Consider the following 144,179-nt stretch of genomic DNA (forward strand, 5'->3'; position numbering starts at 1 on the left):
AAATAATTCAAGTCAGGACATCGTACAGTGTCCTAGCAAGGATAAAAGACCACATGCAAGTGGTATACAGATCCTATTTATAAAGCAATAAAACAGACATGAGACAAAAATTGATCCAACCCGACAGCCGTTTCGGTATCTGTGATCCTTCTTCAAGGGGTATTACAGACGATCATTGTGTCAGAGAAATACATGTCTATTAGAAAAGAGATATATACATATATTACATAGAAAAAATTCAACTTAAACAATATTTACAACTCAAGTGACCGAAATTGTTAAAAATGGGGAAGGGGAGACAAGAAAAGGACAGCCATACAACTATGTCATTTATCAAAACAGATATAAGCTACTTACAGTCAATAAGATCTGTAGATAGAGTCCTGTCTCAGTGTGAGAGTACGCCAAAAACAAGGGGAAAATGCTGTGTATGGAGACCAATGTCTCTGTGTTCACGGGGAGGATATACAATCGTAGCCTACCAAAAAGGTCCACGCCTAGGGAAGGAAGGGGGGAAGGGAAAGAGAAACAGTGTATATATCATTATTTGTTGCATTCAAAGAGCTGAATGCAAACGCACATTTTGTAGCAAGGAGAAGTAACCCCATAGAGCTGGTAATCCAAAAATGGAGAGTAACTTACCAGATATGGAAATCCATATAGGAGAAGGTATGCATGTGCCAGAGAACAAAAGTTCAGCCGCAAGGAGACAAACTACCCAGATTATCCTATGATTCAGGAAGAGTGGATTGCTGGGTGATCGCAAGCAGAGACCACTGGAAAAAGGAATTTAGGAGTATATATAAATAATATGCATGGTTTGTCTGGTGAAATGTGCATAAAGGCACAGCACCAAAAACAAACAATGAGCCAAAAATCAACAACGAGTGGTCCTACCTGCATGTGAGAAGTCTCCATAAATCCAGCAGACGCCATGACAGTCAGAGACAATAGTGTCTGCAATGGGCTTAAACAGAGTCCATTGGTGGCTAGGGCGCATGCGCGCGCGCACGTGCTGCGTGGTGACGCAATTGCGTCATGAAAAAAAATAAAATAAATAAATTATTAAAAAAAAAATATTAAAAATAATAAAGAAGCAAGGGAGGAAATATCACTTAAATAAGTGACGTTGCCAGTGCAAATCCAACCTTACACAAGTATATAACCCAAATTAGGATGACAATGCCATCAATACGTGTTTATGACATTTATCACTGTTTATATTTTTAGACAGTTGTTCAATCTGTTGCTCTTGAGAACCCCCAGACGAATACCCTTTAGTCGAAATGCGTAGGGATACCAAAGATTTTTGGGGGATCTAGAGCGTTTCCTTATATGAAGAATGTCCTATCATCCTGTGCAAATTTTGCATTTACTGTTACATGTATTTTATTTGTGTCTTAAGATTGTATTTAATAAAATGATATTTTTATATATATATTTGTCATAGTGGTGCCTTTCCAAAAGTCCCTTCCATAAACCTCCTTTCTACTTCCTCCTTTCTATTGTATAACAGTTTCCTGTCCCAAAGGACAGATACCAGGAAGTCATAAAGGGGTTTTCTATAGAAGAAACTGGGGACTAAGGTAAGGCCTGTCCTAGAATATAGAAAAAGCTTTTTATTTTCTTCAACAGAAGTACATTAATGTTATATTGCACATAGGAAATCTGCAATTTAGAAAAGAAGGTGAACTTTTAAGGCTGACAAAGCTCTGGATCCATGTTAAACCATAAAGCACCTTTTCTAACAGCCAAATATTTCTATTTATCAAAACGGAATCAGTCATTGCTCGCATGTTTCTGTGACCTCGATATGTGCTTTTGTTCGGTGTTTCTATAATGGTATCACCTACCAGTGTCAGGACACAACACAATGAAGTCTTGGCAGCTAAAATGGCCGCAAAAGGAGAAGTAGATGAGAGAAGAGAGGAAGTGGATTTCCTACTTTCACAGACAAGATAACACAATAAATTCCATTTGGGGGAAATGTGCACTAATCATTGCTGATGGATGTCCAATGAGGTATTTTGTTGCCGTGCACACTACAGTTTTTACATTACAGGTTCATCAGATGACTTTCAGTTCAGTGAGGTAAAGTAAAGTAAACTTGTGTTCCCTGCAAACATTACATCACATCACATACAGGGATTTAAGAAAGAGAGAACCTATCCATCGTATGATTGGATATTTAAAGTAAAACTGTCATGACAGTATTTTTGGGGCTGCTTTTACTTATCTCCTTCTATAATTGCTGGTTGAAATGCTAACCCACCAGCCTACAGAGACACTGTCCCCTGGCCCATTAATGGCTGCCCTGCAGATCATAGCTGGCACCAAAATCACCAGTGTTGGTTGGTGTCAGACTCCAATGGGAGTAATGATGTCACTTCTTCAGCCACATGAAGAAAGTGTTTGTTGCAATAGACAAACCTTCCCTACATTGCACTGCCTAAATAGCTCTTTTCAAAATGTATTTCCATTTTTTTTGGAACTTCACATAGGATAGCACCATTAGTAGAGGTCCATTCATTATATGTTCACTTTGTGCATAATGCTACAAGTGGAAAGAAAAAGACCGCCGCTCCAGGTGAGTGCAATGAGCAATCATTGTCCTCCTCAGAAACCGTGGGTGCTAGCAAGGCACAAGGCAAAAATCAAATGTGTGAAACGCGTCAGCTATATATATCCCACTGCTTGCTGTGTTTTGTAGTGTTTTTACCATTTTGCACTAATAAAGGCTACCTTCTAAGTTTATTTTCAATGTGAGGCTGTCAATATACCTTTTCTCCTGATTTGTGCATAATGCTGCAGCTTACATAAGGAAACATAATGAATCTGGAAGTGTATGTGGGAGGATTTTCCATCAGAATAAACTGCATTGTATGTCACAGTTAGTAAGAGAACACTGTCTAAGGCAGGCTTTGCCTCTTACTACAGGTGCAACTTTTTATGGTACACCTTTTCTTCCCAAAAGAACTAAAGTGAGGACACACGTTATTACTTTACCCCATGCCATTTGTGTTATTGGGTCCCTATTAACATCCATACCAGGCCCTCATCCTAGGATCAGGGTTTGGTATAGATGAAGGGAATCCCTCTTTGTTTACATACAGAGCTGTTATCAAATTAAAGACCACCCCATAGCAGATTTACTGAATAGAATAGTGAAAACCTAATATTCAGTATCTCAGAAAATTTGAATATTACATAAGACCAATAAAAATAAGGATTTTTAATACAAAAATGTTGGCTTACTGAAAAGTATGTCCATGTACAGTATAATATGCACTCAATACTTGACTGGAGTGACTTTTCATTAATTACTGTAAATAATGTGGCGTGGCATGGAGGCAGTCAGCCTGTGGCACTGCTGAGGTGTTATGGAAGCCCATAAGCATGGCCTTCAGCTCGTCTGCATTGTTGGGTCTGGTGTCTCTCATCTTCCCCTTGACAATAGCCCACAAATTCTCTATGGGGTTTAGGTCAGGTGAGTTTTCTGGCCAACCAAGCACAGTAATACCATGATCATTAAACAAGGTATTGGTTCTTTTGGCAGTGTGGGCAGCATCTCGGCATCTCCGTAAGGCTGGTCAGCAGAGGGAAGCATGATGTGCTCTAGAATTTCCTGATAGAGGGCTTCACTGTCTTTGGACTTGATAAAACACAGTGGACCTACACCAGCAGATGACATGGCTCCACAAATCATCACTGACTGTGGAAACTTCAAACTGGACCTCATGCAACTTGGATTCTGTGCCTCTCCACTCTTCCTCCAGACTCTGGGACCTTGATTTCCAAATGAAATGCAACATTTCCCACAGTGCATGATGATTTAGAGAGCCATGTCATATGTTGGTCCACTGTGTTTTATCAAGTCCAAAGTCAGCGCAGACCTCTACCAGGAAATCCTTGAGCACTTCATGCTTCCCTCTGTTGACCCACTTTATGGAGATGCTGATTTCATTTTACAGCAGGACTTGGCACCTGCCCACACTGCCAAAAGTACCAATACCCATTTTAATGATCATGGAATCACTGTGCTTGATTATCCAGCGAGAATCTTTGGGGTATTGTCAAGAAGAAGATGAGAGACACCAGGCTCAACGATGCAGACAAGCTGAAGGCCGCAATCAAAGCAACCTGGGCTTCCATAACACCTCAGTAGTGCCACATGCTAATTGCTTCCTGATTTTTCCATGTAGGAGAGAAATGTCAGAATTGGTCTGGGTGCTCCAGAACACCTGATGGTGCTCCCTGCATGTTGGGCCTCTGTATGTGGCCACGCTGTGTAAAAGTCTCACACATGTGGTATCGCCATACTCGGGAGGAATAGCAGAATGTGTTTTGGGGTGTAATTTGTGGTATGCATATGCTGTGTGTGAGAAATAATCTGCTAATATGAAACTTTTGTGGAAAAAAAAATAAAAATAAAAAAAAACCTTGATTTTGCAAAGAATTGTGGGAAAAAATGACAACTTCAAAAAACTCACAATGCCTCTTTCTAAATACCTTGGAATGTCTTCTTTCAAAAAAAGGGTCATCTGGGGGGTATTTGTACTTTTCTGGCATGTTAGGGTCTCAAGAAACGAGAGAGGCTGTCCGTACTTCAGGTGTGATCAAATTGATCAATTTTCAGTAATTGGTACCATAGCTTGTAGAACTTATAACTTTCACCCAGACTAAATAATATCCAAATTTTTTTTTGTTTTGTTACCAAAGATATGTAGCAGTATACATTTTAGGCCAAATTTATGAAGAAAAATTACTTTTTTGCAAAATGTTATAATCGAAATGAAGAAAAATTCATTTTTTTTACAAAATTTTCGTTTTTTTTCATTTATAGCGAAAAAAATAAAAACCGCAGAGGTGATCAAATACCACCAAGAGAAAGCTCTATTTGTGGGAAAAAAATGACAAAAATGTCATTTGGTTACAGTGTTGTATGACTGAGTTATTGTCATTCAAAATGTGAGAGCACCGAAAGCTGAAAATTGGTCTGGTTATTAAGGGTGTTTAAGTGCCCAGTGGTTAAAGTAAAATACTAAAACATTAGCAGCGCCACAGTTTTTTTTTTTTTTGCGCTATTAACAAAACAATTTTGAATAAAAAACAATATCTAAAAAATCTAATTTCTTCATAAATTTAGGCCAAAATTTATTCTGATACTGTCATGAAGATCCTGCCAGAAACAGGCGACTTAGATTTTGCGGTTCCCGATCGCGGCTGCGATCACGCATGCGTGTGCATGCACGGGTGCACACGTCTATTGGAGCCAGGCAGGGTATTTAAGCCGGCCCCTCACACACCATCCCTGCTGTCTGCTCTACAGCGTTGAGTACCTGAAACCTGATCTGAGACTTACCTGTGAAAGACCCCGGCTTACCTGTGACTATTCCAGCCATCCGCCTGCACCTGATCCTTGGCCTGTTCTGACTACCCTTCTGCCTGCACCTCTGTACCTCGCTGTCCGCAACGGCTTGTCTGACCTTCTGTGCTGATCCAGTCAGCTCCAGTCTGCTGAAAGATTCCAGTTGTCCTAGTTCCAGTCCAGCTGAACGATTCCAGTTTGTCCTAGTTCCAGTTCAGCTGAACGATTCCAGTTTGTCCTAGTTCCAGTCCAGTTGCTGAGCTGATCCGGTCTGCTGAGCTGATCCTGTCTGGTGTGGGTTTCCAGTCTGCTAAGCTGATCCAGTCTATTGGACCTATCCTGTCTGCTAAGCTGATCCAGTCTATTGGACCTATGCTGTCTGCTAAGCTGATCCAGTCTATTGGACCTATCCTCTCTGCTGAGCTGATCCGGTCTGCTGAGCTGATCCTGTCTGGTGCGGGTTTCCAGTCTGCTAAGCTGATCCAGTCTATTGGACCTATCCTGTCTGCTAAGCTCATCCAGTCTATTGGACCTATCCTCTCTGCTGAGCTAATCCAGTTCCGGTATTCCAGTTCCTGCAAGGAAGCTTCTACTAGACTGACCCACTGCCTCTTCCTGTTGATCCTGCCAGGCACCCGTGCCCCTCCTTACTCCTGTGCCTTCTGTTATCCTATCAGGGGGCCACGAGTGGGAGCTGTAAGGGAGGCCGACCTCTGCAATTCGGGCTCATCACCATCAGGTACGTGACAGATACATATTTTTTGTAAAAAATCCTAATAAGCGTATATTGATTGGTTTGTGCAAAAGTTATAGCGTCTATAAAATCAGAAATGTGAAATATTAAAACAATGAAACAAAGTATTAAATCTCTCCCCCTACATCTCATAATCATCTCATATCATAGGTGTGCGCAGCCTATTGCATTAGGGTGTGCACCCCAAAGCTCAAACATATAGTACATGCATGTGTGTAAAAAAAAAAAAAATATATATATATATATATATATATATATATATATATAGCAATGGACAGTGTCTGTAGGGCAGAGGTTGGATGGTGTCAGTATGGCAGTACAATTTAATTTTTTATTATATTTTAACAATAATTTTATTTAATTTTTTACAATTTTTTTTTTTTTTTCTGAGCCCCTTTGGGGGGCTTTGGTGAAATATCAGGAGTCTAAACTCACTTTAGAGAAAACGAAAGAGACTGAGGGCAAAGATTCCCCAGTCCCTTTCTCTGCAGCAAAGCAGCAGGGGCAATCTAAGCAGCACAGAGTAATTAGGGTGTGCCCAGGCACACCCTCTGCGCACGCCTATGTCTCATATATTCAAAGTCGGGCGCTCCCGTCTAATCTCTTTACCGCTCCAGCGATGATCCCAGGTAGGAAAGGCAAGGAGAAGCCGACAAAGGGGTATTCTGCGTAGCAACGCTGGAGCGGTGAAGAGGTTAGACGGGAGCGCCCGACTATGAATATATGAGAGGATTATATGAGATGTTATATGCCCCATATTCACTTATTCAATGTGAGTGTTTTATCGTGAAATCTTTTCATTAATAAAATAATGTTGTACGGTATCACACTATGTGGCTTTTTTTATCTACCATTCGTGATAAGCATAATACAGATGGACTGACCCAGTAACCTGTGATTGTCGGCTTGACTGATTAAACTTTTTGAATCAGATTAAATCTGGTAAGTGGATTTCCAAAAAGGCTTGAACACAGGTGGTGTGGTGAAAGAAATTAAATCATTTGGGCACATCAGTGTTTTATCTGAGGATTTACCACATTTATCCCTTCTCCAGATTGGATTTTTACTAAGCTGACCATTACTGTTTTAAACAGACTAAGCACTTTATGTGGTTTATGGTTATCTGATTTTATAGCGCTGCTAATGTTTTAGTATTTTACTTTACATATTTTTGATACAATTTTACTCATTAGCTGTTTCCCTTGTTTACTAACAATTTCTGTGAGCGCCGAGGGAGAGATTTAATACTTTGTTTCATTGTTTTAATATTTCCCATTTCTGATTTTATAGACGCTATAACTTTTGCACAAACCAATCAATATACGCACATGTATGTATGTAAATGTTGGCCTAAATTTATGAATAAATTTGATTTTTTTAGATATTGTTTTTTATTCAAAATTGTTTTGTTTATAGCGCAAAAAAAAATGCAGTGGTGATCAAATACCACCAAAAGAAAGCTCTATTTGTGGGAACAAAAATTTAATATATTTTTTTTTGGGTACAGTGTTGTATGATCACGCAATTGTCAGTTAAAATAACTGAGTGCTGTATTGCAAAAAATGGCCTGGTCAAGAAAGGGGGGTAAATCTAGTAGTTTAAACACATTTTTCTTTGTAAATGTCAGTTTTGCTGTAGTAGATTGTAAACATTCTCCAGGCATGTTATTTATTGAAGTTTTGCATTTTTAACCCCTTCCGCCCTGGAAGGATTTACCCACTTCCTGACCAGGCCATTTTTTTGCGATACGGCACTGTGTCGCCTTAACTGACAGTTGTGCGGCCATGCGACGCTGTACCCAAACAACAGTGCACAACAGTGAAGGAGAAAACATATTTATTTACAAACTTTTATAACAGAAACAAAGAACAACATTTTTTAATTTTTTTTTTTTGGTATTTTTCATTTTATTATCAAAAAAATAAAAAACTCAGTGGTGATTAAATACTACCAAAACAAAGCTCTATCTGTCTCAAAAAATTATAAAAAAAATTGTTTGGGTACAGCATTGTCATTCAAAGTGTGACAGCGCTGAAAGCTGAAAATTGGCCTGGGCAGGAAGGGGGTGAAAGTGTCCGGTATTGAAGTGGTTGAGACACATCTGCATTAGGGACTCCTCTTCAGCAAAGCTATAACCACTTTTCTACAAAACAATACAGTGGAAACAAATGACCCCTGCCATAGTTCCCAACTGTCCCTGATTTTGAGGGACTGTCCCTGATTTGGAGCAATGTCCCTCTGTCCCTCATTTTAGTCTGATCCATATAGTTGTATATAAAATGCACTTTTTATCTTTCAAAAAGTGTTTCCCAGTTCTAAACCTTTCATCCAATTTCTAAATTGCTGCATTTGTATATTTAAAAGGCCAATATAAAGGAATAGTAGTGGTAAAAAAAAAAAGTCCTTGTGGATTTCATTAAAAATGTTTTGGTTAAATCTCCTTTAAGGGGGTGTGGCAGGGGGCATGTCCTATATCTACATAAGTTTGTTAGTTGGTGTCCCTCCTTCCCATCTAAAAATGTTGGGAGGTATGCACTGCCCCACCTATAACTAACTGACTTTTGCAGCAAGGAACACATGGAAGGACGACGTATGTCAAACAAAACCAAAACAAAAAAACAGTTCAACTTACCAACCAACTAAATTGTCCTGTCTAACAGTATACGTTAAAAATAGGGGTTTAGTTAAGCTGCAGAGCCACTTCACGACACTCGAGTATTACCTGCAGTCCTTACTCTAAATTTTGAGAGCCTCTATAGTAGAAGCACATGCATTATAATGGATAGGCAGAAGGCAGGTGAGCCTGGAGGGAGCCCACCTCTTCCTAAAGCGGTTGTATACCGCTGGACTTTTTTTCCCCTGCAAGGTAAAGTCATAATGTATAGTATACAGGTCTAAGATCCACATAGGATATTGCAGGTTTCACATAAACATACTTTCACATTATGTGAAACTTACCTTTAAAACAAAGCTGTTCCAGCGCCGCAAAGTCAGCGCTACAGCCGCTTTAATCTTTACCCGTCTTGCTTCTGGGTTCATGGGCTCCAGGTCTGTGACTGGCCAGAGCCGCGATACAATCACTCCCTTGCATGTGCGCAGGAGCCGCCGTTCACAGCACAGGGCTTGGAAGGAACAGCATGGGTGGCTGTTCCTTCAGAGCGCATGTGCCAGTAATGCCACTGGCTGCATGCAATATAAATATCTCCTAAACGGTGTATGTTTAGGAGATCTTTACATTACCTTTAGGTAAGCCTTATTATAGGCTTACCTATAGGTAAAAGGCAGTAAAGGAAGTTTACTTCCTCTTTAAAGGCACAGGGACACACTTGACACTCAGCATATAGCGCACTGCCAGCAAGTGTGTCTAGTGTGCTCCCTCACCAGTGTTTCAACAGTACAAAAAAATGGCCACTGCCCCCACCTAAAACTGGCCTTTGCAGTAAGGAGCACATGGAAGAACGACACATGTCAAACAAAACCAAAGAAAATTTCTAGCTCCGCTTACCAACCAACCTGCAACCAACCGATCACTAGGAAACTGGTTGTTTTGTCCTGGAAAAAAACATCAGTGTCCACATTGGTGCCCTGGAAATCACTGGTAAAGAAATCTGTTCCACTGTATAAGGCCACCTACTCTAACAGAGGTGCATTTCATAAACTTCAAAAAGTGTGGGGCCGTTGGCTCTCTTCCTCCTCTACTGTCTCTGACTGAGCATCAGTATTTAAGGTGCTTCCTAGCGTGGATCTGGTCTAACTCCCCTGTTTGCCTCTGGGCTCATGTACTGTCTGTTGTTGGGTTCTTAGTTGGGCCTACAAATGTTTACCTGATGTAATAAATATATATATATATATATATATATATATCATTAAGTACATGGGCCGCTGCCAATCTTTGTGCTACAATCGGTATATTCCGGATCCCCACATGGAGGTTAAATGTGCTTTTGCCATTTTGTTGGATTAATTGTTATCATATTGGATGTCATTAAATTCTCTTACTGTACCTAGTTGGTGTCTCTTTTGCCCTCTTTTACGCGTACTCTCACGGGTGACCATGGCACACCTCAGGTCGCCAGGGTTGGGGAGTGGTCACGTATCCAGTGTCCAGACTCTGACCACAAATATATATATATATATATATATATATATATATATATATATATATATATATATATATAAATACACACACGCAGCCTTGGATTTCACAACCAGTGATAGGATCTGCATATTGGATGGCTTTACTGGCTTATAACCATTCCTTACAGCAGCACAACCCTGACAGAGGAAACGTGACAGAAATAGTTGTATGTGCAAATGACTTGTGTGGCCTCACATAAACTGTGTATGGGTAAGGTAACTTTCCAGTGTGCCACACTTATAGGCCTGTGAAGCATAGTAGAGACGGTTTAGACAAGTGATGATTTGCAGTCAGTACATGCCGTTCAAGTGTAACTCTGCAGGGTGTATTAGTGCCTGAGGTGGTGTGTGTTCATGCAGTGACCTGCCTGACACATTATTAAAAGTGTGTGTTATGAAGGTTGGGGGGTATTGCATGTTTTATTTTTCTCGTAACTAATGTTGTTAATCAACATTCTCATCTCCAGATGTCTGGGCTCTGAATCTTCATGACAGATGTGCTGTGAGTTCAGTGACCAGACTATTTTAGGTTCCTGCAGACAGAGTGTGGTTTAACCGCAGGCAGAGGGCAATATAATAAGGGAGATTAGACTGGACAGGCTAGACCTGTACTTTATAATTTGGGGACATGTGTTAACCTTATTTAGCCTTATATATTCACTCTTCTATTAACACACAGTATTAGCTAAGAGATGCCTGAAATCATTGACATCACCACTGAAATTAAACTTTTATTTTACATCTAAAAATGTCTACGCTAGCAGAAACCTAAGCTTGTCCTCCAGTTGGTTTTAGACGTGATCTTAAAGGTCAACCTTTTTACCTCAGAGAACCCCTTGAAATAATTTTCAGGTCTAGGAGAACATGTGCTTAAAACAATTCATCAGGGATCTGTGTTAAAAATCACCCTAACAGTGGTGGTCAGTAGGAAGAATGCCCCTGTACAATGGGGGGCAGATTGTCACCCTTACAGACAGCTAACAAGACCATTAGTGGTATGCTGAGAGATCTGCAAAGTGGTGTTGGTCTCAGTCTTTTCAGGTTCTATTAAAAATTAGGTCAATAAGCCACAGCTTAAAGAACCCCTCTGGAGAAACCTTATGGTTCCACAAAGCCTTGGTTGAGAATAGCTACTATAGGGGGTAAAAATCGGAAAAACGACATTGAAACCCCCACTACAGATGTCTACAGTGCCCTGACTATGATTAAATAAAAAGTAGAGGAATTGCAGATGTACCTGACCTCTGCTGCGTGCAGCCTAACCACTGCATCAATACCAAAAAACACAGAAAAAAAAGGAAGTAAAGTAAAAAAAATTGAAAAACCAATGAAAATAAATATTTTTTTCCCAAGATTATATAAGAGGGGTTGTAGTGCAAAGAACTTGGACAAAGTGGGACTCAGACCTTTGAAATTGGCATTGGTTTTAGTACAATATAGTGTTTTTTTTTTTTTTTTATACCTGTTGCCATTTGGAGCTTCAATATCCAGCTACTGTACAAAATTTGTGGCTATTGTCTCTCAAATATTGCAGGTACGGTATGTATTTATTTTATTCCTGCTATTATAAATAGCTGGCAACACCAAAACTCAGGGTGCAAGTACTAACTACTGTTTTAGCCACTAAATAATACTCTATATTCCTTTACACATTTAATAAAGTTTTTTGTCATCTAATCATTTTTTTTTGTCTTTAATAAAGGGTGCCTACAGATGCCAGCCCACCCACCCTATGTGAATGAGTATGGGGTACATGTATCCCCATTCACCTGGGGAAAAAAAGTGTCAATAAAAAAAACACACTACAAAGGTTTTTAAAGTAATTTATTAGGCAGCTCCAGGGGACTCTTCCGACTTCGGTGGTGACGTCACCCACATCACCTGTTGACCAGGCCCCATGCCAATATAGGTCATTGCACACCGCGCAAATAGCAATACAGTGGGAGTGAGCGCCGCGTCAACATCGGAAGAAGAGAAGAGGGGAGAAGACCAGGCAACCACTAGCAAAAGAGCAGAAGATAGTGGAGGAACCCGGCAGAAGACACCGGACAGCAGGAGAAGAACTGGAGAGCGCAGAGAAAAGGCCAGAGAGAGCGGAGAAGTTGGAAGAGACCCCCGGAGCTGCCTTATAAATTATTTTAAAAACCTGTGTAGTGTGTTTTATTTTTTACAATTCTTTTTCAGGTGAATGGGTAGGGGTATGATGTATCCCATACTCATTCACATTATTAAAGGGGGCTCTCAGATTCCAATAAGCCCCCCGCCCACAGACCCCGACAACCAATGGCCAGGGTTGTCAGGAAGAGGCCCTTGTCCTCGTCAACAAGGTGCTTTGGGGTGGGGGGCGCAGGGCCTCCTTGTCCCAAAGCACCCACCCCCCCCCCATGTTGAGGGCATGCGGCCTAGTACAGGTTCAGGAGGGGGCGCTCGCTTGTCCCCACCCCCTTTCCTGACCGACTGGGCTGCATGCACGGATAAGGGTCTGGTATGAATTTTGGGGGGACCCTCACGCCATTTTTTCGGTGTAGGGGGTTCTTCTTAAAATCCCTACCAGACCAAGGGCCTGGTATGCTCTTGAAGGGGGAAGCCATGCCGTTTTTTTTATTTAAATTTGGTGTGGAGTTCCCCCTCAAGATTCATACCAAACACAGTGCCTGGCATTGTCGGGGATCAAGTCGGATCCCTGTTCATTGAAGTCGGACGCGTTTCTGACTTCAAGTCACAGGGCAAAGTCGGATCCATGTGTGAACGCAGCCTTAAGAAACACCAATCACAAATAATTACATACACCTGCCACTCCTTTACACCTAGAGTGACTACTGATTATGCTTAAATACTCCCCACACGCATGAGTTTCTTATCCCCATGACTAAGTTCCGGGGGGTGGAGTGAAACCTATTGAGGGCGTGCCTTGCCAAAGTCCATGCTGAGGTTGCCACTCCACTCATCTCTGTAGGGCATTCTGGGGGCCACTCTTCTTCCCTTGTGCAAGTACTAACTAGTTTCCTTGCCTCCCTCAATCCCTTGTACTTTACTATTGATCATTGGGATCAATCATTGCAAAGATGGTTGAGTAGTAATATGTATTAAGCATGAGGGGTTACAATCAAAGAAAATGCTAATTGGAACCTGCACCCTTCATTTTTGGGGTTTGGGGACGCTATATGGGGATCAGTTGCCTGAAAGGGGTTACAAAATGTGAGAAATTACTGCAACAGGTACACTATAAGGTACATATGTTAAGATACAGTTCTTTTGGTATCAGTTGGCAATTTTTGCTCTCTGCATTAAGGACCCCATACATCATCTGGGCAATTGGTTTAATTTTGATGAGTGAGTAGGGCCAAATTACTTAGTTGGGAAAAATAAGAGAATGGTTTATTATTAGTGGCTTTGCAGTACCTTGCCACCCCCACACACTGTACAAGCAACATGTTTATTGACAGTGCAGGTAATGCATAGCAGGGAAAGTCCCGTCACTACATATAAAAGCAAAACTAATAAAATCTACACTTGTATTATTATTATTATTATACCGGATTTATATAGCGCCAACAGTTTGCGCAGCGCTTTACATCAGGGAAGACAGTACAGTTACAATACAAATAAATACCGGAGGGATTAGAGGGCCCTGCTCGTTAGAGCTTACAATCTAGAAGGGAGGGTCAAGTGGAACAACGGGTAGTTAGCTGTGGGGGATGATCAGATGGGCTCAAATTAAAATACAGTTGTTAGGTGTGGGAAGGGTAGGCTTCTCTGAAGAGGAGGGTTTTCAGGGATCCTCTAAAAGCTAATAGAGAAGGAGATAGACGGATAGATTGGGGTAAGGAGTTCCATAGGCTTGGAGAGGCTCTGGAAAAGTCCTGGAGACGAGCATGGGAGCAGGTGATGAGAGAGCTAGAGAGTACAATTAGGTTGGTATTTAGAAACTAGGGGGCAGATCCACAGATAGAGTACGCCGGCGTATCTACTGATACGCCGGCGTACTTTCAAATTACCCGCATCGTATTTTTGGTTTGAATCCTCAAACCAAGATACAACAGCATCTGGGTTAGATCCGACAGGTATACGTCCTCGTACGCCTTTCAGATCTAAGATGCAATACTTCGGCGTCCGCTGGGTGGCGTTCACGTCGTTTTCCGCGTCGGGTATGCAAATTAGCTATTTCCGACGATCCACGAACATACGCGCGGCCGTCGCATTCTCTTACGTCGTCTCTAGTTAACTTTTTGCGGCGTATAGTTAAAGCTGCTTTTTTGCGGCGTATAGTTAGATTTGCCATGTTAGGTATGGCCGCGTTCCCGCGTCGAAATATGAATCTTTTCTTTTTTTTGCGTAAGTCGACCGTGAATCAGGATGGACGTAAGTCACGTCTAAGTTTAAAAAATTACGTCCTTGCGACGTCATTTCGCGCAATGCACGGCGGGAAATTTAGAAACGGAGCATGCGCAGTTCATTCGGCAGGGGGGCGCGCTTCATTTAAATGAATCACGCCCCCTAATCGCCGGTTTGAATTCCGCCGCCAGAGATACACTACGCCGCCGTAACTTACGGCGCGAATTCGTTGTGGATTTGAAACAAAGCCAAGTAAGTTACGGCGGCGTAGCATATCTTAAATACGCTGCGCCGGTGCAGATCTATGTGGATCTGCCCCTAGGTCATTGATATAGCTGGGGGCAGAGTTGTGGATGGCTTTGTAGGTAATTGTTAATAGTTTGAATTTAATTCGAAGAGAAATAGCCAGTACTGATGTTTTAGTTTGATCTTTCTAACAAATATTCTCAACTAATAATAATTATTTCTTCTTATGTATTAACCAAAAAGAAAACCTACATTTTTAATGTTATTCTTGAAATATGAAAATGGGTTAGCATCACAAAGGGAAATTCCTGTAACATTGCATAAGATGCCTTTTCTCCTGCCAATCCATTGCCAAAATAAGTTCCAAAAGAAAATGTGGCTTTCATAAGAATTACTTATAAGCTGATATCCCAGATATCAGCTTATACTTCCAGCATGCAATAGATGATACCTTCCTGCCTCCATTTTCATTCTTAATTCTGAGGAAGCTACATAGCATAGTCAGGTTCCTGTTATTCTACGTTTTGGGCTGACAGTCAGTGACCGGGGCATTTCCTGAATGTCTGTCCTATGTGCCAACAATGACCTAATACCAGCTAATTCCGCTAAAGGCGATCACTGGGCCCATATGGAAGATTTGTCTGGTATCCATGACGGGAATGTAGATGAACTTAACAGGACTAAAAATGATATGTAAAGTGTAAATGATCCGAAAATGTTATTTTAGAAATGAGTGTTAAGAAGCAGGATTGATTCTCCCTTGGGTCTATACTGGGTCTATATTGCTGTCTGTAACCCCAGCAACCAGCAACCAACCCTAGACGCCAGGTGTCTGCTGTTATATGGACAGCCTGCTTCCCCTTTGTGAAATGCCCTCTCCATTTATTTCTATGGTGCTTCCACTGAACGGTGGTGACACCAGCGTTACTCGTCCACAATGTTTGCTTATATTCTTATGGTGGTAATGTATGCTTATGTCTATGGAAGAGGTAGGGGAGGCACACTGCAAGCACTGCCCAGTCTCTATAAAAACAGTGACAAGTTGAACAAAAATCTGTGTATGCTGTTAAAGCTGGCCATAGCTGATGCGATTTTCTTTCCTGCAATCACAGGTTTCAGGAACAAAAATTACTTGATCCTCACATCAACACAGTCAGTGTTGTATTCTCCTGGCAGGGTGGGGGGGAGGCGCAGGGAGCCGTACCTGCCACACAAACGCAGTGATTATAGTTGCAGGCAATAATCGCATGTACAAATTTGACATGCTGGTTGTACCCAAGTCAAATTAAGGATCGACTTGGGTACAATCAGCCTGTTCATAGATGGTTCGAATCTTGGCCGATCCCTGCTGAACTGGCCAAGATTAGAACCATCCCATAGATGATGGGAGAAAATAGTTTGATTCCCCTATCAACACAGTCAGTGTTGATGGAGGAATCCCTCCCGTGGAGTTGTTGAAGCGTTACTAAAGGGAATTTTTTTTTTTTTTTTTAAAATAACAAACATGTTATACTTACCTCCGCTGTGCAGTTCGTTTTGCACAGAGTGTACCCAATCCACGTCTTCTCGGCGGCTGTCTCTGGTCCTCCCTGCAATTAGTCACCACAGTCAAGCGAGAGCTCGCATGGTAGTCACTAATTGCGGGCGCGCTCCCGTGATACAGCGAGCGGCCATAGCCGCTCGCTGTATCACTCGGCCCTCGGCGTGCCGCGTCACTGGATGTGATTGACAGCAGCACTAGCCAATCAGCGGCCAGGCTGAGCAGCGAAGAGGATCGCGGGACCGGGGCTTGGGACACAGATCACTTCACCCGTGTAACAATAGCAAATTAATAGTCTCTATTTTACATGTGGCATGGCTTGGACATGCAAGTGTGAGGTTGCATCTCCGGTGAGCTCATATTTCCACCCAGTTTTGACGATTTTAACAAAGGGACTTTACCACCACTACAGCATGCCCTTTGGCGAGCCTCCTTACAACCAGCCCAAGCTGTCACATCCCGCTTGGGAGCCCTGGACTCTTAAGCCTGGTACACACGATCGGAGGACTTTTGTCCGAAGGGCGTTGGCCAGGAATTTGTCTTGCATACAAACGGCACACAATTGTTGGCCAACAAACATGAAACAACGTGTTTTTTCAGCTCTTTAGCGCCACCCTTTGGGCACCTTCTGCTAATGTCTTGTTTGGTGAGCATTGATTCAGAGCATGCTGTTTGTACTTTGGAGTTTTGTCTGATGGACTTGTGTGCACACAACACACAATTGTTGGCGGAAAATTTTACAGCATGCTATCCAACATTTGTCCGTGGAAAATCCGACAACAATTTTCTGATGGAGCATACAAATGATCGGATTTTCCACCAACAACCTGTAATTAAACAATTTTCTTCGGAAAATCCGATTGTGTGTATGAGGCTTATCTTTGCCAGCAGTCCCGGGCTGCACAAGGGAGGTGCCAAGGTGGCGCCGGAACGCCACCCAGTGTCCACGGCCTCTTCTTCCTGGACACCCACAGCCCTCTCCACCGCATCGCTGGGATCAGGTACAGTGCCACATGGACAGAAAATCGACATTCCATACAGCAATGGGGGTACAAATACAGCACAGCTAATGCATTTCACACCTTCCCTGGTGCTTAGTCATAGTTTATCTGCATGGAGTTTGCTACCGCTGATGTGAATATACATTATGTAAATTGGTGGGACTGTGCAGTACATAAATCAATTGTTGGGGTTTACATATCGTTTGACTGTAAGTGAGCCATGTCAACTTGGGGCAATCTTTGTTTATGAAGGAAAAAATTATTGGAAATTGGCAAGTACTTGTATTTGTGAAAACATTGGGGCAGATCCACGTAGATCGGCGCTTCTCTCCGCCGGGTGTAGCGTATCTAAGATACACTACGCCGCCGTAATTAATTTTTTTCGAATCCTCAAAGAATTTGCGCCCTAAGTTACGGCGACGTAGTGTATCTTTGGCGGCATAAGGGCGCGGAATTCAAATGGCTGTGTTGGGGGCGTGTTTTATGTAAATACATTGTGACCCGACGTAAACAACGTTTTTTTTTAACGGCGCATACGCCGTCCGTGGGGGTATCCCAGTGCGCATGCTCGAAATTAAACCAGAACAAGCCAATGCTTCCGACGGTGACGTCATTCTATGCAAATCCCTATTCGCGAACGACTTACGCAAACGACGTAAAAAATTTCGACGCGGGAACGACGGCCATACTTAACATTGAGTACACCACCATATAGCAGCTTTAACTATACGCCGGAAAAAGCCGAATGAAAACGACGTAAAAAAATGCGCCGGACGGACGTACGTTCGTGGATCGCCGTAACTAGCTAATTTGCATACTCGACGTGGAATTCGAGGGAATTGCCACCTAGGGGCCGGCGGAAAAAATGCACCTAAGATCCGCTGGCGTACTAAGACGTACGCTTGTCGGATCGATCCCAGATGCCATCGTATCTTTGTTTTGTAGATACAAAACAAAGATACGACGCAGGAACTTTAAAATTACACGGCATATCAATAGATACAACGGCGTAATTCTTTTGTGGATCTGCCCCATTGTATATAGTACTGTACAGGGAGAACTTGAAATTCTGATGCAAAATTTCAGCGCTGAAATGTTTAAGAAGAGCTGCACGTGAACTCCACCCCAATAACATTTTTTATGGTTGCCCATATGCCTGCTAACACTGAAAGGTCACTTTTGCAAAATGGGTTTTGTCTTTCTGCATTTACAGTGACGTTGTAACTTGTACTTGCTGCCAAAACATTGCTAACACTGTAATAAATCTAGAAGGTTATCCCAGCAAAAAGCACTGAGAATGTTGTGGGATTCCAGCCTCTCCAGCTTGTTAAGGACAGCTCTTGCTAAGAAATACTGCTTGGTTTGTTACCTAATAAAATGTATGTCAACAACCCACCCGTTTGGGATTTCAAAGTGCCAAGTTAAAGGTTTTGGTATAAATTTCATGCCTGAGCCTATTTCTGACATTTGGTGTTAAAATCCGTATTTTTTTGCTAGAAAATTACTTGGATCCCCCAAAACATTGTTTTTTTTGGAGACCAACATTTTTTTAATAGTAAAGATATCAGAATCATTACATATATGTTTAGTATTATATACACTGTGTTGTTGAATAGAATGAATAAGTCTGGGCTTAATGGAAGAAATGAGGTGATAATATTATTATAATTATGATGAATAATAAAAGTAATATCCTAGGATTGGCGTTTTATACTGTAGGTCTGTAATTTTTAGGAATAACTCACTTAAATCTGACCAAACAAGAGACTAGTAGGCATCCCGGGTATGATTTTTTTTAAAAAACAAAATTATAAATTATAATATAATAAATAATTATAACAAATAATAATATAATTATAATAAAAATTATTCAATAATGTAATCAACTCAAAATCACTGAAATTTGCTCAGTTGCAGAATTGTTGCTGTCATTACTTTTTATGACGTATTTCCCCACAAATCGCTATCGTACAATTCTGCAAGTGATTATAATTTATTATCACTGTTTTCTAGCTGCTCTAAAACCATTTTTTACATAAAGGGACACTTTTGGACAATCTACAGTTTTAAGGCAGAAAGAACAGTTTTTATTATATAAAAGAACATGTAGGGCACTGGGCAGACCACTAGGGACAAGGGGTGTGTGTATTTTTTTACATACAGTACTGTAATCTATAAGATTACAGTATACTGTATGTATTGTGTTTGTTTACTTTTTTGAATTTGGCGCCGTTCTCCGCCCCTCGTGCGTCGTAACGTCGCAGGGAACGGAGGTCGGCGGCACACGGGGACACTGTGAATCGAGCGAGGACCCGCTCGCTCACACAGCGGGGATGCATCGCAGGATCCAGGGACAAGGTGAGTAACTTGTCTGTGGATGCTGCGAAGGTAAGCCTCACCGCTGCACACTCTGCACAGCTACCCCGAGCGTGACTCGGGGATACCGATCGCAGCATGAAAAAAAAAAACCCGAGTCACGCTCAGGGATACCGCCAGGCAGGTTAAGGGGGATTATAATCAGAATAGTATTTAAAACATATATATATAAATTAAAATGATGTATCTAAAACACAGTATTCCTCCCAATTTCTTCATTAAGCCCTGTTGGAGACAGAGGCCCAGATTCACGTAGATCGGCGCATCTTTGTGCCGGCGTAGCGCATCTCATATGCGCTACGATGACGTAACTCTGAGAGGCAAGAGCAGTATTCACAAAGCACTCGCTCCCTACGTTGCGCCAGCATAACGTAAATTGGCCAGCGTAAGCCCGCCTAATTCAAAGTAGGAAGGTAGTGGGCGTGATACATTTAAATTAACCGTGACCCCATGTAAATGAAGGGCTGAACGAACGAACGCATGCACGCGCATGCTCAGAATCACGTCTAATTTACTCCCTAAGATACGACGCTCAATGCCTACGACGTGAACGTAACCTACGCCCAGCCCCATTCACGTACGACTTACGTAAACAACGTAAAATCCGACGGCTGTTCCGTCGTTCATACCATTGCATGGGATGCGCCTCCTATAGGTGGAATACCTTTACGCCGGACGTACGCCTTAAGTAAACGGCGTATACTACTGCGATGGGCGCAAGTACGTTTGTGAATCGGCGTATCTCGGTCATTTGCAAATTCGACGCGTAAACCAATGGAAGCGCCCCTTGCGGCCAGCGTAAATATGCGCCCAAGATACGACGGCGTAGGAAACTTACGTTGGTCGTATGAAGCCAAAATTCAGAGTATCTGAAGTATATGATGGCGCATCCCTGCACTTACGCGGTGTATCAGTAGATACGTCGGCGAAGATGCTTTAAGAATCCGGGCCAGAGTGTTTAAAGCAAAAATTCAAAAATCCGATAACAAGAAAGGAAAATCGAAAAATTTGAACGAAAATTAAAAAATCCCCAAACATTATATATATATTTTTTAGCAGAAAATCTAGAGAATAAAATGGCAATTGTTGCAATATTTTATGTCACACAGTATTTGTGCAGCGGCCTTTTAAACACAACTTTTTGGGGGGAAAAACACGTTCATAAATAAAAAAAAAATACGAAAACCGTAAAATTAGCCCATTTTTTTTGTATAATGTGAAAGATGATGTTACGCCGAGTAAATAGATACCAAACATGTCACGCTTTAAAATTGCGCACACTCGTGGAATGGCAACAAACTACGGTACCTAAAAAGCACCATAGGCGACGCTTTAAAAAAAAATAACGGTTACCAGGTTGGAGTTACAGAGGAGTTTATAGAAAACCAAAAGTAAATGTACCCCCCCGGTAATGTGGGACTTTATGGCCGAACTATTGTACACAATGTATCGTAAAAGCATAGAATTTATTAGTAAACTTTCACTTTTGGTTTTCTATAAACTTTAACTTTGGGATGTTGGCAAAGTCAAACTGAGAATCTTTTTTTCTCTATAATGGTTCTTCCTCTATAACCGGAGTTACAGAGGAGGTCTGGTGCTAGAATTATTGCTCTCGCTCTGACGTGTGTGATTTGAACACCGTTTACATATGCGGGTGCGATTTCCGTATGCGTTTTCTTTGCTCACTTGATCACTTTTATTGCTGTCACAAGGAATGTAAACATCCCTTGTGACAGTAATAGGTGGTGACAGGTACTCTTTATGGAGGGATCGGGGGTCTAAAAGACCCCAAATCCCTCCTTTGCACTTCAAAGTATTCAAATCACCAAAAATGGCAATTCTGAATACTGTATTTTTTTTTTTAAAGCTGCGCTGTAAACCGGAAGTGACGTGACATGACGTGTTTACAGAGAGACGTGACGTGATGTGTTTACAGAGAGAAGACTGGAATAAAGCCGTTTCTGGCTTTTTGTCAGTCTGTCTCTAGCCGCCTTAAGTGGCGGATCGAGGATTGGGTCTCCCCGTGGGACGGGAGGCCGTTTAAGAGCAGCGGAAGGGGGATGTCCCCTCCCGCTCCTCCAGGATAACAACCGTGTGGCTTTTACCCGCATCGGTTGTTATCCTGGAAAGCCTGCTCTAAAAAAACGTATCGGGGTGATGCCTGCAGCTGCGGACATCATCCCGGTATAACCCCCTAAAGCCAAGGCCACATATATGCGTTCGCTCGGCAGGAAGAAGATAATATTCTGCAAGGGCATATAGTGGTTGTCATATCAGCAACTCACACATCCATTTTACTAGCACTATAATATTCGTGAAGGACCACTGGACCTTGCACTGGTTAGTAACTAGCAAAATGATGCCTGCTTGGGCACAGAAGGGATCAAGACAATAAATGCAATCTGCTGTCTGGTAAGTCCGAAGAGGGGCAAATAATAGTGGCAAAGTATAAACTAAGCAGTGTGTAGTGTGGAATATAAAAGGGTACAGTGTGTAGAAACGATTGTACACCACTGCATAGAGTATAGCAGTGTGCAGCATACTGAACAGAATGGGTGCTGTGTAGAGCATAGAGATCAGTATTCAGAGTAATAAAATGCATGCAAAAACACAAAGCTACAAATGAAAATAACTTCTTACACATACACATAAACATACAGGGGCAGATCCACAAAGATCTGCACCAGCGCAGCGTATCTGGGATACGCTACGCCGCCGTAACTTACTTGGCTTTGGTTTGAATCCTCAACAAATTTACGCAGTAAGTTACGGCGGCATAGTGTATCTCTCGCGGTGTAATGGCGCGGAATTCAAATGCGGCGGGTAGGGGGCGTGTTTCATTTAAATGAAGCGCGTCCCCGCGCCGAACGAACTGCGCATGCGCCGTTCCTAAAATTTCTCGCCGTGCATTGCGCTAAATAACGTCGCAAGGACGTCATTGGTTTTGACGTGAACGTAAATGGCGTCCAGCCCCATTCACGGACGACTTACGCAAACAAAGTAAACATTTTTAAATTAGACGCGGGAACGACAGCCATACTTAACATTGAGTACGCCACCATATAGCAGCTTTAACTATACGCCGGAAAAAGCCGAACGGAAGCAACGTAAAAGAATGCGACGACCGCTCGTACGTTCGTGGATCGTCGGAAATAGCTAATTTGCATACTCGACGCGGAAAACAACGGAAATGCCACCCAGCGGCCGCCGGAAAATTGCATCTTAGATCCGACGGCGTACTAAGGCGTACGCCTGTCGGATTTAACACAGATGGCGTTGTATATTGTTTGGTGGATACCAAAACAAAGATACGACGTGCAAAATTTGAAATTACGTGGCGTATCAACAGATACGCCGCCGTAATTTCTTTAAGAATCTGCCCCACACTATATTACCAAAAGTATTTGGACGCCTGCCTTTACACGCACATGAACTTTAATGACAACACCAGTCCATCAAATCTAGCCTGTGTGTGTGCTTTTATGTCAGTATTACATTGCATATCCTTGTATGTTGTGGTCGTTCAGATGCCTATCTAATAGTTTTTTTTTAATCGTCAATGCTCCCTGCTGAAACCACTGCTTGTGGAAAAGAATTCCACATCATAGTTAGTCAGGTTGAAAAAAGACACAAGACACATCCTTACCGCTCTTACAGTAAAAAACCCTCTAAGCACTTTAAGGTTAAACCACTTCTCTTCTAATTTTAGTGAATGGCTGTGTGTCTTTTTAATTCCCTTTCTCTGAAAAGTTTTATCCCTATTGTGGGGTCACCAGTATGGTATTTGTACATTGAAATCATATCCCCTCTCAAGCGTCTCTTTTTCAGAGAAAATAAGTTCAGTACTCGTAATCTTTCCTCATAACTAAGGTCCTCCAGTCACTTTATAGGCTTTGTTGCCCTTCTCAGGACTCTCCATTTCCACCACATCCTCCCTGAGAACTGGTGCCCAGAACTGGACGGCATACTCCAGGTGTGGCCGGACCAGAGTCTTGCAGAGTGGGAGAATTATCATTTTATCTCTGGAGTCAATCTCCTTTTTAATGCATGCCAATATTCTGTTGGCTTTGCTTGCAGCAGCCTGGCATTGCATGCCATTGCTGAGCCTGTTATCTACTAGGACCGCCAGGTCCTTTTCAATCCTAGATTCCCCCAGAGGTTCTCCCCCTAATGAGTAGATTGCATTCATATTTTTGCCACCCAAATGCAATATTTTACATTTTTCTACATTAACCTCATTTGCTATGTAGTTGCTCACCCCATTAATTTGTTCAGATCTTCTTGCATGTTTTCCACATTCTAGGGAGAAATTATTGCCCTGCTTAGCTTTGTATCATCCGCAAATACTGAGATTGAGCTGTTTATCCCATCCTCCAGGTCGTTTATGAATAAATTAAATAGGATTGGTCCCAGGACAGATTCCTTGGGGACCCCACTTTCTACACTGGACCTTTCCAAGTACTCCCTATTTATCACCCCCCTCTGAACTAGCCCCTGCAGCCAGTTTTCAATCAATGTACTCACTCTTTGGTCCATGCTGACAGACCTTAGTTTGTACAGTAAACGTTTATGGGGAACTGTATCAAATGTCTTTGCAAAATCCAGATACACCACGTCCACAGGCCTTCCTTTATCTAGATGGCAGCTCACCTCCTCATAGAAGGTTAATAGATTGGTTTGGCAAGAATGATCCTTCATGAATCCATGCTGATTACTGCTAATGATACAGTTTTTATTACTGAAATCTTATATATAGTCCCTTATCATCCCCTCCAAGAGCTTGCATACTATTGGTGTTAGGCTAACTGGTCTGTAATTCTCAGGGATGTATCTTGGCCCTTTAAATATTGGTGCTACATTGGCTTTTCTCCAATCTGCTGGTACCATTCCATTCAGTAGACTGTTGGTAAAAATTAGGAACAATGTCTGACAATTACTTGACTGAGTTCCTTAAGGACCCTCGGGTGCAAGCCTTCTGATCCTTATTAATCTTATTGATGTTACGTTTTTCAAGTCTATTTCTAGTTCTATCCTCTGTTAGCCATGAGGGAGCTTCCTGTGATGTGTCATAAGGATAAACATTGCAGTGTTGGTTACTGAATCCCCCCCCTGTTTCCCTTGTGAAGACTGAAGAGGGAAATAAATTCAATACCTTTGTCATCTCTCCATCCTTACTAACCAGATTCCCTTCATCATTCTTTATGGGGCCAATATGATCTGACCTCCCTTTCTTACTATTCATATACTTAACCACTTCAATACCAGGCACTTACACCCCTTCCTGCCCAAGCCATTTTCAGCTTTCAGCGCTGTCGCTGTTTAAATGACAATTGTGCGGTCATGCTACACTCTACCCAAACAACATTTTTATAATTTTGTCCCCATAAATAGAGCTTTCTTTTGGTGGTATTTGATCACCTCTGCGGTTTTTATTTTTTGCTAAACAAATAAAAAAACACAGAAAATTAAAAAAACAAATAGTTTTGCATTTGTTTCTGTTATAAAATGTTGTAAATAAGTAAGTTTTCTCATTCACTGATGGGCACTGATAAGGCAGTACCGATGAGGTGGCACCAATGAGTGGGCACTGACGGGCACTGACAGGCACCGACGATGGGCACTGATATGTGGCACTGATGGGCACTGGTAGGTGGCACTGATATGCAGCACTGATGGGCACTGAAAGGCTGCAAAGATGGGTACTTATTGGTGGCACTGATAGGCGGCACTGCTGGGCACTGATAGGCGGCACTGCTGGGCACTGATATGTGGCACTGATAGGCATCCCTGGTGGCACTAGCAGTGGTAGGCATTGTGGGTGGGCACTGATTGGCAGCTGCCTGGTCATTGATTGGCAGCTGATCTGGCCTCAGGATCAGGTACCTGAATACAGTCCTTAGAGTTACTCTTCTGCTGGCTAAGTTGGGGCCCTTGAAGATGTTGGCATGCATAAATAGGATACCTTTATGGTATGCACCCAGTGGGATGAGCTGGAAGATACTGGGAATCTTTAAGACACAAAAACAGAAAGGAGGGACCAGTTTGGGCCTAGTCCAGCAGAACAGCAGAGTGTTAGGGCAAGTGTGTACTGAATATGAAGGACACATTTCTTGAAAGAAAAACAGTATAAACAACGTCAAAATCCAGAATAACTGTGGGTCTAAAACCCGCTCAGCACTCTCTCTTAGAGTCTCCTCAGCAACTGGCCGAGACATCGGAGGGGCCCCTCTTCAATGATCTTCAGCTGCCTGGCAGGAAGAAGGGTACAGGCTGTAGCTGTGGGATGCCTCATTCGTTTCTGCAGCAGGTAGTCTGGATCACTATGCGTTGCGCTACAGGCAGAATTCCACAGCAGCGAGTTGATAGTTCAAGTTATCACTGGAGCAACTGACAGTGCAGAACTCCATGCTCAGTCCACCAGTCTGTGAAGGGAACCAGTGGCTCTCAGCAAAGTATCGGTCTGCTATTACCAGTAGTGAACAGCACTGCCCACTGCTCAGGAGCTCTCCTCTCTGGTTGGGAGCAATCTGCAACCACCCTGCTCTTTCCTCTCTCAGTCTTTCTATTTACCCCCCCCCCCTACTGGTTTGCTCCTCTTGCACCTAGGTACTGTTGGGTCTAGTAATTTTTTCATCCTGCAATAATAATGGCTCAGTTTGCTGTCCAAACTACATTTCCCAGCATTCTAAGTTCAAACACAATAATAAACATTTCCACTTTTGCCATCTTGTGGAAGAAAAAGAAACCTGCACAATTCAGTAACTAGTAACTAGTTCTGGTAATACATATATATATATATATATATATATATATATATACTGTATTTATTGGCGTGCAACGCTCACTTTTTCACCCTGCAAAATGGTTGCAAATAGTGTATGCGTGTTATACACCGATACTGCAATTTGGGCTGCCTCGGAGAGAATGAGGAGGGGGCGGGACGAGCGCCGTCAAATTACATACAGCGAGAATCTCCTGTTTACTCAGCGGCCTCTGTAATAAGAAGTCTTGTCTCCTGGGCCGGTATTGAACCAGTGTTCTGTCTATCATAGAAGATAGTCTAGGAGACGGAACTTTGTATTAAAGAGGCCACAGAGTAAACAGGAGATTCTAGCTGTATGTAATCTGACAGCGCTAATCCCCCAATGATGGGCAATTATGAGGCTACAGATGGGCATTGATTAAGATGCATTGATGGGCAATTGTGAGGCTACAGATGGGCATTTCCTGAAACTTCCCTCTTAAAATGAAGGTGCGTGTAATACACCTGTGTGTGTTATATTCCGATAAATACAGTATATATATTGTGGCAGAGTGTTGCCCTGCCAGGGTCTAGAAGGAGCTTGTCACCCAGAATTCTCAACCGGACGGGTAGAGGGGGCTCCAGGGAGCTTATCAATTTTCAAGTGTTTTGGATGTCATATGAGCATATTCTTTTCCCTTTTTTATGCATAACAACCAGATTCTTTTCCCTGGAGTGTGTGTGTAACCTTGCTGAGATTAAAAACTTAGCACACCTGGGGGCGTGGCCAGGCAGCGGATGTAGCCGGACGCACCTTTTGCTTCTCTCCGCCGAATCTCCTGCAATCCATCCTGATACTCACCCGACAGACCCGCTCTTCACGCCAGCTCGCTGCAGGAAGGTCCCCTGATCGCTCCGGTGCCTCTTGCTCCCCGATCCGAACACGATGGCGGCGGCTAGGAGACAAAATTCGGCCCGGTCCCCGGACAGCGTGGGGATCCAAGATGGCGCTCAGGCCCAACGCACGGCCAAGGAAAAATACAGGGACGGGGCGGAGAAGTTATTCTCCAGAGTGCTGGCCGCCGATCCCAATGCTCGCCCGGGAGGCCAGAATGAGATGCAGGGCTCAGTGTCGGACGCGGATGATACGGTCCCCCTGGAGGATGGTGGAGGCCCGGACTTTCCATGGAGTGCAGTGAGTACCCCTAACAGCAATACCACTAGGCCGCAGGCCCTCACCAGCCCAGCCACTAGTCCTGCTACTGACGGTGAGCCCTCATTAAGGGATATATTTGCAGCTATTACTACATGCAATACCTCCCTAACTGCCCTGACTGCTGATATTAAGGGGGTGAAGGCAGAAATGTCATTTATGAGGCAAGATGCACAGAAACTAAGGGAGAGGACATCTGCTGTGGAGGGGAGGGTGAGCTCCATAGAGGATGACATGGCCCCCATGCAAAGGGATCTTTCCTACAATAATCATCTCCTTACACAACATTCCTCTCGTTTAGAGGAATTGGAGAACAGAATGAGAAGAAATAACGTGAGGCTGGTGGGGCTACCTGAAAGAGCTGAAGGGAAGAATCCTGTAGAATTTATTGAAAACTGGCTGGTGACTGCCTTTGGCAAAGAAGCTTTCACTCCATTATTCTCGGTGGAAAGAGCTCACAGGGTGCCCTCCCGTCCCCCTCAGCCAGGAGCACCTCCGAGACCCTTTTTATTTAAACTTCTGCATTACAAAGACAGGGATGCCATACTGCGCAATGCCAGGATTAAACCCGAGGCCATGAAAGTTGATAATGCTAAAATCTCCTGCTTCCCTGATTTTTCTGCTGAGCTGCAAAAGCAACGTGCAAAGTTTCTGGATGTTAAACGTCGCCTCAGAGTACTAGATGTGAAATATGCTATGCTGTACCCCTCTAAGCTTAGGGTGGAAGCATTGGGATCTGTACACTTCTTTGATCTTCCGTCATCAGCTGCACAGTGGCTGGACAGAGAGGAACATTCAATCCGAGAAGGTCGCAACCGTCACCGTGCTCAACAAGATGGGTAATACCTAGATAGACTTATCCTGCCATTTACCTACTATTCCCCTTTATCAAGGCGGAGAAGTTGCTGAGATTTCGCTCATACTAGATTCACTGGGCTATTTGTTCTTGCTGTTGAGAAGTTTAGACACTTGGTGCACTTCCACTGTTGCCCCCATGCGGGCCTGGTACAGGCCCCGCACTGCCTGTAGGCACACAAAGTTGGCCATGTTGGCCTGTTATTTTTTGAATATATCTTTTTTTCTTTCTTGCTTAATATCCCTTTTTTCATCTGCCAATGTGACTGTGGGTTCGTCGTCCTCTACATACCACCTGCTTTGGGGGTTTATTACCCCATCAGTGACTACCTATGTTGTGCATTTTGTGATACTCCTCGGCCTAACCTCATCAACTACGTTGGACCATCTGGCCCTGCTATGTGTGCCTCTGCACTTGACTGAGGGCATACTAATGATCCCTCCCCCAAGGGGAACTGGCTGTCCTGTTTTTTGCTGCTGTGTGTTTGCTATTGACTCCTATGTTTTACTTATTCCTAAGGTGCAATGTCTAAGATAACCAGATTTGTGTCCTGGAATGTGCGGGGATTGAACAATCCTGTTAAACGCTTGGCTGTGCTCCGCACAATCAAGCGTATAACCGCTGATATTGTCTGCCTGCAGGAGACTCATCTCCCCCCGACCTCCACACCCCAATTTGCGATAAGGCAATTTAGCCACCAGTATCATTCTACTTTCTCAGTGTACTCGAGGGGGGTGAGCATCCTAATCAAACAGGGCACGCAATTTACGGCTCTGGAGACACTAATTGACCCAGAGGGGCGCTATGTCATTATTCTATGCTGTGTATGCGGTACTAAATGCTTACTTGCAGGTATTTATATTCCCCCTCCCTTTTCTACCAGCGTACTGAAAGTATTGTCAGATTTTGTTGCCCGTTTTCCAGGTGTCCCTGTGTTGGTGGTAGGGGATTTTAATAACTGTCTGGACCATGCTAGGGATAGGTTGTCTGCCCAAGGGGTGGTTGGAATACAAAGGGGAAGTGGGCCTACCCCGTTCGCTCGATTATTACTGGAAATGGGCCTAACAGATGTCTGGAGGGTCCGCAATCCGGATGCCAGAGTCTATTCATGTCAATCTGCCTCGGTAGGGGGCCTCTCTAGAATAGACCTAGGGCTGGGAAATGCATTACTCCTGTCATTGTTGGAAACCTCTCAATACCACCCTAGGCAAATTTCTGATCATGCTCCTCTCTCGATTGACATCAGGTGTGGGGCTCGCAGGGGCAATACCCTCTGGAAGCTTAACCCCTTTTGGCTATCGCTTTTTCCGGACCCTGATCCTATCCCAGAGCTCCTCAAAAATTTTTTTCAATCAAAAACCTAGATACTGCGACATTAGATATAGTCTGGGACACAGCCAAAGCCTTCCTCAGAGGGCAATTTATTAGAGTAATTTCCAAGATAAAAACCTCCACTAAGGAATGGGAAATGTCGGTCCTAGAGGAAGTACGATCCTCGGAGGCCAGATATATTGCTGACCCCACAGACGATACGAAACGCTCGTGGCTAGCATCCCAAACCTTACTTAAAGATCTAACTATGCAACTAGCTGAAAATAAGCGCTTTTTCTTACAACAAAGTCATTTTGAGGAGGGAGAGAATACGGGGCATATGTTGGCGCTACTGGCCAAGTCACAACAGCCGTCCTCGCATATCGCATCTATAACAAATTCCGAGGGGAATCCCTGCCACTCTACTAAAGAAGTTACTAGAGTATTTAGTCTTTTTTTTCAGGATGTTTATTCCTCCAAGGTTAACCCCACTCGAGATGACATACATTCGTTTCTGGACAAGTATCCTGTGCCATCCTTGTCTGCTTCGGATGTGGCCCTTCTTAATGCTCCTCTGACTGAGGATGAATTACTTGAGGCGCTGGCCCACTCGAAAAAATAGTCGGGCTCCCGGGCTGATGGGTTACCCTCTGAGGTATACAAAAGGTACTCGACTCAACTCCTCCCCATTCTTCTTAAAATGTATAATCATGCATTCGAAACAGGGTCTCTACCCCCTTCTATGAATGAGGCGCTTATTGTGGTTCTGTTGAAGCCCGGAAAGGACCCATCGTCTCCGGACTCTTACAGACCGATCTCACTTCTAACCTATGATGTTAAGCTGCTGGCCAGGATTTTGGCTAGCAGGTTGGCTAGCTGTATACAAAAAGTGATACATAGAGATCAGTCTGGGTTCATTCCTACGAGATCCACATCTCAGAATTTGCGCAGACTTTTCCTGAACTTACAACTCCCCCCGGACAATGTAGGTAACAGGGCAATCCTATCGTTGGACGCCGCTAAGGCGTTCGACAGCGTGGAGAGGCCATACCTTTGGGAAGTCCTAACTCGATTTGGGGTGGGTCCCTCAATTTTGAAATGGGTGCAGTTATTGTATAGCTCCCCGTCGGCGAGAATGCGTATTAATGGTGAGGTCTCGGAACCCTTCTGTCTGGCTAGGGGCACTCGGCAGGGGTGCCCTTTGTCGCCCCTGTTGTTTGCCCTGGCTCTTGAGCCACTGGCCATTCACATTAGAAACAGGCAGGATATAGTGGGGTTTCAGAGAGGTCCCAGAAAAGATGTGGTTTCCCTTTATGCGGATGATACATTGATATATCTGGGGGATACGGCAAGCTCCCTGCAAAACGTAATGGGCCTGATTGCTGACTTTGGTCGGCTCTCGGGGTTCAGTATTAACTGGAATAAATCAGTTATTATGCCACTAGACCCTCTGCCAAGCCCTCTGCCGGACTGTGCGAAGGACATTGCAATAGTAGATGAATTCCGTTACTTGGGCATACAGGTCACGCCTAGTCCATCCCAGTACCTTGACAAGAACTTATCTCCACTAATGCAGAAACTACGGCTGAAATGTTCAGCCTGGAGAAAGTTACCTCTATCCGTGACCGGTAGAGTTAACCTAATTAAGATGGTATGGGCACCTCAACTTTTATATATTTTTCACAACTCCCCGATCTGGATCACTCATAAATGGTTTACCCGCATAGACTCTCAATTTAGAGAGTTGATATGGAGGGGGGGGGGTCGGCCCGTATTAGTTTGCATTCTCTGCAATTACCAAAAGATCAGGGAGGTATGGCAGTTCCGCATTCTCGGTTTTACTTCATAGCGTCGCAGCTCCAGCAACTTGCTAACTGGGGAATAGCAGATGAATCTGACCCGATAAGATCACTGATAGTACCAGTGGACTCAACCCTTCCGGCGCTGGTGTATCTAGAGGCAGGCCTTACTCAATTCCCTACTGCACTGCCCACAATTAGTCTATTAACCAAGTATGGGACTATGTAAGGTCCATTTTTTAAGATCAAGACAATGTGCCAGTTCACCCCAATATGGAGGAATAGACATTATTGTGAACTTCTTAAGTTGAAGGGATTTGGTTCGTGGGAGGGGTTGGGCATACATTATATCGCCCAGCTGTTCTCTGGAACTACACTTAAATCCTTTGCGACTCTAAAAGGGGAATATGGTTTATGTAACTCCCAATTTTACCAATACCTGCAACTGAGACACGCTGTACAATGCGAAAGCAGACTTACTCGACCAGCTGTAGTGGTACACCCTCTGATGAGGGATGTGCTCATTGCGGATGACCGGGCGGGCATGATATCTAGAGTCTATGCAAGACTAATCCAATCTACACATGATGCAAGTAAGCTCTCCTGCAGACGAGGATGGGAACGAGATTTGGGGCCTGTAGACGGTGAAACATGGGAACTGTGTCTGACGTCCGCCCCACTAGTATCTGTATCGGCGTCACAGAGGCTCTCTCACTTATATTTGCTACATAGGGTATACAGAACCCCGGCTAGGCTACATAAATGGGGTTTTAGAGAGACACCTTTGTGTCCAAAATGCAATGCGCATACTGGGGATCTCTTGCACATGTTCTGGAAATGCCCGAAACTCTTTAGGTACTGGAAATATGTCCTTGATACCATAGCCCAGGTATTTCAGATACCAGTAATTACTGACCCAGTGGTCTGCCTCCTTGGCGCGTTGGAGTTACCTGATCTGTCACCAAACGGTCACACGGCGGTGCTACGGTTGCTCTACCTAGCTCGCAAGGAGATTGCGAAGATGTGGATTACGCCTAGGGTACCAACGGGCACATTATGGGTGAAACAGGCCAATAACTTACTGATTCGTGAAAAACTAACATACCAACACAGGGGTGCTTCAAAAAAGTTTTATTCACTATGGCAGCCCTGGTTAGATGTCCCAGGATTGGGACCTCTTCAGCTAGTGAGGGACAGATTACTACAGGGATGATCACTCAAAACAAACGACGATAAATCAATACTGAATAGTGTAATTGTATTAACAGTGGGGTATGAGGAGTGAGAATACCACACTACCCTTTGCTACACTAGGTGGAGGATGGAAACATGTTGAGGACCACAGTCCTAGAGATAAAGATCCTCTCCTTCTTTTTTCTCTTTTCTTTTTCTTTCTTTCTTTCCCCCCCTTTTTCTTTTTTCTTCTCTTTCTATCCCTATTTGGTTTTATCTTTCTACATCCGGAGTTAAAGAGTTACTATTGAAATACACAGTCAGACTGAACTAAAGTGGTAATGCCTTGTGTGATGAAGTAAGTTATACTATCATACCCATCCTTCTATAAGTCTGGAGTGTAGATATTGATTCGTTCATTTAATATTTGTCTTGGCATTACTTAAAGATTTGGATGTTTGCCACTGTGGGAGTACATTTGTATACTCCCTTTACCATTCTGATGCACTTTCTATTGATCTGCCTGTGTATATATATATGTTTGTATTGATACAATAAACTTATTTTTGATTTAAAAAAAAAAAACTTAGCACACCTAGTGGGTCATTGAAAGATCCATTCATCTGGATCGGTCTGCACATTGAATAGGAGGATTTGTGAATATAGCCTTGATCAATATATTCATTTTGTATACTCCATACACTGACGGTAAGGGTCAATTGTATCGGGTGTTGGTGACGGCTTTCCACTTTTCTCATCTCACTGAATTTCTTCATTTGTGGATCATGTTATGAACTTTCTGGCATCTTCACATTACTGAATTTTTCTACATGAATTTTTTCTTTTACAAACTGGTGACAGAAGTAAAATCTGTCCCTCTTTGTTGTTATCTTACATGTAGTATACTAGATAACTAAGTTTGCTCTGTGCATAGTGGTAATCTGTTTATTGCAATAGAATTTACCGTATATGCAGTTCTTTAAATTTTAGTAAACCCTGTCCCTAGTCTGGGATTCTTTAGCTAGTTTTAGCTCAGGGCTCAAAAAACAGCATAGGCTAGAGTCAGGTTAGGCATCCGATAGCCACCTGGTAGATAGCGGTCCAATTACATGACAGATTAGAAAATACTAGTGACTAAGATTAAAAGATGCTAGGGACTAACATGAAGCGTAGATACAGTAGACTGACTCTGAGTTTCAGTGCCATAACACGGTTTTTGCTAGTGAGAATCTGCGTTCAAAGGATGGTTGGACAACGGCTAGAGGGTTTCCCCATCATTACAGATCTTGTCTTCAAGTCTATGACACCAAAATGGGCATCTCATCATGATCATCCTCATAGGAACTTTGCTGCAACATTCATCTGGAGATATCTTTATTAATAACTATATATACCCAGGTACTGTATATGTGCACAATTCCACCAGGATTCTTGTTGTGCCCTTTGCCGAAAATATCTGTTTGTACATTGGATGCATATCCTACTATGAATCTTTTCCTGTATAAAGCTGTAGTAGTTCTTCTGCTCCCAATTACTTTGATTAGATTATTAGTTAATTTCTCAGGAAGGGAATCCCCTCTGTTCCCACGGAGCCTGTCTTGGGTGAAGGCACTGCCAACTTTATTATCAAACCTATTCTTCCACTTAAAGGTTCTGCTTCTCTTATTTACCTATAGGTTTAGCGCAATATCCTGTTTCAGGAAAGCCATATCTCATAACCTTCCCCAACATCATAATATGTGTCAAGCAGAATAATTTTACCTTTTTTCCTATAATGCCACTGAGGAATCTGCTCAACCCCTACTCTCATAGCATATATTCACTTACATGTCTTGTAAGTATTATTTGGAAAAAACAAAAGGAAGTGACTGTACATCATGCCACTGAATAATAGAGATAATCACAATATACCAATTACCTGAGATAAGTACATTTCAAACAGCTCCATTGCGGGCTTTTTGTAGAAACCACATTTGGGACATGTTAATAATTTTTTTTTCAGAAAAACAAAAATATGGTACAAAGAACCATTTTGGGTTGAAGAAGATGTGGATCTTTTAGATATCTAAGTTGCACCCAATGTAGATTGATGAGGAAGGTTGAAACCTTCATTCATCCAGGTAATGGACAGGAATTTAAAATTAGAGGGCATTACATGTGACAATCTACATATGTATTACATGTAGGCAAAACTACATAGAAAATGAAAGAGCGCCTAGCTCAACATGTTCAATTGGGAATAAACAGCCAGTAGCTGTAGACTCCCAGTAGCAAGGCACTTTAGTGAAATTGATCAAAAGGAAATTGATTTGCAGTTCATGATATTAGAAGAGGTTTTAAAAGATGGATAGGTTGGTCACAGGATTTTGTCTTTAAAAAAAGCAGGAAATCTGGTGGATTAGCAGGCTGGGAACACTACAACCCAATGGTCTGAATGAGGCTTATGATCTCTATTTGTTTGTAACTTTGTTACATTGTAACTATGTAAACAAGGAAAGAATCAAGCGCCAAATATAGTAATGGAGAAATAAGGGATTAAAAAGGATCGCCAAAAAAAATAGAAAAAAAAGAGGGGACAAGCAGCTCATAACTATAATCCCACAACCTAATGATATACCCCACTCCCCAAAAAAATGATCCACCACTAGTCTATGTGCACTATCGTACACCCAAAAATGATGTACAATTGTATGCAATATATATAAAAAATGTGTCAATATGTATCAAAAAAAGTGCTGCATATTGTTAAACAAAGTACAAAACAGTGCGTATTATCACTATAGAAAAAAGTGTTAAGTGCAAATTAAATGCCTTCTTATTTATTAATCAAGTTCATGAGGTGATCCAGAAAAAATCATGTGGTCTAAAAAATGTAAGTTCATATAAAATCCCACAACACAAAGTCCAAAAGAGGTGATCAGAGATCCAAGCACTGTAAATCCTAATTTTGTAGAAAAAAAAAACGGTGTGCTCCTTCACCACTCGCCCCAAACTGACTCCCTGGAAGGAATGGCTGGTCAAATTCTAAACCAGCAGAAGTGTTCCATGAATGACGAAAATAGTAGGGTGGGGCTTAGGACGCTGACATAATCGCGCTTGCCTGAATTGTGCGCACAGCTTTCGCTTTGCAGCTGGAGGCGATAGGCACACATAGAAACAAGGCTTTTGTTCCCTAGTGTCAGGATGACAATTGAAAAATGTGAGTGTTCTTAATGTTTTAAATAAACCAGTGCTTTTAATTGGTTTTACGCTATGGAGATTCTTCCAGTGGCGGAACTTTCATAGTCGCAGCAGTCGCCGTTGCGACTGGGCCCTGTAGTCCGGGGGGCCCACCCGCCGCCCGTGTGAGGGGCCCGCCCACCGCCTGCCAGTGTGAGGAGCTGTTCCGCCGCGGGGATCGGGTGCGGACAAGGCAGTAGATGCAGGGGCAGCATCGCAGCAACCCCCCCAAGACCCGGCATCTCCCCGTGCACCTCTGGCTGGCCGTTTGGAGTGCAGTGGGGAGATGTGGAAGGCGGCGATCGGCAGCTCTATGGTGCCTGTGTGGGCAGCAGGATCTCCCTGGGGCTTGTAGTGTATACAGAGGAGAGGGGGAGGGGCCTCTGACCCAGGCAGGTATCGGTTTCACTTTCACTCTGCTTGCACACTGTTGTTGATGTCCGGGTCAGAGGCCCCTCCCCCTCTGCTGTATTCATGATTCGGAGATAGAACTACAAGCCCCAGTGAGATCCCCCTGCCGATCGCCACCTTCATCTGCCAGGTACAGGGGAACCTCTGCAAGGGGGAGTCAGCTGTTTGGGGACCCTGATGTAAGAGGGGGGGCCTCTGGGGACACTAATGTAAGAGGGGGGGCTTCTGGGGACACTAATGTAAGAGGGGGGGCTTCTGGGGACACTAATGTAAGAGGGGGGGCTTCTGGGGACACTAATGTAAGAGGGGGGGCTTCTGGGGACACTAATGTAAGAGGGGGGGCTTCTGGGGACACTAATGTAAGAGGGGGGGCTTCTGGGGACACTAATGTAAGAGGGGGGGCTTCTGGGGACACTAATGTGAGAGGGGAGGCTCTCTGGGGAGTCCCCCTATGTGATGGTGTGTGTGTGTGTGGGGGGGGGGGGTGGCATTGAAGGACCTGGCCTTGGGGCAGCAAAGGGAATAAATCTGGGCCTGGGCAGAGGCAGCGCTGAGACTGGGGGCTGACACCAATGAGAGAAGGCGGGGGAGGAGCTTTCCTCTCTGTGTGGAGTACCTATACCGTCTACCCATGAGACAAGAAGGCATCCTGGCGGGAGATTAGAAGGCACAGTGATGGTGACCGTAACTGATCAAACGGAATTCCCAGGGATTCGATTGACAGTAAGTGACATTTTTCAGAGCTGAGCAATCGATGCCAACCTCTACCACCTGTGCCTCTTACTGATCCCACCCCCCCACCACTGATCTCATCCCTATCCCCCCCCATTACTTCTACAACAGAGGTGATGGGGGATAGGGCTGAGATCAGTGGTGGGAGGATGGGATCAGAAAGAGGCACAGGTGGTGGTGGGAGAGGATGGCACTGCCACCCCTCTCAAGTACCACCACAGTCACCCCCCTCAATGCCACCACTGCCACCTCCCCCTCAAGTAACACAGCTGCCACCCCCCTCAACTATCGCCGTTGCCACCCCCTCAAAAAAAAGTATCAAAATCATGCTCCTTTGTGATTTCTTGCACCCGGGCCCAGAAGTTTCTAGTTACGCCTCTGGATTCTTCCTTCCTCTTTTTAAAACCTCATGTAATACTGTGTCTGGCTTGAAAGAGTGATTGAGGAGAGGGTACATCAGGAGCAGCAGTGCGGAGAGTCTTCCTGTCTGATGTTTAACATAGAGCGCTTACATTTTTTGAATCATGTATGATTTTTTTCTGGATCACCTAATAAACTTGATTAATAAATAAGAAGGCATTTAATTTTTACTTTTTTCCATAGTGATAACACGCACTATTTTGCACTTTGTTTAGCATTTTTGCACTTTATTGCTTTACAGAGATTTTACATTGTAACTATGTAGTTAATTATTGTTACATTTTAACTTATTTTTTTTTTACTTTTTAGATAAGCAGGGGAGATGTCATCTATCCCACTACATTGGGCTGATGCAGTGTTGGGACCTTGTCAGTCTAGGGTAGGCAACCTTAAAGTGGTGGAGATCTACGTGAAAAGCATGGGAGAAGTAAAAGTTCACCGGACACAGTGTCGCCCCCTCACACCTGAATTAAACCTTTTATTGCTGTTCTAACCTGTCGCAATTGCGTGCATTGCGCTGCAATCATGGGTTAAATCAGGTTGTGAGAAGGCAACATATCGCCTCCTCACCACCTGTTAAACACATTTGGATAATTTTTCAAGGGAGCAGCAGTGCCTGCTGCATTTGTGAATGTGTCTTTCGTTACATTCAGCAGTGGCACCCTTAAATCTCATTCACACGTAAAGTTGGGGGGTGGTAAAGCCCTGCAGTTGAATTGCGCTTTTAGTGCCCCCAATCCCTACCCCCCTTAGCTGCTAAGGCAGCAGCCAAAGGTATAAACATGCCGCAGCAGGAATTAAGCCCCCTGTTGCATTTGGTGGGTGCTATCGCCTGCCAATCACGACCAATTGAAGTAAATAGGGGGCCACAGGGGTTAAAGCAGGTGGTGAGAAAGCAACACAATGCTGCCTGCTTTAATTCTTTGTTTGATGTACTGCACAAGGTTGCAGAGCTCTTGCAGAGTTGCCTCATTCACTTGAATGGATCATGCTTGGTAGGTGCTACACCCACCAACCATGACAGGGCATGTAACTCCTGCTGCATCTGCGACACTGCAGCTAAAGGGGGTGCAGTTGGGGCGGGGGTGATAAAAACACATCTTAACTATGGAGTTTTACCACCCCCGCAAACTGCAAATGTAAATTAACCCTTATTGTTGTGAGCCCCCTACAAAGCTGCTTTCACACTAATGTGCTACAGTTTAACTGTGGATGTGGCACAGTGCATCTGCAACTTTCCTAGGTTAGCTGTGTTTTGCCATAGATTTCTATTATATCCTGCAGGTGTGGTGCGCTTTCAGAAAGTTCACCAAAACCACAGTTTATAATAGAAATCTATGGTTAAGCGCAGCAAACCCATACACTGCATTGCATCTGTGGTGTGGGTAAACCACAGCGCATCAGTGTGAAAACAACCCTATACTATTATGCCCAGTGTATTGCTTCCTACTGACCTGAAGATCTCCTCTTTCCTGCTGCTGGCACCACTCTGGGGACTGCTAACTGGCATAAGAGGTGGAGTGCAGTTGGTATCACTCCACAGGGGACAGGAGCCAGCACTACAGAAGAGGCATTGGCTTTTGTGGCACTTGCTCCCTACTACAGCTCCAACTTTACAAGTAGTCCCTCTGCATTGCACTCTGTTTGAAGCTCTTGAATGGCAGGTTAGCAAACCCAGACCGTAATCTACCAGTCACCTGTCCACAATCTACTGGTTGCTGACCCCCAGTGTGTGATATAAACCTTATGGACAGCCTTCCCTGAAGTGTTAAAGCTGCAAAGAGTGAGCCAATTCAATCTTGAACTCTACAGATTAAGACTGGGATGCCATTAAAGTTCATATGCATGCAAAGGCAGGCGTCCCAATTCTTTTGACAATATAGTGTGTGACAATATAGTGTGAATATATTTGAATATTACTTTTTAGTCAAAATCATAATAAAGATAATATGTACAAAACCTCTAAAACCACTATTTTATTTCCTTTAATAGTATTTCTCCAGCTAACTTGCTGACTCATTGGGGCTCATGGTGGTTGTACTGTAGACAATTAGACTGAACTGTGATGTAGTAAGGTATCTACCAAAGTTTAATTGTTACTCCATTAATAAACATCTACTGTAATCAAAATAATGATGTGATGGTGTATAATGATGTAAGAAAATCAAAGCCTTAGTAACAAAATAAACAAAAATACCTTTGTAAAATGATTTTACATATATCAAAACTATCTTCTAATTAGTGTAACTAAACGTGTTTGTGCACATGGTTGTACATAGAGGATGAAATTAAATAATTTATTCACTTGGATGCCATGCGGCTTAGCAGATGGTAAAGGACTCAGGCCTCGTACACACGGCCGAGAAACTCGACAGAATCCATCAAGAAACTTGGTGGGAGAGCTTTTTTGCCAAGGAAACCGGTCGTGTGTACATTTTTCACAGAGGAAACTGTTGAGGAACTCGACGAGAAAAAAAGAGAACAAGTTCTCTTTTTCCTCGATGGGAGTCTCAATTTCCTCGTCGGGCTGGTTTTCGACAAGAAACGCGAGCGTGTGTATGCTAAGAAACCCGCGCATGCTCAGAATAAAGTATGAGACGGGAGCGCACCTTCGGTAAAAGTAGCGTCTGTAATGGAGATAACACATTTTTCAAGCTGTAACAGACTGAAAAGTGCAAATCGTCTCTTACCAAACTTTTACTTAACACGCAGTAACGTGAGATTAGCAAAAGCAGCCCCAAGGGTTGTGCCAGTGGAATCGAACTTCCCCTGCCATTGTATGTGTTGTACGTCACCGCGTTTGAGAATGAGGAGATTTTGTCTTGACCGTATGTACGCAAAGAAAGCTTGTCGAGTTCCTTGACAAGCCTAACAAGGAACTCATCGGGAAAAAACGATGTGTCTTTTCCGACGAGTTCCTCGGTCGTGTGTACGAGGCCTCATGCAGTTGTCCACAGCTTTGTAGTAAAAACCGTATATTAAATTACACTGTATGTTAGACCTCTGCTTGATGAAGTCAATAATGGTTCAGTATTCCCAATGAACAAATACATTATCCCTAGCAGAAGTGGGGTAACTGCACCCTTTTCTTAGCGGAATCAGCATAACGATACTGACTTTCTGAAGGATGAAAATACTACAGGGAAATTCATCTAAAATATGTTTTTATTTATGTATACAAACTCCAATAAATTAGCCTCCTGTTTTTTATTCTTTTGGACCTGCTGGGCTAAATCTGTCATTAGGTCAGTAGGTATTAGAAATCAGGGGTACTGGAGTTAAACAGAGTACCTGTACACCAAGGTTAGAATTATTTCCACATGTACAAATTCCAAATGTTTTTGAAAAGGAAAGTTCAGTAAGAAAAATCCCATCCTTTCACAGGAAATATACTCATCATACGAATATGTACTGTAATTCCATAAAGTCATGAGATGCCACAGTGTCCCATCCAAGGGTTATAATCCCTTCTCTTTAGCTACTATATAAATAAGCAGTGATATGTGTTCTTTGTCCAGCAGATCAACAGAGTTCAGTAATGTTGGTAACAAAATTTGATATAGGCATTGTTTTGGTGGTCTTCTTGTTTCAGGACTAAGTATTCCAATAGCTTAAGTTCTTTGCTACTTTTGGACAGTTGTGGATCCTACCCAGTAATACATATATTTTCAGTGCTAAGAAAGAATAAATTAATTGCTAACAAACAAAATTAGATATTTTTAAGTTTCTTCACTTGCACACATTGACCCACTGTGTGATGCGGCACTCCTCACACATAACATAGCAGCACCAGTGAAAGCGGCAGTTGCAACGTTCTCGACGGGTCTGCATGAGGATATTATGGCCTCGCCCACAGCAAAGGCTGGCACAGCTGTCCATCTGGTGGCTTGTCTTGTTGCATACCCGCCCTTGAGTGCCTGGAGAGTCTACAAGAGCATCCCTTTCACAGAAGTCTGGAGATTTCTCAAAGTAGACAAGCTCACGAGCCAATCTCTTCTTATTGAGACGTGGATGGAAGGCTCCACTGTTCTTATTACGGGAGTTCACAAACACAGCACGCTGTAGCTTTTCCCGTAGAAGCGTGCTAACTGCTCGAAAATCAGGAGTCACATGCCAACAAGTCTTGAACTGGCAGCTTCCAGATGTCCCATGGCATTTGCACCTGCGCTTCATGTTTTCAGTCACCGCCTGGGCAGACAGAAAGAAATAGTCAACATTATGTAAGAGCTTATTTAAAACATATCATTAAAATAGCCATTTTAAATACATACAATTTTTAAATAAGAATGATAAAAATGTTAATGTACTTGATGATTTATTTCTGAGAATATTGAATACTGAACACAACATACAACTATTATAACACACAGTTCAAATACATTTCAATAAACATGAGACTCAAGCCTCATACACACGGCCCGTTTTCCCAGCAAGAAAACTGCTGGCAGAGCTTTTTGCCAAGAAAACCGGTCGTGTGTGTATGTTTTCTCTTCGAGAAAACTGCCGTGAATCTCGACGAGAAAAATAGAGAATCTGCTCTCTATTTTCTCGTCCGGATTCTCGTCGGCATGTTTTCAGACGAGAAAACTGTGTGTGTGTATGCGGCTACAAGCTTACCTGTCCTCCAGTAAGCCCGCGCATGCTCGATGAGACTTCAAGGGTAGTGTAGGGTGAAGCAAGATGGCGGCTGACGGAATCAAATGTGACGAGTGCATGCTTGTCATGTCAATAACGTCACTGTGTTCTTGCCATTCAAAAGAACGGCGGTTCTTTTGAACGTGCCGTGTGTACACTCGGCTTTACAAGAAAAGCTTGCCAGGAATCTCGTCGGGAAAACCAACGTTTTTTTCCAGACGAGATTCCCGGCCGTGTGTACGAGGCTTTAGAAGAATGGCCAAACTTTACAGGACTGGTCTTGAAGTAGACCCCTGCTTAAAAGTATAGACTGCTATCTTATAAGAATATATTGAAAGGGTAATGAAGTCTCAAAGATATACTTATACATTTCTCTTACAAATTAGCAGTGCACTTCCTGACATGTTATTGTACCTAGGTACCTCTGTTCATTAGCCTACAGTAGGCTATATGTTTGCAGTCGGAGATCACATCCCACTGTGCCTCTGAGGACTGCTAGTCTCATGAAATTTGGATTTAAATTTGGTAGTGTCACTACGATGCGGCATATTGCGAGAGGAGAGGGAAGTCTTGCTAAGTTTATTCTTGACTCTGCTGTGCTGGAAGCTATTTTGATTTGGGCGAGAATTGTACTGGGTCAGAATGCCAATTTTGTACTGAAAGGGGTGAATTTATGCTTGGAGAGGATTCAGTCTTGAACATTGACTTTGTGTGAGGCAGGAGGTTCTGGAGTGAGATTTTTGCTTGTGCTCTGTGTGCTACATTCTCTTGACCAATGCACTATGTGCGTTACACATCCCCCAACCCCAATACTATGGGGTTTATTTACTAAAGGTAAATCTTCCCCTCAGATCTACAGCGACTGCACTTTCAAGTGCACTAGTAGTGCACAGTGGATTTACCTTTAGTAAATTAACCCCTATGTGTGTTACAGAAACCCCAGAATAATGCACTTTATGCAATACACACACCACTGACCCCTACACTGTGCGTTACATTCACCTTACCACTGGACTTTTGTGTTACATTCTTTTGACCCCTATTCGCCTGTACGTTTAATTCTTTTGACTCTTTCCTCTTGCACTTTGTGTTTTACACAAACCCCTGCACTCCTTGCATTATATTCTTCTGACCCCAGCACTGTGTAAGATAAATACACCTGACCCTGGCATTCTGTGCATTACACACACACCCCAGACCCTGGAATTCTGTGGATTACACACATACCAGACTCTGGTATTCTGTAGATTACACGCCTTAGAACCCTGCACTCTGTACTTTACACACATAGTTGGCCCCTGCACTCTGTGCTTTACACACAGCCCTGACCCCTGGACTCTGTGTGTTCCATTCTCTTGACCCCTGCACCATTTGCACTGCACTCACCCAACACCCCTACACTCTGTGGCTTACACACCCCTGACACTTTGTATGTCACATTCTCCTGCCCCCTGCACTCTGTGTGTTGCAGATGCTTTTGACCCCCACACTCTGCATTACACACACTTCTAACCCCTGACTTTGTGTATTACACACACCCCTGGCCACTGCGCTCCAAGCTATCTATTCTCCTGACCTCTGCACTATGTGCGCAACATACCCCTGACTTCTACACACTGTGCATTACATACTCCTGACCGCTGCAAGCATATGTAATAGAATAGTTTCATAAAAAAATGATTGTGCTGAGGTTCATAAGTATATGTGTGAATTTTGTTTGTGACATAGTAATTAAGACCTGTTTTGTGGGCATAAGGACTATGGCATATGTTTTAGTGCATATAGCATGCAGCAGCATTCCTTTCCTCAGGGTGCCCTGGGTCCTCACAATCCTAGCAACACCCCTAGAAACAGAATCTTAGCTGGATGGGTGCAGCCAAGAAAATCTATTCCATTGTATGTCTATCTATGCATATCTAACTTTGAGTGGGGATTAAAACTTCACACAGCTCTTGATGAGGTTAAAGAGATAGTTGCTATCATACAGTGAACAGCCTCTTTTTGGTGCATTTGAAGCCCAAATCCAGCTCAAACTTTTATTTAATAGTTTTGGGATAGGCCTGGGAAAAATACATGTTTGTGTTGTTTTTTTGCTGTCTGTGCCCTCTATGTCTGTTGATATTTAATATTTCCTTATGTCCCTCTGACTGTAGGGCAAGGAATGAGGCAGACAATTGTCACCAGGAGAGGAAGACACAGATAGTAAAAAAAAATTACAGACCTATCCTTTCATTGGTTCACTGAAAAAAAAAAGCTTTGCTGCAGTCTGCGTCCCCACTGATTATATTTTCTATAATTTCCTAAACTCAGAGATTGGAACCTCTATCAGGTACTTTCAGAAATATGTGTCCCTGTTGGTGATTCTGAAAACAAGACAGGAAGTAAAGAGAAACTGCTTGTATGTAAGGAAAAATTCCACCTTTAACGGATTAGGATACTGACAGGTAGGCAGTACATGGCAGTGGATTTGGTAATAATCCATTGTATATTGTTACTGGCAGTAAGCCACGGTGTATTCTAACTGGCAGTAAGCCACGGTGTATTCTAACTGGCAATGAGCCACTGCGCATTGTGTTGCCATGAATGAGCCCCTGTGTTCTGTGAATGGCAATGAGCCATCGTTTACTGTTACTGATAGTGAGCCACTGTGACCGCTGAAGAACCACTGTGCATTGTGACTGCTGATAAACCACTGTGCATTGTGACTGCGTAATAATCACTATGCAATGTGACTGCAGATATACCACTGTGTATTGGGAATGATGATAAACCACTGTGCATTGTGACTGCTGATAAACCACTGTGCATTGTGACTGCGTAGTAATCACTATGCAATGTGACTGCAGATATACCACTGTGTCTTGGGAATGATGATAAACCACTGTGCATTGTGACTGCGTAGTAATCACTATGCAATGTGACTGCAGATATACCACTGTGTATTGGGACTGATGATAAACCACTCTGCATGCAAAGGGACTACAGATCAATCCTGGAGACTTCTGAAAATTGTATTTCCGGGGAATGGCAGCGGAATAGAGGAAGTGGTGAACCAGGCTAATTACAGTGCACCGCATGGGAGTGGCTAAATTGCACATAAAAGTGCACATTAAAATGTGAATGAAAAAGTACAAATTCAACATAAATGATGTACCTTTTAAGGTACATCACATAACAAATATCTAAATTTGTGATCACAACATATAGGGCTGGGCCTTAAGAGAACAGATTCCCATTGGGTTATGCCATAAACTAAATATTGAGCGTAAGTGAGTGAGTGAGTGAGAAACTTGTAAAGCGCAACACATGCAAACTGAATCGCCTCTGGGCGCTGTATCCATTTCATGGGTAAGGAAACCCCTTGACCTCAGAAGAGATGGGTTTTAATCCTTCTCCTGAAGGCCAAGTGGTCCGACTCCAGTCGGATGGTGGTTGGTAGTGCATTCCACAGGCGAGGTCCCTGGACTGCAAATCTTCGATCTCCTTTGGACTTGTATCTGGCTTTGGGTATCTGGAGTAGGTTTTGATTGGTGGATCGCAGAATGCGATTGGGGTTATGGGCTTTTATTTTTTTGCATAGATATTGGGGGGCGTTTCCTTGAATACACTTATGTATTAGGCAGAGTGCCTTGAAAGTGATTCTGTCTTTTACTGGCAACCAATGAAGGGATCTCAGTGAAGGTGAGATTGATTCCCATGTTTTTTTCCCAGTCACAAGTCGAACGGCCGTATTTTGAACGACTTGCAGACGAGTGATTTGGTATTTGGGGAGTCCTAGATAGAGTGCATTTGCGTAGTCGAGTCTGGAATTGATGATTGTTCCCACCACGACTGCTATGTCCTCTTTCGGGATAAAGGGCGTGAGCCTGCGTAGTAGGCGCAGCATATGGTGGGATCCGCTGACTACTGACCCTATTTGTGCATCCATTGTCATGTAGGTATCGAAAATGACTCAGAGACTTTTGACTTTGGTGCTAGGGGTGATAGTTTTACCCAGAATGGCTGGGGGGGGGGTCCATGTTGATGCGGAGTGGTTTTTCCGGTTAGCGTGAAACAGGAGAAGTTCTGTTTTCGAACCGTTGAGTTTAAGATAACTGTTTGTCATCCAGTTATCTATTAGAGTAAGGCATTTCTCTAGTCCAAGAGAGTGATCCTTTTTGTCGCAGATGCGGAAATACAGTTGCGTGTCGTCTGCGTAGGAGTGGTAGAGTAACTTCTGGTTACTGATGATTTCAAAGAGGTGGGCGGAGATAGATATTAAACAATACGGGCGACAAGGGAGATCCCTGAGGGACTCCGCATGATATCGTACGTTTTTCAGAAGAGAAAGGTCCCAGTTTCACTGTTTGTGATCGGTTTTCCAAGAAGGAGGAGAACCAGGGTAAAACACCTTCAGCGACTCCGGCTACTTCAGCTAGCCTAGCCAGTAGTAGTCCGTGGTCTACAGTGTCAAAAGCCGCGCTTAGGTCCAGCAGTATTAGGAGACAAGATTCTCCTTCGTCTGCGGCCTCTAGAGCGTCATCCCATATTTTGAGCAGCGCCGTTTCTGTTCCGTGACCCGGACGGAAGCCTGATTGAAACGGGTCGAGTAATTTATGGGTGTCCAAATGCAGTTGCAGCTGTTGTACAACTGCTTTCTCCATTACCTTGGTGTAGCCACGGGCTGCGACACTTCCCGGACCATAGATGCATAGACCGGGCTGTCAATGCCCTCACAATGCAGCCACTAGTGTAGTGTGTGGAGTGGCTTCATGGGGAGAGAGGAGAAAAAAGTGGGCACAGGTACTGTGACAGGGCTGTAATTGCAGCCACAACTGCCCATGATACATAGGACACTGTTATTGCCTGCAGGGCAGTATGGGAAAGGAAAGAGCCAACCCAGAAATCTGTAAAAGGTTTCTGGGAGCTGCTTGAAAGTGTGGGGGATTTTTTTTGTTTTCAATTGTTCTCTTTTGTTTTCTCTTTTTTGAACTTTTCTTCACTCGTTTTTTGAGATGTCTCTCTCAAAGTTAAATTCTCTTGAGTTAAATCCTTTGTAACAGTCATTTAGTTACACTCTGTGGCCCAGATTCAAGTAGAATGGAGCAATATTTGCGTGGGCAAAGAGCAAAGATTTTTCTCTGCGCCCACGCAAATATTTCCATTTGCCCAGCGATTCACGGAGCAGTAGCTCCGTAAATTGCGCGGGCGCTATGCTAATTAGCCCTGCGTAAGGGCGCCTAATGTAAATGATCCCGCCGGGGGCGGGAATCATTTAAATTAGGCGCGCTCCCGCGCCGAGCTAACAGCGCATGCTCCGTCTGGAAACTTTCCCGACATGCATTGCGGCAAATGACGTCGCAAGGACGTCATTTGCTTCTAAGTGAACGTGAATGGCGTCCAGCGCCATTCACGGTTCACTTACGTAAACGACGTGAAATTTAAATTTCACGGGCGGGAGGCGCAGCTATACTTTAGCATTGGCTGCGCCTGCTATTAGCAGGAGCAGCCTTATGCTAAAGGCGCCGTACGGAAACTCCGTACCTTGCGTACGCAGGGCCCGCGCAACTTTTGTGAATCGGTGGTAGTATGCAATTTGCATACTACACGCCGATCACAAAGGCCGCGCCCCCTAGCGGCCAACGCAAGAATGCAGCCTGGGATGTGAAGGCATAAGGAGGCTTATGTTTGTCACATCCTAGGCTGCATTCGGTGTAACGAGGTTCCTGAATCAGGAGCACTCGTTACACCGGAGCAAGTAAGCACTTGCGCCGCGCAACTATGGTTGCGCGTGCGCAAGTGCTTCTTGAATCTGGGCCTGTATGTGTAATGTTTGTGGTTACTTTTGACCATCTTATATTCATATGACTAATTCTTCCTTTCTATTTGATATATCAATAAAAACTATTTAACAAAAGAAAAAAGAAAAAACACATATGTAAATTATTGGCTATTAAGCAACATGCCAAAAGCAACCCATTCACTGAATAAAAATATTCTGAGAGTTAAAAGTGTGGGGGATGTACAGTTGTCCCCAGGATACAGCCCCTAAGGGGAGAACTGTATGGGACTACAAATTCCAGGAGGACAGTGCAGCAGGGAGGAGGAAAAGAAGGAAAAGCCAGAGTTCAGGGCAGTCCTGGGGTGTAGCATTAGGAGGTAGTTTTTAGTGCTACTGAGTCAGACACTGCTTGTCCCTAGTATTTGCAGCTGTGTGGGAGTGAGAATGTTCTACCAAATTTGCTTGAAGGCCATTGCCATCAGAGAGATCCAGTGAGCTGGAGGAGAGGGGTGTCTACTGGTTTCATGAGAAATTGGCGCTATAACATCCAGGGTTGCTGCCAAAGCCCCTGGTTCTGGAGACTGGACAATAAGAGGGGGCTAACTTGGGACTTATTTTGGTGCCTTCATGTAGGAATATTTAGTATCACACTGGCCAGTGGGATGAGTTTTGGAGAGATTCCAGGCCAGTATCACCATTAGTTAGGTGTCGGACCCCCTTAGATTTAGGATTCAGGTACCTGGAGGAGAGTGGATTCAGCATTACTCGTTGCATAGTACATATTGGCTTTATTCTGTTACTGTTTATTGCTGTTATTGGGGTGTATAGCCTAATTAAATCCTCCTTCTTCTGCCTTGGTGTATTAGAGGGCGTGACATTGTGGGAAGCATCACTGTCCTCCGGAATCAGGGAAGCCATACATCGATGGCTCTTTCGAGGTAAGCGCCACATCAGTCGTAAATTTTAAACAGGCTTACCTATAATAGGTGTATATTTAGAGCTTAATATATTTTTTAACTTACTCTGTCGGAAATGGACTAGTGCTCTCCACCTAACTAATTTGATAAAGTGAAATAGATATAATAGCCCCACGAGTCCTATCTGTATAAGCTTTTTGTTTTACATTTTTATTCAGAGCACAAATTTTAAAGCAAATCGCTGTTCTTTATAAATGAGCGGAGCTTTAATGGCAGAACTATTTCACTGCTTTTTACAAGAGACCCTATGGGGAGATTTACTAAAAGTGGTGCACACAGAATCTGGTGCAGTTGTGCATAGTAACAATCAGCTTTCAGGTTTCCGCCTAGGTTCATACTGCTGCGCATTAGAAAATCAACTGAACTCGCACGGTTTCAAACCGGCAATGCAGTCCAACTTTGGGGGCGGTTTGACAGACATCTGTGCAGGTTCCTGATGCCACCAAAAGTAGTACAGGAACTACTTTTGGCAATCAGTGCAGCGCCACAAAGTCAAATTGCATGCCAAATCTGCCCAATGTGAAGCTTAATTGAGCAAGCTGAAGTTAGAAGCTGATTGGTTACTATGCATAGCTACACCAACTAAGTCCAATCATGATTGGCTTTCTCATTGTGTTTAGAGGCACCAGGTGGTAGTCGTTCTGTCAATCCTTTTTTTACATTGATACATTACACAAGTTTACCCAACAGAATCACAAAGCTCCCAACTGTCCCTGATTTTGAGGGACTGTCACGGATTTGGACCAAAGTCCCTCTGTCCCTCTTTCCTCCTCATTTGTCCCTCATTTTGGTCTGATCTATATAGTTGTATATAAAATGCGCTCGTAATCTATGAAAAAGTGTTTCCCAGTGCTAAACCTTTCATCCAATTTCTAAACTGTTGCATTTGTAAATTTAAAAAGCCAGAATAAAGGAATAGTAGTGCTAAAAAAAAAAGCACTTGTGGTTTGTAAAGTCTTGTTTTAAAAAAATGAAAATAACAAACATGTTATACTTACCTCCTCTTCTCGGGTCCCTCTTAGCTGCTCTTGGCTCCTCCCTCCTGCCCTCCTGCCCCCACAGCAAGCAGCTTGCTATGGGGACACCCGAGCCGAGTCACAGCTCTGTGTGTCCATTCAGACACGGAGCCCCGCATGGGCACTGATTAGTGGCACTGATGGGCACTGCTGGGGATTTCCTGTAATCAGGGCATCTATTAAAATAATAGATTGCTCCAAACTTAAAGGGACTCTGTTGCCAGACTATTTACAGCAAAAATAATCTGTATGCATGTTTTTTACTTGTAAAAACCTACTATGTGTAGACATCTAAAAACCATGATACCATAGGCGTGCGCAAGGGGTGTGCCAGGTGTGCCTGGGCACACCCTAATCCTGGGGTTGGCAACCTGTCATTGGTGGGCAGGTGACAGGTAACCCACAATCCTTCCTTGCTGACCCTCAGAACCTGGACAGGAGAGGTGGCGGGGGGTGGAATTTCCTGTATTTTCCTCCTGCAGCAGCTGAAAGTAGGCTTCTCTTCCTCTCCATTTTGTCAACATTCAGCTGCCATAGGAGGAAAATATAGGTGATTGGTACTAATATATGCCACCCCTCCTTTCCCTGTTACTCTTCCTTCTGTTGCCCGGGTCCCCCATGTGCTCCCTTACTCCCCCTTCATTGTTTAAGGATGGAGAGCGGGGAAGAGGCCGATAAATATGTCAAATGCATATGTGTTGGTGCTTTGGGGTGCACACCCTAATGCAATAGGCTGTGCACACCTATGCATGAGACTACTGCTGGGAATCACAATCTTGGATGTGATGTCAGCAGGCTCAGCAGACACTCAAGTGACATTCTATAGCCATGGTAGGCAACCTTGACATTCCAGCTGTTGTCGATATACAAGTCCAATGAGGTTTTGAAAGAAACTGGCAGCCACAGACATGACTCCTTGAGGCAGATGTGTGATGGGGTTCATAGTTTCGATCACCACAGCTGGAGAGCTGATGTTGCCAGCCCCTGCTTTTTAATATTCTCCTTCACTTCTTCCGTGGCAGGTGCAAGTTTATGTGTGGAGTGGAGAAGATGCTGGGCCAGCACAGACTGTAATTAGACACTCAAAGAAGAATAGAGGGCTATGATCAGCAAAGAGGGAGTGAGCTGTATTCAGTGGCATACCAAAGGGGTGCTGTCTGCATCGGTTACTACCATTTAGGGGGTGTTGCTGCAACTACCACAAAACACATACACCACTGGGCCTAGACAGATTGATACACTGAATGTTGCACACTGGGTGGATTGATATACAGAAAAAGTCATTCTGACTGACAGTGACTTGTTCTATTCTGTACAGGTAGATGGGTGGATATGTGGCTTGATGCTGCTGTTAAAGTTCTGTCCCTGACATTATACTGCAGGAAACCCAGGAAATGGAAGGAAGCAGCATGGGACATGTGCAATGGCGGCCCATTTATATAGGGCGCAGGGACGCCACCCCCTAATGCATGTGTCCGGCCCATTATCTACATGCAGGGGGCCGGATGCATTGATTGCAATGTTTTTTTTTTTTTTATTAGAGCCTGAGGCTGTAATTGGCTTAAAAAAAGAGTGGGGTCAGGGCGCAGAGCAGCAGGATTGTTTGCCGCCCCCCCCAAAAATATAATACTATCAGCTGCCACTGCTACTCAGGTAAGTGTACATAAATGCACTCTGCTCCCACTGACCACCAATAAACGGGGGGAGCAAAAAACACTGACTACCGAGGCGCACACTGACCAACACAGACGGGGCACAGACACACCACAATAAAAGGGACACACACTGACCACCATAAAGAGGCCACATGCTGACCACCATAAAGGATTGACCATAATAAAGAGGGCACATGCTGGCCACCATAAAGGGGGAAACACTGACCAACATATAGGGGGCACATTGACCACCATATACTGGGAACCCACAGACCACCATGAGAGGGTGCACTGACCACAAGGTGCCACACCAACATAGACCGGACTGTTGCACTGTATATGCTACAAAGCCCTGACTGCGTCACTGTATATTACTAGAATTTAGACCCCTGTCTTCATCAAAGCATACCACTATTATTACCGCATTGTGCAGCAATTATTATTATTATTATTATTATTATTATTATTTTTAGCACTGTTATTATGAGCATGTTTTGCTGCAGTGTAATAATACTCTCCTATTTATTTTTTGCCCATTATTAATATTTGCTAATAATTTCATGATTAATGAACATCATTTTGATGTATAGAGAGGTGTGGGTGTATGTACAGTATCTAACAAAAGTGAGTACACCCCTCACAATTTTATAAATATTTTATTATATCTTTTCATGTGACAACATTGAAGAAATTACACTTTGCTACAATGTAAATTAGTGAGCGTACAGCTTGTATATCAGTGTACATTTTCTGTCCCCTCAAAAGAACTCAACACACAGCCATTAATGTCTAAACCGGCAACAAAAGTGAGTACACCCCTAAGTGAAAATTTTCAAGTTGGGCCCAATTAGCCATTTTGCCTCCCCAGTGTCATGTGATTCGTTAGTGTTACAAGGTCTCAGGTGTGAATGGGGAGCAGGTGTGTTAAATTTGGTGTTATCGCTTTCACTCTCTAAGGGCCCTTTCACACGGGGCGCCTCCGTGTGTCCGTAAAGCTCAGCGGGGATCCTCCGTGAAATCCCTGCTGAGCCGTCGGCTGACAGGGCGGTCCCCGCACACTGTGCAGGGACCGCCCTCTGTCTTTCCTCCGCTCTCCCCTATGGGGGGATCGGACGAACACGGACCGTATATGCGTGTTCACCCGATCCGCCAGACGGAAGAAAAATAGGATTTTCTTTCGTCCGAAAAATCGGAGCTTTGCGGAGGCGGGTGATTACATGTGTCAGCGGATGGTCATCCGCTGACACCCGCAATCACATAGGGACCAATGTATGTCCCGTTTTCATCCGCAACGGATGGATGAAAATGTGGACATACGGTCCGCACATGTGAAAGGGGCCTAATACTGGTCACTGAAAGTTCAACATGGCACTTCATGGCAAAGAACTCTCTGAGGATCTAAAAAAAGAATTGTTGCTCTACATAAAGATGTCCTGTATAACAAGATAAACTTATTTGGTTCAGATGGTGTCAAGCCTGTGTGGTGGTAACTAGGTGAGGAGTACAAAGACATGTGTGTCTTGCCTACAGTCAAGCATGGTGGTGGGAGTGTCATGGTCTGGGGCTGCATGAGTGCTGCCGGCACTGGGGAGCTACAGTTCAGTGAGGAAACCACAAATGCCAAATGTGGGTATACTCACATATGCTGCCTTCGGTTTAGACATTATTGGCTGTGTGTTGAGTTATTTTGAGGGGACAGCAAATTTACACTGTTATACAAGCTGTACACTCACTACTTTACATTGTAGCAAAGTGTAATTTTTTCAATGTTGTCACATGAAAATATATAATAAAATATTTACAAAAATGTGATGGGTGTACTCTGTACACTGTTTTGTGAGATACTGTATGCATGTGTGGGGGTGGGAGGTGTTAAAACATAATACGACCCTGGATGTCAGGTAGGCTACATATGCCACTGGTGCTGAGGAATTGACTCTTCCTGGTGTAGTAACATGTTCTTGCAAGCTCAAAGGCACATTGCAAGTCAAATAAAAATCATATAAGTAAGGACTGAAAATAGTTGATTTTCCTGTGTACTTACCGGAAATAGTTTTAAACTGATGACAGGGTCTCTTTAAAGTAGTTAAAGGATAAATTCACCTTTAGGGAAAAGAATCATAAATGAACATATTTCTGGAGAAAAAAATATGCATTTATTATTTTTTTCCTCGGAAGCCCGTAAAGCATTGCACCTGCGATCAGTGAACCGCAGGTGCAATGTCAGGCTCCTCCAGACACGTTCTCCAGGTTTCTTGCCTGAACCTCTATGTGAGCTTTCTGCTAAAAAGCTGGAGAAAGTATCAGTGGAATATGAGAGTGTTCGTCAGTGCCCTCACAGTCCATGAAGAACTACAAGTGTGTATGTCACGGTGGAAGATGGGACTTGTAGTGCATTCATTCAGAGATCTCTGTGAATGAATCAGGTGGCTATGTAGCAGAGCCCTGCACAAGCGCGTCGATATTGAATGCGGCTGTCAAGCGGGAGTGAGGGGGTTGAGGGGTGGAGGTGGTAAAATGTTACATGTTACATCCTAAATAGAGGAGTAAGGCCTCGTACACACGGTAGGTTAACCAGAGGACAACGGTCTGATGGACCGTTTTCATTGTGGTCAAAACCGATCGTGTGTGGGCCCCATAGGTTATTTAACCATCGGTTAAAAAAAAGCCAACTTGCTTTAAATTTAACCGATGGATTCCTAACCGATGGGAAAAAAACGATCGTCAGTAGGCACGTCTATCGGTTAAAAATCCACGCATGCTCAGAATCAAGTCGACACATGCTTGGAAGCATTGAACTTCGTTTTTTTCAGCACGTCGTTGTGTTTTACGTCACCGCGTTCTGACACGATCAGTTTTTTAACTGATGGTGTGTAGGCGCGACGGACCATCAGTCAGCTTCATCGGTTAACCGACGACAACGGTCCATCAGACCGTTCTCATCGGATGGACTGATCGTGTGTACGAGGCTTAACAGGTTCCAAACGTGAATCTAGCGTTATTTCATCAGCTACAATTTTATAGCCATAATAGCAAGAGAAAAGATTTGATATGCTAGATAAACCTTTTTGCAAAATATCTACAATTTTTTTGGTCAAAAAGTTACTTGCAGCAACGTTATAAAGATACATAAAGTTGTTATGCAAGTTAAAATATCAATTTCACTTTGTTCTAACAAAGCCCAACTTACTATATATTTCAATATGCTTCTTCTGGCATACGGTAAACTCTTGGAAAATTGTATTTTGTAATATCTGCCTGGAGTTTAGCTTTAAATGCTCATTTGATTCATACTTTTGATCATTCAGTACCTGCCTCCCCACACGATTGTTATGTATCCTCATTCTTGCTTGAATGTCCCTTGGTGACTCCCTGGAGTCCAGAAAATCTTTGGAGAATTTTTCTCCAAATTCCAGTTCATGTTTGCAGCCACCCCATTCCCATGTGTCCTGAGGACTGGGCTCTGGGGTCTCCCGGAGCAGTGGAGTCAAGTCTCTTGGGAGGCCCTTCACTTTAGATAAAGCTTGGAGCTGCAACTGGTTGAGCTTCAGACGAATTTTCTCTTCAGTTCCCCGGCGTTTCCACTCACATCCACATCCTTGCAACTTGCCTAGACTACAAGCTGTAGCAACTGAATGCATGACACCGGCAGCCAGCAATGAAAAGGCAAAGGCGCTCTCACGAAAACCTGTTGGAGATAAAAACCGAGATTTCAAATCAAATTCAATAAAAAAAAATAAAAAAATCTTGGTAAATTGGCTTCCTTATTATTTAATTTTGTAAGATTAGCTAAAGAATAAATAGTTGGATTTGTCTATACTAGGACATTGGCTGTGGGATTGTCCACCTTCAGACATAACATACGGTACTTCAGATAAAGCAAGAGTTTTTAATTCACAATTTTATTCAGCATAATATTAACACACATAGGGCCAGATTCAGGTATATCTGCTTCGGCGTAACGTATTACATTTACGTTACACCGCCGCAAGTTTTCCGCGCAAGTGCTTGATTCACAAAGCACTTGCCTGTAAACTTGCGGCGGCGTAGCGTAAAGCCGTCCGGCGCAAGCCCACCTAATTCAAATGGGGCGTGTATCATTTAAATTAGGCGCGTTCCCGTGCCAAACGTACTGCGCATGCTCCGTTTTGAAATTTCCCGCCGTGATTTGCGCGAAATGACGTCGCACCGACGTAATTTTTTGAACGGCGACGTGCGTTACGTCCTTTACTATTCACGGACGACTTACGCAAAAAAAAAAATAATTCAAATTCGACGCGGGAACGACGGCCATACTTTAACATGGCTAGTCTAAATATAAGCCATTGAAATAGCAGTCGCAACTTTACGATGGGAAAAGCCGACTAGCGACGACGTAAGAGAATGCGACGACCGCGCGTACCTTCGTGGATCGCCGTAAACAGCTAATTAGCATACCCGACGTGGAAAACGACACGAACTCCACCCAGCGGGCGCCGAAGTATTGCATCCTAAGATCCGAAGGCGCACGAAGCCGTACGCCTGTCGGATCTTAGCAAAATGCCGTTGTATCTTTGTTTGAGAATTCAAAATAAAGATACAACGCGGCAAATTTGAAAGTACGCCGGCGTATCAGTAGATACGCCGGCGTACTCGCACTGTGAATCTGGCCCATACTCTGTAATATAAAGTGTATGTAAAGCCAAAATATGTATTTTGTTTTGGATAGAGAAGGGTAGATTTAGAGTACCTGTCAGGTTTTAATTGCTGTCTGTGTCCCCCACAAGGGAAATTCACCCTCCGTATTTGCTCTGTTTATCCAGAAAGTGATGGGATATGTTGTACTGTCACAAGCACAGGGAGTGAAGGGAAATTCTTCAATGTGGAACAACTATCAAAGAGGGAATATTTCCCTGCTTTGGAAGAATTTCCTGTTATACCCTGCTGCGTTTTCGGGACAGGAAATGTAGGTAAATATCTTTGGCCCGGAGTCAGAAAGAGTTTACGTCGGCGTATCTATTGATACGCCGCGTAAATTCTAGGATGTGCCGGCGTATCATCTTTCTGTATTCAGAAAGTAAGATACGCGGAAATTTGGCTAAGATACGACTGACGTAAGTCTCTTACGTCGTATCTTAGTTGCATATTTACGCTGGCTGCTAGGTGGCGCTTCCAGAGATTTACGAGTAGAATATGTAAATTAGGTAGATACGCCGATTCAGAAACGTACGTCCGCCCGTTTCTGAATCGCCCGGCGCATTTTTTTACGTCGTTTACGTAAGGCTTTTTCCGGCGTAAAGTTACCCCTTCTATATGAGGCGTAGCCAATGTTAAGTATGGACGTCGGCCAGCGTTGAATTTTGCGTCGTTTACGTCGTTTGCGTAAGTCGTTTGCGAATAGGGCTTTGCGTAAGTTACGTTCACGTCGAAAGTATTGACTATTTGCGGCGTAATTAGGAGCATGCACACTGGGATACGTTCATGGACGGCGCATGCGCCGTTCGTTAGAAACGTCATTTACGTGGGGTCACACTTAATTTACTTAAAACACGCCCACATCTTCCATATTTGAATTAGGCGGGCTTACGCCGGCCCTTATACGCTACGCCGCCGTAACTTCGGGCGCAGAATCTTTCTGAATACCATACTCGCCTCTCAAAGTTACGGCAGCGTAGCGTATAGGAGATACGCTACGCCCGCCTAAAGATACACAATTGTATCTGAATCTGGGCCTTCATGTTCTTTTCCATTTTTTGTTTTTTTCTATAGATTTTTTACAGCAACCTTATGCCTCGTGATCCGAAAATCGTACGACAGATCGTCCGACTTTTTTTGCTCACTAGTCGCAAGTAGAAATTGAATAGGTTACTAAAGTCACAAATTCTTGTACGACAGAAAAAAAAAATTGTGTGTAGTAGTGTATTTATGTTGTATTTTCGGATGACAACTGTACTGACTTAACGAAAGTCGTACGATCTGGTATCGTACGAGGAAAATTTTTGTGCTTGTCCGATCAAATAATATCGGATGAACTGTCATGATCAGTTCTTGAAACCTCTGTACTAACGATTATTGTACAATCACGTCATAAGCGGTATTTTTCGTCCGATTTTCGGATCGTGTGTACGGGCCATTACACTGGACCTGCAGGATCTCATGTGTATTTCGTTTCTGATTATGAAGTGCAAAGGAAAACACTGGAAATGGGGTTTAAAGACAACACTTTTACTGAAGTCGCTCCAGGAACAGATTAATAGCTGCACTTAAAATAAATATTTCAACAACTACCGCACATATTATGTATTTGATAGGTCTAGGTACTACCACTCTGTGACATGAGGTATGCGGCACTGTTCTGTTTAGAAATAAAGGTTGCAGTTGCAAGTTGCTACTGTCCCTTTCGGGTGCCGCTTGTTTACCCCCTTTCTCATGCATTATGCTTCCTGATTGCTTTTAATATCTCCACCGATAAACAAGAGGTCTATAACTATCAGGAGAGTTTGCAATGGGCATGCAATGGCTTGCAGGGGTGGAGGGAGAAGTGTCAGGGAAACACCCTGGACACCCTTTTTTTATCTAGGGATCTCCAACACAGTTATATAATTTCACAGAGCAAATTGATGGTATACTAGAAAGGGTTAAAGGGATTAGTTCTGCCTGTTTTACTAAAAGCAACACATGCTCCCAAGTATGTCATCCAGGGAGCCAGAACTTGATAGTCTATGAAGTTACTACTTGTACGGGGGAATTTCCCAGGAGAAACAGCTGTAATCGTGAGCTTCAATATTGTTTTATACACTTTACCTTCCTAGCTCCTTCCTCATTGGCCTGGGTTCAGTATGCTTTCAGGCTGCTTATGATGATGGAAAAGTGTGGCACTTCTCCAAAGCTAAAGGGATAAAGTTACCTTTAATGTGGGGAAGTTTGTTCACACGTTTACAGCCACTGTGCTTTCTGAATAAAATTTTTGTTTTATTTAAAGTGTACCCAGACACAAAAATGTGATATATTGAAGCTAACCAATCCTTAGGCCTCGTACACACGATAGGTTAACCAGAGGACAACGGTCTGATGGACCGTTTTCATCGGTCCAAACCGATCGTGTTTGGGCCCCATAGGTTATTTAACCATAGGTTAAAAAAAAGCCAACTTGCTTTAAAATTAACCGATGGATTCCTAACCGATGGGGAAAAAAACGATCGTTAGTAGGCACAACCATCGGTTAAAAATCCACGCATGCTCAGAATCAAGTCGACGCATGCTTGGAAGCATTGAACTTCATTTTTTTCAGCACGTCGTTGTGTTTTACGTCACCGCGTTCTGACACGATCGTTTTTTAAACTGATGATGTGTAGGCACGACGGACCATCAGACCGTTCTGATCGGATGGACTGATCGTGTGTACGAGGCTTAAGATGTTTTTTTTTTCTAGGCTTTTTCTTTTTCTTTTGGTAACACACTTCCTGTCTTTGGGAGGCCATACTCACCCCCCCCCCCACACACTGTATCTAAGGAGCACTGTAACCACCCTTGGAAAGCAGCATTATCAACTTGTGGAGAGGGTAGTTTAAGGCCAGCCATACACGGTTTGTATCATTAATTGGCAGCAGGGCTCAAGTCCTGCGGGAACGCGTGGGAACGGAGTTCCTGCACTTTTTTCACAGCAGGAACGCAGTTCACTTTGCAGGACTAGAGCAGCCAAGAGCAGCCGAGCTGCCCGAGCCAATCCTTCACTATGTGGCGATGCCCAGCTCGAGTCACTGTCAGGAACAGGCAAACCTTAGTAATTCTTTATGTTACTGGCCGCTTCCTGTATATGGATTCATCAGGTAGTGTATTCTGTCACTTCCTTGATGCAGCAATGTCTCCTGGGAGTTTTTGTCATTGTTCCCAGGAGACATTGCGGAGGTCTGCCGCGAGTTATCGCGGGATTTAGAAAGAACTTGCGGTTTAGTAATTATGCATATGAGCGTATCATTTTTTTTTTTGGTGGGGGAGTGGATCTTGGGTGGGAGTTCCCACACTTTTTTCCACAGGACTTGACCCCTGATTGGCAGGCTGAATGTACCAATTTGATCGATCAACTTGGGTACGACCAGCCTGACGGATTTGCTTTAGATTATCGCAAGCGGCTGCTATAGCTGCGAGTGTTGATCACTACGTTTTCCCCGCCTGGCGAAGACAATGGCTTGGCAGGAGGGATTCCCATGTCAAACACTGTCTGATGGGACAGTGTTGGGGGAATTGTGCAAATTTCTTTCCTGCAACTGTGGTGAGATTTCCCTCCACTTCCTGTCCTATAGCCAAACAGAAAGTGAGATGAAATCCCTGCAAATTAAGGAAATTCCTAGGTTACCAGAACTAGTGGAAGATAGACTCTAAATTACTTTTCTGAGGACAACCAAAAAATGTGGGATTTTCTTTTACTTTGACTTTCAATGATAATGGTAAACAGGACAAATGGAGAGGGTGAATCTTCTTAATGGGGGACAGCAATAAAAACTGGCAATCATTTTAATCTCTCTGCACTTTATCCAAAAGTAAAAATAAAACTTTTGCCTATAGTTATAGTTTAAATATTTAACGCCTTAAATATATCAACTCTATTGTGCCAATTATTGTACAATTATTGTCCACTTATTAAGGAACTTCTTAAAAATGATAGTCATGCTCCAATATTTTCTTTTTTTCTGGATTTGAAGTGCTTTTGCTATTAATGATATGCAATTCACATATTTTATATTGTTTAATTTACTTTTTACAATGTATGTTGATGACATGTTTTTAATACCTTACTTTAATATTGGGGGACTAAGATCTGCTGTAACCTATTGTATGTGTATCCTTTTTTTCTTGAAAATACTAATAAAATATAAAGTAGAAAAAAAAAATTCTGGCAGTAAAAAATTATGAATTTGAGTAGAAATACACTTTTTTTTTGCAGACTGGGAATTTGTTCTTAAGCCCTGGTTCACACTGGTGAAATTTTACATGTCAAATCGGTGGCATTTGCCGGCAATTGGTGGCAATGGCACCGTCCTAATCGGTGCGACGCCGCATTTGCGCCGCTGTACCGATTTCAAAAAGTAGATTCTGTACTACTGCGATTTCGGCCTGTGATTTACATTGATATCTGTGCAGAAACCTTTGTACTCCTCTGGTTTACTTTTCTCAATAGTACATCTAGATCTTTCACTGTATAGAAACAACGCACCAGCACATAGCCATACTTTAATGTGTATTTCCACTTTTGCTGTTATATTTCAGAAAACCTCACTACATGTTTATTATGTATTCCTATTCAAACAGCATACCCTTTTTACCAAAAATATGTTGAAGAATACATATTGGCTTAAACTGATGAAGATATTTTTTTTTTAATATATATTTATTATAGCAAAAAGTACAAAATATATAATTTTTTTTCAAAATGTACACTTTTTTGTTTATACAAATAGTGCCCTGAGCCCTGAGCCCACCCCTTTTGAAGTCAATTACAGCCTCAGGCTCTAATCATGTTCTTTAAAAAAAAACATTGAAATCAATGCGTCTGGTGCCCTGCATTTAGATTAGGGACTGGGCACATGGATTAGGGGGCAGCGCCCCCTGCGCTACATACGAGCGGCTACCACTGACAAACAGTGTTGGCATCCTTTTGCACGCAATGGAAAAATAATATGTTTACTGCCAGGATCAATAAGTGATAAAAAACTATGTTAGATGGTATGTTCAGAAAAACTAGTGAAAGACTACATTAAACAGTACGTCATATATGATGCAGTCTTTCACTAGCATAAAATAGTTTGTCAGAATTCAACCCCGTATTGCAGAGCTGCAAGATCGCATTGATTAATGCGAAAGCATTATATGTTGCTCATTGTATTTATGAAATTTTTGAAACCACATATATGCAGATAGTTTAGATTGGTTACCCTGACTGTACCTCTCTTTAAGATGACACTGTCATGTGGAACTTTCCCACTGGTCTCCAAAGTTGAACAGTTCCAACGCTGGCCTTTCAATTGATGTTGACATTCATGGATGGCAATTTGAATGCCTTGGAGGGCTGACGCTGTCACATCAGGGTTCCGCACACAGAGCCCCATCTGGCGCTTACTTAAGCCAGGTAATGTCAGACAGACGGTGTTGGGAGTCAGGATGGGGTCATTGGGTAGCTTTAGTCCCAAGATATCGTTGCACAGAACTCTAATGAAGAAAAGAAAGAGTAATGATTACAGAAAACATACGAGAACACAAATTTGTCAGCAATATGTGCTTAAACTTCAAAGAGCATAGGTCCTCTCATTTTCTGGATTCTTGAAATAAATATGATTATATGAAAAGATCATTTTAGATAGATGTGATTTCGTAAATAATAGAGTACAAGTGTGCGTAGACAATATTCACGGAATCCACTTTTCATTGAATTATAACTACAGGGTGGGCCATTTATATGGATACACCAAAAACAAAAGTTGGATTCAAAATGGCCGACTTCAAAATGGCCGCCATTGGTCACCACCCATCTTAAAAAGTTTTCCCCCCTTACATATACTAATGTGCCACAAACAGGAAGTTAATATCACCAACCATTCCCATTTTATTAAGGTGTATCCATATAAATGGCCCACCCGGGTGGATCCATATAAATGGCACACCCTGTATAATGCTGCGTACACACAACTGTTTTTCATGACTGGAAAAATGAATTTTTTTAAAATGGTCATTAAAAACTATCGTGTGTAGGCTCCAGAGCATTTTTCTCGACGTGAAAAATTGTCATTAAAAATTAAGAACATTCTCAAATTTTTCACGTTGTCGTTTTTCACGATGTGAAAAACGGTCGTGTGTAAGCTTTAATGACGTAAAAAAAACGTGCATGCTCAGAAACAAGTTATGAGACAGGAGCACTTGTTCTGGTAAAACTAGCGTTCGTAATGGAGATAGCACATTCGTCACACTGTAACAGACTGAAAAGCATGAAGACTGAAAAGCGCGAATCGTCTCTCACCAAACTTTTACTAACACAAAATCAGCAAAAGCAGCCCAAAGGGTGGCTCCATCCGAATGGAACTTCCCCTTTATAGTGCCGTCGTACGTCACCGTGCTTTGTTCAAGCATTTTTTTTTTCACGATTGTGTGTATGCAAGGCAGGCTTGACAAGAATCACGTCGAAAAAAAAACGTTTTTTTTTCTAGAACATTAACATCGTGTGTACGCAGCTTAAGGCTTCATTCTCAAGGGGGTATTTATGTGTACACCTGTGTGAAGGGTTGTCTTCACCTGCACAGGATGCACAGGTGTTCTGTGCATCCTGTGCAGGTAGTCCCATTTAGGTCTATTGGGACACAGTGGCTGCACTGACACAGGTTTTGATCGCCCCCTGTGTACCTGCTGGCCAGATTTACCTTTTCTATTTGTCCTGATGACTATTGCTAGCAAAAGACTATGTACAGTATATACAGTGCCTTGCACAAGTATTCACCCCTCCCCCCTTGGATTTTTACCTATTTTGTTACATTACAGCCTTTAGTTCAATGTTTTTTTTAATCTGAATTATATGTGATGGATCAGAACACAATAGTCTAAGTTGATGACGTAAAATTTGAAAAATATACATAAAACAATTTTTCAGAAATTAAAAACATTATCATTGGCATGTGCATATGTATTCACCCCCTGAAATGATGTCCACCTGTGTGCACATGATCTCTGCACATTACATATACACACCTTTTTGAAATGCCCCAGAGGCTGCAACACCTAAGCAAGAGGCATCACTAACCAAATACTGCCATGAAGACCAAGGAACTCTCCAAACAAATAAGGGACAATGTTGTTGAGAAGTATAAGTCAGGGTTAGGATATAAAAAATATCCAACTCTTTGATGATCCCTAGGAGAACCATCAAATCTATCATAACCAAATGAAAAGAACATGGCACAAGAGCAAACTTGCCAAGAGATGGCCGCACACCAAAACTCATGGATCGGGCAAAGAGCGCATTAATCAGAAAAGCAGCGATGAGACCTAAGGTAACCCTGGGGGAGCTGCAGAGTTCCACAGCAGAGACTGGAGTATCTGTACATAGGACAACAATAAGCCGTACGCTCCATAGAGTTGGGCTTTATGGCAGAGTGGCCAGAAGAAAGCCATTACTTTCAGCAAAAAACAAACATTTTGAGTTCGCAAAAAGGCATGTGGGAGAGTCCCAAAATTTATGGAGGAAGGTGCTCTGGTCTGATGAGACTAAAATTTTACTTTTTGGCCATCAAAGAAAATACTATGTCTGGCGCAAACCCAACACATCACATCATCCAAAACACAATAGGTGACAGAGCTCACTATATCTGCATGGTGAATCACAAAGAAGGATATATATACAACATATATGCGCTAAATAATATAGAATAATATTAAGAGAAGGTCCAAAAAAACGAAGCAGATTTTCCAGTCCATAAAATAATTAAATTAAGAATAATGGTGTATCTTCAAAACAACTGGGAATGACTGACAGGTACTCAGGGCTGCTCTTCTCAGGAGTGAAGCCGACTCAGGATAAACATGGAGAAAAAAAAAATAGAAGAAGCTCCTCTAAGTAAACTGTTTAATATAGTAGCAATAAATAGATTTTCAACACTTACATAAAGTAAATGAAGCGGTGCTTATATGGAGGGGGGTCAATATCCTAGCTGGTGCGGGATCCATGGTCATTAAGTAGGTCCAGTAGTGCCCCAATTCCCGGCTATAATAGCCGCACGGTGCCGGGGTGAAAGCCGGCTAAGTCCGTTAGTGGAGATGGCGGCTGAAGACTCGTGGTGTGGCGTGTGACGTCAGCTGGATCAGATGAGAACGGGGAACCACGACTCATTTCAGAGCATGCGCAAGTCAAGGATAGAGCATGTGCTTTAAACAAAAAAAGAGTGACTATTTTGAAAAAAACACAATATTTTGTACTTTTTGCTATAATAAATATCCCCAATTTTTTTTTTAAAAAAGCTATTTTTTTTCTCAGTTTAGGCCGATATGTATTCTTCTACAAATTTGTGGTAATAAAAATCGCAATAAGCGCATATTGATTGGTTTGCGCAAAAGATATAGCGTCTACAAAATAGGGGATAGATTTGTGACATTTTTATTATTATTATTTTGTTTACAAGTAATGGCGGCAATCTGCGATTTTTATTGGAAATGCGCCAATATGGCGGACACATCGGACACTTTTGACACATTTTTGGGACCATTGGCATTTATACAGCGATTAGTGCTATAAAAATGCACTGATTACTGTGTAAATGTCACTGGCAGGGAAGGGGTTAACACTAGGGGGCGATCGAGGGATTAACTGTGTTCCCTAGTGTGTGTTCTAACTGTGGGGGAGGGGACTCACTGTAGGAGATGACAGATCATGGTTCCCAACTTGTAGGAACTCACGATCTGCATCTTCTCTCCTCACAGAACAGGGATGTTTGTGTTTACACACACATGTCCCTGTTTTGCCTCTCGTGCCTGCGATCACTCATGGCCAGCGGTCAGCGCAACCGCCTGTCACGACCATCGGCACCCCCGCAGTGCAGCGGGCATGTGCGCGTGCCTGCTATCTCACTTAAAGGGACAGACATACAGCTACGACGGTTCGCGGGATTGTGCCGACCTGGCGCAGTATAATGACAGCATCAGGTCGGCAAGTGGTTAAAGAGGGATCCCCCAGCCAACCTAAATGTGCCCAGTAGCGCTTTAATATGCTGTGTCCTCACACTCTCCTTGCACATGCTTTTATCTCACTGGCTAGTGCCCAAGGATAACCTAAATACAATATGCTACACACCAGATATTTAGATTTTCAGGATGTTGGTGTGTTGGACATATTATTTGTCATGGACCACACCTAGTAGGATGGAGAGACCACAAACAGACTGACAAGTAACAGTGCTTGGCTTGTGATGCTACTAACCTTAAATGCTATCTGAACTGGGTAGTGTGCTGATGTTTTGCAAATGACTGCTTTATATCTCTTAATTAGGGGAGAACATATCATACCTTGGCAATCAGCTACATGTTATTTCTATGGAGATTAAAATGCTAATTTACATCCTTGTGTAGCACCCTCTAGTTAAGGTGGTGCTAAAGTGATTTTCTGGCAGAGTAGGAACATTTTGGCAGGCCTGGCTGGTGGCTAGGCCTATTTGTTTTCCTCCTGGGCTGGGAGAGGCTCAGGGCAGCAGCTGGCGACTCACAGGCAGCATCACTGCCCACTCCCTCTTCTTTCTAGAAGGTCCTAGAAGGAGAGGAGAGGAGAGGAGAGGTGGAGCTGTCTGGGGTATTCTGGGGAGCCTTGACCAATCCCCAACTTGGATTGGCAGAGTGCAGGCCTCCTTAAATACCTGGAGTCAGCCCAGCTGGGGAGAGGGGGTTGTCAGGTGGAAGAACTGGAGTGAGAGAGAGAGAGTGTGGAGGCTGTCGGGGCCCACAAGGAGCTCCCCAGTCTATGGGGGGGTGACCCTGGGCTGGGGCTCGGGTGCATCCAGGAGAAGTGACACGACCCTGGAAGGAGAAGCACATGAGAGAGCAAGTAGAGGACAATGGGAGAGAACACTTCTAAAAGTCTCCAGGGAGGACTAATGGTCACAGACGGGAGAGCCGGTGAGTGATCACAGTCTGGAGGACTGGGGAGGCACACCTGAGAGAACTGGGAGATTGCAGTTTAAAATGGGTGCAGAACCAGAAGAGAGGACTGTGGGAAGAGCAGTGGAAAGAGGTCTCTGCAGCCAGGCTGGTTGGCAGGGCCTGAAGAGAGCTATCTGGGAGTGGTAGTTGAGCAGAAGATAGCTAGCACCGAAACTATTTCTACACCACAGGGGACCAAGGTCCCTGCCTGCAAAAGGCAGTTCATTGAGGCCTGGCTGAAGTAGTGTCAGGCATACCCATGCAGTGCTAGCTAGTCTGGAGGAGTGACAGTCTGAAACAAGTGAAGTGCTGGAGGAGAAACGGTGTTTGTGCTAGAGAGAAGATTGGAGTGTATATACTGGAGTGTATATAGAAGTCCCTAGCAAGTTTGCACTGAATATTCCTGGGCATCCCATAATTTGCAATTTCCCATCCAAGTTTAATCCCCTCAAATAAAAAACAAAACAAAGCTGGACTGGTCTATGTCTCTGAGTAACTGAGAAATGAATGTCTGGCTGGGCAGGGTGACAGGTGAACCACTACATTCAGCAACCCCTACAGGGGCATGGCTACACTTGTTTAGCAGATGTAGATAAAAACCATTAAGGACAGGATAGGACCTGTCAAATACATTGGTAATCAATAAAAATGCAAGGCCTGAAGAAATTTTTACATTCCAGTGTATGTTTTCCTACATAACTCTAGGCAACTTGTTTTATTTGCTACTGTCTGATCCCAGCAACATGCATTTGAAGAAAGATATGAGGATTGACTGGCATTGCACATTACAGCATAACATTCTGTCTAGAATAAGAACATAAAAGGGAGAGGTGGGGGGTGACCCATCTCTCCCACAGTGGTGGCTGTTTAAGAGTTAAAGAGTTAAACTATGGTCTGCTCATCTTGCCCTGGGTGGGGACAGAAGACTGGCCGCTGTCAGAAACTCTGTGGGACGCTCCCTGCAGGGTGGGAATATATTTGTCTTCACTTTGGAGCTAGGGCTCAGCAATTTCTCTTTAGCTGTAGGAGGGGCAGGAAAACAGAACTCGGAGCCAAGGGACCAAACGACAGATCAAAACATGCCCATGCTGAAGGGAAAATAATTCATGTTTTATAACCTCAGCAATAAAAGGAGGCTTTTCCAAAACTGCAAACAGGAAGGTAATAAAACATATACGGCTATACATTATTAGCAAATGTGTAATCAAATAAAGACATAACATATGTATGTCACAAGAAGGGACTATATAAGTCATAGTAGAACTCATGCCCCCGATTTAGTTTAAAGCCTAAGTTAAGTTTTTTTTTTTTTTTTCAGCACAAGGGATGGTACTTACAGATAGTGAAAAGTGTCCCTTGTGCTGATGGCTGCTGCCTTAGTTGAAAATTGAAGTGGTAATCTTCCAATACTACTGGGGTTAATACAGCTGCTGGACCTGTAATAGGCCCTGGTCAAGAGTGACAACAATATACGTCCTTTCCACCTTCCTCTATTCATAGAAGCTGTACTATAGCTTCCAGCTCTATGTTTGGAGGACAGGCAGATGAATGAAAGATCTGCTTCCTTCATTCATAGAGTGCTTTTTATTGCTGGAAGCCACCAGCAGACGTCTCATTGAATGTAAGTGCTGATTTAAAGCGGAGGTTCACCCAAAAGTGCACGTCCGCTTTTCGGAACCCTCCGCCCCTCCGGTGTCACATTTGGCACCTTTTAGGGGGGGGGGGGCGGTAGCTCGACTACGGCTGCCGACGTCGCGGGCGACCTGGACAGGTAAGTGTCCATTTTTTAAAAGTTAGCAGCTGCAGTATTTTTAGCTGCTGCCTTTAAACAAAATAAATTACGGTGAACCTCCGCTTTAAGGATAAAAAACAAAAAATTAAACTCTATAGGCAGTCACACTACAAAAATTTCAGGATTCTAAAATTCATGGGGACAACTACTAACTGCTTTTACAGTGCCCAGCTTGCAGTTATCCTCATTTAAAGAAACCTGTTATCATTACACTCCCAGCATACAGAAATGCAAAAAAGACCTCTCTGTAATATATACAGTAATGAAACTCATATTTGTACAGAACCCTACTTAGCATGCAGAAAACGTTATTGTTTTGAAGGCCCTTTATATGCAAACACCTTGTATGCAGATAATTTAACCTGCTATTTCTCCTTGCCACTATCGTACATCAGTGAATTTCCTGTCCCACTTCCTCCTTCCACCCAGGGACCGCCTCGGCGACTTCTCTTCTCGGCTTCTACCAGGGTTGCAAAGGTTGTACTTGTAACCTAGCCCTGGTGCAGCCCCCCCCCCCCCCCTTCCTTGCATTTGCTTTCAAATTCACCTAACAAGAGGACTGCCCCCCCCCCCACCACCAGAGCTGGCTTCATCCTGCGCATGCTCAGTTCTGGAGCTGGACAATTAGTAACTGGCCTGGGCTTGGACTGCTGGTTATGTAAATTTGAAAGCGACTGCAAGTAGGGGGCCCAGCATGTGAGGTGGACCAAAATACTTACAGGAGGTCAGTGTGTAACAGTTCCAGACCACACAGAGTCTGTGAGGTAGTCAGTCACTTTGTGGGGGGGGGGGGGGTCACTGATGTAAGGGGAGTGGAGACCCTAAGGTAAGGGGGGACATTGATATAAGGGTCCCCCCATTATATGAGTGTACTCACTCCCCTCTTACATCAATGAACCCATTTACCTTAGTGTATTCACTCTGCAAACTCTGGGTTAAAAGGGAAATCTGATATAAGGGGTGGGGGTCTCTGTTCTCCAGGGCTCTCACCAATATCAAGTTCCCAGCGTCCCCCCTTAAATCAGAGTCAGCATTGTTTATCCTTACAGTACAAGGAGAAACTTTGCAGACTCTGAGGTAAAGATTAACTCTACAAACTCTGATATGAGGGGGGCTCTGGAGACCAGAGAACTTCTCACATCAGAGTACCCCTTTATATCAGGGTCCGCAGAGTTCCCCTTTACATCAGGGTCCGCAGAGTTCCACCTTGCATCAGGGTCCAAAGAACTCTGGGAACTCTGATGTAAGAGAACTCTAATGCAAAGGGGGAACTCTGTAAAGGGTGACAGCTGAAGGGTTAAAGTGGTTGTAAACCCTTTGCACCATTGCTGACAGTTTAAGTGAAAACAAAACAGTTGCAGTAGGTATCGGTAATTGGTATCGGCGAGTACTAAAAAAAAAGTATCGGTTTTTGTAAAAAAAATGGTATCGTGCATCCCTAATGAAATGCGTTAGATGGGGCCCTGGAGACACAAGCACGCTATGAGCTGCAGGACTTTCTGCAAGTTTTATATTGACACTCTTTTTTAACATTAATGTTGTAAGTACAGCCTTTAATTAACCCTTTTCATTGATTTGAACGTACTTCACTATGCGCCTCTTTTTGTTAATCACGGTGGTCCTTCCTTTGTGATCAGTGGGTGAGCAAAGTGGAGCGTGATTCTTGGATTACTTACCTGGAGTCCTGTTTATTGATTATTGCGAGTTATTCCACCGGTTCCATCAAGTTTTGGAGCTGTTTACCTGTTGTCCGTTGCTGGAGATGCCATTTAGATCCATGCAATATGCCTGTTTTACTTTTCTTCTGGTAAGGAGATTGGATTAACACAGTGGTATGGTGTGCTGTCATTACACACTGAAGGTGTGGTGTGGGGGTCTCATCTCTTTCTTTAAACACATGCTATGGTCACTATTTTTTATTTGGGTTTAGCGCCGGCGCTGCATATAGATTTTTATGTTATTTTATTTTGTTATTACCTAATTTATTCTGGCTGCTCTAGACTTTGACCTTAATTTATTAGAGTGCGGATACTTCCATGCATAAATTTGGGATTGTTTTGTATAGTACAGAAGTGTAATGAACCTATATCTGCATCTACTGGCAGACACACACATTTAATGTATTTTTAACAGGTGCCAACACAGGAGATTTTTATCTTCAGATCTGTGTGAAACGCCTGCTCTGTTAAAACATGTTCTTTGTGAATCTCAGGTTTAAGATATTGCTATGCAATAATATACCTTACTATCAACAGAACACGCAATGCTTCATTCTTAGCAAACAATATGTAAGTGCAGTACTTTCTCCTTTTTTTTTTAGGCAAAAATTTGAAGGTCAAAGTAAAGGGCTTCATAGGATTAACAAATTATTCAAGAGCACATGTACATACTTGTATAAATAAGTGACTTGTCTGCCTGTTGGCATTGTGTAGACATTGCAGTTAAAATATATATATATTTTTGTCACCCAGACCTTTTGCTAAGTGTCCCTGTTTGAGCAGAGTTGTTATCTCTTGCCCCCATAAAATGTACAACAATCTTCAGGTACACTATGATGTCATTATAGCATGATCATCATGATAGCAATCACTTATGCTGTAATAAAATCATTGACGTGCACCTCCTCCCATGCAACTTGCTTTTCAAATTTTTTAATTAATTCTGCTTTGCCTTTTCTTCTTACTGATTTTCTGTCTTCATGTCTTCATGTATATTTTCACTGTAATTTAGGAAATATTTACTACCTATTTCTATCCCTCCCTTACCCATTTATCACCACATTTCTTCTAGTGTTGGAAGGTAAATTTTTTTAACACGCTCAGGCTGAGGTGAAAAACTTTCATAAATCCCACCTTGACAGCATGCCTGAACTTTCAGGTGCTTAAGCATTTCATTGCCACAGGGACCAGTGGTTGACATGCCCAACAACAGCCCACAGTCAGAAAGTAGACACCTGCTAAAGGTTAACAGGCTGTGATTTATGTATGCATATATGTTATCACCATAAATGTCAGAATTTAATTGCTATTGTCTATTAAGGTAGTAAGTTATCACAAGCTTCACAATATATCTGCCAAAAACCAAGCCAAAGTCAATTGCTAGTGAAGCTTAATTTAAAGCAGAACTTCACCCAAAATGGGAAGTTCCGCTCTTTCTCCTACTCCCTCTCTATTCCTTAAAGTGATTGTAAGGCTTAATTTTTTTAAAAAATAATAAACATATCATACTTACCTTCACTGTGCATTTCGTTTTGCACAGAGTGGCTCTGATCCTTGACTTCTGGGGTCCCCTGTCAGCTCTGGTAGCTCCTTCCCGCATCGTATAACCCCCTAGGAGAAGCGCTCTCCTGGGGGTCTACCTAGCGGGCGCGCTCCCGAGTCACGCATTTGCGTCCATAGACGCAGAATGCCAAACTCGGCCCCCCCCCGGCGCCCACGTCATTAGATTTTGTTGACAGCAGCGAGAGCCAATGGCTGCGCTGCTATCAATCTCCTCGTCCGAAAAAAAATCTGAAGACCAAGACCAATCTCTTCATCGGAAAAAAATCTGAGGACCAAGACCATGCATGTCCAGCAACAAAAGAATACATTACAAAACAATACATTGCATCACTTTTAAAGTTGTATTATGTCGTACAAGAACTTTTTACATTTTAGTAACCTCCTCATTTTCGATATGAGATTACCATACAAATAACAAACGGATCAGGGGTACCAAGATGGCCACGGACCTCCGAGTACATGCCAAAGCCACAGTCTTGCCTAAAAGCAGCCTGCGGGAAGATTGCTGCTCCGTTCGGGACACTGGATGGCTGGAGGTCAGAGGAGGCCAGGTGTGGTGTAAGGAGGGCCTTCAGGCTGGCAATAGGGATGGGGCCTAGTGCTGAGGCAGAGAGTAGGAGTACCAAGATGGCCGCGGACCGTGTGTAGGCCGAAGCCCCGGTCTTGCCTAGATGCGGCCGCCGTGCGGGGGGAACACCGCTCCGGTCGGATCAGCGGGTTGCTGAGGGTCAGCAGAGGCTTGGTGTGGTGTGAGGGCTGTCTTTTGTCCGGTAGTAGGGACGGGGCCTAGCGCTGGGTCCAGGAGGAGGAGTGCCAAGAAGGCCGCGGGCCTCCGTAAATCGACCGAAGCTGTGGACTTTCCTGGATGCGGCTGCCTTGCGAGAGGGTCGCCGCTCCGCTTGGGACGCCGGATGGCTGAAGGGCAGGGGAGGCCAGGCAAGGTGTGAAGGGGGACCCCAGGCAAGGTGGCAGAGGTGGATGGAAGTAACAGCAGAGTCCAGGATTAGCGAAAGAAGAGGAGTAATGGACGGAGCCTAGGGTGCACACATCCTACTCCATGCCGTGTCAGGCCACGCCCCTCTAATTAAAGTTCTCTTTTAACTAAAACACTGGAAGAACAATGCTTTATTGTCCTTTTAATTGTTTATCATAAAATAACACAATCTACCTACATTTCGACTACCATTGTATAGACCAGCTTTTCTCAGCTAGAAGGTACACATGACAACTTGATGGGGTATTTCTACCTGTTAAAGCTTCTTTAGGAGGGGCCGAAACAAGACCAGTCACCCTCAAAAAGCAGAGGAAGCAGCAGTGACTGGTCTTCATTGCAAAAATCTCCTGCACATGCTGGTTTACTGCTCAGACTGAAAAGAAGTCCACTTATCCTTTAACTACAGTTAGGTCCATATATATTTGGACACTGGCACCATTTTCATACTTTGGGTTCTGTATGCCACCAGAATAAAATAAAAACAAAACAATCCAATGGTAAAAAAATAGCAACCCCCCCCCCCCCCCAAAAAAAAAACTACTGACCCCAGCGACAGAACTACCAGGGTTACAAAGGTCGCACTTGCAGCTGGGCTCTGGCGTTCTACCACTTTCGGGGAACCCCAAGACAGCAGGAAGGTGGCCCGCTGTGGAACTGTAATAAAGGGTCCCTTGATGAGAGTAAAGGGACCCGGGACCAGTGGGAAGGGCATAGTTCGGAGGCCAGGAGGCCCCTTAATGGTTTCTTGCACCAGGTCCCTGAAGGTTATAGTTACATCTCTAAACAGATAGATTTGGGTTCAAACTAGGAACTGTGTAACTGCACTAATAAAGGTACATGACTTTTATGTCATATAAAATTGGTGATTATTTTACCGGCTGCAGAGCCATATGGCGATGGTAAGAATCCAGGGCCAGGTTTCTGTGTGTGTGTCCCAGGCCATCTTCTGACCTTTCATCGGACAGCTGTGTCAGATGGTAAGGCTCCTTCTTCATCTCCTGGCCCAGGAGCTCCCTCTTTCGTAGCCTTGTTGAGTCTGTTGAAGACAAGAATACAAAGTAAAACATATGGAGATTTGCCTGGACATTCTAGAGTTAACTTTACATATGTAATTCATTTGTATTGATGAGAAATCATTCAAATTCTAGAAGAACTAGCTGTGGGAAATGTAATTGGCAAGGCAACATTTTTCGTATATACAAATAGGACACTGACAAGTTATCATTTTAAATCTCTGATCATTTTTTTTTTTTTTTTAATTAAACATTTTCAAGACAAATTCAATTAGCTTCTGTCAAACACGCTATATAAACATTAAGGTGTATAAAAAAGTCAAAATGTTCTCTCCTTCTCAAAGAACAAGGGATATCCTCATGTAGATAGCTTTTACCAGAATAGGCTTACACCTTGGAAAATGGGAAATCAAAAATGTTGGACTTCCCATCACTTTCTGAATCAGAGAACCAGGACCTATAGAGAAGGCAAATCCCTCCAGTGGGGACAGAGAACCTGGCAACGGTTCTAACTCTTCCAATATGTAACCAAAACACCATACATACACTTTATTATGATAATTTAACAAGGAATACTGTTTAGTAACTTGCAGCAAACAACATACATCAGGTATCATGAGTTTATAACTGTCAATCACTTGTTGGCATGCAATGATATTGATATTGATTATAATGATAATATTTCTACCTATTATTATTGATATTTACATATTTTTATATAGTCCTCCTCCCTAGCCCTAAATTACACAAATTCTTAAAATGTACAATTGCTGACAACCTTTCCAACATAGGAGAAGTATAGAGATGAGTTTCCCTGATTTACATATGACAACATACCCACACAATGCATGACTCTGGATTAATACATACAGTATATACATCAGACAGAAGTGCATGTATAGCCAAAATGTTTTTCTTTGTTTTGGCTATACAAGTGAGGAAGTGAGGAAGTATTAGGTTCAGCACAGTGGATTAGTGGTTAGCACTTCTGCCTTCCAGCACTGGGGTCATTGGTTTGAATCTCAGCCAGGACATTATCTACATGGAGTTTTCATGTTTTCCATGTACTTGTGTGTGGTTTCCTCCCACACTCAAAATACATGCTGGCAGATTAATTTGCTCTAGTAGTATGTATGTGAGATAGGAATCTTAGATTGTAAGCTCCTAAGGAAAGGGACCGATGTTAATGCACAGTATATAAATTGTTGGGTTCTAAATATATCACTGTAATAAATAAACCCCTTTAGGCTCATATTGTTGTCGATGTCCCCACTGTGGAAATTCACAACTTCTATGTGCCCTGGTGACTATTATCACCGAGACAAAACTTCAATCCCAGAAAATACTTTGTGGGACAAATCCTAACTTTTTTTTGCAATTAGGCCTGAATCAGCATTTGCCTTGTGCACCATCAGGAGGAAAATTTTAAAACACGCGCAATCTTGTTCCAGAGACCATTAGCTTTAAAAAAGACCTTTGTACAGTGTCTGCTCACCTGACCCTCTGTGTCAACTAAATTTGGTTCTCTCATCACCTACTGTGTGAGGAAGGTGTTTAAGATGGTGGGATTGTGCTGCAGGGAACCCTTTCTGGTCTTACCAAAGAACAAGGTGGTGTATTGCCTCCTTTCTACCCAAGGTTGTTTCAACCTTTGTCCTCAGCCAGGACATTGTGCTTCCATCCCTCTGTGAAGCTCCAGTACATCAGTAGGAGATTTCCATTGATTGCCTGGGTTTACTTCATGTTATGCATATTTACCCTGCAGCCACCGCTTGTTTTAGAAAGTCTCTCTCTTTGTTACTCTGAATGGTTCCTCAATGGAATTCACTGAGGGACACAGGTCCCATCACTCTGTGTCTATGATATTTCTCTTGGCACTTCTTTGCTACAAAACTTTGCTACAAAACTGAGGCATGATGTGAGTGGGAGATGCCAGGCTTTTTTTCTGGCCAGTGTCCAAATCTTCCTGTAGGCAGCAGTATAACCTAATAGTTAGCTGTGATTTACTATTGTGTGCTACGATTGGCCCATAGCTATCATATGGTGCAGGGTGCAATAATTGGCCTAGGTACCATGTGATAGCTGTGGTCCAAACACAGCATCACATATAGGAATCACAGCTGTTATGTGTTATGAATGGCACACAAAGCAGTTGGGTACTGGGAGTCACAATCCACTGTTTCCAGTGGACACAATGGTCGCTGGAGCAGCTTGCCCGTGCCACCCTGCCGCAGTAAATGTACTGTGGCTGTGCGGCAAGTGGTTAGTTTATTTTTGGCCTGTCCCCCATTCTTCGTCATCAGCCTGGGAGAGTGACATTAGTGCCCCCTGTGCCTCACTGGATATGGGGCCTGCATAACCCAGGAAGAACGTCACATACCCCGCATGTCACCCCATTGACCAATGTTGGAGGGGGCAGGCATGTCAGTAGGCTGCCCAAGAACCCAGAAGAACCAGTGCAGCCTCCTGATGACTTCACAGATGAACATGGCAGTGCAGGACCCAGCAGTGGCTGCAGGGAAGAGGATCCCAGCAGGACAACTCTGGATCCTCTGTATAGGTGTGTATCTGAAGTGTAGCCAACTCAGCATCAGGTAAACGAGGGAGCAAAAAAAAAAAAATGTGTTGGAATTCCTCTTTCAGCTTAAAAAAACTTAATACTACTTTATTTAATTAAAGTCAACAATAAAACTATTTTACATTTGTTGGCCACAAGACAGCACACCCCTGTTTATCGCGCCCAAAGCCCCGTACACATGATCGGATTTCCATCAGGCGAATCTGTGGAATTTTGTCCAAAGGGTGTTGGCTGTGAACTTTTTTAGCCAACATACATGAAACAACGTGTTTTTTCAGCTCTTTAACATCACTCCTTGGGCAACTTCTGCTAATGTTGTCTGATGGTTAGGAGCATTGGTTAGGAGCATGCATGTTTTTACTTTGGATTTTAGGCCGACGGACTTGTGTACACACAATCAGATAATCCGACGGAACACATTTGTTGTCGGACAATTTGAGAACATGGCTATCCAACATTTGTTGTCAGAAATTACAGAGGACCTGTTGATTTTTGCGCTGTAGACCTGTATATCTATATGGGTCCACTAACAAGGTGAGCACGCCATACAGCTGGTGGTGGAGCACAAATTTGTTTGTGGAGCATGGAGTGTATTGGTGTAGAGAGAATCAAACACAGAAGACATGCTGTTTAATCACTATTATTGAACTTTTTTGGGGGACTTTTTACTATTGATTAATTTGTGCTACTACCATGTCTTTTTTTAAGTAAAAGTGGTATCACATTTTCACCTATTCCTATATTATAGAGATTTATGTTGTATACAGTTTTATCATTTTTCATTACATGTTTATTTTTCTAAAAAGATAAAATTAATATTATTCTACTATTAGAATATTCACATATTATTTTCTGGTTGGTGGATAGTTCATTAATATAAAATATTGATTTATTGTATTTACTTTTTGAGTTTGACCTTTTTGGTATTAGCAGCACAAACACATGTATAGTTTTTATTTTCATTGTCTCAAAGATGGCTGCCCAAATCTCCATGGAATTATGTGTTCAGGGGAGGGAGAGGGCACAGGGAGGATTCTGTCTTTGCTCAGTGCAATTGTTGACCGTCTGTCGGGGTTCAGGGACCAGAATGTCTTTCACCACCCCCCAGTCTGGTATGACAGTGTCTGCAAGATCCAGTTGCTTGAGATATCTAGAAAGCTCTCCTGTCTCTGAGAATGACTGTCCTGCCATCTTCATGGGCAATTAAGCTGAAAGGTTGGCCTGATAATATGTAATGTTCGAGCTTATTGCCCAATATCTCACTGGAAGTCCAAGCAGCATTGAGCTGATGTCATGGGGGCCTATGGCCTCTGGTGCATATATTGGGGTATCTCCCCTGGTTCCTGTTGCCCTGGAACTAGGTTGCTGAGACTGGGGCATGTTGTGGGGCAGGACTCACTTTTACGCACCATCAAGTGCACTTGTGCACTGCATTTTCGGTAAAGCATTCCTATGGTCAAAAATACACTGTAGCTATAGCTCCTGGGCATTATAACCACAGACATATTTTACATTGTACCCCCCATATGCTGTACTTTGCAGCTGTGTCCAAGAGACCTTACATTTATGCTTATGTACAAAATAACATAAGTATAATTGCAGATGTTTGTCATAAGTTATTAATAATTGAAACAATTCTGCGAAACCTTGACCATATGAAGAATAAATGCGTAAGTAAAGGTTACCTTCAGTGAAACCCACATGTCAAAATCAGCAGTAGTTTCGTATCTTTGCAAATCCTAATTTACCCCACAATAGTTGAGTGTGACTCTGTCCCCTCCAACTTCTGAGGTGGCCTATTGGTCGTTTAATGTGATGCGTGTTAATTGGTGTGAGTTTTACTTTTTTAATCATCCTCTCCGTTTGATTTACTGGTTAATGACAGGTTTGTTGAACTAATTTATACAGTTGACTGATCTCTAATGGATTTGTTCAGTAGGAAGAAAAACAAGCATTTTAGATTTTCATTTAAATGGTGGTACGGCATTTTTTTGTCAGAATATTTCCTACAATTTGTTTATTTTTTCCTGAGTGAAAACCACATTCACAGTTAGATTTCAATTTGTTCAAGAATACATTTTTATCCTGCTCCTTTGAACGTTCATGTCACTATGGTCAAAAAAACTATGTTTGATTTGACATTGTTAAAAAATTGAATGGACATTCCAAAAACAAAAATCCCAAACAAAATTCTATTGGTGTACAACCAGCTTTAGGCCAGTATTACCCTATAAAAGGAGAAAAAACAATTAACACTACAGAACAAATGCTAGCTAACAGGATGGTAAAACATAGAACCTAGATAGCTCAGCCCTTTGTTGCTTCAGCATTGAGAGTTTAGTTTGGTTTTACATGGGTAGTGTGCTTTTTTAAAATGTAGATATCAGTGAACAAATAAAAATACAATGTACAGCTTTGATCTGGTCTGATGCAAAATAATCAAAATAACTAAATTAAAACTTTTTTTGGTAGTCGCTGTGATGTCTTCTACCCAGAACATACAATTTTTAAAAAGTGAAGAGTATGGGATTCCCACCTAATGTTAAGCAGTGTAGTACTCACCGATATTTATCGGGGGGTGCAATCCAAAGTACAATATAGCATGTTTTGCTAGAACATACAATTTCAGGGTTTAGGATGTTTCTCTGAAACTTAATATACTGTTTTCTTAATAATTGTCCAGTTTTATTTGTGTAATTGGTAGCCAGCATGTTATGTGGACTATAAGCAATTTGAGAGCTGTCAAATAACATAAAATTAACAAAAACAGCTGATGATATGAAAAAAGAGGGAACCAAAATGAAGAAGACAATATAGAAAAATATTTAATATACTCATTTTAAAATTTATTTTAAATACTTTTTATTTTAAAAGTAAATATCATGACCTAGACTAGAGCCTAGTGATGCTAAAACCAATATACTTATTTATCAGTAAAACATATATATTCCTTTTCCATGGATCCTAGTTACTGTGTTCACAGGCCAGACAGCCCCAGGGTAGTTGGGATTTTCCAGGTGGTTGCTATAACTGATTGTGCAGCTGTAAGAACAGAGTGAGTGACCAATCAGAACACAAGATCAGAAGGGAAAGCTTTATTCTGATTTGAAAAGCTCAAGGTACAAGATGGATTAGGAATTTGTAATGAAAAGAATAATCCTCAGGTGCAGAGGAACCGTGACTGCCTTACAAAACCTTAAGACATCACAGGTCAGGAGAGGAGTGGAAAGCATTAGCTTGATACTGCCAAAGGTCAGCTACATGTATGACCTATAGACAGACATGTATATGAATTCCTTTTAAACAATACAGATGTTACACTACCCTGCAGCTATGGTAATTGTTATCAGAAATGTAAGGATAAGGGTTTAGTCAGGTAGAAAATAATGGTGGTCTCAGGCCGACAACAGGATGGGAAAATGTTCTTAATAAGGACACTTACTCCAAGTGTCCTTAGTCTTTACCAATGACACCAGTGGTGTGGTTGGACCCTGTGTGGCAAGTACCCTCTGTAAGCAAACCTGGGATGGCCCTGTTGGTTGCAACCAACAGACCCGATAAGCCAGGTGGAGTGCAGAATGATAGGTCAGGATTTTCAAGGGGAAAAGCCAAAAGTCCATTACCAGGTCATTAGATAATGGCAATTTGGAACCAAATTGGAGATGAGGTTGAGGTCTGGAGAAGAGCAGTGGTCAGGGCAGTCAGCGATCAGACTAGAACAGAAAAAAGCAAGCTTAGTATTATGAGATCAGATAGTTCAAGCAAAAAGAACCCACAGTCAAGACGCAAACTCTAACAGGAAAAGGACTAATGCCGCGTACACACGGTCGTTTTTCGGCATGAAAAAAACGAAGTTTTTAAAAACGTCATTTAAAATCATCATGTGTGGGCTTCACATCGTTTTTCGGGTTGTAAAAAATGATCGTGTGTGGGCTAAAACGACGTTTTAAACCCGCGCATGCCCAGAAGCGAGTTATGAGACGGAAGCGCTCGTTCTGGTAAAACTGCCATTCATAATGGAGTAAGCACATTCATCACGCTGTAACAGACAAAAAAGTGTGAATCGTCTTTTACTAACAAGGAATCAGCTAAAAGCAGCCCAAAGGCAAATAGAACTTCCCCTTCAGAGTGCCGTTGTACGTGTTGTACGTCACCGTGCTTTGTTCATCATTTTTTTAAAACGATGGTGTGTGGCCAACATCGTTTTTAATGATGAAGTTGGAAAAACTTCATTTTTTGGACATGCTGAAAAACGTCGTTTTTTTTTCATGCCGAAAAACGACCGTGTGTACGCGGCATCAGTGTTACATAGTGAATAGCTTGTCTGAAGTTGTCATCTAAAGTAACCTGTAAATCCTGAAAATAACTTCACTGCAGTGATCAGATAGGGATCAAACTTTTTAAGAGTGCTTCTGACTATTTTATGTGCTCATGTTATCTCACACACTTGTTGAGCTATCACGGAGAAAGCAGATGTAGACTGTTTATTTTTTGTATGGAAAAAGGGAAAGAATTGTAAACCATGCATGTGACATATACTCATTAACATGCTGGCATCATGGCCAATACATGTAGCTAGGGGCCTGAACTGGGTATCGGCTCACCTGGGTACATCAGTGACACTGGGGCTGGGTTGCTGAGCTCAAGCCCATATACTCCTATGCACTTTAGGAGAGTAATGGCAGAGCCTCAAGCACTCCTACCAGCTCTCATTGTACAACTTAAGACTCGTATTACTCTTGCACCATTAAACAAGAACTGGTGCCACTACATCTACATCCACTTACATGGTCTCAGGCCTGGTCCTTGGGTGTGCTCCTGCTCCCTCACAAAAGACTGCATTGCACCAGCCATGTCATCACGGACCTTCTCTGACTACTCCACCACTAGGACCCACCTTTAACTGACCACTACCTATCCCATACTAATTGCTTGTCATTTTCCATCCTCCTGATAATATTGTGCTATGGCCTACAGACAGGGCTGGACTGGGACAAAAATTTGGCCCTGGACTTCATCCAGACCGGCCCACTTTAATTCAATAAAATGCTGCCCCCCACCCCCTGAAAAATCACGCCCACCAAAAGGCCCCTACATCCATTATTGTATATCATGAGAGGGTGAGAGAGAGGGAGGGTTGAGGGAAAGGGGGTGAGAGAGGGGGTGAGTGTAAGAAAAAGAGAGTGAGTGTAAGAGAGGGGGTGAGTGTAGGACCCCTTTTTACACTGAGGTGTTTTTTAGGCGCTTTTGGGCTAAAAATAGCGCCTGTAAAGTGACTGAAAAACGCTTCCGCTGCAGTCCCAGTGTGAAAGCCTGAGTGCTTTCACACTGGGGTGCTGCCAGGGCGTTAAAAAAAGTCCTCCAAGCAGCATCTCTCTTTTAAAAAACGGCCCACTGAGCCATCGGCCCACCGGGAAACTCCCTGTAGTCCCTATGGCCAGTCCATCCCTGCCTACAGAGGCCCACCTCCATATCACTGAACAAGATAAATTATCGTAGGAGGTTACTTTACTGAAGCTTCAAATAATGGTGATAACAGTTCCACATAATGGCATTCATGAACAGTTTCACATAACAGATTTCAGTCCCATGCTACTATTTGCTTACTTCCTCAGCTACACAAGAGGGGGTGCTACGGTGCTATAAAATCTTTCTCTGAGAATGAGACACTCCTCTGTTATCTGATTTTGAAGTCCAGAAAACAAAGTCCTAATGATGCTTCCAACCAATAGCAGGGAAGACCTGCATAGGGAAAACGTCCAGTCCAGAGCAAACTCACATATTCCATCTACAAGGCTGCTTCATTCCCATGCCTATTGAAAGTATGTGGGACACCCATAGTATGCAACCTCACAGTCCATGGGTGGTTAAAACAGTTTACCTGTGGTAACACAAAGATTTAAATGGCATATTGCTCTGGGTTGTTCTCCCAGGGGGCCACAAGAATAGGTACTGGACACTTGCCCTTTCTATGTAACAGGCCCACCAGGTTGTGATAACCCTCAACGCCATGCATGGCACAACATGCATCCCAGTTCACTCGCTAACAAAATGTTCAGTCAGGGAACTTACTTTTCTTTTTGCTTTACCTAATAACAACTGATAGCACAACATAAAAAAAAGACTGATTTCCATTGTTCTGAGTCTTTGCAAAGGTTACTTTCACAGTCTATATCCTAACATTGCTAAGCCAGGTCCAAGCTGGGGCAAGTTGAGGGGATGCCTGTGCCTAACACCACCTAAGAGTGTTCTTCAGAGCTAGCTCTTTACACACACCACTCTGCTTAGCAGCTTCTACCCCATCTTATATACCCTGGCCAGGGAGCAGTAGTCCAGACCAGACTGGCTGAATGTAAGGCAGAGACCATCCTAAAACAGACACCTCCTTTTGCATGCCTCTATATAAAAAAACTCTTGGTCTCTCATACACTTTATAAAGATAATTGATCGACTTGATTCTGTGGCAGTTGTCTTTCTGTAGTATCATATGTTACCATTGTACTATGGATGCTGTATTTTTTTTACTTTTGTGTGTGTGAACCTTTAAAATATCATGTTTATTGCAGGAAAACATTTTAAACAAATGTTATTTCATACAATTAATATTAATGACTTTGCCATAATTATACTTTATGGGGAAGTTTAATAAAGAATTTATGATACTTTTCTGGCAGTAGGGTTGCTACTGTTATCCCTCTTTCAAGGTGTCCCTCTATGTCAAGTTGAAAAGTTGAGAGGTATGCACTAGGGCCAGGTTCACTATTCACTATTATGTGTCAGGAACACGTGAACAGTCATGTGAGAGAGAAATAGGCTGCTCTTTAGCAAATGCGCAGGGTGCCATGAACTCTGAACGGCACCCTTATGGATCAGCAAAACATAATTAAAAAAAAGGGTTGGGGGGCTACTCTCTCCATGTTTCTGGGTTGTGGGACAGCCCGTTAAAATGCATGGGTGGCCCTACTTGCAGGACAGAGATGCACGGGTCTGAACTAGGACTGAGCATCAGCAGACAGGATACCATTTTTATGAATGAAAGGTCCTTTCTACTGGGTGGAACACAATGTAAACAAAAATTACCTTATTTCTTCTTTACAATCGTTTTTATTAAAGTTTTCACAAAAGAGAAAAGTACATAAAAGTATAAAACAATTTTCTTTGGTCCATCTCAGCATACAATACTGATTACAAAAGAGGGAACATTGTCAGGCAGTTGCATATTTCCGATGAGTAACCTATTATGTTGTCAGGTAGCCAAGCCATAAGTTACATGAGTCCTATGAATACTTGAACACATGCACCAAAGAGAAAAAAAAAAGGAACTCTGAAGAAAAATCAAAAAAGGAGAAAACCATGTCCCTGTATGTATTAACAGGTAATTAACGGCAGTCTATTTGACTCCTTGGACTTCTTCAAACTCTTCACCGATTTATCTAATGAAGAAGTCTCTCCGGACCAATGATGACTTAGAAGTTATACCAGCATCTAAGAAGGAAGGGTAGATAGTAAAAAGAAAAGTACAAGGCATGCACCCGTTATGTGTTGTACAAAAAGATTCCTCTGTCCAGATCAGGAGGGGGTCCTGAAAGGTATTTTTTACAAGGATCCTTTCTCAAAGTAGGCCAGCTTATCCTGGAGAATAGCCACTATTCATTCAGTGATCATGATCCACGCCAATTTAGCCTTTAAAAGGTCAAAGGAAATCATGGGGAACTTCCAGGATCGTAAAATAGAATTGCTAGCTAAGTTGAATATAGATGCGATTAGGCGTCTCACGTGTCCCAGCATGCTCTAAACCAGCTTCCCCAGAAGGGTCTGCTGTGGAGTCTTGGTTAGATTAACTTGAGTGAGGGAATAGATAAAGTCAAATGTGCGGATCCAAAACCACTTACTTTGCTGCATGCCCCCTAGGTATGGAGGACTGTTTCATCCACAAAAACATCCAGGGGAGGCCCCCAGGACAGAGGATGCCAAATGGGTTGATACTAAGTACCATCGCAGTAAAACTTCATAATTTGCTTTGACCAGAGACGTATTGATATAAGTTTTTGAATTTAAGTTTCCCCTATTCTGCTACTTCCAACTCTTCCCCCAAGTCCTGTTCCCCCTTTGCCATATAAGGCAGTTTAGTAGAACCTTCATCTAATATTGTGTATATCTTTGATTTGTGCCCAATATGCTTATCTACAATTCTACATTCTACATAGATACTCCATAGGGGTCGAGGAAGTCATATCACTAGTGCATTTGAGGGTGTTCAGGAGATGCACTATTTGAGAATATCTAAATAGCTCCCTTGTGGAGAGTTCTGGCTTTTCCTGTAATGCATCTTTCGATAACAAACCTCTATGGTAGCGTAGGTCTAAGAGACGAAGAAAACCTTTGTTTGTCCATGACTCAAAAGTTTGGGAACAGAGATCTGGGGGGGGGGGGGACATTGGGTTGCCCAACAAAGGGGCCACTGGGTTGTGGGGGATTTAAGTCCATGACTTATAACCAATCTGTCCCACAACCCAAGGAAAAAAAGATAGGGTCGGGCATAAAATACCAGGTCTATCTCTAGCATGCAGCCACATCAAGTGACTAATTGGAGTGGATAGAAATGGGAAGATTCCATGAGGGGCTAGCCCATTTTGAGTGAAAGCGGATAAATTATGCTTCTCTTTAACTTTGGGGTGAAAAGCATGAGTATGTTCACCCTGGGTCTCTTGTCCCTCCAATTGAACTTTAAAACCGTCTGCAGAAAAAGATGTAAGTCAGACATATTAATTGTTATTGGTAGGGTGCGGAACAAGTATAAAATTCTAGTCAAAGTATCAATTTTTACAAAGTACAGCCTGCCCAACTACGAGGGGGGCTAGATGTCCATCTGGTAAGATTGTCCTGTAGTTTCCTATATGGGGGGGGGGGGGTAGTTCTTACTGTATAAGGTGTCTATAAAGGGGGTTAAATTGATGCCCAAGTAGGGTAGTGGAGCCGCCTGACGTTTAAATGGGAAGTTTTGTTGAAGGGAGTGAACTGTACGGTCATCTAAAATTGAGAACTTGAGATTCAGCATGAATAACCTTCAGTTCTGAGATTGTCGTAAAATGTGACAGCTCGCTATACAGGTTGGGTATGGAGGTGTTTGGAGATGTCAGTAGCATTAAGAGATCATTGGCGAACAGAGCACATTTGTGTTCCCTATCTTCACATGACATTCCTCGGATAGCTGGGTTGTTCCTCAGTTTGATGGCTAGAGGCTCTAGCACCAAAATAAATAGGATAGGGGACAACCCTACTGAGTACCTCTATGTATAGTTAGGTAATCAGAGCTATATCCCTTGACCGACAATCTGGCTATAGGTTCACTGTATAATGTGCAGATTATAGTAAGAAATTTTTCACCAAACCAAAACAATCTAGGGTACAAAAGAGGTGTTCCCAGGACAGGGAATCAAGGCCTTATGAAGGTCAAGGGATAATAGCATGCCCTTCCTCTGTCCCCTCCCATTCCAGTTATACTTACCGTAAGATCTGATTACCTTATTTTTTAAAGTTTTTATTGATAAACTTGTTTTCTGGTCTGACTTCAGCAGAGTGAATCCTGACTGGCTTCTATGTGCTACTATACATTAAAAAAATAAATAACTGTTTATTAAAAATGTGCACACTATTTTCCTGAAGCATTCACTAGATTTTGTTAATGGTGCATAGGAAGGACAGGGGATATGAGATTGACTTTAAAGTTGGGGAGCAGTATGGATTGAGTAGCTGAGTTAAGTGTCCCTTTAAATCCTTTCACTACAAATCACAGAAGAACACAGCTCTGCATGCTATCATGCTGATAAACTAAATATATATTACAATATTTCAAAAATACATAGAAACCATTTGTATTACTGATATTATTTATGTTGTGTATAGAACATCCATCTACACCCCGCTTGAGGTACTGTATACAAAATACTGTTTTATAAAGCATTAACATATTCACCATGTTCATTAGAGAGGTGTAACTAGGAGACAGGAGCAGGGCAGATGCTCAGGATGTAAAATATCCAGAACATTATCACACTGGTAGGAAAATTTGCAAAGGAATTCAAGTCAAAAAAGTAAAAATTGCAAACAGACATGCTTTTTATTACAGAAGACACATACAATGTCCCTTCTTCAATAAAATACACGTATCTGCCTGTTCACAATCTCCTGCAGAATGTACATTGAGATGCACAGCGCAGTTACATTCTGCCACATTCACTGTTTGTCAAGATGACTGTACTCCTGCGTACGCACGGGACTGACATCATCCGGAATTGGCTAATCAAGATAGGCAAAGATTGGCACCTAGAGTAAATCAGGGACAAGGGACAAGATTCTGATGCCAGCGAGGGACCGTGTGGGCGTCAGACCATTGGAACAGAGGTAAGTAGCTGTGCCTTTATTTCTCTTTTAAGATCTTCACATATGGTTAAGAAAAGTGAAAAAGTTACCCATTCCTGCAACCTGTGCCAGGATACAACCAAAAGGTAACAGCAGGGCAGCTGCAATGCCACAAATAAGATGGGCTGGACAGAAGAAGTATAACCCAAATTCCAAAAAAGTTGGGACATAAAATATACATAAAAACAATATACAATAATTTTCAAAACTCATAAACCCATATTATATTCACAATATAAAGCAACAGGAAAATAAGGCAAGTTTGAAATTGATAACAGCAACACATTTAAAAAAAAGTTGGGACAGGGCCATGTTTACCACTCTGTAGCATCCCCTCTTCTTTTAACAACACTCTGTACACACTGTGAACTGAACTAAGGAAATCAGTTGCTGTAATTATGGGAGAGGAATGTTGTCCCATTTTTTTCTAATATACTGTAGGATTCCAACTGCTTAACAATCTTGGTTCTTTGCCACATTTTTCGTTTCAAGATCCGCTAAATATTTTCCACTGGTGAAAGGTCTGGACTGGAGTCAGGCCAGTTAAGCACCTGGACTCTTCTACTACAAAGCCATGCCTTTGCACTGTCCCTCTGAAATATGTCAGGCCTTCTCTGGATAGGAGCATTAGCTGCTCTAAAACCTGGATATTTGTTTCAGCATTGATAGTGCCTTTACAGTTGTTCAAGCTTGCCCATGCTATACACTCTAATGTACCCCTATACCATCAGAGATGCAGGCTTTTGAACTGAGTGCTGATGACAAGTTGAAAGGTCCCTTGACGTTTTAGTCCAGCGGACACGGTGCCCATGGTTGCCAAAATTAATGTAAAATTTCAATTTATCTTTCCACAGAACAGTTTTCCACTTTACAACAGATTATTTTAAATAGCTTTGGCCCAGAGAAGACTTCTGTATTACTAGATCATGCTCAGTAATGGCTTCTTCTTTTCATGACAGAGCTTTAAAGGGAGTTCCACCCAAAAGTGGCATGTAATTTTTTTTTGGTGGGGGAGTGGATACCTTGTTTTCAGTGGACTTCCTGTCCCACTTTCTGCTTCTTTCTTTAGGCCGCCTAGGCGACTCCTCCTGTCACCCTAGGTGGCCACTTCCTGCCAGTGATCTTCTGGGACACAACTCAGGTCCCAAAAGATCAGCTTGCCAATAGGAGAGCGCAGCACAACTGGCGCATGTGCAGTGCGCACCCGGCCGTGAAGCTGTAAGTTGTCATGGCCGGGTGCCCACAGTTATGATGACGGCGCAAGGAGAGGAGGGGGAGAGAAGCGAGCCTCCGGGCGGCCGCATCGTTGGACTGCGGAGTAGGTAAGTGACGGTTTAATAAGTCAGCAGCTATGCTTTTTGTAGCTGCTGACTTTTAATAAACTAAAACACGTGTGGAACTCTGCTTTAACTTGCATTTTTGGGTGTCATAGCAAACTGTCTTCACTAATTTTTGGAAGTATTATTGAACCCATGCAGTGATGTCAAGGTCTGTGGGCCCGAAGATCACAGTCATCCAATATTGTGTTTTAGCCTTGTCTCATACACACAGAGATTACTCCAGATTCTCATAATCTTTTTAAGATATGTACTGTATATGATGATAGATTTCAAATCTTTGCAGTTTTACATCGCGGAACATTATTCTGGAATTGTTTGACATTTTTTAGACACAGCTCACAGGCTGACGAACCTCTGCCCATCTTTACTTCTGAGACACTCTGAAGCTGACTTTTTATACCCAATCATGTTGCCATATAACCTAATTAGTTGAAAAATGTTACTTCAGTGTTAATTTAATTTACTTTGCCAGCTTTTTGTTGCCCTGTCCCAACTTCTCTGTGTTGCTGCCATCAATTTCAAAAGTACCTTATTTTTTCTCTTAAACTGGTAAAATTTCTCAGTTTAAACATTTGATATGTATTCCATTTTTGATTGGGAATACAATAGGGATTTATGAGATTTGTATATAGTTGCATTCTGTTTTTATGTAGATTTTACATAACATCCCAACTTTTTCGAAATTGGGGTTGTATTTGTGTACTGCAATAAATACACATGTTTTAAATGTAGAAGACATGACGCCTAAATATGTAGTTCACAAGGATACTAAAATCCTAAATAAATAACTTGGATAATATTATGTGTGATTATGTTTCCTTCTGTAAATAATATTGTATTGGTGTAGGTGGTGGAAAATTGGATCTAGGTTTTAGTAAAAATTCAGTTTTAGTATATTAGAATGGATATGTGAAATGAACGAAATACAATATATGGAAAGACAGATAAGAGAAGAAGGATACATAAATAGTCAAATGCCAGAAATATGGCAAAAATGGGAAGAATTTTGGCTCTCGGAAGGAATGAAAGAATATATATAAATGGAAAATAAGGAGAAATACGAAGGGGAAAGGTAAATGAAGTGGAAAATGGTAGAGAAATAAGGGGAAGACGGGGGGTTTATTACTATTTTATTTTTTTGATGAATGGATGGATGTTAGGATGAATGTATATGGAAGATAATAGGAGTAAATGTAGATTAATGATGAAGGGTATACTGTTTTAATGATAAAGTAACTTATACACATCAAGATTCAGTATATTGAATAACTAATAGGAACAATGTATATTGTAAAGGAATCTTGTATACATGCAAAGGCTTTTTGTATTTGAGAAAACGTTTAATAAACATAAATTGAAAAAGAAAATCAGTTTTTATTTTCAGGAAGCAGATTCCATGGCAACTATGTATTCTTTGGCACAGGAAAATTAGCCTTTGGCAAAGAGGAATCTGGGACGGTTAGCATGAAGTTTGGGGTCACAGAAAAGGTTAGTTAGAGGGGGCCTTTCGAGAAGGCCATATTGGGTAGGAGCTTTGGGTTGACCTCCAGAAATGTAATCTAGTTAGCATGCATTTTGTCTAAGGATGATCATTGGAGCAGTTTGGGACAACCCTTCAAAAACAATTACTGTATATCAGCAGACCTCAAGAGACCGGTGACTACAGTACAGGAAATCCAGCACACTAGTTCTAACCAAAAACTCAGCTGATAAATCAGAGGTAATAAGAGGCTGCAAGGTGCAGTAATGACAGTAATTGGGCAGATCACCTTACACGCATTGTATAGCAGTTATATGTTTCAAGCGCATGAACAGTTATCTGAGAAAATCATGTTGTTTGTTTCTAAAATATCTTTAGATTTTTAAACAGGGTGACTACAGATTTTAAAATAATGGCAATAAAAATATGACATACATGCCTGTTTTATTCACTACAGCTGCTCCACTAGATCCCCTATGACTTGTTAAACGTGATCCTGTGACTTTTACATCTCAGCATATTCACACTTACAGAATCATTACCCTTTAAATAGAGAAAAGGGAAAGAGGTTTAAATGATTGCTAAGAATTTTACATTTCCATTAGCTATACTAGCTCAATGCTACTTACAATGACATCTCTCCACTGGGTAATTGAGTCAAGCAATCAGACACATGAAGTGTGAATATCATTTCAGATTTTTTAGTCTTAAGGCCCGTACACACGATACGAAAATTGGGTGGAAAAATTTGTATGACGAGCAGTCTGACGATTTTTGGATCGTTAGTATAGTGCTTTTGACAGCCGATTTTGCTTTTTCGTCAGACAAAAGCTGGATGTGCAGACTATAACATTTTGGTCGGATGTGAACGCAATGTCCGATTTTCGTTTCATATGTACTGTTTTCGTACAAAAGAAATTGTAAGAGAAAGACTACGCATGCTCAGAAATGAAGGGATACAAACTATTCAAAACATTACGTCACTTCTGACATTGTATTCTGGTATCAAAATTTTTTCGTATTGTGAGTAACCTCTTCAATTTCGACATAAGACTAGCATGACACAAAAAAATGGACGTTCGGTCATCTGAAAAGCGTGTGTACGAGACTTTAGTCATACTTCATATTCCCATCACACACATTCCTGGATAAGCTCTTGATTTTGGGTGCTGTAGCAACAACCAGCTGGATACTGGTACAAGTCACAATGGGAATATTTGCCAGCACACCATGGAACGACGTGAATAGTGTCCAAACGGATGATACTGCCCAAGACAATTTTTATCTTTCAGCGCTGTCGCACTTTGAATGTCAATTGCACGGTCGTGCTACATTGTACCCAAATGACATTTTTATAATTTTCTTCCCATAAATAGAGCTTTCTTTTGGTGGTATTTGATCACCTCTGCAGGTTTTAATTTTTGCGATATAAACAAAAACAAATTGACAATTTTGAAAAAAAACCTGATGGGCACTGATGGGTGGCACTGATAGGTGTCACTGATGGGCACTGATAGGCATCACTGATGGGCACTGATAGGTGACACTGGATAGGCAGCACTGATGAGTAGCTACTGACAGGCTTTTCTGAGTGGCACTGATTGGCACTTTTATGGGGCACTGACAGGCATTACTGATGGGGTACGGGCGGCAAATGGTTAAAAACAAAATGCAAATTCCCTTGCAGAAAAAAAAATCTTATTTTAAGTGCTTTATGTACCAGCATTTAGTGTTTAGTATTTTTTCTGCCAAAATACTGCTCTCAAAAACGCAAAACAGAAGTGTTTTTTTTCCTGCCTCCAAACACTGAGCTTAAAATATGCCTCTAAACATCTTAATGTGCATGGACACATAGGTTAATATTGAGCTGATTCTACGGGCAAAAACTCTAAACTACTGTAGAAGCAGTTACTTTTTAAGCCAGTGTGCATGGACCCTTAAATGATGGAATGAGAGGTAATATTTATGCTCTTGTGCCCAATTCCTTGGGATTGCGCTCTACTCAGTTACAGAATTGGTGAGCACACAATCATTATGTTTTCTGTATTCTTGATACTTATATGTATGATATACTATGTATTAATTGTATGTGTACTAACGGCATATTTTATGTCACACACAGACCACTGTATAAAAAAAGGCTAAAGTTGTAAGGCCCTGACGAAGCACGAAAGTGCGAAACTAGTTGGCACTCTGCACATGATACTTTATCGCTGTTTTGTAACTATTGTGGTCTATTTCATGCAATATATGTTTTTTATGAACTATTTATATATATATTAAACTTTTTTTGTTAAATTTCTAAACCTTGTTGTTTGGTGTGCGTACCCTATTACCACAATTGACACCTCACATTAAAATCCCTACATTTGGAAGAGGGACTACCCTCTACCATACATGTTCTTTGTTCTTATCTGTTTCTCTTGATGGGATTGTGAGTTCTTGTCTATTGGTTTTGGAAACCATTCTCCCCACCTCCACTTTGTTTTCTTTTTTGTGCCCAACACAAATAAACATCTAGCACATTGGTTGTTGGTTATAACGTTGCTCAATAGAACTTTTGTGAAGGCGGGAAGGGGGACATGTAAGGCCTTGTACACACGGTCGGACCAAACCGATGTAACCGTTTTCATCGGTTCACCTCTGAAGTGGCCGTACGGACTGATATGTGTACACACCGTCAGTCCAAAATCCGATCGGGTCAGAACGCGGTGACGTCAAACACACGACGTGCTGAATAAAACGAAGTTCAATGCTTCCAAGCATGCGTCGACTTGATTCTGAGCATGCGCGGGTTTTGAACCGATGCTTTTCTGTACTAACCATCGGTTTGGTCCGATCGGGCAGCGGTCCATCGGTTCGGTTTTGAAGCATGTTTTAAAATTTTGGACCGAAGGAAAACAGACCGATGGCCTATACACACGGTCGGTTTGGTCCGATGAAACTGAACTTCGGTTCATTCTTATCGGTTCGATCCGACCAAGTGTACGGGGCCTAAGGGGTATATAACCGTAGATTTACAAACCTATGAAACAACTTCTCCATCAAGCGGCCTGATTATCAATAGAGTATTGAGTATTTAGCATCAGACATACTAACTGAAAAAGTATCCCATATTTATGATGTGACTTATTCTGTTGGCGTTCGGTAGTCTTTTCTTCAACCTTTGTGATTTCTTGATGGGAAATTCTGTGTATGTGTCAACTATCTTTATTACAAGTAGTGTGAAAAAACTGAAGCCAAGGATGTAAACTTGCATTTCCATGGTGGCAGACTAGATGTGAGAAACACTTACACGCTGATATAATTAAACAATGCTCTGTGGGGTCCATTGGTTAAAGTAAATAGGGCTCAGCATGACTATAAAGTTAAGTAATACTAAACCACTGAGTAAGCCTATGAAAGACTTAATAGTAAACTGTACCCTGCATGCTTCTCTAGAGACACTCTGCATGTGGTTACTGAAAAGCTAATGTACTAGGGCTGAGCAGTACCCTTCGCAGGTGTCTCTGCTTGTCTGGTTAGCTGGAGGTTTGGGTAATCCTTTGCAGGTATCATTAGAGCAGGTTTAATCTTGTTATGTGTTCTTTATAATAGGACATGCTCATTTACTATTATGAATTAAGGCAAAAGTGGAGCAATTTTTGGGTTGGATAATTACATCACAGATATCAAAGGCACACAAGACATGAAAACATTTTGATAGTTTTTCTTTGAGACGTACTGCGTACTGTGGTCTTGTGATCTCAGTAAGGCTGGGTTCACACTACGGTTTTCCCGTCCGTCAGCCGCATACGATTTCAGTATTGAAAACGTACGGGCCCGGACGGGAAAACGTATAGATAGAGAATGCATTGCAAATCGTATGCACTCAGATGCATCCGGGTGCGTACGATTTGCTGGCAAAACGTTTTTTAAACGTCCGCAAAACCGTGTTCAACCACGGTTTTGCGGTCGTTTTTAAAACAGTATGGCAAACGCATACGTTTTCCTTTAACATTAATGTTAATGGAAAACGCACATGTGTGCGGTTCCATACGTTCCCGTCCGTTTCAGCCGCATACGGTTTTTCATATAAATCGTATGCGGCTGACGGACGGGAAAACCGTAGTGTGAACCCAGCCTCAGCTTCCAAGTGTACACTGATACAAGGGAGGGTGTGCAGAGATTTCAGTTATGTTCTAAAACGGACTCACAAGGTGTTCAGATACAGTTTGTGTCCCCAAAAAGTGTAAGCTGCTCAGGGATTGGTAATATAAGGTGTTTAAAATTAACTCATTAAAATGAGAGCACTTGCAAGTGAGCCTAGCTAAGCCTAGTTAAAATACATCTGGTAAAATAATAATAATTGCACGTCAAAATTTTTTTTTTTGCTAGAAAATGACTTAGAACCCCCAAACATTATATATATTTTTTTCTAACACCCTAGAGAATAAAATGGTGGTTGTTGCAATACATTTTGTCACACCATGATTCCGCTGCGAACTTACAAGCGCACTTTTTTTAATTAAAAAAATAAGACAACAGTAAAGTTAGCCCAATTTTTTTATATTGTGAAAGATAATGTTGCGCTGAGTAAATTGAGACCCAACATGTCACGCTTTAAAGTTGTGCCCGCTCGTGGAATGGCGACAAACTTTTACCCTTAAAAATCTAAATAGGCGACGTTTAAAAAATTCTACAGGTTGCATGTTTTGAGTTACAGAGGCTAGAATTATTGCTCTCGCTCTAACGATCATGGAGATACCTCACATGTGTGATTTGACCACCGTTTTCATATGCGGGCATTGCGCACGTATGCGTTTGCTTCTGCGCATGTGCTTGTCGGGACTGGGCGCTTTAAGAAAAAAAATGTTTTTCTTATTTATTTTACTTTTTTATTTTGACACAGTTTTTTATATATATATAAAAAAAAAAAAAATTGGGTCACTTTTATTCCTATTACAAGGAATGTAAAATATCCTTTGTAATAGAAAAAAACATGACAGGTCCTCTTAAAGATGAGATCTGGGGTCAAAAAGACCTCAGATCTAATATTTAGGTAAAAATGAAAAAAAGGCCCTTAAAGAGCATTGGGAGGAAGTGACGTTTCGACGTTTTGAGTTTCGCAATACAAGCTATTATTTAAAAAAAATCCTGATTCGGTTTGCGACTTTTGTCTCGCAACACGAGCAGGATTCAAGCCTCTGCGGTGTGCATCACTGCATAGGAAGAGGGACTGCCCAGAGATGCCCTGGCGCCAGTGACACTCGGAGCCGTTCGGAGCCGCGTGAAAATACTTAGAAACACTCAGAAATACTCTGTTCCCGAGTGTTTCCAAGCATTTATGAGGGTTTATGAGTGCATTTGAGCGATCTTAGAGTATTTCTGAGTCTCTCCGGCACCCCCCACCTCTGGCCACATGCGGTATTGCATGCAATAGAAGTCAACGTGGAACGAATTATCTTTGTTTCGATTGACTTCTATGGGGAAACTCGCTTTGATATGCGAGTGCTTTGGTTACAAGCATTCTCCTGGAACGGATTATGCTCGTAATCCAAGGTTCCACTGTAGTTATAAACAAAAACGACTGTAATGTAAATGTTAACTGCAGTTGAGGAATACAATTTAAGAAAGTGGAAAGCCAGGTTTTTCCCATCAAAGCTTAAAGGGGTTGTAAAGGTACATGTTTTTTCACCTTAATGCATTCAATGCATTAAGGTGAAAAAACATCCGACGATTAGCGCCACCCCCCCCCCTTCTCAGCTCTTCATGGCTCATTTATTGGATGATTGCTGTCAGCTGTCCCTCCTCTCCCCTAAAGCATTCGCTCAAAGCCAAACATGTGACTGGACTGGAGCACCCTCAGAATAGATATGTATACACATCTTCCTTTCACAGGGTAGTTAGAATAGGCGTTAGAATGGGAGTGGGAGCAGGTTTAAGCATAGTTAGGAAAAGCCTGGACTTCCACTTATGTAAGGTTTACATACGCTTAAGTGCTAGCTGTCGTGACTTTCAGATGTTTTGAAATGTTTAAAGGACCTTATTCTGTTGAGTTATTTTGTAACACGAAAGGCAGTCAAAGTAACTTAAAGTGGAGTTCCACCCAAAAGTGCTTCTTCCCCCTATCCGGTGCCACAATTGGCACCTTACAAGGGGGAGGGGGGACAGGATACCTGTCTTTGACAAGTAGCCTTTGCCACTTCCGAGAGTCTGGGCCGCGGCCCGTGACGTCATAGGCAAGGCTCCTCCCCTGGCCGCGGGGCCAACAGGAGAGAGGAGCGGGGCCTCGCGCATGCGCAGTAGGGTTCCCGTCCTGAAGCTGAAAGGCTACACTGCCGGGTTTACCTACCCGCAATGGCGGCAGCGGCAGCACCCGACACAGCTGTGGTCCTGACATTGAGGGACTCCAGGACAGGTATATGTCCTATTATTAAAAGCCAGCAGCTGCAGTATGTGTAGCTGCTGGCTTTTAATTTTAGTATTTTCAGGACGGAACACCGCTTTAAATACTGGATGAGAGACTCTCCTCCAACACACTTCAAAACAACCAGTTGGGATTAAGGTCATATGCACACTGGACGTTATAAAAAACACCAGTAGCATTAGCTGTAGAAGGCTGTAGCTGTAGAATGAGTTTTGCTGCATTTTTGCAGAAGTATTCTTCAGCACTTTTCAAATTTTTTTAGCGTTTGCATTTTTTAGCTTTTTTTTGTAAAACTATACAGAAAAATCTTTTGGCTCCAAAAAGCTCATAAACACTGAATAGCCATGTTTTTTTTGCGTTTATCAGCGTTTTTCAGAGTTAGAGTGTATTTTATTTACAGCTGAAAACTTCTCATAAAACCCACTAGTTCTGGGTTTTTTTTTCCAGCCAGAAAACGCTGGTAAAAGCTTAGGTGTTCATGGACACATAGGATAACATGCTGGGGAGTTTACTCGCTGCAGAAAAAAATACCTAAAATAAAAAACAGGTGCTGTAAAAATGTCCAGTGTGCATGAGGCACTATTTCAGACAATGGATTTCTTAAAGCTGAACTCCAGGAAAACTAAAACTCCTTCTATGCATTGGAGCTGCACCAGAACTGCAAGGATAAATAGCTTGTTTAGGCCTATGGGATCTTGTGTCTCTCCCCTTCACTCCAGCAGTCTAGGGTCCTCTGATGTCATCAAGACTGAGTCCATAGCCCTGCACATGAGGATAACGAGCAACAGTCCACTACCGGAGCATGGGGGAGCACCATCTGCAGGGGGGAGCAGAGGATCAGGTAGCCAACACACACATACACTGAAAATAGAAGTTTTCATTGTACTGAGTTGGGCTTTAAAGCGGAGCTCCACTCTAAAGTGGAACTCCTGCTGATCTGAACCCTCCCCCCCTCCGGTGTCACATTTGACACCTTTCAGGGGGGAGGGGGGTGCAGATACCTGTCTAAAGACAGGTATTTGCACCCACTTGCACCCACTTCCGGCCACACAGCCCGCAGCATGACGTCACCTCCCGTACCCCCCTATTGTGTTCTGGAAACACTCGGCTCTCAGTACACAGCGGGAGCCAATCGGCAGGCGTAGCGCGACTCGCGCATGCGCCGTAGGGAGACGGGCAGTGAAGCCGGAGCGCTTAACTTCCTGGTACCCTCATCGAGGATGGCGGGGGGCAGCAGAGTGACGAGCGATCACTCGTCCTCTGCTGCCGACGGCGCTGGACTCCAGGACAGGTAAGTGTCCTAATATTAAAAGTCAGCAGCTGCAGTATTTGTAGCTGCTGGCTTTTAATTTTTTTTTTTCAGCAGACATCCGCTTTAATGCATTTTTAATACACTGGAAATGCAACTAATTATATAGCCACCCAGCTGGAGGGAATGGGCCCACATGTTTTTACTGTGGTCAAACCAGTAAAAAGTAATACAGTAAAACCTTGGTTTGAGAGTGTTTTGCAAGACAAGCAATTTTTGTTTTTAAATTTTGACTTGATATACAAGCGATGTCTTGATATACAAGTAGCGTCACGTCACAACTGGGTATAAAAGAGAAGAGAGGCGTCTTTAAGTGTAGCAATATGGTTACATTTAATGAAGGTACAACATTTAGCAACATATTGCTACACTTAGAGACGCCTCTCTTCTCTTTTATACTCTGTAGCTCCTGCTGGATTTTGATTCTAATCCCCTTGTGGAGGCTTCCATTTGTGGATGGACATTTTACAGTTACACAACCTATAACATTGCTATAATGTTTTTATATGGACTATAAACTGAAGGACCTATGAATAAATGGTTGTGGAGCAAATCATTTGAGTTTCCATTATTTCTTATGGGGAAATTCACTTTTATATACAAGTGCTTTGGATTACAAGCACGTTTCAGGAACTTATGCTCCCAATCCAAGGTTTTACTGTACTGACTCAAATACGTGTGCCATGATCAATGCAAATAATAAGCATGTGTAAATGTAGTTATGTAAATGTGAGATAATGAGCTAATTATATAATCAGAGGATCTAAAACTGCCGATTTAGGTAATATTTGGATTTGGTCTGTTAGGTCAGCAATATTTACCAATAACTAAACAGTTTAAAGGCTCACCTAAACAATCCAATTCCATTTATATTCAACCAGACAAGTCACTGATCTACATGGTCGCTGGTAAAGTTTGCTGATCCAACAGATCAGACTTATGCAAAATCAAACCGATAAGTGGCCAGCAAAGGGTAACCATAGCTATGATGTAGAGGTAAAAGTTCTGACCACTGAAAGAATTTTCTTATGAAGTATCTTTCCATGAATAAGCATAATCACTTCTGAAGACACCCATAGTCTCAAGGGGAAAAAACTGATCAATGGTCAAACGAGATAACGACAAGTGCAAAGAATAAAAGGCCTTCACTTGTGTACATTTTTGTGGAGTCCCTTCACCCCAGAGCACGCCTATGTCTTAGTTCACAAAGCTTTAACACAAGGATACAGATTGTAATTTTAACATCTACTATTACTGGCTAAAAATAACACACTTTTTGGAAAATTTGGATGCTTATCCTGATGTTTTATTGTTCTGATTTGAGCCTACTGTCTTATTATGTTCTGGGGGTGTTAATACCTTAAGATCCAATAGAAAGCTAATATCATGGTGCCACTGCCATTCAGGGGTATTGCTCACAATTGTGTGTATATAGTATCAGGCTCACTTGTTAGACACAAGGATGTAGATTTCCTATGCTAGTCTACTCAAAGGCATTACTGTTATGTACACATTCAAGTTTCTTGAGTTTGAATGTTGGATTCTAATGAAATATATGCCCCAGCTGTAATAAAGTTTAGCATTTGGATGGACAGGATAACCAACCTTGTTGAAGTCCCATTACACAGTATAGTTGGAAACTAACTTTTGGTTACACCCTGTGTAATATGTAACATACACATGGCTGATATTGATGATTAACCCACAAACACCAGAGTTTCCATTATACTGATTATAATAATATTGTTGTCAGTAGACAGACATCTCCTAAATCAGTTGTAGGATATAGCATAATAATACATGCTAACAGACTGTGGGAGCTATATGTTGCAATAACGCTAATTAGTCACCAGAAACTAGATAGTGACAGCAGCGGTATAGAAGTGCATGTTCCATCCTGAAAATGTGCAGATGCTTCAAAATTCTGGGGACGAAAAAACATATCTTTCAGAATTACTGTACTATAATGTGAAATTGAACTTTGATATGTTCCATAGCCTAAATGTTAAATGTCACAATTTCACCTACCTATCTTACCTAATCAAGGGATCAATGAAACTTCTGTTATGCCCCTCATGGCTCTGTACTGAATCATCTATCTGTTGCAATGGGACAGTAAAGCATTTATTGTGAAGAAGAGTATTTCATAAGGCTATAGTGTGCTATTATGTTATGATGAGGTGCTTACTAATTCCGTATTGACTGATAACTAGATATCAAGTATTACAAAATGGTAAATAGTTTTAAGTTCATTTTAAACCTTAGCTGTATGACTTTTAGAGACTGAAATAGTAACTAAAATACAAATACTTAATAACGAGTTTATTTGGCTGATTCGTTGTATTGCAGCCAAGAAATCTGTATCTGTCACAGTAATCTCAGAGAATTAATGAATCAGAAACCATTATACTGCTCACACCTATTTGCCCCTGTGTGTGCCAACTTGCCAGGGCCATGGGACTGGGAGGCTTTAAGGTGTGCCTGTATCATGGGGTGTATTTCCTTATTAAATTGCTAGTCTATATCTATGATATGAGTTTCATAATATGATCTTGGCAATCATTTATAATTAATTTGAAAGCATGCTTGCTGATAGATAGACTGATAGCTCGATAGACGAACGATAGATAGATAGATAGATAGATAGATAGATAGATAGATAGATAGATAGATAGATAGATAGACTGATAACTCAAAAGATGTTAGATAGATAGATTGATAGATAGATTGACAGATATATAGATAGATAGATAGATAGATAGATAGATAGATAGATAGATAGATAGATAGATAGATAGATAGTTAGATAGATCACTAAGGCCTCGTACACACGATAGGTTAAACAGAGGACAACTGTCTGATGGACCATTTTCATCGGTCAAAAACCGATTGTTTTTTGTCACCATAGGTTATTTAACTATCGTTTAAAAAAAGGCCAACTTGCTTTAAATTTAAACTTTTAATTTAGTAGGCACAACCATTGGTTAAAAATCCACGCATGCTCAGAATCAAGTTGACGCATGCTTGGAAGGATTGAACTTCGTTTTTTTCAGCACGTTGTTGTGTTTTATGTCACCGCGTTCTGACACAATCGTTTTTTTAACCGATGGTGTGTAGGCGCGATGGACCATCAGTCAGCTTCATCTGTTAACCGATGAAAACGGTCCATCGGTCCGTTCTCATCGGATGGACTGATAGTGTGTACGCGCCATAAGAACAGGTCAACCGATTCATTAGATGGGTTAATTATTTGCCCTTGGTAAACAAATAAACTGTTTTGTGATTTTCTTACAGGGTTAACCATCACATGGCACAGCTCTTGTCATGGTATGTAAGCAGGGAAATTTCTATTAAAACGTTTAACAAAACTCCATAATATATTCCATATTCTGTTGTGACACTTTCTATTGACACATCATTGGCAGCTTATATTATAATGATAAGGGTGTACATTGGCTACGTCTACTGGGATCTTTTTACTACATGCTGATATTCTTACCAGCCTTACTTCAACTGAACATGAACTGCCTTCACTACAACTGCCATCCCGATAAATCAGAAGCAAATCTACGGAGCAATCGCAATGAATCAATTCTTATTTTCCTATTTATATTTCATATTGATTTCCTCATCTAGATACCTTTTTATTAAGACATCCCATCACCTCTGAGTGCATTGAAACTAAATGTATTTACTGATTTCGATACCCTTTAGAAAACATTGACATATCTCCCAACTGTATCTGATTTGCACAAAGAGTTCCTGTCATGGCTTTGACATGATTGCCCCTGGAAATGTCAAACCTGACCAATTGAAAAAAAATATATAAAAAAAATGACTAATTGTCCTCTACAAATGCTGGTTTTAACTAAGTGCTAGACTGTGACATATTAACGTTGTCTGTTTTTTAATTAATTAATTTATTTTTTACCATTTATGTTTAGTAAAGAGCAACACTAGTATTTAGGAAGAATACAATCCAATTTAATAAACATACAAAATGTGTAGTCTCACTGTGCTATGGCATGGTATTTAGGATGATATCGGTTAGCAAAAAGTGTCCCAGGAAATTATTTCAAGTAAAATATTGATAATTGTGAGTGCTGCAGTTCAGCAGTTGCCAGCATCCCATCCATGCAGTCATTGTACCATTGTTATTACATTATTAACAATACCAAGATTGCTGTCCAAATAACTGAGCTTGATTAGGATAGAATGAAGACTAGCAAGCTTTTTGGCTTTTTTGGCTCAGAAACAATGTTTCTTGAAATTATTTTAAAATGGTGACCAGATGTGTATTAAATGTAATGGCAAAACACGATATATTACATAATGTCACAACAATGTATCATTAGACAGTATTATTAGAAATCAGCAGTGAATTTGTAAAGATTCAATTTTTTTTTAGGGTTGCTATTTTGACTTTGGCTTGCTCGGAGATGCCCTGATGTGCCCTTTATTGTCCTACCTTTCTCTCCAGTGTTTGTTTCTTGCTTATGTGCAATAGATGCTTCCTCTGAGCTCGTCACTGTGTCCCATGATGAGTGGAATCCTTTAGATCCAGCTATCCTCGTCTGTCCTGCTAGTGCATGTCTCTGTGACACTGTCCTGGTCACCTGGTCACAACAAGTCTAGGATGTGCTGACAAGTCTGTAGCAGATTGTTCAGAGATGTCTCTGGCAGAATCTCTCCTCTGTGTCTGTAGTTGATCTGGATAGTGCATGCACAGCCACTCCCTGAAGTCACTTTCCACTCCCCCCTCTATCCATCCACAGGATTCACCTCTTTCACTCAACTTTCCTATCATCTACTCCGCTCTGTCTTCTTCAGGATTTCCCTGTGTAAGGTGCACAGGCTTCAAACACAATGCTACCTTAAGCTTGCTGCTTTGGGGGATAAGTGAGTGAGGGATCACAGGTCAAAGTTCAAAATCAATTTGCTAAGCTGTAGGTGGCAACTACTATCTAAAAAAAAAGTACAAATGTGATACGTGTAAAGTACATGATTGGTATACAGAATATCACACTTAAAAATAGTTAATCACTTTTCGTTGTCAATATAATCAAGTAATAATAATATAACTAAATCTTTAATATAATAATATATACTGTAAGTAAATCAAATAACATACAGGTACTTATACAGATCCTAAACATTTTTCTTTCTTCATTTCTGAATGTTTTCCAGCCTAGTTATTACCTTATTATAATTACTAAATTCTACTAATTAAGGGGTGTCTATGCCTTTTGGTATAAATGGTTGCTATTTAATAACTGGAGCTTCAATTTTACAAAGCCATCTCAAAAACCAAAACGTAGAATTATGTAAAGCCTCGTACACACGATAGGTTAACCAGAGGACAACGGTCTGAAGGACCGGTGTCATCGGTCAAAACCGATCGTGTGTGGGCCCCATAGGTTATTTAACCATAGGTTAAAAAAAAGCCAACTTGCTTTAAAATTAACCTATGGATTGGTAACCGATAGGTCAAAACCGATCGTTAGTAGGCACAACCATCGGTTAAAAATCCACGCATGCTCAGAATCAAGTCGACGCATGCTTGGAAGCATTGAACTTCATTTTTTATTAGCACGTTGTTGTGTTTTACGTCACCGCGTTCTGACACGATCGGTTATTTAACCTATGGTGTGTAGGCACGACGGACCATCAGTCAGCTTAATCGGTTAACCTATGACAACGGTCCTTCAGACCGTTGTCCTCTGGTTAGCCTATCGTGTGTACGAGGCTTTATACAGTGAACCGTGTCTTTGTATGGTAGGCGATTATTACACAGCATCTTTTTTTCAATATACATTTTCTTATTTTGAAAAAGTAAAAAGAGAACGCTTTATTAGAGGTAAGGCTGCTTTTCTAAAAATGTTTTATATTAAAACATATAGAAAGAACATTGGACTATAATTACATTATACATAACATCGCAAACCATCTGGATTTAGCATTTTTTCAGTCTCAGTGCATTAATGTGTATCCCTAGACAAAACCTTTTTTTTAGTTTTGGAAAAGTAAGGGAAGGTTGAACCCTCAGTTAAGTTTTCTATTGAAGTCTGTGTTCCCATTGGGAAGTTTCACCCTCCCTATTTGTACTGGGGACCATTGTCATCTTGAAGGAAAGTGAGGAGACAAAATGTTAAAGGGGTTGTAAAGGTAAAAAAAAAATTCTAAATAGATTCCTTTACTTTAGTGCAGTCCTCCTTCACTTACCTCATCCTTTGATTTTTCTTTTAAATGTCCTTATTTCTTCTGAGAAATCCTCACTTCCTGTTCTTCTGTCTGTAACTCCACACGGTAATGCAAGGCTTTCTCCCTGGTGTGGAGTGTTGTGCTCGCCCCCTCCCTTGGAGTCAGGACGCCCACTAACACACGACTCCTTTCTCTATCTGCAACGTAGAGAGTGTCCTGACTCTCCTGTATTCCAAGGGAGGGGGCGAGCACGACACTCCACACCAGGGAGAAAGCCTTGCATTACCGTGTGGAGTTACAGACAGAAGAACAGGAAGTGAGGATTTCCCAGAATAAATAAGGACATTTAAAAGCAAAATGGAAGAATGAGGTAAGTGAAGGAGGACTGCACTAAGGTAAAGGAAGCTATTCAGGGGGAAAAAAAATTACCTTTACAAGTTACAACCCCTTTAACATTGTCCCCAGAAAAAAAAAGTAAAGGGAAATCTTTTAATGGGGACAGCTATTCCAGGGACAATAGTCTACAATGTACAATTTTCTTGTAGATTTACCAAGACCATATAGTATGAGGACAAACCTAAACACTTTCAATTTGTATGTAATCAGCCAGGCAATTGCACTACATAGTGGTAAATCTCAAGGAAATTGAACAAGAAAATTGGATAATGTATAGCCAGCTTTAGGTATCCTTTCTCAACCTTCTTCCTTTCGGGGGAAGCCCTGCTAAAAATAATTATACTTATAGCCCATGGAACATTAGCATAAACAATACATTGTAGAAAGGTTTAAATAACTAAATTGGGCATACCTAGTGTATTTGATGCCCAGCGACAGATCATTTAACATCCTCTTTTCTATGCAATAATTACATTTTCAGTAATAATCTTAAAATGAAATGAAATATAGCAACAGAAAAGAATCACAGTAAACATTGTGGTGTGCCCTAACATTTATGGCCAGTGTACAAGCAGTCTCTACTTTGGGGGTTAGTTGAAAACTGCAACTTTGCATTGGTGGTCAGTGGAGAGGGGGGATCCAGCTGCTTAGTGCTCAAGGAACCCAAAGTAACCACATGGGGGAACCCTGGTTGAGAAAGGCTCATCTAAGGGGAGAACTCCCCTTATTATTGGAGAGTTCCTCTAACTACCTGTTACACCACCAGGGCAGGAATTGAATGACAATGTCCATAAATAGTACACAACCAAAAAATAAACTGCCAGGGGTTTTAACCCTTTCCTACCCTACCTAAAACAAAAAAAAAATTATAAATACACTTTAAAAAGTTAAAAGGTGATTTAACCACTTGCTTACTGGGCACATATACCCCCCTCCTGCCCAGGTGAAATTTCAGCTTTCGGCACTGTGTCGCTTTAACTAACAATTGCGCGGTCGTGTGACGTGGCTCCCAAACAAAATGTATGGCGTTTCCGTCGAATTCCGCGTTGAGTATGCAAATTAGCTAGATACGCCGATCCACGAACGTACGTCCGGCCGGCGCATTTTTTTACATCGTTTCCATAAGGCTTTTTTCGGCGTATAGTTACCCCTGCTATATGAGGCGTATCCTATGTTAAGTATGGCCGTCGTTCCCGCGTCGAATTTTGAAAATGTTACGTGGTTTGCGTAAGTCGTTCGCGAATTGGGCTTTGCGTATAATGACGTCACCGTCGTAAGCATTGGCTTGTTCCGGTTTAATTTCAAGCATGCGCACTGGTATACCCCCACGGACGGCGCATGTGCAGTTGAAAAAAAACGTAATTTACGTTGGGTCAAGACGTATTTACATAAAACACGCCCCCATCACATACATTTGAATTGCGCGCCCTTACGCCGCCTAAGTTACGCTACGCCGCCGTAACTTACGGCGGAAATTCTTTCAGGATACAAAAAAAAAACTGTAAGTTACGGCGGTGTAGCGTATCAGAGATACGCTACGCCGGATGGAGGAATGCGCCGTGCTACGTGGATCTGCCCCATAGACTGCAAGTTTATTACTTTGGGTAGTCATAGATACTAGTCACCCATGTGATCATTCAGGATGTATGATTGGTTGTATCGTGTGACACTATCTTCTAGAGAATAGCCCCCTTTGTATATAAAGCTGTAAAAATAAAACACATTTGTTTTATTACTTTTCTTTTTTTGGAAAATCACATTTCCTTTTTCTTTACATCATAATAAATGTAATTAGTTTCTCTGGATTTGCATAACACAGACTTTGGTGAAAAAGTCTGTTAGACATTCAAAAAAAAACCTGACTTATGTATTGCCTCAGGAAAAAAAGGCCATTGGCGATCATTAGCCTTTGTGCTCTTTATCAATAGGCTGTAAACGTGTCAGCTATCACAGGGTTTATGTTCTGAAGGTTCATCTCTTTAAAATGTACTATGCCGTAAAAGAAAAACTGTCATTTGGGGCTGTCTTTGCACAATCCTAGGCACGCTAATACGTGTAATAATAGTATATGTGTTTACACAGACAACAGTAGAAATCACTTTGTTTATATCTAACAGTATGTACATTAGTTGTAGCCATAATTCACATTCATTGTCCTTGTGTATGGAAAGTCACCTTCCTATCTACCTGAAGGAGAACAGACAGAGCGGTATAACATAGAAAAAAATAAACAATATGTCAGGTAAGGAAACAAAAGTCAAATCTTGATCACTATGCAAAGCTAAAACTTAAAGGGAACTTTTTTTTTAATGAATTAATGCTAAAATAAATTCAATAAAATGTTCTCTGCAAGTAAAAAATGTTATACTCATGTATTTTGCTGCCAGTGCAACTGATTTCTGCTGTAGTTAGGATAAACCTCTAGCTAAAAAAAAATCTTCAGAATCTGTGGGACACAATCTTTGGATATTTCAAACTTTTTTAACAAATAAAAAACTGAAAAATTGGGCGTGCAAAATGATTCAGCCCCTTTAAGTTAATACTTTGTAGCGCCACCTTTTGCTGCGATTACAGCTGTAAGTATGGGTATGTCTCTATCAGTTTTGCACATCGAGAGACTGACATTTTTGCCCATTCCTCCTTGCAAAACCGCTCAGTGAGGTTGGATGGAGTGCAAATCTCCGTCCCAGTCTCTGATCTTTTGCAGACTCCATCAGGTTTTCTTCCAGAATGGTCCTGTATTTGGCTCCATCCATCTTCCCATCAATTTTAACCATCTTCCCTGTCCCTGCTGAAGAAAAGCAGGCCCAAACCATGATGCTGCCACCACCATGTTTGACAGTGGGGATGGTGTGTTCAGGGTGATGAGCTGTGTTGCTTTTACGCCAAACATAACGTTTTGCATTGTTGCCAAAAAGTTAGATTTTGGTTTCATCTGACCAGAGCACCTTCTTCCACATGTTTGGTGTGTCTCCCAGGTGGCTTGTGGCAAACTTTAAACAACACTTTTTATGGATATCTTTAAGAAATGGCTTTCTTCTTGCCACTCTTCCATAAAGGCCAGATTTGTGCAGTATATGACTGATTGTTGTCCTATGGACAGAGTCTCCCACCTCAGCTGTAAATCTCTGCAGATCATCCAGAGTGATCATGGGCCTCTTGGCTGCATGTCTGATCAGTCTTCTCCTTGTATGAGCTGAAAGTTTAGAGGGACGGCCAGGTCTTCGTAGATTTGCAGTGGTCTGATACTCCTTCCATTTCAATATTATCGCTTGCACAGTGCTCCTTGAGATGTTTAAAGCTTGGGAAATCTTTTTGTCTCCAAATCCGGCTTTAAACTTCTCCACAACAGTATCTCGGACCTGCCTGGTGTGTTCCTTGTTCTTTATGATGCTCTCTGCGCTTTAAACGGACCTCTGAGACTATCACAGTGCAGGTGCATTTATATGGAGACTTGATTACACACAGGTGGATTCTATTTATCATCATTAGTCATTTAGGTGAACATTGGATCATTCAGAGATCCTCACTGAACTTCTGGAGAGAGTTTGCTGCACTGAAAGTAAAGGGGCTGAATAATTTTGCACGCCCAATTTTTCAGTTTTTTATTTGTTAAAAAGTTTGAAATATCCAATAAATTTCGTTCTACTTCATGATTGTGTCCCACTTGTTGTTGATTCTTCAAAGAAAATTACAGTTTAATATCTTTATGTTTGAAGCCTGAAATGTGGCAAAAGGTCGCAAAGTTCAAGGGGGCCGAATACTTTCGCAAGGCACTATATATATATATATATATATATAAAAGGTAATTTGTTTACCCTAAATCCATGATAACATACATATTATCATTTAAAAAACTAAAAATGTACTTTTGCAGACTACATACAATCTAATTTGGATGCAAAGATGACTGTACAGTCCACAGTCATCAGACTGTAGATAAAAAGGACATACCTGCATATATCTTGAGCTACAGCAAGGTCTATGATTTATTTTGGCTATCCCTGTAACTTCCATTCAGTTTTATTGCAGGATTCAACCAATAGCATTCAGAGGTAGCTAAGGACAATTTCAAATACTCATAGACTATTCCATTAGCTAATAATGCTTTTAAGCACCAATTATCAAACAGACAGTCATGCTTTTGCAACTCTGTGGGGTTCATTTACTAAAATGTACTAAAATTTGAGAGTGCACAATCTGGTGTAGTTGTGCACAGTAACCAATCAGCTTCCAGTTTTTTGTTTTCTTGTCAAAGCCTAATTGAACAAGCAGACATTAGAAGCTGATTGGCTGCACAGTTGGCTGCACAGTTGCATCAGATTCCAGTTTTAGTAAATCAACTCCTGTATATAGTCAAGAGGGTCAGTTACCAATAAACAAGACTCTTCAGTGCCTGTTGGTGCAAGGTGAGGTGGTTGCAACCCTGAATGAGCTGTCTTCCTGGGAATAGTATTTTAGGGGTTGTATGGCATATTAAACATAAAGTGGATCTGAACTCAAAATTTAAAATGTAGTATCTTGAAGAAAACATGCATAAATTACAATTAATACTCTGAAAGATCTTGTTTTTGTCTTGAATTGAGTAATAACACTGCACTTCCTGTGCCTAGGCACTTCTGTTCTGTCATTAAGAACTATATTCAGTGTAAAGAAAAATAAGGAGTCCTGGAAGTGTTGGTTTGGCCCCCACAGAGTCCTGATCTCAACATCATCAAGTCTGTGTGGAATTACATGAATAGACGGAGGAAATGGAGGCAGCCTACATCCAAAGATGATTTGTGGTTAGTTCTCCAAGATGTTTTGAACAACCTACCTGACAAGTTTCTTCAAAAACTGTGTGAAAGTGTACCTAGAAGAATTTATGCTGGTTTGAAGCCAAAGGGTAGTCACACCAAATAATGATTTGATTTTTTATTTTTATTCTTATTTTGCATTTTGTAAATTCTTAACAATAAAAATATATCATTTTGAAAGCATTTGTACTTTACAGCATTTCTTCACACCTGCCTAAAACTTTTGCACAGTATTGTATGTGTGTGAGAGAGACCACATGTCCCCATGCAAGAACTGGTGCCATTCCAGATCAGAAGCAGAGGTCATTAGGCAGCTGCTGGCTTTTAATAATAGGACACTTGCCTGTTCTTGAGTCCCTTGATGTTTCCATCAGCTGTCGGGTGCTGCCGCCGCCATTGCGGGTATGGGAAACCGGCAGTGTGGCCTTTCGGCTTCACATTGGGAACCCTACTGTGCATGTGCAAGGCCCTGCTCCTCTCTCCTATTGGCCTGGCGGCTGGGGGAGGAGGAGGGAGCCCAGCGGTGACATCACGGGCCGCGGCCAGGACTCCCGTAAGTGGGAAAGGATATCCTGTCCCCCCTCCCCCCCAAAGGATGCCAATTGTGGCACTGAAGGGGGGAGGAATCAGATGAGTGGAAGCTCAGGGATTAATAACCAGCATAGGCTGGAGCCAGTAAGGCATATGACAGCCACTTCTGGTAGTTAGAGGTCTGTTTGCATCACAGATTAGACATGACAAGAGCACTGAGCCCACCCAGTTGTTTGACAATAGCAAATTATTATTTGCTATTGTCTTCCTGATTCTTCTCCCGGCCAATCAAGAAGCGGGTCCTGAGACTCGATTGGCCCTGAGTCCTAAGACTCCATGGTCAATCGAGTCTCAGGACCCACTTCCTGTTTAGCCCGGGAGGAGAAGAAAAGGCCCCGGGGTGAGGAATAGCCGGAGGGAGGAGCAGCAGCCCTACCGGACCCTTGTTATCTGCCTTCTTGTCCGTCTGATTTGCCGCCAGCCCAAATATTGAGCACCAGCCGCCACTGATACCTGGGTATATGTGCTCAGTTCCAGCAGGACTCTTGTTGGGCCCTTTGCTGATCATACCTGTTTGTACATTGGATGCAAGTAGGGTTATTAATCTTTTCAATAAAGCTTGTATTATTTTGATAGTGTGGTGTGCATCTATAATCTTATGGTAATATTATATGCTTGTTGTAGAAGGGCCTCTGCTCCAAAATACTTTGATTAGATTACAGGTTATTTTCCCAGGAAAGGTAGCCCCTCTGTTCACAGAGGCCCTGTCCTGGGTGAAGGCACTGTCAACTTATTACCAAACTCACTCTTCCACTTAGCGAAGGTTCCTGTTTCTCTTATGTACCTACAGGTTTAGCCCAATATCCTGTTTGCGGAGGACCATTTACCACAAGCCCCCAAAAGAGGGCTGCATACATACAACATATATATGTATGTTTGCAATGTTAGATCATTCAAGGCACCACTTCTTCTGATTTCCAGTCTGGAATGGATTTTGAGTCATTTGGTGATATCACATATTCTGGTTACTGTTCTCTTTGCTGGAGAGGAAAATATACCTGGCACCCTGCAGTGCAAGGATCTCCCTGCATCTGCTTCATTCATTCTGTAGATCAGAGTGCCTGCACCTCTCCTGCTGCTTCTTGAATATTTCCCCACAACTTATCAGAGAGGCATTTTTGACAGGAGAAAGCAAAGCCATGCTCCTTTATCGAGATAGATGGTAAGTTAGTAGTGGGAAACGGTTAACGCCAGAGAGCCTAAAGGACAACACACTGGTAACTAGCCTTTTCTTTTTTGGGCACAGCTTCTGCAGAACTTTTTGTCTTTTAGTTTGTATAGAGTGGAGATAGATTAGAACACCTGTCAGGTTTCATTGCTGTCTGTACCCCCATTAGGGAGATTTAACCTCTCTATTTGTCCTGTTTCATTGAAAATAAAAGTAAAATAAATTCCACATTTTGGGTTGTTTCCAGAATAATAATAATATACACACACTTATATAAACACACACATATATAAATGCACATATAAAATATTAGTCCAGTTGTGAAGCAAAGTTCAAATTGCTGAAAATATGAAAAAATGATAAAATAATTGTGTGAAGACAAATCATGCGTCCTAGATGTTGAGAACAATCCTGATGATAGGAAGTCCTCCAAACAGTGCAAATTAAATAACCACCACCAATAAATACACCTTTGAAAGATGGAGGCTTACCAGAAGGCAAGCATAACCAGCTTGCGGCTGTAAACCCCAGCCTGGGTCTTTAAATGATCCGCAGCAAATACAAATACATTGAAGATCCTCCAGGTAGGTCATCAGCAGGTTGAGTGTAACCAAAAAATAAAACTCACATGGTAAAAAGTACGACAAAACAACAAGTGCAAATAATACAATCGTGACTTGAATGGGTAACCACCACCACCAGATCACCTAATAAGATGGGGGCTTACCAGAAGCCAAGTGTAACCAACTTGCGGCTATAAACCCTAGCCAGGGCCTTTGTATGAACCAGCAGCTGACTTGGATGCCCTATGGATCCTCCAAATATCCCGTCATCGATAGTTAAACCAAAAAGGAATAAAGGGCCCACATAGTGAAGTACGTAGAAAATCCTCCCAAGTTTAATGTAAAAGTTACACTTACAAAAAATAAGATGAATAAAAGCAGGATAATGTAAAGCCGGCCGGCTTACTCGAACGCCCGTTCCGCTCGGATCGTCACGTCATCCGTCAGCACACACATACAGTCAGGTCCATAAATATTGGGACATCGACACAATTCTGGCTCTATATACCACCACAATGGGTGTGAAATAAAACAGGGAGGCACATATACAAACTGTTGTAATTCCTACACCGTTCACCTGATTTGGATGTAAATACCCTCAAATTAAAGCTGAAAGTCTGCAGTTAAAGCACATCTTTAACTGCAGACTTTCATTTGTTTCATTTCAAATCTATTGTGGTGGTGTATAGAGCCAAAAATATTAGAATTGTGTCGATGTTCCAATATTTATGGACCTGACTGTATATACACATGCACATACAGTACAGACCAAAAGTTTGGACACCCCTTCTCATTCAAAGAGTTTTCTTTATTTTCATGACTATGAAAATTGTAGATTCACACTGAAGGCATCAAAACTATGAATTAACACATGTGGAATTATACATAACAAAAAAGTGTGAAACAACTGAAAATATATTTCATATTCTAGGTTCTTCAAAGTAGCCACCTTTTGCAGCAGACACATCTCTAGAACTGTTAAGAGGAGACTGTGTGAATCAGTCCTTCATGGTAGAATATCAGCTAGGAAACCACTGCTAAAGAAAGGTAACAAGCAGAAGAGACTTGTTTGGGCTAAAGAACACAAGGAATGGACATTAGACCAGTGGAAATCTGTGCTTTGGTCTGATGAGTCCAAACTTGAGATCTTTGGTTCCAACCCTGTGTCTTTGTGCGACGCAGAAAAGGTGAACGGATGGACTCTACATGCCTGGTTCCCACCGTGAAGCATGGATGAGGAGGAGGTGTGATGATGTGGGGGTGCTTTGCTGGTGACACTGTTGGGGATTTATTCAAAATTGAAGGCATACTGAACCAGCATGGCTACCACAGTATCTTGCAGCGGCATGCTATCCCATCCGGTTTGCGTTTAGTTGGACCATCATTTATTTTTCAACAGGACAAAGACCCCAAACACCACTCCAGGCAGTGTAAGGGCTATTTGACCAAGAAGGAGAGTGATGGGGTGCTGCGCCAGGTGACTACCTCTTGAAGCTCATCAAGATAATGCCAAGAGTGTGCCAAGCAGTAATCAAAGCAAAAGGTGGCTACCAAACTTTTGGTCCGTACTGTACATACATGCACACACATACATGCACATACATACATTAATGCACATGCGCACACACACACATATATGCACACACACATACATACATGCACACATATAAACACACATACATACATATAGCCTTTTAAAAAACATCAGTCCTCTCACTTATTTCTTCCTGCCAGGGGAACTGTAGGGGGGGGGGGCAGAGAGTGCAGAACACACTGTGCTTTCACTTTAGGTGTAAACAGTGTGATGAGCTCCCTGCATTGCCGATTTACAGTTCAGTTTAGGGTTGGGGAGCTCGGTCTGAGCCGCCCTTGCCGCTCCTCCTATCTAGGTGTAGCAGTACCCCCGTAGGGGCTGCTGAAAGTTGTGGCCCACCTGTCGACCTGCCCAGCCCGGCATTCACTTCCCAGTCACTTTTGAGACAATGAACAGTCCATGTGCTTTTCAGTATTTTTATTGAGGGATTTGAACTTGGCTAGGGATGGGGATATATGGGATTCCCAGTAGAACAAGCAATTGGTTGTCCCAATCAGTTGGGACAATTATATACACTTGGCTACTACAGTCTCCTCCAGCACAACTCTTTCTTGCAGACTGTTACTCTCTCTCTACCACAACTCTTACTCAGGCACAGCTAGTACATGTTTAGGTCTGACAATGACTCAGCCAAGCCTTGGTAACTGCCATTTGCAGGCCCTTTTTAATGTAGCAAAAATAGAAATAGGAAGTCTTTAGTGCTAGCTGTCCTAGGTGGACTACTGCTCCCAGTAAGCCCTCTCCAAGCCCTGCCAGCCCTCCTGGCTGCAGCTGCCTGTCTTCACTGCCAGTGACATTGCAATTCTCACTGTCTCCACACCCAGGTCTGACTCCTCTCGATAGCACATGCCACTCACTAGCTCTCCTGGCTGCAAACTGGTGGTTCCCTCCTGAAGACTTGCCCAGCAGTACTAACTCCTGCTGTCCTCTCTGACTCCTCTCTGGGCCTCCTTTTTAGATCCTCCAGGAGTTCTTGAAGGGATCCATCCTGCACCTGAGTCCCAGGCCCAAGGTCACCCCCCCAAGAGTGGGGAGCTACCGCAAAGGCCCCGACAGCCTAGTAGTCCATCTCCAGTTCTTCCACCCGACAACTCCTCCTCAGCTGGGCTGACCCTGGGTATTTCAAGGAGGCCTGCCCCCTTCCAATCCTAGTTGGGGATTGGTCAGGGCTCCCTGAGACACCCAAGACAGTTCAACCTCTCTTCCCTAACTCTTCTTCTAGAATTCTCTAGACGCAAGAGGGAGGTAACCATGGAGTGATGCTGTCTGTGAGTCTCATCTGCTGCTCTGAGCTACTCTCAGCACACACAGATCAAAACAAACAGGCCTACCTAAATTTACCTGCACTACAATAATCCTCACCTCTAGCACCTACCTATGTAGAGGGTGCTACATAGGCATACAGGGGGGCCGTATGGGGCACGGTCACGATGGTGACTCATGCAACCCCTGTACTTGTGATAACAACGTAAATTTGTACAGGACAATTCTGATTTCTGACGTGATCAGCAATATTTTTTGCACTTATCAGACAGATATATCAAAATGTCTTCAATGGTTTCAAAGTTCATAAACTCTCTGCTTTCTTTTGGTGGTATTTGATCACCTCTGTGGTCTTTATTTTTTGCGCTATAAACAAAAATAGAGCGACAATTTTGAAAAAAATGTAATATTTTTTACTTTTTGCTATAATAAATATCCCCCAAAAATATATAAAAAATTTTTTTACCTCAGTTTAGGCCGATACGCATTCTTCTACATATTTTTGGTAAAAAAAATCGCAATAAGTGTTTATCGGTTGGTTTGCGCAAAATTTATAGCGTTTACAAAATAGGGGATAGTTTTATTTTTTTAATTTTTTTACTACTAATGGCTGCGATCAGCGATTTTTTTCGTGACTGCGACATTATGGCGGACACTTCGGACAATTTTGACACATTTTTCGGACCATTGTCATTTTCACAGCAAAAAATGCATTTAAAATGCATTGTTTACTCTGGAAATGACGGTTGCAGTTTGGGAGTTAATCACAGGGGGCGCTGAAGGAGTTATGTTTTACCTAATGTGTGTTTACAACTGTAGGGGGGTGTGGCTGTAGGAGTGACGTCATCGATTGTGTCCCCCTGTAAAAGGGATGACACGATCGATGCAGCCGCCACAGTGAAGAACGGGGGGAAGCCATATTTACACACGGCTCTCCCCGTTCTTCAGCTCTGGGGACTGATCGGGGGACCCCAGCGGCGATCGGGTCCGTGGGTCCCGGAGCTTCGGACTGGGTACGTACATGTGCCCAGCCGTGCCATTCTGCTGACGTATATGTGCAGGAGGCGGTCCTTAAGTGGTTAAAACTTAACTAAACACATTCATTTTACAGTTCCAAAAAAAACAGTTACATTTCTGTCATGCCAGGAACGCGAACTGTAACATTTGCTTGTGTCCGCAACCAAACTGTCAAACCATTAAATGGCTTACGGCCTAACTGATCACATGGGCAAGCACCATGGCAGTTGTAGGTCAAACAGAAGCTGAGTTGGTAGCTTCCTTGGCTGAAAAGGATAGGGTGGTTTAGTTCCGCTTTAAGTTGAATTACATACTAAAAACCTTTTGTTATCTGCAGGCTTTCACTTGCTTTAACATTCCATCCCTGGGTTACCAGATCTATCTAGCAACAGGAAACATTATTTTAGAAAAATAAATACGTAATTTAAAAAATTTATCTTACTGATATGTTCTGGGCCAGAACAAAGTGTGGGCAGGAGGAATATGTGCCCTGGGCAAAGTGTTGATATGTGGATGAGGGGGAGGGGGGGGGGCACTCGGATCTTAAGCCACGGAATTCTTTTGCGCTTCACTAATAGGAGTGACTGCAGCATCAGTCCTTTCAGAAGAAGTTTTGACATCTATAACTGATCTCTCCTTGCTCCAATAGCTATAGTGGTGCAGGAACATTTTTTCCTTCCGGAGATACCACCGATGCAGGGGCATTTTTTTCTACCAGTGATACCACCAACATAGGGGCATTTTTTTCTTTCAGTGATACCACCAACACAGGAGCGTGTATTTCTTTCAGTGATACCACCAACCCAGGGGCATGTAGTTCTTCCAGTGATACCACCAACATAGGGGCATTTTTTTCTTCCAGTGATACCACCAACACAGAGACATTTTTTTCTTCCAGTGATACCACCAACACAGGGACATTTTTTTCTTCCAGTGATACCACCAACATAGGAAAAAACATTTCTTCCAGTGATACCACCAACATAGGAAAAAACATTTCTTCCAGTGATACCACCAACATAGGAAAAAACATTTCTTCCAGTGATACCACCAACATAGGAAAAAACATTTCTTCCAGTGATACCACCAACATAGGAAAAAACATTTCTTCCAGTGATACCACCAACATAGGAAAAAAAACACTTCTTCCAGTGATACCACCAACACAGGGGCATGTATTTCTTCCAGTGATACCACCAACATAGGAAAAAAAAATTTCTTCCAGTGATACCACCAACATAGGAAAGAACATTTCTTCCAGTGATACCACCAACATAGGAAAAAACACTTCTTCCAGTGATACCACCAACACAGGGGCATGTATTTCTTCCAGTGATACCACCAACACAAGGGCATTTTTTTCTTCCAGTGATACCACCAACATAGGAAAAAACATTACTTCCAGTGATACCACCAACATAGGAAAAAACATTTCTTCCAGTGATACCACCAACATAGGAAAAAACATTTCTTCCAGTGATACCACCAACATAGGAAAAAAACACTTTTTCCAGTGATACCACCAACACAGGGGCATGTATTTCTTCCAGTGATACCACCAATATAGGAAAAAAACATTTCTTCCAGTGATACCACCAACATAGGAAAAACATTTCTTCCAGTGATACCACCAACATAGGAAAAAACACTTCTTCCAGTGATACCACCAACACAGGGGCATGTATTTCTTCCAGTGATACCACCAACACAAGGGCATTTTTTTCTTCCAGTGATACCACCAACATAGGAATTTGTTTTTCTTCCAGTGATACCACAAACACAGGGGCATGTATTTCTTCCACTGGTACCACCAACAAAGGGGCGTTTTTAATTTTAGTGATACCATCAACACAGGGGCATGTATTTCTTCCAGTGGTACCACCAACACAGGGACATTTTTTTCTTCCAGTGATACCACCAACATAGGAAAAAACATTTCTTCCAGTGATACCACCAACATAGGATTTTTTTTTTTATTTCAGTGACACCACCAACACAGGGACATTTTTTATTTCAGTGACACCACCAACACAGGGACATTTTTTATTTCAGTGATACCACCAACACAGGGACATTTTTTATTTCAGTGACACCACCAACACAGGGACATTTTTTATTTTAGTGATACCACCAACACAGGGACATGTTTTCATTTCAGTGATACCACCAACACAGGGACATGTTTTCATTTCAGTGATACCACCAACACAGGGACATTTTTTATTTCAGTGATACCACCAACACAGGGACATTTTTTATTTCAGTGATACCACCAACACAGGGACATTTTTTATTTCAGTGATACCACCAACACAGGGACATTTTTTTTCCTCTAGTGACATCACCAATGCTGAGGCCTCGTACACACGACCGAGAATCTCGTCGTAAATAAACGTAGTTTTCCTCAATGAGTTTCTTGAAAGGCTTGTCGAGAATCTTGTCAAGCTTTATTTGCATACACACAGTCAAGACAAAATCTTTTCGTTCTCAAACGCGGTGACGTGCAACACGTACGACGGCACTATAAAGGGGAAGTTCCATTCCATTGGCGCCACCCTTGGGGCTGCTTTTGCTAATCTTGTGTTACCGCATGTTAGTAAAAGTTTGGTGAGAGACGATTCATGCTTTTCAGTCTGTTACAGCGTGACGAATGTGCTATCTCCATTACGAACGCTACTTTTACCGAAGGTGGGCTCCCGTCTCATACTTTATTCTGAGCATGCGCGGGTTTCTAAGCTCACACACGAACGTGTTTCTCGTTGTAAACCAGCCCGACGAGGAAATTGAGAACATGTTCTCTTTTTTTCTCGTCGAGATCCACAACAGTTTTCTCGATGAAAAACATACACACGGCCGTTTTTCTCTGCAAAGATGCTCTGCCAGCATTTTTCTTGATGGATTTTGCAGAGGAAAACGGTCGTGTGTACGAGGCCTGAGACTTTTTTTCTTTTCCGTGATACCACTGACGCAGGAAATTTTTTTGTTTTGCATTTGTTAGCTGCACCTATTTTAAACTCTTAAGTACACCGCAACTATTGGCACTATTTCAGTTTGTGCCCCAAACATTACATACATTTTGCTGTGTCCTGGGGGGGACAGTTTACCATCTCCCCACCCATGGCACTGAATGACCCAGCACATATGCTAAAATGTTTCCCAAACACATATCTGAATTGAACCTATGCCAATCACCAGACATCACAGATGCAACCATAATCAGTGTGGAAATGTATATAAATATGTTTTTCCACTGTACCTTATCTTTACTTATTTCTGTCTACTTTTCCAGTCTGAAAAAGGACAGATAAATGAAATGGCAACTAAAAATACAGCTTTAAAATGACAAAAATGCAAACCCAAAAGATAAATTTATATTTATATATAAATTATATATATATATACACAGTATCTCACAAAAGTGAATACAGCTCTCACATTTTTGTAAATATTTTATTATATCTTTTCATGTGACAACACTGAAGAAATTACACTTTGCTACAATGTAAAGTAGTGAGTGTATAGCTTGTATAACAGTGTAAATTTGCTGTCCACTCAAAATATTTCAACACACAGCCAATATCGTCTAAAACGCTGGCAGAAAAAAATGAGTACACATCTAAGTGAAAATGTCCAAATTGGGCCCAAAGTGTCAATATTTTGTGTGGCCACCATTATTTTCCAGCACTGCCTTAACCCTCTTAGGCATTGAGTTCACCAGAGCTTCACAAGTTGCAACTGGAGTCCTCTTTACACCTCCATAATGACATCACAGAGCTGGTGGATGTTAGAGACCTTGCGCTCCTCCACCTTCCGTTTGAAGATGCCCCACAGATGCTCAATATGGTTTAGGTCTGGAGAAATGATTGGCCAGTCTGTCACCTTTACCCTCAGCTTCTTTAGCAAGGCAGTGGTCATCTTGAAGGTGTGTTAGGGGTCGTTATCATGTTGGAATACTGCCCTGCGGCCCAGTCTCCGAAGGGAGGGGATCATGCTCCGCTTCACTATGTGACAGTACATGTTGGCATTCATGGTTCCCTCAATGAACTGTAGCTCTCCAGTGCCGGCAGCACTTGTGAAGCACCAGACCATGACACTCCCACCACCATGCTTGACTGTAGAGACACACTTGTCTTTGTACTCCTCACCTGGTTGCCACCACACATGCTTGACACCATCTGAAACAAGTTTATCTTGGTCTCATCAGACCACAGGACCACATGGTTCCAGTTATCCATGTCCTTAGTCTGCTTGTCTTCAGCAGATTGTTTGCGAGCTTTCTTGTGCATCATCTTTAGAAGAGGCTTCCTTCTAAGATGACAGCCATGCAGACCAATTTAATGCAGTGTGTGGAGTATGGTCTAAGCACTGATAGGCTGACCCCCCACTCCTTTAGCGATGCTGGCAGCACTCATACGTCTATTTCCCAAAGACAATCTCTGGCTATGACGCTGAGCATGTGTACTCAACTTCTTTTGTCGGCAGTGGCGTCCTGTTCTGAGTGGAACCTGTTCTGAAAAAAGCCTAAAAAAACAAATGCAACCACCACATCTAAGAATTGGTAAGATGAAATATACAAAATGTTGTATTTTGTTTTTGGATTTAATACTATTTTAAGTAAAAGACAAATCAAAACTCAGCTCCAGCGTTTATTTTGTTTTCTATAAAAGGTTTAAGCCATATCCCTTGACCTTATACAGTTTGGGAAAAAAATATTTGATCACCTGCTGATTTTGTACGTTTGCCCACTGACAAAGAAATGATCAGTCTATAATTTTAATGGTAGGTTTATTTTAACAGTGGGAGACAGAATAACAACAAAAAAAATCCAGAAAAACACATTTCAAAAAAATTATAAGAGTTGTATTTTAATGAGTGAAATAAGTATTTGACACGTTCGAAAAACATGACTTATTACTTGGCAAAACCTTTGTTGGCAATCACGGAGGTCAGACGTTTCTTGTAGTTGGCCACCAGGCTTGCACACATCTCAGGAGGGATTTTGTCCCACTCCTCTTTTCAGATCCTGTCTAAGTCATTAAGGTTTTGAGGCATTTGGTAACTCGACCCTTCAGCGCCCTCCACATATTTTCTACAGGATTAAGGTCTGGAGACTGGCTAGGCCACTCCAGGACCTTTAAGTGCTTCTTCTTGAGCCACTATTTTGTTGCCTTGGCCTTGTGCTTTGGGTCATTGTCTTGCTGAAATACCCATCCACGACCCATTTTCAATCCCCTGGATGAGGGAATGGGGGTTCTCACCCAAGATTTGACGGTACATGACCCCGTCCATCATTCCTTTGGTGCAGTGAATTTGTCCTGTCCCCTTAGCAGAACCCCCCCCCCCCAAAGCATATTGTTTCCACCTCCATGTTTGACAGTGGGGATAGTGTTCTTGGGATCATAGGCAGCATTCCTCCAAACACGGCAAGTTGAGTTGATGCCAAAGAGCTTGATTTTCGTGTCATCTGACCACAATACTTTCCCCCATATTTTCTCTGAATCATTCAGATGTTCATTAGCAAATTTCAGACGGGCCTGTACATGTGCTTTCTTGAGCAGGGGGACCTTGCCGGCGCTGCAGGATTTCAGTCCTTCACGGCATAGTGTGTTACCAATTGTTTTCTTGGTGACTATGGTCCCAGCTACCTCGAGATCATTGATAAGATTCTCCCGTGTAGTTCTGGGCTGATTCCTCACTGTTCTGATGATCCTTGAAACTCCACAAGGTGAGATCTTGCATGGAGCCCCAGACTGTGGGAGATTGACAGTTATATTGTGTTTCTTCCATTTGAGTATAATCGCACCAACTGTTGTCACCCTCTCACACAGCTGCTTGGTGATGGCCCATTCCAACCTTCAGGTCTACTATTTTGTCCCTGAAATCCTTGGACAGCTCTTTGGTCTTGGCCATGGGAATCAAATACTTTTTTTCTCACTATAGGTCTGATTACCATATATACTCGAGCATAAGCCGACCCGAATATAAGCCGAGGCACCTAATTTTACCACAAAAAAACTGGGAAAACGTATTGACTTGAGTATAAGCCTAGGGTGTCCGTCTGCATGCCTCACTGTGCCTCACTTTGCCTCACTGTGTCCATGTGCATGCCTCACTGTGTCAATGCCTCACTGTGCCCATGCCTCACTGTGCCCATGCCTCACTGTGCCCATGCCTCACTGTGTCCGTGCCTCACTGTGTCCATGACTAGACTGACGTTTAACATGGGAGTCTATAGAAGGGGTGCCCGGCTTTGAAAAATCTGTGCTTCTTAGCCATAGGTCCCCCAGACAACGAACTTTGCACACTTGTAGGGGAGAAATGGCGCTACATGTGTGCCAAGATCTGGGTCCAAGAGACCTACGACAGGCCAGTACCGGGTCCCTAAATTCACCAGAGAAATTACCATTTAACATGGGAGTCTATGGAAGGGGTGCCCGGCTTTGAAAAATAAGTGCTCCCCGGCCTTAAGTCCCCCAGACAACAAACTTTGCACACTTGTAGAGGAAGTGTGGGGCTAGATGTGTGCCAAGTTTGGGATCCAGGGGACCTACGACCGGTCGGTACCGGGTCCCCAATTCCGGGAGATCAGTCGTAAAAAGGCGACTCGAGTATAAGCCGAGGGGGGCATTTTCAGCACAAAAAAAATGCTGAAAAACTCGGCATATACTCGAGTATATAGGGTAATCTAATTCTCTCTCATTTACAGTATAGCGTACATCCTAATTATACTGGTACCCTATTTATGGGAGAGAATACTATCATATATACGATAGTTATAATTGATATGGCCATAGTTGCTGTTGATGAATGGATTCTGATCTCCAACCCCCACTTCCAGAAAATTAAATAGAAACGATTACAAAAAGTAAAAACACACACCCCATACAATTTTTTTAATACAATTTAGTGAGACACTAGTGAGAAATGACACGCATAAGGAGACCGACCCTGTATGCAAGTATTAATCCCTAGGAATGGAGTCAATCTCTTTGAATACATTGGATACATTCTTGATATATATAATCAGTTATTAAATTATCAACTATATGCTTACCAAAACCAGAAGTTGGACTTGACATGGACATTTAAATAGATACTTGTTGTGTCCTTAGAGAGATGCCACAACTCTTGTGATTACTGCTGTTTAAATAAAACACTTTGGGTGTTATTTACGAACGGCAAATCCACTTTGCACTACAAGTGCAAACTACAAGTGCAAAGTGCACTTGCAATTGCAATGAAAGTGTACTTGGAAGTGCAGTTGCTGTAAATCTGAGGGGTAGATCTGAAATGAGGGGAAGCTCTGCTGATTTTGTCATCCAATCATGTACAAGCTAAAATGCTGTTTTTGATTTTCCTTGCATGTCCCCCTCGGATCTACAGTGACTGCACTTCCAGGTCCACTTTCAAGTGCAGCTTGCACTTGTAGTGCAAAGTGGATTTTCCTTTTGTAAATAACCCCCTTTGTCTTCTTTCTACTTTTGTTTTATATCATTATCTATTCTGTCTACAAGAAAAGATTGTTAGGAATGAGTTGGACTGTTATTCATTTATAACGTGTACAGGTGAAATACATAGAAGACTCTACACATAAGTGGATGTGCCAATGGCCTGCAGCAGAGACTGGAAGTGCTAAAAGACAGATTGCGATGAATGTGTTTGAAGATGCGTCTTAGCAGCTTGAATCCAAGGCAAATAGCCCACAGCACATACAGTGGCCACAGCCTACAGATGAAGACAACTGACAGGTTCCACATGGAGGCAGACTGCATGCTGAGACAGATCCATGTGATGGCTATGAAGTCACAGTGCAGAAGGGACAGGTATAATTGTTTAAAAGGGTATTGCTGTGGGCAACGTACCAAACTTCAACTTAAAGTGCAATCAAAGTCAAACTGTCAAGCTAGAACAGAAAAAAAATGAAAAAATGTCCAATGATTTTAACAGCAATAATGCATATCAACATAACTGTCCAACATGTCAGTGAAGGGCTAGAGGCAATTACGATGTGTGCAGCCAAAAACCTTTCTACGCTTTAAGGTGGATGTACAGAGAAGGTCCGCTGTATACAGCTTCAGGGATCTAGAAGGATTGTGTAGTTCCTCTAGGTTAACACATTTCTTGTCACAATTAACCTTCTATAAGTTCTAGTAGTCACAACACTAGTCATACTCTAGACCAGTGTTTCTCAATCCCTTTTTCAGTCGAGGCACCCTTTAAAATTATAGACAATATCAAGGCACCCTATACAATTATAGAAAGTCCCAAGGCACCCCATTATAAAATGTAAAAAGCCATTCCAAAAGCTTTCATATAATGCCACATCCAGACTTAGGACACCCAATGCTAGAGGTGATTTATTCTTCAAAGCAAAACCTTTTGCACAATGGTACTGACTAGTATTCCAATGTTTCACTTCTCCATCAGTTTCTCTCTATCAGTCAGCTAATGTGACCCCAATGCTAAGGGAGAGCGGCAAAGGATGGTCAAACAAGGATGCTGTGGAGGCAACAGACATTCTCCTTATTAACTGATGTCATTGGTTGTTAGGATGCCAGTGTCTAAAAGGCAGGCTTGATCCACCTGCTGGCTTGTATACAATTTTTTATACATCTTTAGGTATTTTGCCAAGGAACCCCATGAGGAAACCTCAAGGCACTCCAGGGTGCCTGGGCACCCTGGTTGAAAAAGACTGCTCTAGACCAGTGTTTCTTACAGCCGAGATATCCTTTAAAATTAAGCATACTCTTGGGGCACCCTATTCTAAAATGTACAAATAACTAAACTAAAAAGTTTACATAACCCAGCAACATCCACACATGCAACATTAGAGGTCATTTATTCTTCCAAAGCACACTGACTAGTATTTCAATGTTTCTCTTCTCCCTCACTCAGCTAATATGACCCCAGTGCTGATGAAGAAGGACAGGGATGGGGTGAACAAGGATGCTGTACAGGCACCCAACAGCCCAACAGCTGGAAAGTTGTAATGGTGCACAATGAAAACCTGTGTCTTTGTGTAATTAAAAGGCAGGTTTTTTATCCACCCATTGTGTATGGTTTGGTTATTCTGCGCTCAGCCGCTCACCAAAATAACTAAATAATTCATACCAAAAAATCTCAAACGTGGTACATTTTATTGAATGTGGGTATACAAGTGCTGCTATCTTTAACCACTTGCCGTCGCCGCACCGTCATAATACGTCCACAAGGTGGCTCTCCTAGGCAAGAGCACGTAATATGACGTCCTGCCTTTTAGCCGCCACTAGGGGCGCACGCGCGCCGCTGGAGGCGCGCGCGCGCGCCCCCCGCTCGCCCCCGACTCCCGTGCGTGTGCCCGGCGGGCGCGATCGCCGCCGGGCACACGCGATCGCTCGGTACAGAGCGGAGAACGGGAGCTGTGTGTGTAAACACACAGCTCTCGTTCCTGTCAGCAGGGGAAATGCTGATTTTCTGTTCATACAATGTATGAACAGAAGATCAGTGTTTCCCCTAGTGAGGCCACCCCCCACAGTAAGAACACACCCAGGCATACTTAACCCCTTCCCCGCCCCCTAGTGTTAACCCCTTCACTGCCAGTGGCATTTTTATAGTAATCTAATGCATTTTTATAGCACTGATCGCTATAAAAATGCCAATGGTCCCAAAAATGTGTCAAAAATGTCCGAAGTGTCCGCCATAATGTCGCAATACCGAAAAAAAAATCGCTGATCGCTGCCATTACTAGTAAAAAAAATATTAATAAAAATGCCATAAAAATACCCCCTATTTTGTAAACGCTATAACTTTTGCGCAAACCAATCAATAAACGATTATTGCGATTTTTTTTACGAAAAATATGTAGAAGAATACGTATCGGCCTAAACTGAGGAAAAAAAATGTTTTTTTATATATTTTTGGGGGATATTTATTACAGCAAAAAGTAAAAAATATTCATTTTTTTCAAAATTGTCGTTCTATTTTTGTTTATAGCGCAAAAAATAAAAAACGCAGAGGTGATCAAATACCACCAAAAGAAAGCTCTATTTGTGGGAAAAAAAGGACGCCAATTTTGTTTGGGAGCCACGTCGCACGACCGCGCAATTGTCTGTTAAAGCGACGCAGTCCCGAATCGCAAAAAGTACTCTGGTCTTTGGGCAGCAATATGGTCCGGGGGGTAAGTGGTTAAGAATCAAATACTTAATTCTTAAACTATATATATATATATATATATATATATATATATATATATATATATATACATATACACAAAAAAGATGCGCAAAAACGCAAAGCTTAATTGGTGATCAAACAAACATGAAAAAAAATCATCAAGTGAATAAGAGAATCAAATAGTTGATCAAGTTAGGTGCCAAAACACGATGTACTAAAAACAAACAATAATCGATTAATTATATTTAAAGTAAAAGTCCCAAAAATATACCGAAATTAAAAAAATTTATAAAACAAAGATAAAACTTGAGCACAAAAAGATTGTATAAAAGTCCCAAAAAAACTTGGAGCTTAATAAAAATCAACACAGGTGATCATAAGGGCCTTTCTCATTATCCTTCCACAATCTGCGATGGTAACGGGTTTGGATGTTTAGACCAGGCAAGAAAGTAAGCAAAAAAACGGCCGGATAGCCTCTTATCAAATGTGATGGACTCCAAATTATAAGAGTCAGACTCGCCTAGTATCAATAAGGGTCAGCTGCAGACTTCCACCTGGTCCACTTCCAAAGCTGCTAGTCAGTCACCTCTGTGAAGATTTAACAGGATGGAAAAACCACCTCCCGAGTGCTTCCGCCAGCAGAATTTAAGATATTTAAAAAACAGAAGAGGGGAACTTCATAATGCGATAAATCCTTGGTGTTTTGTTCCAAAAAAATCTTCTCATGCACAACAAAGCAAAAAACACACCACTACAGGCTTTCAGGCTGCCGGCTGGTGCGTGGTGACATCACAAGATTCTCTCCAATCATTGGCTTGTATACAATTGTTGGGCAGTTTTTAAGCATTTTGTCAAGGCACCCCTGAAGAAACCTGTAGGCACCCCGGTTAAAAAAAGGCTGCTCTAGAACACTACACAATATATTTACACTGAAGCAATGAAACTCCGGGCCATTATTACGAATTTAGAATTTATACACTAGAGTATTGTATTTTTCTTATATTGTTTAAACACTGGTAAAATGAGTGAATGTGTCAGTCTTTGTAAACTTAATACAAGATCTGCAATATTTCTTAACTTTTTGCAGAAAACTCTTTTTGTGTGCCTATTTGAAATCAGCTCCTTTTGTTACCAGGGGCTAACCTCGCTAATTCAAAGGCTAAATGCTCACACATTGACATCAATGTCAGGAACCACGAATCAGACAGGGAGACAGAAAATGCTGTTAAAATCACCCTTTTTATTATAATGGTAAAAATGGTACGAATAGTAAACATAGTCACATCATAGCCAGGGTATGGTAGCCAAAGCGGGTAGTCAGAACTAGACAGTAAATTGGGAAGCCAGAGATCAGCGTAGTTGGAGGCAGCAGACAGGATCAGGAACCAGGAGGGACGTCAGCCAGGCAAATCTTCAACAGGAACACAGCAAAGAGTCTCCAGAAATGTTTAACCAAGGCAAAGGCATGGAAGAAATGAACCAGGCAGTTTAAATAGCCAGAAGGGGCTGGCTGAAGGCTGGACTGAGGAGCAGGATCACCAAGTAAGCCACTGTGGAATGATGAGTGCTGGCAATTAACCGACAGCTGAGCAACCTGAGCACGGATAACGGAGGTAAAATATGTAAAGGTAAACTACAGTGGGAAAAATAATTATTTGACCCCCTGCAGATTTTGTTAGTTTGCCCACTTACAAAGAAATGAAGGGTCTATAATTTTTTTTATCATAGGTGTATTTTAAATGATAGAGATAGAATATCAACCAAAAATCCAGGAAAAACACATAAAACAAGCGCTATAAATTAGGTTGCAGTTCAGTGATTAAAATAAGTATTTAATCCCCAAGCAAAACATGAATTAGTCCTTGGTGGAGATACCCTTGTCGGCAAAGAGAGGTTCTTGTAGTTGGTTACCAGGTTTGCACACATCTCAGGAGGGATTTTGGTCAACTCTTCTTTGCAGATCTTCTCTAAATCCTTAAGGTTGCTTGGCAACTCGAAGTTTTAACTCCCTCGATAAATGTTTCGATTGTTCAGTTGCCGAATATAATAACCTCCTCTCCAATGATTACAATCATTGGAGAGGAGGTAATTATATTCGGCAACTGAGTCGCCGTGAATCGTTTTGGGTATATGAAACCCAGGTAGGTCAAATAAGTCAAATAATCGACTCATTGTTGTTAAGATTTGACTAAGTCTGTGCCTCCACTTCATTGTTGTGCCTGGACAAAGAGGGATGTCATGTTCACTTTGCAGCGGGCTGTCTGGCTCTAGTTTCCTGCATGTTGAGTGAGATTAGCCTGTCGATCATGTAACAATGTTCTCTGCCTTTTGGGCGTCTCTGTTGCTACGGCAATGTTAGCAAGAAGGAGGAGGGTTTCATATGGTAATTCACACCCCCTAGGCATCTTTGTCGTTATGGCAATGTACGCAGCAGGGGGCGGGTTTTAGATGCTGATTGTGTAAGGTGTTGTGTATAAAGGAAGCTGATGCACAAGCCTCTGTAATCGCTTAGGAAGTCCCACCCACAGGGACAAAACGCGTGCGGGAGGACGCCGTGACCTCATGGCAACCACCTTCTCTGTCTTGATGAGATGTTTGATACCTGTCCTGTATCCTAGCACTGGGAAGGCAGTGAGTAACTTTTCTTAAATAGCAATAAAGGACGTTTTTAGTCAATCAGAGAGCACAATGCATCTTCTATTGATTTTACATGGTCACCACGTTCCTATCTATTGGTTATGAGAGTGATATCCTGCAGCTGCTGTGAAGGGATTGGCTATGTGGGAAATACTTGATTGACCTATTTGTTAGTTAAGAGGTCTACAGTTTTAGGTGAGCGGCCTGTATTTACAGTGGTGGAGGCACAGATAAGGATGCATGAAAATTGCAATGTTTTTCGAGCACCCTGATCACTACTGAGGAACATATACTTATTTTTGGTGTCATCTCTTTTTACTTCATCTTACTTCATCTTTTTCTCTCATACCATATGAACTGGGACTTTATATGGCTTGTTTTTGCCAGATATTTTTTTTATCCATTTTTAGTGTTATGATTTTTTTATTTTTTTTTTAGCGCTGCACTGCTTTTTCATTAAATTACTTATCCAAGGATTCCTATATATTGACCTTGAGCGAAAATTATTATGAATTCTCTTTAATACATGCAAACATCTATTTCATGTTCTGGGACATCTTTTTTTAGATAATACAAATCCTTTGTGATTAAAACAATTGGACTAAAAGTGAATGTTCTTTGTAGAGTTTCAGAAGTACTGAAACAAAAATTGATAAGCTTGACAGGATGGAAAAACTAGGTGTGATTGTCAATGCTAATGACTCCCCAGGCAAAGTTGAACTGTGGAATAGCTTGGCCCCTAGAACCTTAATAATTAATTAATCCCTACACTGGAAGACACAACTATCAGGTTGGCTTTTGCAAAATATTTCATTGTTCTTGGAACCAGGTACTACTTTTACCCTGCTATGATTTGGCATTCAATCTAAACAGGAAATGTTCAAAGGAAAATAGCTGAAACATTCAGGACTGCTGAAGAACATGATTTTTATTTTAAAGGCATTACATTCAGTACACAGTTAATGCATACTGTGAGCATAGTCAAGTATTTTGTCCACATTTTGTTATCAAATGCTCTATGGAATGGAAAGCAACCATGAAGCCCTGTACACACGCTTGGTTTTCTCTGCGGTAAAAAGTCTGCTGAGAAAACCGAGGGGAAAGCCGAGAACCCGGCAAGAAAACTGCCATGGAGCTTTGGCCGGGAATCCCGGCCGTGTGTATTCTCCATCGGCACTGCCTCACAGTGTTTCCCCTTAGGAAAGTAGTAGATCTAGCGGAATAAAAATGCCGGGAATCCCGACGGGAAAATAGAGAGCAGCCCTGTACACACGCTAATTTTTTTCGGCGGTAAATGGTCTGCCGAGGGGCAAGCCGAGAACCCGGCAGGAAAACTGCCATGGAGCTTTGGCCGGGAATCCCGCCATGTGTATGCTCCATCAGCAGTGCCTTGCAGTGTTTCCCATAGGAAAGTAGTAGATCTGGCGGAAAAAAAACGCTGGGAATACCGACGGGAAAATAGAGAGCAGGTTCTCTATTTTCCTGACGGGATTCCCGGCTGTTTTCCTGATGGGAAAACTGCGAGGAAACATAGACACATCCGGTTTTCCCAGTCAAAAGCTTTCCTGGTGTTTTCCTGCTGGGAAAACCGGTCGTGTGTACGAGGCTAGCAGGTTCTCTATTTTCTCGACGGGATTCCCGGCTGTTTTCCTGACGGGAAAACTGCGAGGAAGCATACACACGTCTGGTTTTCCCGGCCAAAAGCTCTCCTGGCAGTTTTCCTGCCGGGAAAACCGGTTTTGTGTACAAGGCTTGAAAGCACCTCAACCCAGTCAGAGCTGGAAATCATTTTTGAATTTCCGACCGTGTGTATGCCCCATCGGAGTAATTCCGTCGCAAATTCCGATGAATTCAATCCGAGTTTAGACAGAGAACATGTTCTCTTTTACTCCGATGTGATTTTGGTCGGACAAAGGTCCGATCGTGTGTACGGGGCTTTAGTCTGTTGTTTTTCAAAAGAACAAGCTCTCTTCTAAATTAATCAGTTACAGGGATGAGACAACCCATTTAACAATGGCAGGGGGGCTTAGAATGATCAGCTTTTATTCATTTATGTAAAACCTTTATCCCAAAAGAAAAAAATGTTTGCTGTAATTGCTTAAAAAGTATTAGCTGGCTTATATTTGTTAGACTATTTAAATCTGCTACTACATCTAACACCCCCCCCCCCCCCAGACTTACAATACTACTGTCTGCTGTGCCCCCTGTTCTCATTCATCCAGAGTGGGGGAACTCTAATGCAAGAGGTGTGTTACTGGCCAGATCACCAGGTAAAAAATAGAGGGGAAAAAGGCCTATTAAAAAACGAATACAGTCCTTAATTTGCTTTAACAGAATGGGAAAATTTTCCTGAAATCTATGTAGTTCCATCTCATATGGTTGGCAACTAGGCAAGCATAAAGGGGCAGGGGAACAAAGGGGGCTTGCAGAATAATTATTACACGAGGGGCAGTCCTTTGAGGTGTTCTACTGCAGGCTATCTTTGAGGCCCTTTAAGAGCATCTTTGCACTTAACGAGAATCCCAGTTAACCTGAATGCAGTAGAGGTATAGTATAGGTACGGTATAATCTCGGCACGGGTGCAAGGTAGATGTGGTTCAGATGCAGTAAAGGTTCCGTATAATACAATATAGGGTTGGTATAGGCGCAGTATAGGTTTTTATTAATTGTGGGAAAAGAGTCTAGTATGGGTGCGGTATGGCTTGGGTACACTTGGTGTCTTGCTCAATCCCTTCTAGCAGCATCAGCAATGGGCAAATAGCCCTCACACCAATTCCGGGATGCTGCAGTGACCTCTTCCAATAGACAAGGAGACCCCCTTGGTCCCTCCCAGAAAGCTTTCGGTGATCAGGGATGGGAAGCAGAGGGTGATTGGATGCTCCCATCTCTCTGGTGGTGCTGTGCTGCTCCCCACGTGTCCTCAGTCCCAGTCTCAGGCCCAAAAAAGGAAAGAGGGGGGGTTTTCCTCGCGCTAGGAGAATGAATATAAATGAATTTCAAATGGATAAGTGAATAAATAAATAGTGAGTAATTCCAGCAGCAACGCTAAACATGTGATATACACGCAAAAAGTAAAAAGAAAAAAGATGAGTTGCGCTAGGAGTCGCAACTTAATGCGAAAATAATATAAATAAATAAATGCATAAATGAATAAATGAATAAAGTGCTAGTGCAAAAAATAGCAAAAAAAAGGGATGATGCCCAAACAGTCATGGGAAAAACCTTTCGGGGTAATTACAACAATCTGCTATTTGGGACCAAACGCTTAAAAAACTTTGTTAGTCCATTAGAATTGCATACTAATCAATTGCCAGGCAGTCCAAAATGAGAGGGGAAATCAACAGCAGAACCCCAAAACATATGAATGTCCAAATAGATGGGCAAAAAACAGTTGCAGAGTAATAAAATGATCCAAATATTGAACAGCCTCTGGTCTCTGGTCAGAAGAAACATATATTCCCACCGAGAGGTAAGTAAGGGTGTGCTCTTACCAGATCCACGATCATAAAAAGCGTGTCGATCCACTCAGGTCATGGAGAAAACTCGGTCACAGCTGACAGGCAGAATATCCTCTCCAATGTGTTTAACGGCTCCACGTCCATCCGGCGAACCAGGGGAAGAAATAGGCTCAGAATGTGAAGTACCGTCAAATATTTATTAAAAATTGTGCAACATATACACAGCGGTACATATAATTTAAAATTGCCGGCTAAAACAAGCAAACAGATACAAATAAAAAACGTGCGCCCGTGCATCCGGGGTCACGTAAAACGCAATGACGTTCAGTGCGTGGCTCCGCCCAGTCTCAGGCCCGTATACCTGCTGGCATGGTCTCCTGCTGGGAGGCGAATATCCAGACAGAGGTGCTCTCTCTCTCTCTAACTCCCTAGGTGCCAAGAGTAAGAACTTTCTAGGGCTGTATAATAAAAATCATCTTTCCACTACTCCTATTGCACAGTGCCTATTGGGATTTGTTTTATAAGGCAATCATTCATCCCTTTATATAGCTGCCATCTTAAACTACCACTCCCAAGATTCTCAGCACTCTGCATAGAAGCCTATGAGCTTGCTTGGTTATAGCTCTCCCTCTGCTGGCTGGAGAAGCATGGTGCAACATAACATCGGTATCTCAGTAGAGGTAGAGAACAATAAAAGCCAATGTATCCTTCTCCATATTGCAGTAGACCAGCTCCTGGCTACACTCATTATTTTCTAGCAGATGCCCTCTATCTTACATATCCACAGTAGATAATGGACACTTTGCAGAAAATGCATAAACAAACATTTGCTTCCAAGGTAAAATAAAGTGCAGTCGATCTACTATATATATATATATATATATATATATATATATATATATATATATATATATATATATTTATTTATAAATATATATGTGTGCACACTATATTACCAAAAGTATTAGGATGCCTGCTTTTACATGCACATAAACTTTAATGGCATGCCAGTCTTAGTCCGTAGGGTTCAATATTGAGTTAGCCCACCCTTTGCAGCTATAGCAGCTTCAACCCTTCTGGGTAAGATGTCCACAAGGTTTAGGAGTGTGTATATGGGAATGTTTGACTATTCTTCCAGAAGCACATTTGTGAGCTCAGGCACTGATGTTAGAGAGAAGGTCTGGCTTGTAGTCTGTGCTCTAATTCAACCCAAAGGTGTTCTATCGGGTTGAGGTCAGGAGTCTATGCAGGCCAGTCAAGCTCCTCCACTCCAAACTTGCTCATCCATGTCTTTATGGTCCTTGCTTTGCGCACTGATGCACAGTCATGTTGAAACTGGAAGGGCCAACCCTAAACAAATTTGGGAGCAAGAAATTGTCCAAAATGTCTTAGTATGCTGACGCCTTAAGAGTTCCCTTCACTGGAAATAAGGAACCAAGCCCAACCCTGAAAAACATCCCCACACCATAATCCCCCCTCCACCAAATGATTTGGACCAGTGCACAAAGCAAGGTCCATAGAGACATGGATGAGCGAGTTTGGGGTGGAGGAACTTGACATGTCCTGACCTCAAACCGATAGAACACCTTTATAATGAATTAGAGCAGAGACTGCGAGCCAGGCCTTCTCTCCAACATCAGTGCCTGACCTCACAAATGCGTTTCTGGAATAATGGTCAAACATTCCCATAGACACACTCCTAAACCTTGTGAACAGCCTTCCCAGGTTGAAGCTGTTATAGCTGCAAAGGGTGGACCAACTCAATATTGAACCCTACGCACTAACACTGGGATGCCATTAAAGTTCATATGCGTAAAGGCAGGCGTCTCAATATTGACTCACTGGGGTCCCGGTTCTATTGAAAGGATCCCAGGCTGGGTGCCGTTCGATTGGGGAGTCGGTTTGAGGAGGACCCGGAGGCAGGTTGTCCAACAGAGCCTGAACAAACCAATTGGGGATCGGGTGACCAGAGTACTGACAGGTATGCTTGCTGTAAACTGGTGACCAATGCAGAAATCTACTGGGAGGATTTTCTCCATCTATCTATCTAGCTCAGTTATTGTAATTGGCCTGTGGCAAAGGCCCTAGAGCCAGGTCTGTGAAAGAGGCCTGTTCCTCCCAGAAATCCTAAGTGACATCTCGGTTGCCAGGCTTGCAAAAAGAGGTCTGTCCTGGGGCACTTCACCCACTTCTTTGGAGTGGCGACGAGTTACAAATTGGTACTATACAGAGCAGTACTGATTGCTCCATTTAATATCCAGGCCTGATACTGCATGGTTCTCTCTCTCTCTCTCTTCATCAACCTTGTCCTTCTCAATTTATGTTGATGTTGGCTGTGTTGGCCTGGAAAATAAAGCATTGGAAAAACCTTTATTCACTGTCTGGACCTTCGCTCACTGTTTCTACAACTGCACCCCTGGGCCATATCAAGGTAACTCAATATGCCGATCACAAAAACAAACTAGCGGCCCCTGCGGGGGTAGCGCTACATGTATGTATATATATGTACAGAAGAATCAGAAGACAACTTATAATTAAACACAACTATCATTGCTTTCTAATGGAGAAGAAAAGGACTGCAAGGCAAGCCACTGTACATACCAGATTACCAGATAGCACATAAGTCTTCTGGCACCAGATACCAAAACTGATTTTACAAACACCAAAACAACATGCAAATTACGGTACTGCAAAACTCACCAGCTCAATATGCCTTACACTCTTGTGCTTGGCGTATAAGCGTCACTTTCGAACACTGCATTGACGATGGCATCTATCTCCAGTTTAGTTATGTCACCCCTGATGAGAGAGATTTTCTCTATCAGGTCTTTGTTCTTTGCGAACTTGACTTCTTCAGAAGGTTTGGCTTTTACCTTTTTTGCTGTGTCTTTCCATGTTGGGATATCCTTCAGTTTGATCAAATCTTTTGCGCTATATTGCTCCAGTCTCTGCTGCTTGTTGAGACTTTTTAGGAAATTTTTGGCCTCCTTCCAGCTGATGGAGGGGGAATTCAGGTCAATCTTCAGGTCTATCTGACGGGAGAGGAATCACTGGCACCTGGGTGTGGTGGAAGATTAGAATGATAATTTGTACACCATTTATCGATTGAATTTTCATTTCATGGTCTTGTTTCAATTAACTATATATCATTTTTGAGTATATATTCACATATGTCACAGGGTGATTTATTTAAAAGTACTGTCACTTTGGTTATATTGAATAGTCTGTGAAAACAGACATTCCTTAAATTTTTATAGCGCTACTTATTTTTTAACACTATATAGTTTGTAGAGTTTAAAAATACCATTTCATATAATTTTACTTAAAGTAGCTGCTTCACGATTAAATTATATCACTATAAGCGCAGTGGTGGGAACACAAGAAGGGCAGATTTTTACTTGGTTGCCATTTAATTACAAATTATGGTATTGGGTTGTGCAGTGAGACACCTTTTATCTTAAACATAATACAACTTGTATGTTCATCACACTTGGCTTTGGAAGGAGTTCTAATAAGCTGCGTTATCTACCAGGTGCCATTACAACAAGTCACTGTGAATAGTACTAGAGTACCATTTTGCTGGATCATACTAGGTTACACCTTCCATCCAGTTGAAAGCTGGAAATCTCTTTTGTTAATGTAGACACAAACCTATACATTTAATACATAAATTGTAATGCCTGACATATAAAAAAGTACTACATGTGCTATCCTTCGAACCAAAACATGTAAACACAAATTCTAATATTAATTTCAGCTATGACATATACAGAATATATTGGTTTAAAATGCATTACACATAAAGAAACATTACTAAGTGACCATGTTCTGCAGGCCGATACAAATAAAAAAACGTTCTAGGTGCGGTTTCTCATAGGAATGACGTTGTTTGTCTCTCTATGAGATCATTTAATGACTTGCTCTGGTATGCTGTCTTGTTTCTTAATGATTAGCTGGGCTTCTTTGGGGACATTCTGTACTTACTTATATTGATTTGCTTTTTATAGCAGGTCAGCAGAAATACTGACAAAATACTATGTAATAAGGGACAAAAATTATATAATTAAAAAAAAAAATATTGAAAGTGCATTATTAGAGCTTCCCATGTATTCAGTTTTCTAAATACTAGCTCACAATTACATTTCGTATGTACACAGACTCTGGCAGATCCAGTAAGGCTCTTAGAGAAATGTAGTACCCAGCTTTTGCAGGAATAGTTATTTGATACAGAGCCTAGGGTCATGTCATTCTGTTGACCCCCAACTAGATGAGTCAACAGTCAAAAAAAATATGTTTTCTTTTAAAACGACAGTTGATTGAAAATGTTTTCTTAACAGTAATACTACTGTCAAATTCACAGTCTTGTGTATTACCAACAAACCAGTGGGTGTTACAGGAACAATATTCTGGCAGGTTGGCATTACACTGCAGGAGGCTGTGTTATATTTGTAGGGAGCATGTTTGTCTACCATCAAGTAAAAATACAGGTCTGACACATAATATAGTGTAATAAGAACACAGTGACTGGCTGACTCTCAAAATTTGAATGAAAATCTGTGTTTTTACAGACTTTCATTTTCCCCTTCCTATGTAAACCTTACGTTTCATCCAAACTTGCAGTCTTCCCATGAATTCCTGGCCAAAGTGCATGGACCCTGCTAGCAGGTTCACCTAACTTGCCCAACCAGGATGCCAGTGGCAGGTATATTTAGACAAAAACAATTAAACAGATCACTGGTCCAGGTGAGTATAGAAATCCACCAAAAAGGAAGGGCTGGGTGCAGGCTCCGGCTCGCAACCATGAACATGTAGACCTAGTAGAAAAAATAGCTGCATATTAAAATCCATCCAACAAGTTTGAGTGGGTGAATAACGTCTATAGCGCTACAAATGCGAACTGAATTGCTTCAAGGCACTCGGTATCCATTTCCTTCCTTATCCTTAAGAAGAGGTGGGTCTTGAGTTTTTTTCTGAAGGCCCGATGATTTTTTTCCATCCGGATGTTAGTTGGTATCGCGTTCCACAGCCGGGGTCCTTGGACTGTGAATCTTCGTTCTCCTTTAGACTTGTAGCGGGACTTTGGAATTTGAAGTAGATTTTGGTTGGTTGATCGAAAAACGCGATTGGGGTTGTGATATTTTATTTTCTTGCATAAATATTGTGTACATTTGTGAGTGAGGCAGAGAGCCTTGAATGTGACTTGATCCTTTACGGCTAGCCAATGAAGGGTCCTCAGGGACGGGGTGATTGATTCCCAGGATTTTTTCCCCATTAACAGTCTGGTTGCCGTTTTCTGGACAACTTGTAGACGAGAAATCTGGTATTTGGGGAGTCAGAGGTAAAGGGAGTTAGCATAATCGAGCCTAGAGTTGATAATTGTTCCAACTACTACTGCTATATCCTGTTACGGGATGAAGAGGAAGTCTTCATAGTTTATTGAAAGACTGTCACATGGACTATAACAATGGACCAAGGGGGGGGGGGGCGACTTTCACACATTGTTTAAATATTATATATCTTTAAATTGGTGTATTGTTTAAACAAAATGATATAATTGCAGGTTTACTCCTACAACGTGAATCAATAAAGTGAACAAAATCATTGATACTTAAATCCATAAATATTGTCCATGAATAATCCTTTAAAGTGCTTAATTTGCTTTAGTGACAAGTGCTGTCAGTTATAGTGCCATTCTCTGCTCCCCTCCTGATGTGCCAACTCACCAACTAGAAGTAAATATTGCGCCTGTATTAATATTGGGATCTTTTATCCACCAATGAATGGCTGTGTCTTTTCCTCTCCAGGGATTCCAACAATCAGGGAAATTATGTATAGGCTCCTCACATATGTATGGGGACTGAGAAGCAGGAGAGATCCTTCTGAAGACGCTTCCTGGGTGGAGTGAAATGCATTAAGCAAGGATCACTTCCGGAGACATCAGGTCCGCTCGTTGGATCACAGATCGTGGGTTTGACTTGCAAAGCGCCGTTTTTAAATGTTAACTTACAAAAGGAGATTATTGTAAGTGGATAATCAGCTTTTAAAATATTTTTATACTAATGAAAATGTTATCACGCTATGGATTCCTCCTGGTTCTCTTTCCCCATACGTATGTGAGGAGCCTATACATATTTTTCCCTGGTTGTTGGAATCCCTGAGGAGGAAAAGACACAGCGATTCATTGGAGGATAAAAGATCCCAATATAAGTTGGTGAGTGCGGGTACATCAGGAGGGGAGCAAGGAAACGGCTCTATATTTGACAGCACTTGTCATTGAAGCACAATAAAGCGGAGCTCCACCCTAAAGTGGAACTTCCGCTCATTGGATTCCTCCCCCCCTCCGGTGCCACAATTGGCACCTTTCGGGGGGAGGTGGGAAAGGATACCTGTCCCACTTCCAGTAGTCCGGCCGCGGCCATGACGTCATCGCGGGGCTCCCTCCTCCTCCTCCCCTGGCCGCCGGGCTAATAGGAGAGAGGAGAGGGCCTCGCGCATGCGCAGTAGGGTTCCCGGTGTGAAGCCGAAAGGCTACACTGCCGGGTTCCCTTACACGCAATGGCGGCGGTAGTGTAGCCTTTCGGATTTACGCCTGGAAGCTTACTGATGACATCGCTGGACTCCAGGACAGATAAGTGTCCATTTGCCAGCAGCTGCAGTATGTGTAGCTGCTGGCTTTTAATAAAAAAAAAGAATTCCCGGACCAAAATCATTATAGCTTCCCTTTAAATTTTTGGTTTTAACCAGTTACCCACTGGGCACTTAAACCCCATTCCTAACCAGACCAATTTTCAGCTTTTGATGCTCTCACATTTTGAATGACACTTACTCAGTCATGCAACACTGTACCTATATGATTTTTTGTCCTTATTTCCTACACATAGAGCTTTCTTTTGGTGGCATTTAATCACTGCTGTTTTTTTCCTTTGCGCTATAAAAAAAATCAGAAAATTCTGTAAAAAAAAAACATTTCTTAGTTTCTGCTATAAAAATTTAGCAAATTAGCAATTTTTCTTCATAATTGTTGCCCAAAATGTATACTTTTTAAAATATCATTTATATTTTGTATATACACTTATTGTCTAGAGATGTGTTTGTAGATTTTAGAGTGCTATATAATATATATTTTATATATGTATACATGTCATTCATAACTATACACACCACTAATTGGCTGGCTCTTGTGCTTAAATAATGAGAGCCAATGTACTCTGTGTTTCTGAATTTATATTGCTATACTCTGTATGCATAGACCCTAGAGGTAACTTGTGGTCATAGGGACATCCGAAAAGCTGACAGTCAGCAATATTTGGTTTTCATCCCTCCATTATGGAATACACTGCAGGCAGGTTGAGTGTCATACCCCAGTTTAACCATCGGGGTTAGACATTACATTCGATACTAGGCAGTGGGATGTGGTGTAATACACCAACGTCGCCACTGAGGGCCTCCACCACGTTGGAAGAATGCCAGCTACAGCGTCATGACGATGATGCTGCTCTGATTGGATGAGCGGATCAGCTGCATGTTAGCATGGCTGGGAGGAACGTAAGTCCACTCAGCTGCAGCTTGTTATGATGCGTGCCTACTGATTAACACAAGGGGGGAGGGAGGACCCTGGCAACTATATAAAGCGGCACTAGACAGCTGGTAAGTAACCCCATGAAGAAATCATTTCGATGAAACATGTCGGGGAGTGATTACTGAAGTCACAACCGCACACCTAACTTTCTAAGCTTGAACGTGGAATGGTCTAATCTGCCACCAGCTCAATTACCTAAGCAGCAGCTCCAGTACACCTGCACAAGGGCTGTGAGTAACACTTGGGCTATTCGTTGGTCCGCTGTGACCACTAGTTCACCTGGAGGATATCTTTATTTTTTGTTTTACACCGTGTCAGTTTTTGGATTTATACACTGCTTGTAACAAGAGTTACCTTTGTGAGTGCATTCTTTGGGAGATTTGTAGTGTGTTATTAAAAGTTGTGTTACAGTATCACACTATTGTGCTCTCTTTTTCTTATTTGCATATGGCTGTTATCTTGGAGTTTTCTTTTTGCTTCGGATCTCCATCTGTTTAACTGAATGCTCCACCCTATATGAAAAGAAGGAGTTCTATCAACTAAACTGAGGGGGTCAGTTAACAAGCCTGTGTGCCTAAACACGAAAGTGTCAGGCCATTTGTTGCGGTGAGTTTGCATTTCTGATGGGTGGTGGAAGCACGCAGTCACTGTGGTGTGGTGAAAGCACTTATTGAAGATCGGGAAGGATTTTTTCTTTTCCTTTTTTTTTGTACTTTATATGTTTATTTGTTTTTTTCTTTTCTTTACATAAAACAGCATATGGAAAGGCACAGGGCAAATACTCTGCCAAAAACAAACATGAATACAATCCTCTTGACAAAAAAAATACATACATATTCGCTCTGGACCCTCCCATAAACTCCCTCACTAAATCTTCCCACTCTAACCCTTTTCTTAGTCATCACTCTCTCTCACAGAGAGACAAGTGATGCATCTGCCCTTTCCCAGCTCCCCCCCTCAAAAGACGAGAGAAAAAAAAAAAAAAAGAGAAAAAAAAGAAAAAAAGATAAAAGAGGGGGAGAGAGAAGGGGAGCCCCATCCTCTCCCTCCCTTAAACCACAATTCATAACAGGAAAGTCGGTTTATCCTTCATATTATATTTTACATTATAATTCCCTGCGCGTATCCGATTCTTCATTTATCAGGTTCAGTCATTAATCTTTTCCCCTCATCTGAATTTTTAAACAAATTCCAGCTCTTCCACGTTTCTTTGTATAGTTTATTTTTACCCTTAGCTGAGAGAACTAGGTCTTCCATAGCTTCTATATCTCTAACTCTATTTATCCACTCTAAAACTGTTGGTGACGTAGTATCCCTCCACCGTAAGGGTATACCTGCTTTAGCTGCATTCACCAAATGGCACAGTACTGAGTTCCGATAAGTCTGAACTGGAATCTCAGATAGGTGAAGTAGGAAAAAAGCGGGATCATTGGGTATTTTTAACTCAGAAATTTTTTGCAAGATTCTCATAATTGACAACCAATAAACTCTTATTTTTTTACAAAACCAAAATATATGAATCAATGTCCCGCTTTCTTCTCCACATCTCCAACATCTGTCAGAATTTTCATTGCAGAATTTTTTGAGTCGTACTGGAGTATGGTACCACTGCATCAAGATTTTATAGTTTAATTCTTGAATTCGTGTACAGATTGAAGAGTTTAGAGTCAAAAAGATAATCTGTTTACGTTGTAATGCAGAGAAGGTCCTATCTAGGTCCTTCTCCCATTTGTTAAGGCCTGGTATCTCCTGATCCTCCCTAAATTTATTTAATAGTCCATACATTTTAGAGATCCCTCGGGCTAGTGGTTCTAAATCATTACAGTACGACTCAAAGATTGTTAACTGACGATGAAAATTACTTCCCGGGCCTAATGATCTAAAAAAATTACTTAATTGCAACGCCTGCCAGATATTGACTTCAAAAGGGCCTCCTATTTGTATTAATGTTTTAATCGATGGCCAGTTTTCTGATATAATAAAATGTGAGGCCTGATATACTCCTTTCTCTATTAATAACCGGAAAGATCCTCTTTCATTACCCGGACTAAAACTTGGGTTCCCCAATATGGGAAACAAAGGTGATCGCACTGTAGAAAAGTTCCCGTTTTGGCATATACGTGCAGTAATTTTTAGTGTTGTGCCAATTATAGGGTGATTTTTAAGAGGAGCCGGTAATACTGTATAGCACCAAGGTGCTCTACCTAAAGGAACTGTGCTCAGCTGTTGTTCTATGTCAACCCACCTCTTAGATCTAACATGTTTACACCAGTCCACTAATCTAGATAGATGTACTGCATAATAATACTTAAATATATCTGGGACCCCCATTCCACCAAGATTCTTAGGCATAGTCAACAGATCTCTTTTAATCCTAGGACGTTTCCCGGCCCAGATAAAATTCATAAATAAACTACGTATCTGACGCAAAAAAGTCACTGGAATCTTAATTGGTAGCGCCTGAAGTAAATACAAAATTTTCGGAAGAACGGACATTTTGATTATACTAATGCGGCCAAACCAAGAATGGGAACCAAGTCGCCATTTGTCAAGTAGGGCTCGTAATAGATTATACATTGGTAAAAAATTCATTTTAAAAATGTCCTTTTCTTTTGATGGAATATTTGTGCCCAAGTATCTAAGCATTGGACTCCATTTAAAACAAAAATTCGCCCGAATGGAATCCCGGGAAAGAGGGGATAGTGACATGCTCATGGCCTCTGATTTAGTCTGATTTATTTTTAAATTAGAGAGAGTGCCATATTTCTCAATCTCACTCAGCAAAGTAGGGAGAGAAATATGAGGCTCGGTTACTGAAAAAAGCATATCATCCTTTGCTCTCCATTTATGAACTATTTATATATATTTTTTTGTTCACTTAGACAGTTCATGGACTTTATTTGCCAACCTGGTATTTTTTGATGCGATTTTTGCACGGATTTTTGGACACTTATATATTGACTCACTTAGAGGGTGGATTATTTATTTATTTTTCACTATGTCACTGTACCAATATTATATTTGTTGATATTTACATTTTCACATATTTTTTTGAGCGCTGTTTAATATCACATTTGGCACCTTATTTATAATAGGTATCACTGTATTTGCATATTAACTATTTTGGATTCTATAATTTTTAAAGCAGCAGCTCTTGCATATTTATTAATTTATTAATTTATTTTATAAATATCACTAGTGTTCACATTTATTCTCCAGCTACGCGCAGTGAGGGTGGCTCACATTAGACGGCCCTTATCTCCACCCCTTTTTTCTACATTTATAACTTTATTCATTGCTGCTATGGAAGCCATTAATTTTCTGTCGAATAGACAGATTAATGCAGAATCAGTTTTCTCCACCAACCAGGAAATGGCTGAGTGTGAGGAAGATTATCCAGGAACTCTGAAAATCTTAGAGAACCTGTTAGAAAAACAGGTCAAAGCCTGGTGGGACGTGTTCACCTTTGAGCACTATAACAAGGAGGGACTTATTTTCAGAAGCTTGAGGTGGGAGGTGACACCTCAAGATGGTTTAACCGACACTAAGTACATGACCGAATGGTTAAATTTTTTCAATAGGGTAGGTAAAGAGTTGCAGAATTTAGTACTTAAAAGGAAAGAAATTAAATTTTCTTTACTGAATGAAAAAATTCAGGTTTTACAGAATAAATTGGAACCAATTAAGGAAACCAGTTTAATGAAGGATTTTAATGTTAATATGAAAAAGAAACTGGAAAAAGTTGATAGAGAAACACAGAAAAGGAAAGTTAAAAAATTTAACAGGGATTCTGAGGATTTTAAAAATAATAAAATTTATGCTTGGCAGAGCACAGGAATCACCAATAATAATATGGATGAGGAAGCCATTGTGGATTCACAACAATCATCAAGAACCTTGGAAGTCATAGCAAAGAAGGATACTATTAAACAAAGTACCAATAGTAAAAAACCAAAGCTTGATCAGAGCTCATCCAATCAAGCTCGAGGTATTGGTACGAACATTGGTAAAAAAGATCATTATGCCTCTCAACAGGCATCACCTGGACCTTCAAGGCAGGAGAGAAATGGCCAACAATATGGTCACCAATATCAGTCCCCTCGGACTCCACAATTTTATGGGAGGAAGGATCAGTGGGACTATCCCCCACATCAGAATTACCAACAGTGGCCCCATCACCCGCCCCCTTTGGGATATTATCCAGGACCTGAATATGGACATATGGGTAACAGATTCCAACCCTTGGCAGAGGATTACCATAATGGTTATTACTCTCAACAGCCTTTTTTAGGGCATCGGGGGAGGGGAGGGAGAGGCGGGACGCCGAAGAGGTACCCACAGACCAGGAACAACAAGGGAGGAGACAAGCATGCTACTCCGAAATTTCCGCAAAGAGGACCAGAAATCTATCAAAGAGAAGACGGGGATGCAGGGCAGGGCGAAGGAAACAATCCCAGAAAACGAATGAGGGAAGTGGAAGCATAGGAATATTTAACCTGAGTAAGGTAGCGTTGAGCCCGAAAGAGCTCAATGTCCTCAATACGGGTTTAAAATGTGCCCCTAGAAAAACGATGAACAAATTCGATGTGTACATGGACACACAGAAATTCATCAGGACTCTTAATTTAAAGAAATATTTCTTGAGCCACCCTGTAACTTCTTCTATGAATAGTACCATTGTGACAACGAAAGTAGATAGTGGACTTAAGAATAAATCATTATTCAATCCCCAGATTTCCAATAATCATTTTATTGAGGTCTTCAAACAGTTGGTACTCAAAGATATTGAGGAATTACCTCTAAAAAAAGGGGTTAACCCCCGTTACATCAAAGAGGGTATTGAATCTTTGGAGGATAAGAAGGATATTGTGATCCGACCAGCGGACAAAGGGGGAGGGGTGGTAGTCCTGGACAAGGAGTTCTACTGTACCCAATTATCCCATATGTTGAGCGATACCTCCACATATAAAAAACTACCATCAGATCCTACTGAACCTTTTAAGGTACAACTTGATGCGTTGGTAGATTGGGGATATCACATTGGAGCTTTAAGTCTTAAAGAGAAAAAATACTTAGCTCCTTCAGCGTGCAGGATACCGGTGATCTATACTTTGCCGAAGATCCATAAGAATGAAACCATTCCACCTGCTCGTCCAATAGTCAACGGGATTGGATCAGTTACAGCCAGACTGGGAGAATATCTCGATAGGTTTCTTCAATTGAGTGTGCGGACCACCAAGGCATATCTGAAAGATACCACTGACCTGCTACAGTCCCTGGACAAAGTGAGCATCAAGCCTGATATAGACATCTTTTTGGTGACAGCCGACGTGGCGTCACTTTATACTATCATTCAGCATGATGATGCCGCACTGGCATTGAACTGGGCTCTTAGCAGGAGGGATGATTTATCGCACATTCAGAAGAGATTTATGGGACATGTATTAGAATTCTGCATGTCCCATAACTACTTCTGGTTCGATGGCTCTTTCTTTTCCCAGCAGGTTGGCGTGGCTATGGGGGCTAAGTTTGCCCCCAGCCTCGCCAACCTGTTTATGGCTGAGTGGGAGGACAGGCACGTTTTTTATAACCGGAGACCCCAATTATTATTTTATCGGAGGTTTATAGACGATATTTTATTTATATGGGAAGGATCACAACAAGAAGCACTCCAGTTCCTGGGAGAACTCAATAATAATTCCAATAATATTAAACTGGAATACACGATCAGTGGAAATACTGTCAATTTCTTGGATGTGACTATTCAAAGAGAAGGAAATAAATTAAAGACTAAAGTGTATTTTAAAACCACTGATCGGAACA

The 144,179-nt window shown here is 42.0% G+C and overlaps 1 protein-coding gene across 3 annotated transcripts; it reads right to left on the reverse strand.

Moving 5' to 3' along the window:
• Window positions 1-40,780: 40,780 nt before the first annotated feature.
• On the reverse strand, window positions 40,781-101,676 carry WNT10B (Wnt family member 10B). Of its 3 annotated transcripts, none has more exons than XM_040341178.1 (6): window positions 101,410-101,676; window positions 89,659-89,766; window positions 73,266-73,426; window positions 61,600-61,862; window positions 54,989-55,365; window positions 40,781-41,821 (listed from the first exon to the last, which is right to left on the reverse strand). In XM_040341178.1, the coding sequence occupies exons 3-6, from the start codon at window positions 73,346-73,348 to the stop codon at window positions 41,363-41,365; spliced, it is 1,182 nt and encodes a 393-aa protein (XP_040197112.1). In that variant the 5' UTR covers window positions 73,349-73,426; window positions 89,659-89,766; window positions 101,410-101,676; the 3' UTR covers window positions 40,781-41,362. The 3 variants fall into 3 exon arrangements, with proteins under 3 accessions (XP_040197112.1, XP_040197113.1, XP_040197110.1); XM_040341179.1 differs by lacking the exon at window positions 89,659-89,766 and adding an exon at window positions 98,979-99,040 and having other exon boundaries at window positions 101,410-101,675; XM_040341176.1 differs by lacking the exon at window positions 89,659-89,766 and having other exon boundaries at window positions 101,410-101,671.
• Between the last annotated feature and the right edge of the window lie 42,503 nt (window positions 101,677-144,179).

Source organism: Rana temporaria, chromosome 2, assembly GCF_905171775.1.
Source record: "Rana temporaria chromosome 2, aRanTem1.1, whole genome shotgun sequence".
In the NCBI taxonomy this organism is placed as follows: domain Eukaryota; kingdom Metazoa; phylum Chordata; class Amphibia; order Anura; family Ranidae; genus Rana; species Rana temporaria.

Coding starts and splice junctions, on each gene's coding strand:
- WNT10B (XM_040341178.1), bottom strand. CDS start 73,348: ATGAAAGGTCAGAAGATGGCCTGGGACACACACACAGAAACCTGGCCC. Junction 61,863..73,265: donor GCCATATGGCTCTGCAGCCG/GTAAAATAATCA, acceptor TTTCTTCATTAG/AGTTCTGTGCAACGATATCT. Junction 55,366..61,599: donor CAGTGTCATCTTAAAGAGAG/GTACAGTCAGGG, acceptor TATCTCCAACAG/GTTTTCGTGAGAGCGCCTTT.